Consider the following 121,896-nt stretch of genomic DNA (forward strand, 5'->3'; position numbering starts at 1 on the left):
GGTCTCAGAGAAGGATCTCAGCAAACAGGCCTCCCTGCTCCCTGTTTGTCACCATTGGACACAACCCCATTGTGCTATCCTGTGTTCCCACTCCTGTTCAATCTTCATCAAACCTAGCAGAAAAATCTACAAGTTTGGGTTCTGGGGATGTGGCTCAGTGGTAGAGCACTTTTCTAGCATGTGCTGGGCCCTGGGTTCAATTCCTAGCACTGAAAAACACAAGCCAAACCCCACTAGTGTAACCATTTCCTAGGGTCTTCATCTTATGAAAGCTCTCTGTGCCATGCAAAACTCATATAATGAAGCACACGTGCTTTTCTCTTGTTCATCTCTCCTCTGTTAGAAGGGCCTCAGCCGAGGAGGAATAGAGAAAAGATATTCATCCTCCCTCCAAGCAGAAATGAAGCTGGCAGAACTTGTTTCTTAGACCATCCTTGCTCTGTGGTGCCCCAGGGTCCTGGGCGGATCTTAACTCTCCGCTAACAGGGCCCCCCACAGGATCTCAAGGACAGTGTCTTCATTCAAGTCTTTTTCCTTTCATTAGAGAAATGTCATCTACATTCACCTGTCCTTTGTCCTAAAACCTTAGGGACTTTCAGGAGTCTTGGTCCACCAACCTTTTACATCAGCCATTCAAAACTATGAAAGGGGAAGGGGTATGTCAAAGGTTGAAGCCACCAAGGACAAAGCTGTATGCATTGTTTCACGATCTATGCTGGTCAAGCTCATCTCTGAGCAGAGTGGAACCTGACCTCATATGGAATTTTTGGCAGTGGTGTGCTGGTAAGTCAGCTCTTAGGGTGGCAGAGAAAGATTCATAGCCCATGCCAAAATCCATGATGTAAATCACAGCCTGACCTCAAGCTGCTGATGATTTAACCATTAGCCCACAATGCTGAATATTCAACAACTATCTCTTGCTAGCCCCCAGAGGCTAGCTCTAGCTCACTATTTGGTGTGGAAGCATAGTGTTCAGGGTTTGGAGGGCTCTCAAGGGTGACATTCTCTGTAGACACAGTGTCTGAGACCTTTACAGATGTGGGGCCCTGAATCCATCCCTGATTGGCTGACATTCAGCCGTGAGAGGCTGACATTGGTTAGCTTGTTACACTGTTACTGAAGTTAATTGTTGATAATCCTTTGAGCAGGTTTGAAACCAGTTGTGATGGCTAGTTGTGATCATTACAATATGACACTTTCCAAGTTGGTAAGGACATTTAGATTCTCAGGTGTTACTAACAGTAAGTAAAAATTTCAACACAGGCCTTTCTTAGAAAATTGGACAATTTGGGACAGTGAATTTTAATTAGAATCAAAGCTTTTGGATGGCCTGTGAAGCTCAGTGCAAAAACATCCCCCATGGCATTAAAATGAATGTGTCTTGATGAGGTATGTTTCCCATATCTTTCTTCTTTTATTCATTTCTGTGAACTTCCATGAATCTGGGCCTAACTAGAGAATTTGTGTGTTAGATTTTCAGTTAATTTTACAGGGATGATCTAAGGTTTTCTCTTGGGCATAAACAACAGCAACTTCTCCTTCTTAGACCTCTGCTCCAGACAAACCAGGAACTGACAGTCTCAATAGGAACCACACTTGACCTGTCAAGTGATATAGCTTATCAGCTTGGCCACACCAGACTCTCCTTCTGTCCTCTCCACATCCCTTTCACGAGCTGATTCCTGGTCTCTAAGCATGGAACAGGAGTACTTTGTGAATCAGGACTGGAGGAGTTTGGGTTGGTTCCCGTATCTTCCTTACCAGACACCAGAACAACATAGAATATTTATTTTACTGTTTTATATCTTTTGGTTAATATTCAAATGGTTTGAATTTGCTGTCCATAGTCATCAAAACAATCTCATCATTTCTTCAGTAATGGAATCATTTTTCTTCACCAACTCTCCCCCTGCCCAATGCCTTCTCAACCTGGTGTTAGACCATGTCACTCATCCTGTGGCTAAGAGCAGGAACTTGGGTGGCAGAGAGCCTAGATTTAAATGCTCATTCTCATTGGTCACCCACGCGACCTTCTCATGCATCATTTATGTGAACAGCAAACATTTTCACCAAGAGATCTGTGAGTGCTACATTCAGGCCGGATGTGCACTAACTGATGATGAGACTGTTATCTTCTCTATCAGAAGACTGTTAGCACTAAGACTGCGATCTCCATTCCTCTGTAAAAAAGATAGGAGAAGGATAGGGATGGAAGGGAATGGAGAATGGAGAGGCAGAGGATTTTGCAAAAATGAGCACTAGGTGGAAACCAGAGGAAGGCCATACATCTTTGCTGTATCTCCCACCTTCAGGCCCAACCCCAGGCCTTATTCCTTCCCAGCCTCACCGATCCCTGGTCCATCCTCCACCCTTCAAATCCAGTGGCCTTCCCTCCAGGCTTACCACCTCTGATCTCTCAGAGAATTTTAACCCTGCTGGCTACCTGCTGCCTCCTGTGTTCTAGATAATTCCATGGGAGAGGCTGCTCGGCAAACACTTGGATGCCTGGATCCCGGAGCCTGACTGCCTGGATCCTGCCTCTACCACTGTCTTGGGAAGGTGACTTACCTATCTGAGCGTTAGTTTCCTTTCCTGTAATATGGGGATAATTGTAATGCCTACCTCATGAAGATTCCTTACTCTAGGTAAAGCATGTCACTGACAGGCTACAGAAAATGCTTCACGAGGCTTGTCCTGGAGCCTTGTTGCCTACTCATCTTCTTTTCCATAGAACATTTCCCTACCATATTCCTCTTATCTGAAGGTTCTGTCCCCAGCCTTCTCTCTCAATGTGCTCATTTCTTGGGTTCATTAGTTCTGCAACTTCCAAATATCACCCAGGGCTGGCGCCTCTCCTGTGAGGGTCTGTGACCGGGATCCCCCATCTGAGGTCACAGTGAGCTCAGACTGAACACTCCCTAACGAAAGTCACTGTCTTTCTCTCTAAACTGGATCCCCTTCCCCTTGCTCCTTTATGATTGCATCATTCTGACTCTTCCAGCCTCCAAATCATCATCTCCATCTTCTCCCAGTATCCCGGTTTATTACCAAAGCCTGTTGTTCTTCCTTTAACTTCACTTCCACTTACCTCTCCTTGTGTTTCTACCACCACCACCACCCAACCCCTCCTTGCCAAGATAAATCATTCCACAGCTTCAGAACAGAGGTCTCCTATGGGAAGCGCTCCCCACCTGGACACCAACGGTGATCAACTTACGATGCTTCATCTTAACAACATTTTTACTTCATGATGATGCCAAAGCATATATATTATTTCTCACTTCCATGCAGTATTCTATACACTACATGAGATCTTCAACATTTAATATAAAATGGGCTCTGTGTTGATGATTTGCACCATGATAGGCTGAAGAAAGTGTTCTGGGCATGTTTAAGGTAGGCTAGCTACTCTAAGATTTTTGGTGATTTAGGTTATTAAATGCATTTTGCACTTACGATATTTTCAACTTACCATGAATTTATCAGGATGTAATGCCATCGTATGTAGAGGACCTGTGCAGTTGGCATTCTGGGTGGGGTGTCCTTCAACATTGGAGCATAAGAGGTGGTCTCCCTAAGAGGCTTCCTGGGCTTGGCTCCTGGGTGGCACGTTCAGCATTGCTACTGGCTCCCAGCACTGAGGGCCAGCAGGACACCCCACTCACTCAACACACACACACACACACACACACACACACTCACAATTTCCATTTCCATTTCCAGGCAGCCTCTGTTTGGAGGTGGGAGTCTCACCCAGAATCACACAGCCTCTTCCTGATGGAATCCATCCTATGCACCCATCTCAGACAAAGCAGCTCTAAAATACCACTGGGGACTCCTGCCATCTTTCTTGCCTGCCTCCTTCATTGTCTCTCTTTCTAGGGCCAGCCATGACCTGCCCCTCCCCTGGTCAGCAGGCCTTCCCAGCTGCTAGGAATCTGCCCAGGGCCTTCTGTTCCTGGGCTCAGGTACCCTTGGCTGCTCTTCCCTGATACACCCCCTCCCCTTGCTGATCATCCTCCAGGCCAGCTTTATTCTGTCCCAATCTCCCATCATGCCCCAAGCCTGCCTTAAACACCTTATAACACTTCCACCCAGTTTCAATCACCTTGTTACCTAAATTGGACCCTCAGTTTGTTGAGAACAGAGGTTACTTTTGACTCTAACCCACAGGGTCAGGCACAATAAAAAAAAAAAATAGAAATCCCAGAGAGATGCCACTTTATCAATTTTAAAGTTTTGATCAAAACCCCATGCTCAGAGCCAAACTGTGATGAGAACCTTCAGAAAGACTGTGACAGCCAGAACAGGATCAAGACCAGGGAAAACTTCCAACCCTCAGAAGCTTTTGACTGAGTAGGAATGAAGAAGGTGGGTCACTGCAGGTGACAAGCTGATTGCCTGAGAGATGGCTTGTCTCTGTGACATGCTGATTTGTTTGCACATTAGAGGTCAATGGAGAACCTGGCTTTCACATCTTCCTGGCCATAAGCCCTGCCACCAACTCTCACAAAGCTGACCATGTACACAAAGGCTAAGCCAGGGGCTGCTGCGGTCTTTACCTTCTTGCACCTGGTGGAGATCAGTGCTGTCTTTTAAGTCTTCATCCACCCAGGGCCAGGCTTCAGGCTCCCTCTCCTTCTTCTGGAGGCTTCTGTCAGCAGGTTTAAAGATCCACACAATCAAAACGCAGACAACCGCTACCAAGACTGCAGTCAGAGAAAGCATGTTTGGTCGCCAGAGCCTGAGGGTGAGCATAGGTCCCACAGTGCTCCTTAAACAGCCAGGAGCAGAGGTGGGGAATGCTGGGAGTGGGGGGAAGGAGAGGGAGGAGCTGGGGGAAGGAACAAAGTGCAGAACTCTCAAACTCTACGGGACTTTGCAAAAGAGCAAAGATCACAGTCACACATATGGGGTGGGTCTGGGTTTGGTCCTATACCAGCACATTCACTTTTTAATAATCAATATATTCTTAGACATAATTTCCAGGAACTGCGTAAACAGTAATGCTCTATATCTGGCAGTGGTGGTAAAGACATTTAATCTTTCTGCTGTGTAAGTTTTCTCCACGAGTGTCCTTAGTTTGCCCAAAGCTAGGAAACTCCTAGCAAACTTGTTTTTAAAAGAGTACATTTCCAGGTGGCTACTCAGAACTGCTGAAAGAAAATTCCCAGTAAAGAAGCCTAGTTTAAAAAAAAAAAGAAAGAAAGAAAGAAAAGGAAAGGAAAAAAAAAGTAGCCTAGTCTCTGCATTTTAAGGGGCATAGTCAAGGCACTGACCTGAGGTAACTTGTTAGATGATGCTCATGCCAACATATGGAGTCAAGAAGAAGAAAGTATCATTTTTGCATTATAGAAAAACTTTGATTTGGGGGACTGGGGTTGTGGCTCAGCAGTAGAGTGCTTGCCTAGCATGTGCAAGGTGCTGGGTTCCATCCCTAGCACCACATAAAAATAAATAAAATAAAGGTTTTGTGTCCAACTACAACTGAAAAAATAAATAAAAAGAAAAAAATAAAAACTTTGATTTGGTAAAAGCAACACAAAAAATTTAAATGGTTTATTACATAATAACTTTAAGTAGGGGTGTGTGTGTGTGTGTGTGTGTGTGTGTGTGTTTTGTTTCAGCAAAGTCTTAATTGGGACTGCTATAATAAAAATACCATAGACTTACTGGTACCAAAACAGGCGGGTGGACCAATGGTACAGAATAGAGGACACAGAAACCAATCCACAAAATTACAACTATCTTATATTTGAAAAAGGGGCTAAAAGCATGCAATGGAGGAAGGATAGCATCTTCAACAAATGGTGCTGGCATTGAAAGAAAAACATACTTAGGATCCCATTAATATAAAATTCTAGAAAATGTAAATATTCTAAAGTGATAGAAAAAAATCAGGGATTGTCTGGAGACAGGGTGAAATAATGGGAGGGATTACAAGCAGCAAGATCTGACTTAGGGTGATGGGTGTGTTCATTATCTTGATTGTGGTGAAAGTTTTATGGGGATATACATATGCCAAACTTTTATTTTTAATATATTCTGTATATTATATGCCAGTTAAACTCAATAAAGTTGTTTTTAAGAGGGAAAAAAAAACAAATGGTGCTGGGAAAACTGGAAATCCATATGCAACAAAATGAAACTGAATCCCTTTCTCTCACCATGCACAGAAGTTAACTCAAAGTGGATCAAGGAGCTTGATATCAAATCAGAGACTCTGCGTCTGATAGAAGAAAAAGTTGGCTACGATCTACATACTGTGGGGTCGGGCTCCAAATTTCTCAATAGGACACCCATAGCACAAGAGTTAATAACTAGAATCAACAAATTGGACTTACTCAAACTAAAATGTTTTTTCTCAGCAAAAGAAACAATAAGAGAGGTAAATAGGGAGCCTACATCCTGGGAACAAATCTTTATTCCTCACATTTCAGACAGAGCCCTAATATCCAGAATATACAAAGAACTCAAAAAATTAGACAATAAGACAACAAATAACCCAATCAACAAATGGGCCAAGGACCTGAACAGACATTTCTCCGAGGAGGACATACAATCAATCAACAAGTACATGAAAAAATGCTCACCATCTCTAGCAGTCAGAGAAATGCAAATCAAAACCACCCTAAGATACCATCTCACTCCAGTCAGATTGGCAGCCATTAAGAAGTCAAACAACAACAAGTGCTGGCGAGGATGTGGGGAAAAGGATTCACTTGTACATTGCTGGTGGGACTGCAAATTGGTACGGCCAATTTGGAAAGCAGTATGGAGATTTCTTGGAAAGCTGGGAATGGAACCACCATTTGACCCAGCTATTCCCCTTCTCAGTCTATTCCCTAAAGACCTAAAAAGAGCATACTACAGGGACACTGCTACATCCATGTTCATAGCAGCACAATTCACAATAGCAAGACTGTGGAACCAATCTAGATGCCCTTCAATAGACGAATGGATAAAAAAAAAATGTGGCATTTATACACAATGGAGTATTACTCTGCATTAAAAAATGACAAAATCATAGAATTTGCAGGGAAATGGATGGCATTAGAGCAGATTAAGCTAAGTGAAGCTAGCCAATCCCTTAAAAACAAATGCCAAATGTCTTCTTTGATATAAGGAGAGTAACTAAGAACAGAGTAGGGAGGAAGAGCATGAGGAAAAGATTTACATTAAACAGGGATGAGAGGTGGGAGGGAAAGGGAGAGAGAAGGGAAATTGCATGGAAATGGAAGGAGACCCTCAGGGGTATACAAAATTACATACAAAGTGAGGGGAAAGGGAAAAAAATATAAGGGGGAGAAATGAATTACAGTAGAGGGGGTAGAGAGAGAAGAGGGAAGGGGAGGGGGGAGGGGGGATAGTAGAGGATAGGAAAGGCAGCAGAATACAACAGACACTAGTATGGCAATACGTAAATCAATGGATGTGTAACTGATGTGATTCTGCAATCTGTATACGGGGTAAAAATGGGAGTTCATATCCCACTTGAATCAAAGTGTGAAATATGATATATCAAGAACTATGTAATGTTTTGAACAACCAACAATAAAAATTAATAAAAAAAATACCATAGACTGGGTACCTTAAATATGCTTCTCACATTTTCTGGAGGTTGGGAAATCTAAAATCAAGGTGTCAGCAATTCAGTTCTCCTGGCTTATCAGTGACAGCCTTCTCCCTACGTCCTCACATGGCAGACCAGCTGACTTGAGAAACAGCTTTTGACCTGGGGTTGAAAGATGCCATATTGCTAATTTGGAAGGCCCAAACGTGCCTGTATTCTGAGTAGATCTAAAGCATCTGGGCTACTTGTTTTCCCAGCTAGTTTTCCTGGGAAAGGGAAGGAGCACTGAGGAAGGGAAGATGGCATGAGACATTGGACACCCGGTGTTATGGTTAGTTGTCATTACTCTCTTGAGACTTACTGTCCATTTTAATCATTAGGGGACCAGCCATCAGCCTGCAGACCACATTGCAAACTGCACTGTCCCAAAAGACACATTTCTCCAAACACACATACATAATTTTTAACTTTCAGCGCTGATGTAAAATCTAATGATCTCTGTGATTGTTTCCTTCCAGCTTCCCAATATCCCGAATGTATGTTTGCAGGAGAAGTAAAACGAACTTGATAGAGGACTTTCTAGGATAGACACTGGGGCCCTGAGCGAGTGAATGCAGCTCTAAGGTTCACAGGAACAAGCTGTTATCATGCATTTCTATCAAGTGCTAAATGCTGTCGAGTGTTCGAGTTGAAGATGCAAAATAGGCCTGTGTTTCACCCCATGGATTTTACCTTGGTTCAAGTGTGAAGTTGGAAAAACCCAAGGAATTCTCAGGTGTTTCTAAATCTCATCAGCTTCACCTGTACACAGCCAACACATACCCACATCCAATACATCAATCCCACCAAAGGGTATTTATTATCTGCCTGACTGCCTGGCCTGCTGCATGATGCTGACACTTGTCACAGTCGCTGTGTGCTGGCACTGGGCTAGCTCTTTCTCTGCATTATCCTATTGAGTCCACAGGATGAAGCACTGTAGAGGAAATTCCACTGTCCTGAAGAGAAGGGGGAATGAAGTGCTACACACCAACGCTTAGAGAAGAGGGGGACTCAAAGTGTGGTCCTGGACAGTGACGTCAGCATTGTCCTCAGCTTGCTAAATAAACCAATTCTGAAGTCCCTTCTCCCGATAGAGTCAGACACCCTGGGGAGCAGTGTGCTCCAATGGTCTTCCAGGTGATTCTAGTGCCAGTTAAAGATGGAGAACCACCAGGCTAGAGGAAAGACTCTTTCCTCACATCCCTACTTTACCCCAAATTTTGATTTTTCAAATCTAAACCCCTGCCCTATCCAGAGGAATAAAGTATTCCAAACACCAAATGCATATTGAAACATTTTCGTAAGTGATCTCAATTATACAAAGTATTTTATAGATAATAAACACCCAGTAAATATAAATTGAAATTTTTAAAAATGGCAATGATATTTTAAAAATTATATTAAGATTAATCTTAATATAATTACTATTGACTCATAAATTTGGGGGACAACAAGCTTGTGATTAGGAAAGGGATCCAAGGATGCTTGCAGCAGTGCAGGTGAGAGCTAACAGGGGTCTTCTTGGGAAGAAAGTTGTGCAGAGGGTAGACGGATTGTTTGCATACACTTTAGTAGCAGTGGAAGTGTCCAGACACAGCTATATCTCTCCTTCTCCGAGCAAACCACATATTCCAATATGTACTTGGTCTCACTCCTTACTATCCCTGGGGAAAGAGTTTGGGATTTCACAGGCTTGCTGTATTACATAAGCCAGTGAACCTCTAAGTGGAGTCATTTATGGGTTCTGCAAGGGGCAGGCTCTCTACTAAAGAGCTCTCATGAAAAACCTTGGCAGAACATGTGGGGCTGAGAAAGTTGAGGATTGTGCAAGAGGGCGATTCATCAAGCAAGACTGTCTCTGCTCCTAAGGAAACATTAAATCTGAGATTGGAGGATTTCCTGAATTCTTTCCCACCCAAGCAGTATCCAAACAGTGCTGCTCCATGCATGGGCTGTGGGCCACAGGGAAAATTATGATGATTCTCCAAACTTTTATTATATTATCTTTTGAAATCAACGCCCTTTTTATGGAAGAGCTCAGCTACGAATGAATTGACACGCATTGTAGACTGGAGGACAGAAATTCTGGTGGTATTAGTCACACATTTTCCAAAATAGAAAAAATGGCATCTTCCAAAATAATAATATTTCCTTTTCTTTGGGTGGGGGATGCTGGGAACTGAACCTAGGGCGTTGTGAATGCAAGGCAAACACTCTACCAACTGAGCTATATTCCCAGCCCCAAAGCAATAATATTTAACATTAATCAATACTGTATTTGCTCTCTTTAGAGATTTATTATTGCTTCTTTGCAAATAAAAAATACTAATTACTGTCAGAACTGGCGATTATGTCTCAATATAATTTCTCCTTTAATAATAAATTATGAAATACTTAAAATTTTTTTATATATTCTGATTTGTTATATATGACAGCAGAATGCAATCCAATTCATATTACACTTATAGAGCACAATTTTTCATGTCTCTGATTGTACACAAAGTAGAGTCACACCATTGTGTCTTCATACATGTACTTAGGGTAATGATGTCCATCTCATTCCATCATCTTTTTTACACCTTTTGCCCACTCCCTTCCCTTTCTCCTATCTAGACTTCATGTATTCCTCCCATGCTCCCTCCCCATCCCCATTATGAATCAGCATCCTTATATCAGAGAAAACATTCAGCATTTGGGTTTTTTTTTTTGGGGGGGGGTGGCTTACTTTACTTAGCATTATATTCTCCAACTCCATCCATTTACCTGCAAATGCCATGATTTTATTCTCTTTTAATGCTGAGTAATGTTCCATGATGTATATATACCAAAGTTTCCCTATCCATTCATCTACTGAATGGTTGGTTCCACAATTTAACTATTGTGAATTCTGCTGCTATAAAAATTGATGTGGCTGTGACCCTGTAGTATTCTGTTTTTAAATCCTTTGGGTATAACTGAGGAGTGGGATAGTTGGGTCACATGGTGGTTCCATTCCAAGTTTTCCAAGGATTCTCCATACTGCTTTCCATATTGACTGCACCAATTTTGCAGTCCCACCAGCAATGTATGAGTGTGCCTTTTCCCCTCGCCCTTATCAACACTTATTGTTGTTTGTATTCTTAATAACTGCCATTCTGACTGGAGTGAGATGAAATCTTAGAGTAGTTTTGATTTGCATTTCTCTGATTGCTTGAAACGTTGAAAATTTTTTTTCATATATTTGTTAATTGATTGTATATCACCTTCTTCGAAGTGTCTGTTGAGTTCCTTGGCCCATTTATTGACTGGGTTATTTGTTTTTTTGGTGTTAAGATTTTTGAATTCTTTATATATCCTAGAGATTGGTGCTCTATCTGATTGTGAGGGGTAAAAATTTGCTCCCAAAATGTAGGCTCTCTATTTGCCTCACAGATTATTTCTTTTGCTGAGAAGAAGTTTTTAGTTTGAATCCATTCCATTTATTGATTCTTGATTTTAATTCTTGTGCTATAGGAGTCTTATTGAGGAAGTTGGGGACTAATCCCACATGATGGAGATTGGGGCCTACATTTTTTTCTATTAGGCTCAGAGTCTCTGATTTAATTCCTAGGTCCTTGATCCACTTTAAGTTGAGTTTTGTGTATGGTGAGAGATAAGGGCTTAATTTCATTTTGTTGCATATGGATTTCCAGTTTTTCCAGCATCATTTGTCAATGAGGCTATTCTTTCTTCAATATATGTTTCTGGTGTCTTTGTCTAATAAGAGATAACTGTATTTATGTGGGTTTGTCTCTGTGTCCTCCATTCTGTACCATTAGTCTACAAGTCTATTTTGATGCCAATAGAATGCCATTTTTGTTACTATTGCTCTGTAGTATAGTTTAAGGTCTGGTACAGTGATGCCACCTGCTTCACTCTTCTTGCTAAGGATTGCTTTAGCTATTGTGGGTCTCTTATTTTTCCAGATGAATTTCATGACTGCTTTTTCTATTTCTATAAGGAATGTCATTGGGATTTTGATCAGAATTGCATTAAACCTGTAGAGTGCTTTTGATAGTATGGTCATTTTAATAATATTAATTCAGCCTATTCCAAGAACAAGGGAGATCTTTCCATCTTCTAAGGTCTTCTTTAATTTCTTTCTTTAGCATTCTGTAGTTTTCATTGTAGAGGTCTTTCACCTCTTTCGTTAAATTGATTCCCAAGTATTTTATATTTTTCATGCTATTGTAAATGGGGTAGTTTTCCTCATTTCTCTTTCAGAGGATTTGTCACTGATATACAGAAATGTCTTTGATTTATGGATGTTGATTTTATATCCTTATACTTTACTGAATTCATTTATTAGTTCTAGAAGTTTTCTGGTGGAATTTTTGGGTCTTCTAGGTATAGAATCATAAAGTCAGCCAACAGAGCTAATTTGAGTTCTTCTTTTCTTATACATATCACTTTAATTTCTTTCATCTGTCTAATTGTTCTGGCTAGTGTTTCAAGAACTATGTTAAATAGAAGTGGTGAAAAAGGGCATCCCTGTCTTGTTCCAGTTTTAGAAAGAAGTCTTTCCATTTTTCTCCATTTAGAATGTTGTTGGCCTGGGGCTTAACATAGATAGGTTTTATAATGTTGAGATATCTTCCTGTTACCCCCTAGTTATTTCTAGTGTTTTGAACATGAAGGGGTGCTGTATTTTGTTGAATGCTTTTTTATGCATCTATTGAAATAATCATGTGATTCTTATCTTAAGTCTATTGACGTGATGAATTACATTTATTGATTACCATATGTTAAACCAACCTTGCATCCCTGGGATGAACCCCACTTGATCATGGTGCACTATCTTTTTGATATGTTTTTATATTCAGTTTGCCAGAATTTTACTGAGAATTTTTGCATCTACGTTCATTAGAGATATTGGTCTGAAGTTTTCTTTCTTTGATGTGTCTTTGTCTGGTTTTAGAATCAGGGTGATATTGGCCTATGAGGCATATTTTTAATGAAACAAGATGCTCTTTATAAAAGCATTGGTGCCTTGGCATCTAAGTAGATGCCTGCTGTATTCATTTTCTAGGATTGCTGTAGTAAAATATCACAAACTGGATGGCTTAAAACAATATACATCTATTCTCTCAATTCTGGAGGCCAGAAGTTCACAGTCAAGGTCCTTCTAAGGCTCCGAGGGAAAAGCCCTTCTATGCCTTTCTCTTAGCCCCTGGGGTTTGCTGGCAATCCTTGCCATTCCTTGACCTCTGGAGGTACTGCCATAGTCTCTGCCTCTGTCGTCACATGGTGTTCTCCCTGTGTGCCTTCACATCATCGTCCCTCTGTGGCTCTTCTCTTCTTGTAAGGATGTGGTAGGGACTTTCTCAGAACAAAAGAAAGATAACATAGTGCCATCAGAACCTTCCACCCCTCAGGTGTAACATTGTTGCTACTCTAGAAATAGAAAGCTAAATCAGAATGTGTATTACCTTACATGGGAGACAAAAGGCTGGCAAGTAAGAAAAGGAAACTAACAAGGGTATTTAAGGCAATGCTCAGCCTTTGGATACAAATCTGCTGGGCTAGCACTAGCACTGATAAATGTGCTTCCTGCTGAATGCTCAGTGCCCTGTATCTCTGTGTGAGAATCCCACAATAAGGTCACCAATCATACTGAATCAGGGCCCCACCTAATGACCTTGTCTTAACTTGATTATATCTGCTAAGACCCTATTTCTAAAAAAAAGTTCCTCTAACAGGTACATGGGGTTAGGACTTGAACACATCTCTTCAAGAACTCAATTCAACCCATAGCACCTGGCAAGTTAGAGGTGAAACACTTCATCCCCTTTTTTGCCGAGGATATGTTAATGTTAAAACATTAATCCAATCCTATAGTCTCTAGGTTTTACTAATTTTAAAGTAGGGGGAGCAGGAGAAATTTCATTCATTTCTCTGTCCATGAAGGTATTCATTCAACCAATTTGTCTGTCATCTGTTCTCTTTTGAAGGCAAAGCATCTCAGTGACCAGCCTGTTCAGCTGGGACTGTGAGATTGCTTGATACAGATATTGAAAGAGGAAAGCCCCTCCCCACTTTCAATGTCTAGATATATCCTTGGGCTCTATGAAGGCCTGGAGTCCAAAAGTTTCACATTTAAAATTCTTTAATACATTTTTAGATCCTACTAGTTAAATAATGCTAAATACTATAATAATTCCAAACATGGGTCCAAAATGAAATGTACAAAATGAAAGAAAGACGCCCAAAATGAAAGAAATATGGAAATCGGATAGGCTATGTCTGAGTGTTAAATCATCTCAGAGAGGATTTGAACAGAGATTGGCAAAGTTGGCTAAAGAGGACAGTGGCTGGCTTTGCTTAGCCAGCTGTGACAATAGTGACAAAATGGTAGCTGATGCTCCCCTGAGCCTTTCCCCTGCGCCGTGGTCTTCTCTGTATAGCATTTGATCCTCACTTCAAGTCTACAAGTTGGGTGTCACAAAGCATTTCCCTCCTCTTCCTGTGTTCACACATGGGAAGAAGGGCACTTCCCCTTGGTGCCCAGGCCTCCCCTTCCTCACTGATTAGCAAAGGAGCCCTCCTTTTTGCTCCTGTGGCTCACAAGCCTCTGGAACCTCTGTTTCTTGCCACGTTCATTGCCCATGGTTTGATCCTCCAGGTGGTAAGCCAACTGGAGCAGAACTGCTGCTGGGGCTGTGGTAACGGAAGAGGGTGGAATGGGATTTTAGTTGTTGGAGGAAGAATAAGTAGGAATTTAATTCAACCCCATTCTCCAGCTGAGCTTCACCAGTAATAAAACCAATATTTTGGTTTGACCTGTCTAACTCCTGGGTCTATGTCTGAACTTGGAGGAACAGAGAGATGTGGTTAATAGACATATGCAAGCCTCACAATGGGTACACTTATAATACTTATTTATAAAAGAAATTGAGTTTCAAGAGATAAGCAGCATACATGCACATCCATGGGTACGTCTCCATGTCAGGCCACTGAACTCACACCGGTACCTGTGATATGAACAGACACCTCGCCCAGTTCACAGTGTACAACTTCCTATCCCACAGTGTGACAGCCGTGGCCCCAGTAACCCTGGGAAGAGTGAAGGAGGGTTGCTGGGCTACAGGTAAACAGATGCTCAGCTTTATAAAATAATGCCAAACAGGATTCCAAAGTGTAGATCCCTCTGCAATCCTGTTAGTTGATGACATGTTAAAGAAAAAAGAATTGTTCTGATACTTGTTAAAGATGGCAAGGAAGACTGAATTCAAAGCACTACTCCAATGGGGGTTTTGATAGAGAGGAGAGAGATTGGCCTCAACTCCAAAAGACAAGTGGGGATTAATAGCCAAAGAGGAAATAGAGTGAGTAGATGGAAATGGGGATGGTTGGGGTGGGAGTGGGGGGATTCTTGCTTGACCTTCCTAATGGAGATTCATGCAGCAGGTGGGCCAGGGTGGTAACAAAGCAAGAGTGAGGTAAAGGAATTTAATCAGGTTTTGAGCGTGAGAATTTTCACTGAACTGACTCAGCAGGATTCCTGCTAAAACTGGACTAAGCTGGCCAAAGGGCAGTCCAAAATACAGACCTTCAGTCAAGGAGACCTAAGTCAAGGAGGCATGACTTAAATTTGGTTGAGGAGTTTTTCCCAGTAGGAGTTTCTGTTAATGGATGCCCCTCTTGGTCAGCTTGTGACGCTGTGCTCCCGGGGGACAGGCATAGAGCAGCCTTGCCTGGATGAGTGAGCGTCCTGTGGGTCAAGTGGAAGCCTCAAATAGTGGCTGAGCAGGAACATCTTGTCAACATCCTGCCCCAAAGGCACCACCCCTGCCATAAGGGCCCTCAAGAGTGTCCTTGAGAGCAGGATGTGAAGAAGCTGGGAGAGGCTGGGATGCAGGCTTCCTCGTCACTCTGAGGCACACAGGCACCCACAGCACCTGGCAAGGCGCACTTTTTACACAGGAGTACTGGAATAAGAAGGGGAACAGGGGTTGAAGAGAAATTCAAATTGTACATATCAAAAATAGTATAAATGGAATTTGGAGACAAATTAGAGCACAGTTATAGTAAATATGACAGAGAAAATATATTTTATTTTTATGTATTAAAAGTTTATATAAATTAATCTAAGAAAACCATCAAGATCCAATAGCCAAACAGATAAAAGAATGGTGATAGAAAATATTAGTCTATGAACATAAAATTAGTCTATAAAATATTAGTCCATAAAATATTAGTCTATAAACATAAAACGTGTAATCCCCATATTGAGTAAAGAAATGTAAATTAACACAGAATACCATATTTAATATCCCCGCCAGATCCCCTCCCTGAGAGTGAATCATATTAAAATTGTAAGACTCAAGTTTGGCAAGAGCAAAATGACCTTTCTCATTTTATACACAAATGAGGCATGTAAACTGATACAGCTTTCATGAAAAGAACGTTTCCAATATTCATAAGCATTTTTGAAGAGTAAATTTAAACCAAATTTTCTCTCTTAGGCATAAACCTTTCAGAAATAATCTGAAATACAAAAGAAGTGGGTTTTTTTTTTTTGTGTGTGCATATGTGCACAAGTGGTCATTTCAGCCCTACTTATGATAGCAGAAAATTGAAATCAAGAATGATAGAAAATTGATTGAATAAGTTGTAATGGACTACTAAAAGGCAAATTAAAATTGTTCTGAGGAATATTAATCATATATAAAAAGAATGGAAAATTACATAAATAAACATTCCATTGAAAATATCAGGTGCAAAAACTCACATTGAAACATTTGACTTTCAACCTCTGGCACAGTACCAAAATTTAGAGCAAACTATATGGAAGCATTAGAAACATGCATAGAAAAAACCTAGGACATGTGTGAGAGTATTAATAATGGTGAGCTTCAAGTAGTACTTGATGTTTAATGTCTCTATTTATGTTTTTAATAGCTTTCATATTTTCAGCAATCAATATATAATATTTCTATAAAATTTAAAGACTAACATGTATGTTTCTTTCTTTTTCTTTTTTGGTGCTAGGGAGCTAGGGGCTAGGGATTGAACCCAGGGCTTTGTGCATGTGAAGCAAGCACTCTACCACTGAGCCACATCCCCAGCCCCCAAACTGTATTTCCATTAAAAATTCCTTCAGTAATGTGGTAGGGTCTAGAACTGATGAAGAGAGACAGTATCATGTAACACACACTAGGGACACACACACTGCCTGGGTTTCTGTCCTGTATTTATCACTTAGCAGGGATATGACCTTGAGAGAGTTGACCTCTCCATGCCTCAGTTTCCTTCTCTATAAAATAGGGTAATAGTGATACCCAGCTCATAGGCTTATTGCAAAGAGTAAGTGGGTTGCTGTACAGAAAGTATGCAGAGCACATCCTCTGAAAGTGATAGTTCTTGTTCTACAGGACAGAAAGATAAAGTTCTCCCTAGTGAGATTTCACACTCCTCAAAATCAAGGCCCGTTACTCTTCATTCTTTTGCATTTTAATTACCTCCACCCCACTGATCCCTGCACCCCACAAAGACCCCCTCTTCACCATACTTGAGAGAGACGCTACATGCTTGTAAAGCAAGAGACTAGTGAGTGGCATCTTCTTTTATTCGGTGTCAGAAGTGACTTGCCCAGCGTAGACAGTCTGTGGAAAACGTGCATTGGTAGAATCAACATTATCATGATGGCATTATTATTAAAAAGTAGTACGATTATTAAATAACATGAGCAATAAAATGTTAATGAGTCCCAAACAAAGCCACTAGGCTCCTAATTGAAATGCTGTTCTTTTGCCCTTGAAGCAACAGCGACACCTTCTGGAAACATCAGGGAACTACATAGCCAAGAGCTATAGGTTGTTGGAAGGGAGAGGTAAGGGCAGGCCCAGGAATCCTAGCACGGGCCTGAGGAAGGTGTTGGAAGTATCTGTTCCTGACCTTAAAAGCTAGTGCCTAGAAGGGGAGAAGGGTCACATTCAAGCGACGATGCTGGCATCTTGGAGAGAGCAAGGGCATATTGAGGCTGGTAATGGGAAGTAGGGAACTGAAGTGGCGGAGGGAACATGTCAAAATTAGTTTGGAACCCCAGGTCAAGGTGTAACATGTTCCCCTCCAGGTACTGGAAGTGCTACTGCCACTCAGCCCAGCTGCCACCCCTACTGGGTCTTGCCTAACTGAAGACCTGGGGGATTTGTCCACATCATGTCCCCTTCCTGGGGCAGCCTGAAGCCAGCTATAGATCACCAAAGAGATGAAAAGGCCCAGACCTGAGCCCAGATCTGGACAGCTCCGCAGGGTCACCCAACTTCAGATCTCCCTGTAAGGGGGCTGGAGCATCTTCTGCCCAGTTCTGCTTTCCCTTCCCTTCACTTGCTGACCCCAGCAGCTCAACCTGGTCAAGGTCTGTGCCCTAGGACAGTCCTCCTCCCGTGGAGCTGACACCTTAGTGAAGAGCCAGAGGGAAACAAGGCAGTCAGCATGGTCATCCCTCGATTTCCATGGGTTCCGCATCCCGGGGCCAGCCAACAATGGACTGAAAACATTCAGGGAATAAACCTACCCGTACTGAATTGGTACAGACCTTATTATTTTCATTATCCACTAAACAATATTGCAGAACCATTAAGGCTTAGCCTTTGTATTGTATTAGGTATTGTAAATAATCTAGAGATGATTGAAGTATATGGGAGGATGCGCCCAGGCTCTGTGTAAATTCCACACCATTCTACACGGGGGGCTTGAGGGTCCTCAAATCCAAGCATCTGGGAGGGGGATCCTGGAACCAATCCTTCAGGGATGCTGAGGGACAACTTATACTAGGAGGAACATAAACTAAGGTAAATTATTGAGCTCTAACAAGAATTGGATCAAGTGGTCAGGAAGGCCTCTCTGAGAAGACCTTGGGACTAATCACTGAGTGACAGGAAGCTGCCCGCTGCAGGAGAGAAAGCCAAGTTGAGTGTGGCATAAGGTGAAGTTAGACGGGGGCCTGTTAGGGTCTGGATGTGAGGTGTCCCCCAAAAGCTCATGTTAGGCAGTGCAGGGATATTCAGAGGGTGAAATGATTAGATTTTGAGAGCTGTAACTTAATCAGTGGATTAATTCATCTTCTCTCTCTCTCTCTCTCTCTCTCTCTCTCTCTCTCTCTCTCTCTCTCTCCCCTTCTATGAGCTGAGCAGATACACCCTTCCACTAGGTTATTCTTACCTCAGGCCCCAGAGTGAAGTTGGCCAGCCATGAACTGAGACCTCAGACACTGTGAGCCAAAATAAACTTCTCCTCTAAATTGTTATTTTATATTTTGGTCACAGGAACAAAAACGGGACTAACAGTATCTTTCCATGAATGAGCTTGCAGGCCATGGTCAAGAGTTTGAACTTTACTCTAAGTGGGCTGGAAGGCTTTAAGTGCTGAAGAGACCTGATCTAATTTAGGTTGTGAAGATCGCCCTTGCCATTGAGCAGAAAGTGACTGGAGAGAAGTTAAGAGGAGATGTAAGATCTCTGCCTTAATCCCCAACACTGCTTCTCTGAGTGTAAGCTGCAGCCTCTTATAGGCAGTAAATCAAATTTTATTTTTTATCATTTGTAAGTTGTAAGTCCGGCTGCAGCAAAATAACCGGGGGGTGATGAGCAACTTGTGTACATTGATACAGCAGGAGTGGGAGCCGTTTATTGTAGGACAGGAGGGGTATATATACATTCCACACAGCTTATCTTAATTAACATAAACTAGATACAGCAGTCAACCAATAAGGAATCTCCACACTTAATGGCTCCCTGGCATTACTTCACAAACCACTCCCTCTGGCAAAATGCCAGGCGCCATCTTGACTTATTTACAGACCCTAACATTTCCCCCTTTTGTTTAATTTAAATAAGGACCATAATGGTTTTTACACAAATACCACAAACAATCTGCTACAAGCAGAAGGGGAGGATATAAAATGCCACAATACCAAGCCAATTGATGGCTCCATGCAAGAAGCCCTTGGAAAAATTATACCAGCAATGACACCGTTAGCAAAGATACCAAGTTACAATTTGTTGTAGATTACAGTTTGTTGTCTCAGTCCAGGTAAGTTCTGCAGGCAGCTAGCTTAAATCACAGTCCAGGTAAGTTCTGTAGGCAGCCAGCTTGATCCGAAGTCTCGTCCGGTTCTCAGCAACACTGGAAATTCTTCCACCCTCATCCTCACGGGCACTGGGACAAAGACAGGAACTCTGGCAATGCTGGCTAAAGAAAATCCTGTAGCATTCCACTAAGAAAACAACCTTCTGAACAATTTAGTACATTATCTCAAGGTTTTTTTACATTTGAAATAAGCCTTAATGGTGCTCATTATTCATCAGCCTCCAGGTGTGGGAGAACCATTGTAGCTTAGTTATTGGCATTGAAAATGACCAAACATCAGGGACACCGGTAGCGTCTTCTGCCAGCTGTAGTAAGTGAAATAGCCAGATGAGAATAGAATAAAATAGAAAAAAAAATTTTGTACCTGGCACTCTGTAAGAATAAATACTGTTTCATGTCACTTAATGTAGCTTAAACTATTTTTGTATATATTCCAGATTAAAAGCAGACTTCTTCCTATAATTTTTTCTCACCAAAGTTTGAAAGCCACTGGTCTTGTGGTGATTGGTTAGGTGTCCAGGACCAGAAAAAGGTGTCTCAAGAAGGAGCTAAGAGCAGCACAGAACAGAGGGAGTGTAATGCCCCAGAGTGTTCAGTGGGTCAGAGACACCCCTAGTTGCAGGACAGAACAGGCTAGACTTTGAGAGACCAGCATGGAGGTTGGAGCATGCTCAGAAGGACAGAGAGCAACTAGAGTCAAGAGCTATCTCAGATAGTTTGGGCTTTGATGCAACATCAACCTCAGCAGAGGTAACATGCTCTGTTTTGCTTTAAAACAACAAACAAAAAGAAAAATCCAGACCCTACCACAAGATGGCAGACTCTCATCTAGAGAGGATCCCAGGAGTTGGCAAGCTCAGCAGGAGCATTTCCATGCTTGGCAAGTGCCATGGTTCCCCAGGAAGTTGAAATGCACCATAATAATGTCAGAGCCTTGGAGACCTGGAGGCAGCGTTGGTGCTAACATTCCGGGGAAATCTGAGCCTGCATGGCAGCGGCCATGCAGTCCACAGGGCAGGAGTGCCACCGCATTCTTTTAAAAAATCTTTTCTTAGTTGTAGATGGACACAACACCTTCGTTTTAGTTGTTTGTTTGTTTGTTTGTTTGTTTAATGTGATGCCGTGGATGGAACCCAGTGCCTCATGCATGCTAGGCAAGCCCTCTACCACTGAGCCACAACCCTGAGCCCTGCATTTTCTTTGAACTGAAAGTTCTCTGGACACCAGGTGGGGTGACACAGGCCTCTAATCCCAGATTGGGAGGCTGAGGCACAGGAATTACAAATTCAAAGCCAGACTCAGCATCTTAGCAAAGCTCTAAGCAACTCAGTGAGGCCCCGTCTCCAAATAAAATATAAAAAAGGGCTGGGGATATGGCTCAGTGGTTAAGCACCCCTGAATTAAAAAAAAAAAAAAAGAAAAAAAAAAAAAAGAAAAGAAAGAAAGAAAAAGAAAGTTCTCTGGACATACTGGACATATAAGTCCAGGAAACTTTGGATTCTGTAATCTCTTTTATTATGATTTAAACTCTGTTCCTTAAAAAGGTATGCTGAAGTCCGAGCCCCCAATACCTCAGAATATGCCTTTATGTTGAAACAGGGCCATTGAAGATGTAATTAGATTAAGATTACGCTGTAATCTTAACCAGCAGTGGTGGTTCCCACCCATCGGGCTCTCCCACCTGTCCCAATATGCCAATCAAAGTGAGGAGCCGTGGGAAAGTGCAGGAGAGGAGATGGAGTCAGCCTGGCCACGTTGGAAACAATGGACAAATGGGTCCAGTGACCTGCCTGAAAGGGGCTGAGAGAAACTTTGAAGTTTTATGAAAAGAGGGACATGCCCGGACAAGACCTGGGGGCTTGCATACCTGGGGATTTGCATGGTTGGAAGAGCAAGTCATTGTTATCTCAGGTGGCTCTGGACAAGTCCTTGTCAAGTGAGGGACAATCTGGTTCCCAGGAGACCACTGCTCCTGCTTAGGGGGGCAGCTCAGTTCCTGCCGTGGGGTCGGTGCTTCCCTTTAGTGGAGTGAGCGCATCATGGGGTAATCTGTCTGCTCCTGAAATCCAAAATGAAGACAGATGCCAAGCTCTAGCCTGCTTTCAGTTACCCACTGGGCATGTGCACGCCTCAGTGATGAGTCAGCGCCTTAGCAAAAGCAGTTTCTAGTTCTCTGTCCTAGGGTCATGTGAGGGCAGAGGCAGAGATTACGGTGGTACAGATAGAAGCCAAGGACCACCCAAGGATTGCCAGTTGTCACCAAAACTGGACAAGGCAAGGTTCTCCTTTACAAGTTTTAGAGGGAACATGGCCCTGTCGATGTCTCGATTTTAGACTTCCAGCTTCCAGAAATGTGAGACAATAATTTTTTTTCATTTTAAGCCACCCAACTTGTGCTACTTTGTTATAGTAGCCCCAAGAAATAAATATACATCTCAAGAGTCACTCTGAAAGTCAGAGGTCAGAGTCAAATGTTTCCTCTTCTATGCAGAAGCTAGAGAGAAATTAGGAATTTAAAAAAAAAAAGATATGTGTAATATGAATTGTAGTGCATTCTGCTGTCACATATAACAAATTAAAATTTTTAAAAAAAGAAAAAAAATGGGCCTGGAGGAATCTCATGACCACAGAAGGGAGATCAAATGGAGTAGAGGAAGAAGCAGGTGGCGGAGGGAGAGAGATGACAAAGGGAAGAGGAGCAGAGTAAGATTCACCAAGCTGTATCATGTGCATGTCTGAACATATCACAAGGGATTCCACTTTTATGTATAAATATAATACACCAATTAAAAATCATATCATAAAAAATTAATATCCTGTTTGCAAAATGTTATCAATTGTGGGAAGTGGGTAAAGGGTAGATGGGATTTCTCTCTATTATTTCAAATAACTGTATATGAATCTATAATTATCTCAAAATTAATACAACTTTTTTTTAAAGGCTAAAATCAAGATTTCAAAGGCTAAAAGAAAAAAAAAAAACAACAAAAGAATAACAATTTCCCTAAAGTGTCCCAAAGGCCTAAGAAATCAATGGTTGGAGACTCACTGACCTAGAATATTACTTAGAAGAAGTGATCCTAACAAAAATATGTGCTGGTCCCTTTTCTACCCTATTCTTTTGTGTCTACTTATTCCAGTCTACATTCAGGTATCCCTGCAGAAAGGAAGAAGTTGAACACTCAGATCATATTTCAGAGAAAAACCTCTGTAGGGCTCAGACGAAATTAAAATTCCCAAATTGTTTGTTTGTTTGTTTGTTCGTTTGCTTCTCTTTTCCTAATTGCCTGTTTTTCTAGATCCCGATTCCTCCTGCTGAGAATAGAAACTAAGAAACTGCATGGGCAGGCACCAGCCGGGGTAGAAAACCAGAATTCGTGCGTGATTCTCTATCCCAGCCTGGCTGGATCTCCATAGGCATGTTTCCTGCCTTTTGTCCCTCTGTGCCCTCTTTCCTCTCACAAAAGTTGTTCACACCCCAAAGAGCCCCTGAAGTAGAGATTTGGGGCATAAGTCTCCTGTCTTCCTCGGCTGGCTTGAGTACACCTGTTTTCTTCCACCAACTTCCCTCTCCTGAGTGTTGGTTGGAGGGTGAGCAGTGGAACCTTTGATTCTGGCTGGGTACCATCTAAGGTTTAGTTGTCTGTGACGACTTCTTCCTCTCTCTCTCGTCACCTGCCAGTCAGTCAGGCTGACCACCCATTTGTCTGGCAACAGAGAACTCCTCAGACCCTCACCTCACCACCTAATCTGCGTGGAACAAAGGGCCCGAGGGCAGTCTTCTCTCTTTTCTGGAGAGTGTACCCTTGTGAATGGCAGCAGAGAATCCAGAGCTGTCATCCCTTGGATTCCAGCAGAATGAAATTAAGTGGGAGGGCAGCAGTGGGTTCCAACACACCTGACAGAACTGAACTGTCTTTCAACTAAAATGCCTCTGGCTCATCCTTCTGTCAGCTGAATAGGGCATTAACACCAATTGCCACCAGTAAAACTAGGAAGAACAGCGGATGCTAAAAGCATGGCAGTCCCAGGAGAAGAGGAGGGTGTTGCTGAGGACAGGTGGCACTCAGGACTCCAGGGAGTGGAGGATGTTGGCTGCCTCACCCAAACAAATCCATTTCTTCACCCAGTTTTGATAAACAGCTTAGATGCTGAGGGTGTATTTCTTTCTTTCTTTGTCCCTTCTTGGTGGATGGGTGGGTTACCATGAAAATTCAGTAATTCAGGAAGCTGAATCTCATTACTGATGGGGAACAGGTCCATTTGTAGGATCAGAAATTTTGCCAGGAAGGTTACCAAAAGAAATGTGGAGGTGGCTTCAGGTGGTGACGTGAAGTCCAAAGTATCTACAACACCCAGTGTTCAGCCTTTGGAACACCAGCTCTTTGCCCACACTCTGAAATGAATCGCAGGTAAAGCTCGCAGTTCCGTAAGACATAAGGAGATCCCCATCGTCTTGTAATTAGGAACCTTGCCAACAGCCCAGAACAAAGCCAGAGCTTAATTTTGGATTTAAGCAGCACAAATTGCTTAAGGAGGTTTGGGAATACTGAGGGACTTTGATAATTCCCTTATATTGTACTTATGTCTGTAGTTACAGGAAAGAAATGAAAGCTCACTGGAAATTACTAACCTGTAGTCCTAATTCCCATACCTTGAGACATTGGGAGGTGGTGATGGACAGACACACATCCCACCAGCAGAGAGCAGCACAGAACTTCAGGGACCTCTCAGGGAAGCCAACTTCCTACTTCCAGTTGACAAGTGGACTTCACCAGCTGCCCAGGCAGATCTAAAACACTGACCGTGTCTCTGGACCCCAAGTCAGTGTTCTTCAACTAAATTTCTCTCAGCCACCTTCAGGCTGCATGACCTTGGGCAAATCACGGAACCTCTCCAATCTTTGTTTTCTTATTCAAAAATGAAGATGAGGACAGAAGCTCAGCGTGAGATCCCTCTCCGTAGACAGGACTTCCTTTCTGTGAGTGGGACCCCCTCTGCAGAGAATAAAGACATGATGTAGGCCCCAGCATTCCTGAGTTCCTGATAGAAAGACAGTAGCCAAAATACACAAACTTTGGGTCTTTTTTTTAAAAGACCTTACCTTGCTGAGTGTGACATGGTCAGGAATGTCAGGCTGCTGGGCAGCAGATACACATCAGAATTGATTCCATCAGTTTTGCTATCAAACTTCCTGAGAAGAAACTTGGCACCACTTCCCTTTCCCCACCTCCAGGAAGCTCCACCCTCCACTAGCACCTGCCTAAAGGCAAAAGAGAAAGCATGGGGGACACAAGGCACCCCCCCCCACCACTGTTCCCATTGCTCATCTTCTAGCCAGACTTGCACCTTAACCTAAAATGTAGGAGCAAGGAGACTTACTTGCTCCTCCTCAGTTCGTTTCCCTCTGTAAAATAATCCCAATAGTAGCTTCCATTTAAAACACTTAACAATAAAGAAGCATCATTGCTGGGTCATCTTTTATTTCAAAGCCAGACTGAGAGTGGATTCCCCTTAAACAGAGGAGCTGGGAGTCCCCTGGCGTAGTGCCTGCCACAATAGGCATCAGCAAGTGTTTATCGACAGAATAAATGAATGAATAGGGAGCATTCATGATTAAAATTATTTAGCAATGTAACCATTTATTTTAAAAAATCTTACTTGAAGCCCAAATGAATTACATAGCCAATCTGGTATCTCTCATTTTACTAGAGACTCTTGAGGTCTCTCTTTGGAGCCTAAGAACAGATAGAAAAACCACAGATATAGAACTATATAGAAGTATGAATTAAATCCAGGGGCACTTTACCGCTAAGTTACATTCCCAATCATTTTTTTTTCTTTTCTTTCTTTCTTTTCTTTTCTTTTCTTTTTTTTTTTTTTTTGAGACAGGGTCTCACCAAATTGCCAAAGATGACCTCCAACTTGCAATCCTCCTGCCTCAGCCTCCAGAGTGCTGTGAGTACAGGAATGTGCCACTGTACTGGCAGTATTTTTATTCTTATATTTTGCCTTCTATTCTATATGAAAACATCTATTTTTTTGGCAGGGAGAAAAGGTCAATTGAGTTTGCTCAAAGAATATTATCTTGTTTATACCTCATACATTTACATCAAATTCGAATGTCATTTCCAGAAATTACCATGCAATCACACACATTTGTATATTTTATCATTCCTTGAAGCTATTCCACCTACTTGCTTGTTAGTGGAAGTAGTTGCAAAAACAAGCCTGAAGGCAAAAGGATCCTATAATGTGCCTGACTATACCAAGATGGTATAATACTGTATCGATCTAAACCGGGAACAACCTTATGGATCCCATAGATTCCAGGTGCAGCCAGGACTCTCAAGTAGTTTCTTAGTTGGATAAAAATAATTATGTATTTTTGTGTGTATGAGTAGGAAGGTAAAAATATATTCTTGTGCTACTTGCTGCATTAGGGAAGGGGTTTCTTCAACCAATGAATCTTAGTGTTGGAAGGTGTATTAGTCTGCCAGAGCTGCTATAACAAAATACCACTGCCTGGATATTGCAGAAATTTATTTCACAGTCCTAGAAGCTAGAAATCCAAGACTGAGGTACCAGCAGGGTTTGTTCTGAGGTTTCTCTCCTTGGCTCTTAGAAGGTCATCTTCTCATCATATCCTCACAGGGTCCTCCCTCTGGGTATGCACATGTCTGCCCAAAATTCCCCTTCCTACAAGGACGGGGGTGTATTGGTCACCCTAATGGCCCTGCTTCAACTTAGTGACATCTTTAAAGGCCCTATCTCTAAATAGTCACATTTTGGAGTGCTGAGGGTTAGAGCTTGACTATATGAATTTGGAGGGACGCAATTCAGAAATTAAAGATACTTAGTACTAAGAGAAGGGAACTTAGAGACCCTCAACTGTGTCTCATTCAATGGCACAACAGGAGATCCCTGATGTTTATGTATTTCTAAGTAACAAATTCAGTTTACAGACTATGATTTCCTTCGTAAAATGTGGTAAATTTTTATTTTATTTATTTATTTGTTTGTTTATTATTTATTTATTTATTTATTTTGCAGTGCTGGGGATCAAACCCAGGGCCCCATGCATGTGAGGCAAGTTGTCTACCACTGAGCTATACCTCCAGCCCTAGAATGGTAAGTTTAATAAAAAAAAAAAAAGTGATCTTGTTGGATCCTTATGAATGGTTCTTCCAAGTGAGACAACGGAGGAGATCTGGGCTGGGGATATAGCTCAGTTCGGATAGTGAAGTCCAGTTGCTCCTGCACACCAGTGTCAAAGCAGACTCAGTGTGGCCACAGCCCAGTCTATATGTTGATCTGTAGCCTAATTTTTGATGTCACTTGCAAATAACTTAAATCTCTGGAGGTTATATCTGAGATGAAGGTCCATATATTTTAAATCACTTAGAATCCCACCCAAGGGGAGTCAGTCCAACCATCTCTTTATAAGACACCATCCATCAGTTAGTGAGTAACTCACTGTTGCTACCCCCAGAGCAAGTGACATGTTCCTCCCAGAATGATGTTCCAAGGTTCCATGCCTCTTTAAAGGGCAGTGGAGCAAAACTCTGTTCCTGATGCCATGAATGTTTCTCAGCATTTTCCATTACCACGGTGCCTGTCAGTATTCTATTTTAACTGGAGAATTTGAATATGGTATAATTAAATAATTATCAAAAATAAAAAATATACCATATACCATCATTACAGTAGAACTGAGAAATGAGAAAGAGCGAGAATCCCCTACTTCTTTAGAAAGATATGGAGCAGACTTTGATTCGGATGAGAATACATTTATATTCCTGGTGATGATAGAGAATGTTTTAGAAAGTTTAAATAAGATTTTATTTATTTAGTTTTTTTCCAGTCTCTACAAAAGAATTTAAAATAGCTTACCAACAATTTAGGTACAAAGAAATAGTAAAGTCTTAAATACAGGAGGTTGAGGATTTTACCTAAAGTAATATGCCCTGTGGTCCCCCAAATAAGGCAGCTTGGTGGCCCTTGGTGAAAACACCAGGTTCTAAGTTATTTTCTGCCAAAACAAATAAAATACCTTACCCAAAGTGTATGAATCCATCTCTACTAGTGCTAGACTTTTTTACAGTTTGCACATTTTTGAAAACAAGTTAGAGATACATGTGACTAAAATTCAAAGGACCAAGAGCCAAGAAATGTATCTACCTTGTCACATGTCCCCTCCCCAAAGGCAAGAATAGCCAACCTCCTGCCTACCCTCTGGAGCTACTCCATGGTCTATGCTCGAATAGCACAGAGGAGGAAGCTGCCTCTCCACCTCCTTTCCTCCATATTATTTTGGTTGCATTTGTAGGAACCAAATTCCAGTTATTTGGAGATTTCAAGCATACACACCCTGTCTCCCCTGGGCCTGAGCCTAGAGTCCACAAACACAGAGACTGTCTGGCTTGGCCATCACTCTTGCCTTGCAGAGGACTTGGCATTCACATAAATGCTGAACAGAATGACTGAACGGATGAATGTGCTACGCTCTCTTTTCTCCTCAGTTCTCTGCTCTGCTCTGTCTGTGAGCCCATCTGATTTAGCTTTCACATCTGTCATCTATCAATGAGATAATATTTTCTGCTGCATAATAAAATAACCTTCTCCTTTACCCGTCTTTAAGTTTCCCATCTTAGTTCTTGTAGGTGGCTGCACTCGGGGGCTATTTGCTACATTTTGATAGACCCTCAATTCGTTGGTGGGTGCTACAGTCAACCCACCCCTTTCAGATGATTTCCTTCCTTCTTTCTACTAAGGCTTTGTTTTACGTATGAATTATGCATTCCCACCTAGAATCTTGGCTGCTTTTTGACCTCACTTTGGGCTGAAGTCTTAGGGTCATGGGAATTGGAAATCTGAACTGCATGGAATTTCCACCTGAAGGAAACCAACCTTAGTGTGGAGTCTTGCAGACCACGTGGCTCGACTCCATGAATGGGCTGCTTTGTTTAGTGACTGGCAGGTCTGTGAGGCCCACTAGTGTAATTAACCAGCTCACTCACCCCGTTGATGAGCACCTTGTCAAAGTGGCCGCCACCTGCCAGAGGGTTCTTCAGTCCTCCTACTAGATACCATCAGCCCTCTTCAGGGACCAAACTCACATCACAGAGCTAGCACTGGGGAGACCTTGGGCTAGCTTCTGGAAGAGGTGTAAGGCCAAGCCTAAGTGTCCATAGCCTCAGAATGTCTATTGAAGAGAATTGGATGCAGCTATTTGGTTGGAAGACAGGACCTGAGGCTGAATTTGGGGAGAAAATATCAAATGTCGACATCCTAGAATGGAGACAGGCTGACGAACACTCTGCAGGGGAAGCGAGGTCTCCCCGTGCCCCAGCTCCTGGCCTCCACTGCTGACGCCTCCACGTAACCACCTCAAACAAACCACTGAGTTTTTCGGTTTCACCCCCTCCTGGAATAGTGGTAACTCTTAATGATGACATTGTTATTTTAAGCTTTCAGAATCAACACAATCTTCATAATTCACTTTATTTTAAATAAAGTACTTAATAAATATATTTTTATCAGGTGAATATATAGTATTCTAAAGTAGTTAAAAAGTGGGATCTCTATATACATTCCTTCCCTATATATTGGGATGATATATTTTACTTTTTGTGCTATTTCAGATTTAGCACTTTCAGAAATATTTCTGAGGGTTTTTTTGGTGTTGTATTTTACTGCTTGTGTTTTATTAGGTTTAATTCCCCCCATCTCTCCCCTTTCCTCCTCTACCCTCTCTGGTTAGTTTGGTCCACCAAAACATGGTTGGAAAACATGAAGGAAACCCTGCTCCTTAGACATCAGTTCACTGAAATCTAAGTCCAAATGTATTCATTTTCACAATTTCAACCAAGATCAGCAGAATGCCAGGGATAGGTTGTCTGTGTTCCAAAGTGAGGAAGATGTCCCATTCAACAGTGAGTAGATAGTCCTCTAGGGCATTTGCTAACCTATCAAAATACATTAAGATTTGCAGACTCTTTTAGGAGGGCCTCTGCTGGAGAACTGATTCTGCAGTTCAAACAAATGGCCACCAGGTGGGGCAAGTGGTACAATCAGGACCAAATCAGGCTGTAACAAAGTTTCTGTGCAACCCTGAAATGTACATTTTATTTTTCCACTGTAGGATTCCCTGTTAGACAATTGACCCTAAATGGTCTTATTACAGGCTCTCTAAGTCACCTCATTTACCAAAGCTTTGAATAAGGGAAAATAAACGTGAACTTGGAAGTGTGATTATTTGTGCACCTATCTTCCCCATCACATAGGACACACTTGGAACATCCTTGTGTTCTGAATGGATTGGTGGCACTTAGGAGAGTGCTCACCCTGAAAGGAGCTCAACAAGTACTTGTTGGATTGAGATTTTTGAAACCAAGAATAACCATCTTGCGGCAATCAGATCCTGACTTGATGACACCCTCCCTGATTGAACTCTTTTCTGGGTCCTTCCTTTTGGGGTGTGTCTTCCTGGTCTGGCAGGAGCTGGCATGCCTCCAGGCCTTGTGCTCTGAGAACCTGCCAGCCCAGAGGAGTGGAAAGAATGTGGAGCTGGCAGGGAGAAGTCCTGCTCTGTGGGCCTAGAGCTAGCCATGTGGGCACTAGTCAAAGACAGAGGTTACACTGTGCCCCTTTGGCTTTCAGCATGAAGCCCACCTGTCCAACCAGTGCACAGAAAAAAAAAAAGAAAAGAAATCAATAATAAATAGCAGGCCCAACTGACTGACGTTGGAGGGGTTTGGATGAATTACAAGCAAGTTGAACTCCCAGCTGGGTGAAGGGGCCACAGTTTCAGTGAGGGCCTTGATTAAGAAGGAAGAGGACATTTCCAGTTGGGATGGGAATGTATGGGAAGACCCTGATGACGCTGGGGATCTCAAGCCCCTAAATTCTGATGAGTCTTTGCTGGTGGAATTATTTGCCCCACTTCCAGCAGAAGCAGCTTCCCCAACCCCTGGGACAGGACCTTCCCACCCCAAGTGGGTCAACCTTGCCAGTTCCTCTGAGAGAGCATGGTAATGACCTCTTCAGGTGCCCACCTGAAAGACCCTAGGGATTCTCCTCAGGACCACTGCCATCTCTCTTGGCTTCTAGGCTTGTAACTAGTTCTGGTTCCTCAAGTCCCCAGAGAAAGGTACCAAGCGTGATCCATGATGAGGTGTGCTATTCTGCAAAAGAATGACTTCCTTTTTTTTCAGAGATGGAAACCAGGGAATGAATGTGGGAATGGGCATACTTAGGGGAGGAACGTGAACTTGGATTGGCCAAGTTTACTCCTATGGGCCCCCAAGAAGGGATTCTGGATTTAGCATCACGGCTTAGAGAGTGGGCAGAGTGCTGACGGTGTGCTTGGTTGGTTGGCTAGAACACGAATCAAAAAGGCCCACTGTGAATTGAAAACACTCATCTCCTTGGGTTTCCTGTAGATGAAGGGATTTCAATGCTTTGGAAGATGGGAAGGTGTGATACCACGGAATGTATATTTAGTCTTTCTCTTGTTTCCTGGCCTGAAACTCTGAACATCCTTAGACTCTCCAAAGTGATAGACTCTTTCCAAGTTAACGAGTCAATGCATGGCGGGAAGTCCCTTGGCAACTTCAGGATCATGAAGGCCAAGGATTCAATCAATCGCGCATACGAAATGAGTTCTCCATAGACGCGCAGAGAGCTTTGGATACCTGAAGTCCCTGGAGAGTGGTGAGCCAGAGTGGGTGTGGAAGCTCGGCCCCTCTTCTCCACACCTTGCCCTGTGCGGCTCTCCATCTACATCCTTTATAATAAACTGGTAACCGTGCTTTGCTGCATTCTGTGAGTCATTCGGGCAAATTAACTGAAACTGAGGTGAGGTTGTGGGAACTTGATTGGCAGCTGTGGGTCAGAAACACATCAAAAGCAACCTGGAGCCTGGCAGCAGCAAATGAAGTGTGTATTGTGGGTGGGTGTGGGGGGGACACAGCCCTCAGCCTGTGGGATCTGATTCTATCACCAGGTAGAAGGTGTCAGAACGGGTGTCCACTGCTGCAGAACGGCTGGCTGGCTGGCGGGTGGGAGAAGGCGCCACACCAGTCAAGGTCACAGAAGTCTCCTGTGGTGATTGAGCTGGGAGAGCTGAGGAAACACGGCATGGGAGTGGATTTGTCATGTGAGACCTACTCGCCCACACTGGGAGGGTCCAGAAGGTGTACCTTTGAGAAATGAGTTGTGAGGGGAGCCCCGGCATGCTGGGAGAGCTCTGTAATAACTCTTTTCTGGAGACCAGACCTTCCAGGGGGAGCCACAACCACTCAACTGACAGTTCTAAATGTAATGGAAGTAGTAGATCCGGGTGGCAGGGACAGCACTCAGTAGCCAACAGTGAGGTGGACCTCGATGGACAGCACTCTGGAGAGTCTGATGCACCCACACTCGTGGCACTCGCTAGATGGTGGTGGCGCTCCCAGAGGCGAGGTAGATCGGAAGCCTACTAAATCCTTCCTTGATCTCTACAAGCAGAAAGGTTTCAGGTCAAGGGAACCAAAACACAAATGGCACATGTGCAGTTACGACCCATTTAAATGTGTATTTATGTTTAGCAGACATCTGTGTTTTCCTTCCTTTCTTACTTCCTCATCATACAACATAGGATAAAATGACTTTATATCAAAATTTCAGTACTGTTACTTTCACATAAATGACTTGGAAACTCTCAGCGTGGCTGCTAGAGAAGTAAATCAAAGGGCTTCCTAAGCCTGAATCCAACTTAGGTCTTTAGAAGCAACAATTGAACCTCTTTCTCTTGCTCTACCAGGATAGGAAGGATACAGCACTATTTCCAACCAGTTCCCTAATTAAAATACCTTCAGAGTTGTCATTGTTTTTTAAAGTAGTTACTAAGCTGACTAAATAAGATTACATAGACTCAGCATCTCTAGGAAACCATAACAGGTAGAATATGGAGTTAGAAATGTTATTTTTAGCCCATATATTACAGCAAGAGATTAGCACTTGTGAAATTAGATTGTTGAAAAACTGCCTCATGAGGTTACTGAATTTCTTTATAGACCCGAAGATACATGAATCTCTGCACATACACAGATGAAAGTCCACACATTTTTTGTTAGGACAGTCATTTTGCATAAGATTCATTGGTATCTAAAACTCAAATTCAAATTCATTATGTGTTTGTGCCACTGGTGATTTGAATGACTTTGTGATCAATCTCAATTGCATAGGTTTAAAAAAAGATTGTTTATATGATTTTTGTTTGTTTGTTTAGGTATGGGATTAAACCCAGGGATGCTTAACCACTGAGCCACATTCCCAGTTGTATTTATTTTATTTTGTTACAGAGTGTCTGTAAATTGCTGAGGCTGGCTTGGAACCCCTGGAATTAAAGGAATCTGTCACCACACCCTGCTAAGTTTACAAGATTTTTTTTTTTTTAATCCATGTCCTCATAAGACTAAGCCTTGATAAACAGGTAAAAAGTCCGATAGATAGGCACAAACTATTTTTAAAATAGTTTTCCTAAAGATCAGATTATTTTGAAGTTATAGAAATCATATTATTCTTTTTGTTTCTTTTAGTAACATCATTGTTTGGTGCATTACAATTGTTCAAAAAAATGGCCTTTGTTATTACACATTGGTACATTCACATAACCTAATTTGGGTTATTAGGTTTCCCAGTACCTTCTCTTACTCCTCCCTCTCCTCATGTCTGGAAATCACTTATTATCATCCCTGAGAAGGACATGAAAAAAGGAAATAAATTGCTGGATGACAGTTCCTCAGTGCCAAGGATCATTCAAAGTATCACCTACAGTGCATTGCTCCAAAATTGGGGGCAGAGAAGAGGAAGCTACTCTGGTTAACTGTTGCAGGGTTTGATCAGTTCAATGGATTTTGGTCTTTGTTATATTTTGCCTGTCCCAGATAAAAGTTTTTCAAATGGACAAGCTAACCAGAAAAGCTGCTCCAGTCCCTTCTGTCCAGTCTAGTCTTTCTTACTCTAAGCAAATCATCCTAATGTTCCTCCCCAGCAACTGAGGAAACAAAGACTTATGATAGACATGAAAGAAAACTCCATTTTTTTATATCATTTGATACTCACTCCATGTCCATAAACTACTAAAGTGTTAGGGTCTGTAAACAAGTCAGGATGGCGCCTGGCATTTTGCCAGAGGGAGTAGTTTGTGAAGGAACGCCAGGGAGCCTTTAAGTGTGGAGATTCCTTATTGGTTGACTGCTGTATCTAGTTTATGTTGATTAAGATAAGCTGTGTGGAATGTATATATACCCCTCCTGTCCTACAATAAACAGCTCCCACTCCTGCTGTATCAATGTACACAAGTTGCTCCTCACACCCCGGTTATTTTGCTGCAGCCGGACTGTGGCACTAAAGGTTTGCAATAAATCATCTCAAATACTATTTCATCTGTGCTCATAAAAAGTAGACACATTTTAATTGTTGGAACCTTTTACCTCTCTTGGGACCGAGGCCATTATTGGTTGGTGGCTGAGGTGGCCTCATGGGTTCTTCCAGAGCATTTCCGTATACATGACCTGGCTGGATTGGTGTTCGCAGGCTTTTAGCCTCTGCATGGGTTTTTGACCTTAGTGCTACCTAATGGTTGAATCTGAAATCTTCCTAGGCCCCTTAGTGATAGTGAGTACCTGCCCCTTCTTCGTTCTTCCTACTGTCTCTTCCTACTCCCTCCTTCTATCACTATAGAAACTTGTCCCTGACAAAATAAAGTTGAGACTGTTGCACCTTCTTGGTTGACTCCTCTCCCGACTCAGTGTGATTGTGGGCCAGGTTGGGTGGCAGGCCAGGTTGAGATACTTACCCTCTAGCTCAGCCCAGGAGAAGCTAGTGTGCTTCACTACCTCTGTCAGAGGGTGGTTCCCACAGCTGGTGCCTTGGAGAGGACAGGCTGATCCTGCCTGCCTCCCGTGTACCCTTTGTCACAGGGAGCGATATTAATGTGAGACCAAATCAAATCCAGGGATAGACATTAATAGAATATCTCAAATAAGTATTTAATAAAAAGGCTAGCAAATTCAGGGTCTTTAATGAAACTTTAATAAAATTTATGAGACAAGGAAACTGAAAGCACAATATTTTCTTAGGAACTTTTCTGTTTGGTGTTATCTTCTTTACAACATAGAAGCTTTTCCTAAGAATGCAGGGAGTATGAAATTTCTAAGGCTCTCTTGCTGTTTTCTCCATTAAACCCCTGTCTTAAGAATCTTGAATCTATATTAATCTTTGTAATTTTCTGGCTACCTATATAACATGTTTTTCTCAAGCATGCAGTGAGGTCGCTGTTTCCAAGAGCTCTTCGATTCTGAAATATAAGAAGTGTGTTTCCAGGCATTGAAACCCAAAGGCTCACCTAGACACAATGGAGTGAGCAGAATACATAAAAATCTCTCCTGACAAATCTGAACTCTGCTTTTCCCAACCATGTGAAGTCTATTGGAAGAAGATTCCAAGTAATTTGGCACGTCGAAGCAAAATATATACTTTGATATTCTTCTCAGGAGTTAGCCATGTTATGTTGCAGGAAGGCAGATTTTAGTGCTGAATTTCTGATTGTATCCCCCCAAAAGTTGTTCCAGGCATATCATGCAAGAATGTAACCTCCAAAAAATAAATTATAAAGGGAGAAAATTAGACTTCAGAAGGCTGGATAATATTTGCATGTTCATGCATTTTACCACACATCAGACCTTCTTCCTTCTTCCTTGCTCTGATGTGAAGCATGTGCTTTCATTTTTCATTTTGGCTTAACATGTTATCATTTAATAATAATTCAGTAAATATACTTAGAACAAGAAAGTCACCTAATGACTCATGTCTTAGGGATGGTTTCAAAAAAAATTAATTGTGCATTTTGTACCATAGAGTATTCCCAGTGTTTCCTAGAATTGTTGCAACTGATGCTGGAAGCTTCGAAATAGAGCAGAAGGCATAAGGTCTGTGGCTTGTGACCCTTCCCAAAGTATGTAAGATCGGTAGACATTGAATGCAAACAAAAAACTATGCATCATTGAAGTTTTTCCTGTCACTAAAATGCTAGCAGAGCTCAAGGAATTGTGAGTCCCTTTTTCTATAGTACAGGAAAAATAAGAAATTTCAAGACTTGAGTTACCTACAATTTCTGAGAACGTACCTTGGTACTTAGAAGGTTCTCAACTTAAAAAGAAATGTCATCATTTTCCATAGCATTTGGAAACTTTCCATAGGTTGGAAACTTTACTCTCAGAGGTCATCAGTTCTCAGATATTTATATGTTTTGAATACTTAGCCAATCTGACTTTGGGATGCATCTTCCAGTTGTTGTCTCAGTGATTTTGTTCATGCCTAACAACTGATGGCATCTTAATTTTGGTAAAATAATGTAAATGTTAAGGTGAAATTTAGAAATAAGAAAGGAAAAGCTGATATGGGTAGCTACTGGGTGTTTTGTCTTCCTTTTTTTTATTTTTGTAAAGTGAAACAAAAGATAAACCAAAAGTTTCTATCTTAAGTTAGGTAAAATCAAAGAGGAGAAAAAAGAAGATAATATAGCTAATACTTCACTGCCACCTGTAATTTCTAAAACAACTAAGAGCATTTTTATTAAAATTAACTTTGTTGACATGTATATTAAATTATAGAGTAAATATTAAATAATTCAATCTATATTATATTATTTAAATTTACTTTGTTAAATTGTATTAATTTAAATGAAATTTAATGAATTTTTAAATATAAATCATACTATAATTCAAGTTAATCAACAATATCAGTTAATAAAATAAATGTAAATCAAACAATAGTATTAATAAAAGAAATTTAAACAATACTAATTAATAAAGTAAATTTAAATTCGATTAACTTATATTAAATGATAATATAATTTATATTTAAAAATATATTAAATTTCATTTAAATTAATTTTAATAAAAATGTTCTGAGTGGTTTTAGAGACGACAGGTGTCAGAGAAGTATGTGCTATGCAATCTGCTTTTTCTCTTCTCTGATTTCACCTACTTAAGATAGAAACTTTTGATTCATCTTTTACCTTAATTTATCAAAAGTTTGTAACTACTACTATTTTAAGCTTTTCATCTTTCAAAAACTGTTGTTAGCTTATTTCTCTCCCCAACTTGTTTTGATCTACTGTTGTATAAAATGTGTTTATAAGAATTATTGTAGAGCCCCCAATAGTATGTAGATAAACAGTCCAGATATTTAATGATGCATTCTTACTAATTAACTTTTGCATTGGCAATGGATCATGTGATCCCACTTTGGGGTTGACTCATAAAAATACTCTTCCTTCTGGACATATTTAACATCTGGAAAACTGGATTAATGTGAAGTGACTTTTCTGTAGAAGTGGAAATAAGCAAAATGGATAGGGGTCATAGAATTGGGATTCAAAGCATCTTAGAATTTATCCACTAAGCTTCATGTTTAGGTCCTCCCCGTTGGAATTTTCCCTTGGTAGTTGTACAATGTTATCTTGGATAAAATAAATATTCTCAACTTTTTGCAACATTATATTTGGTTTTCATGTACTCTAAATCTGAGACCTCCTTCTTATGGGTTGGATTGTTCTTGTTTCCTGTAATTACATGTATCATTTTTATCTTAATGCCATTAAATTTAAGAAATATTATTCTTTTTTTAAAAAAAGAGGTTGGAACTAATGGTTCAAGAATGCTGCTCTGTACAGTTGCTCACAAAATTACATCAGAATTGATGACTGGTGATGATTAACTGCTACATTGGAACAAAATTCTATAAACAAAAAGTGCTACAAAAAACAAAACAAATTTTTTAAAAAGTACTATGGCAAAAAATCACAACAACAAGAACTCAAAAAATAAAATAAAATGCCTAGTACCTATACACTTACATACACCCGCTTTTTTGCTTTCTCTTACTGACACCACCATGATCTTTATGCAACAACTGCTCCATTTTGTCCTTTGGAATGTCCAGAATGCTCCCCATCAACTGCAATACTTCAAGACGTTTGCCTTTTGGTGCCTTGAAATGACCGATCAAAAGGTTTCTCATGAGGACCTTGTCTAGTTTTCCTTCTGTGCTGTTGACCAAAGTGGACAATTTCTGTTGTGCATGGTCCAACATTTCTTTTCGGAGCTCGTTTTGTTTTTTCAGTTCTTCCATCTCTTCTTCCTTGAGATCTAAGTCTTCTCTCAGTTTGCAAGCAGAATCCAACATAGCATTTGCTTCATGCAAACGTTCCTGCAATGATGATACTTCTCCTTCTAGCTTTTCGGCCTTGTTCTTCCATTCAGCTACCAACTGTTTTTCTTTGGCTAGTTCAGCAGAATGCATAGCTTTCTCTTCTTCTTGGGAGTGCTCTAGGTTACTTGATGACAGGGCACACTGCCTTACTCGTTCCTGGCAGAGCGAAAGCTGCAGTGCATTCTCATCCCTCTGTTGAGAGACCAGACTCAACTGTTCCTGCAGGGACTCTATCTGCACACTGGCTTGATGACTTGCCTTAGAAGATGTAGCTAGCTTCTCCTCCAAGAGTGTGACTTTCTGTCTCAGTTGAATCTCTTTGTCTTCCGCAGCCAATATTTCCTGGGCGTAAGACTCTTCTGATTCCAAGAGCTGGCTGCGTAGCCTTTCTAGCTCCCGGTTTAGGCGTAATTCTTGGTCCTGTAAGTGTTGAACCTCTTTTGTTCTTAGGATTTTTACTTTGGTCTCTTGAAAAATATCAGAATTCAATGTTTGAGCATCTCCTCTTTCTCCAGGCAACTGGGCTTTTATTTTTTCAATAGTTGTCTGCAAGTTCTTAATCTCCTCCTCTTTGTCTAAAAGTAACTGGCTATGCGCAGCATTCATCTGCTCATATTGGTACTTCAATTCATCCATTTCCTCCTTCTGCTCCTGTAAAGACTGAAGTAGTTGCATTTTACGCTGGTTTTGATTTTCAATTATATTCAGATGGTCTTGAATTTCATCTTCCAGATGATTTTTGACTATATTCAGTTGAGATACCTCCAATTCTAGTTCTGTGATAGCATCAAGAGCTTTAGGCTCAGCCACTGGTACAGCTTGATTTTGCTGTTCCCTAAGTGTTTCCAGTTCGAATTGCAGATAGTTGTTTTCTGCTTTCATGTAGGTAAGATTTCTGTCCTTTCTTTCAATGACTTGCCTTAAAGTTTCATTTTCTCTTAAGGCCTGAGAACACTTATCTAAATCCTTTTGTAGTTCTGAATTTTTTTCTTCGAGTTTTTCAATAAAAACTTCTTTCTCATTTAGGACTTGTTTCAATTGCTCCTCGTCTTCTATATAAGATGCCAAAATTTCCTCCATTTCTTTTTCATCAGCAGTCATTTGCTCAATATTCTTTTTGAGTCCTGCTATTTCAAAGTCCTTCTCTTGATTGAGTTGCACTACACACTCGTGTTTCAGCTGTAAGGCAGAGGTATTCAAATGATGTGCATTGGAGAGTTCCTGAATAGTCTGCCTGTGATTATTTGCTTCTTCCAACAGTCTTTTTTCTGCCTGGTGAAGTTTGGCTTCTATCTCTTCTTTGTCTCTTTTTAGAGTCTCCATGATAGTGTCTTTTTCTTGAGAGATTTGATTGTTAGCAGCAATAGATTCTTCCAACTTACGCCTTACATCTTCACGTGCTAAAATCAACATTTCATTTTCTGTTTTGAGATCAATAGCAACTTTCTTTAAATTTTCATTGAGCTGTTCTACTTCAGAAAGATTTTGCCTTAAGTTGCCAATTTCTGCTTCCCGTTCTTTAAGCATGTCATCCTTACAATGACTGTTAGAGTCTTCATTCAGAGAACTTCGGTACTTACTCTTAAATCCAGACAGCTCATCTTCAATTTGTCTAATGGGATCCTTAAGCCCAAGGTTTTCCTGCTGGATGTTTAAACTATTTTTTGGTGACTGATTTAGCTGATCTACTAAATCTTCTACTTTACCTTCAAGCTTCTGCTTGGTTAAATGCAAATCACTGAGGCTCTGTGCATTCCCAGTCAACTTCTCCTTCTGCACATGCAACTCTTGGGATATGTTCATTTGATCATCCTCAAGTTGATGAACTCTCTTTTTTTCATCATCTAGTTCTTGTTCCAACTTCTTGATGACAAGGTCTCCTTCATTTTGTTGTTTGGATAGCTCATCTTTTATCAAAATCATGTGCTTTGTAGCTTCCTGATTCGGATGATCCAGTTCTTCTAACTCAGCTATCAGCATTTTCTCTTCATTGATAGTCTCATTCAGTTCTTCCTCCTTTGCCTTCAAGTGAACTTGTAAGTCTAGTAATCGTACATTCAAATTCATGTCTGTTGAAGCTCTGTTTTTCATGACTTGATGGTCACAGCTCAATTTTGACAGTGACATCTGAAGTTCCTCTTTTTCTTGACTCAATGATGACTTTTCTTTTTCTAAAGCTTCAACATGCATTTTAAGTTTCAGATTGTCTTCAGCAAGACGGTTATCCTGGTTTAAGCCATTTAGTCTCATGATTTCCTTCTCAGCATCAGCCAGGGCTTGTTTTAGCCTGAACACTTCTTCCACTGCTGAACTCTGAGGAAGGATTTTTCCCTTTTCTGCCACAGTAGAACTCTGCTCCAAAACTGACATTTCATGCTGATGATCATCTATGTCTGGACTTTGGTTTGGTTGAAGAGTCTTGATAGCATTTTGTACTTTGCAGATTTCACTTGTGTCAGAATGATATTTTCCCTGAGCCTCAGCAATCTGCCTCGAGTGACCAACTTCAGGTTCATATCTTGCAACTTTAATTGACAATCTGCTTGTTTCTTGTCGTGATAAAATTATGTCACTAAAATCCATGTCATCATCACGGAAGGCGGAAAAATGACTACTGATCCCGGAACCGAATGGAGCCAGAGCAGTTGTTGTTGGTACGCCACCAGCTCCTGAAGGTACCCATTGAGCAGCTGCCTGTAGTTGAAACACTTGATTTTGCAGTACAATCTGTCTTGCTTTAAGATGGCGGCTGATCTCTACCTCTTTCTGTTGCAGTTGATATTGGTAACTTACAGACTGATGGTTTATTTGCAGCTCTGATGCTTCATGCTTTTCTTCCAGATCAGTACAATCCTTTTTCAGTCTTTCATTCTCACATCTTAGTGTGGAATCAGTAGTTTCCATTTCCTCTTCCCAGCAATGATGTAATGCTGCTTCTGGGTCTCCTAAGTCATCCAGAAGTATTTCCCTGGTGAAGCTGGAGATATGGCCAGTGAGGGAAGCCAAGCTGCTCCCCACCTGACCCAAGAAGTGGCCCAAGCCTGAGACCAGGCCTCCAAACCAGGACGACATCGCCGCCACTTCAGTGATCCATCGGACCAGCTCCAAACACCGCGTCCATCACCGTCCACTTCTCTGCCCCGAACGTCCTCCAGCGTTGCTAGGGTCAATTATGACCCAAGCGCTCAGAATTCCTCACAGCGCGAGGTTCCTGGGGCTCCACCAATACCAACCATCCCTCCCTGCCTCTAAACTCAGAAGCCGGTCCTGGGCTTTGACCGGGGGCTGGCAGCCAGTAGCACACTCACCCCCTGCAGGGCCTCTGCTTCTTCCCTGCACTTGCCTGTCAGCTATTGGCTCACAGGATTGGGCAGGGTTGGCTGGGAGGAGCTAGAGATACAGGAAAGTGTCCTAGTTTGAGTCCAAAGGCACTCCCACGAAGAATCAATGTTGTAGTTGAAATCCAAAGGTAGTTCACTGGACAGTTCCCTCTTGTCTGGGAGAGGTGGATTTTTTGTTGCTTTCAGTTGCATTCAGTTGACAAGGTGAGGTCTCGCTCCATTACAGAACGCAATCTATTTAATTAAAAGTCCCCGATTCAAAAGTAAATCTCACCCCAAAACACCAGAGTAATTACCAGAGTAATATTTGGCCAAATATGTGAGCATCATAGCTCAGATGGTTAATTTTATTTAACATATAAAATTAACCATCACAAAGTCTTAATCATTCTCAGAATTCAGATTATAATATGGATTAAATGTCACTAAAGAACCATCTTTACCCTTTCCAAAAATAATTTTTTGCTCTTAATCTATAAATGTTTGAGTTCATTTTAACATTATATGGTCCTTGTAAGTTCTGATTGAAGTTCATTTAAGTGCTCAAAAATTCCACTTCAATTGCACTTAAGAAACTTTGTTTTTGAGCCAAAAGGTTGATGTTCACTTAACCTATTGTTGTTTATCAATGCCAAATATAATCCAGGTTTGAACAGTGCAGAGTGAAATAAAAAGTTGAGAAATTTTCTACTATGCAGGAACAATCCTAAATTTAAATCCCATACCTAAAGTTAAGGATCAGAAGGAGTTAAGATAAGGCCCTGCTTTCCAAGGTGTTTAAATTCCAACAAGTTAATGAAGAGGCAGTTTTGTAGAGTTGGGGACAAAGCAAAGAGATGAAGCACATGGGATGTAACAGGCATACCAATTGGGACCAAAGCAATTTTGGAGCTAAACTGACAGAATGCATTTATAAAACCTCTCTCACTTGCAAGAGTTGAAGAGTAAATGAGAACATAGTGTGTAGTTCTCACCTGATGGCTGGTGCAGAGAAAGTGGCCAACAAATAGAGCCTGCTGCCATTTTGTTCATATTTGCTTTTTGTTTTGTTTAGGATCATTTTCCTTATTACCCTTTAGAAGGGGTTTGGGTTTGCTCCCATTACTCACTTCCCAGAGCCCATATTCAGGAGACTCTTTTCCTTGAGCTCTTCTTTCTATATGTGTATTCAGGGAGCAAATACTCAAGGTGGCAGAAATAAAATTTTAAGAAGGAAGAATTTTAGGAAAATTAATGGTTAAATAGATTCTAAGGATTATATTAATCACCTCATAATGTCTCTTGCCTTCAAGATAGAGCAAGTAGACATAATTCCTCAGATTGCTATCAGAAACTAGTGACTGCATTTGTGTCTTGTGCTAGAAAAGGAAATCTTCTTTGTCTTTCTTATTCATCTCCAAATCTGAGAGAGAAATCAGGCCTGTATTAGTCAATCTTTCTTCATAAAAGACTAATATAAAAATTTAAGCCCCTTTCAGCATCTGCTGAAGTTGAGAATCCATGCTATATCCAAGCTGTGTCTACTGTTGAAGAAGCCATCAACAATACCAAGTATCCTTTTCTCCCTTTTGACCATTCCTCCTGTGTGTGTGTGTGTGTGTGTGGTGGGGGGGGTTGTGTTTGGGTGTCGGTGTGTGTGTGTGCGTTTTAGAAGGCACTACATAAAAAAAAAAATAAAGATGTTGTGTCCAATAAAGGCTAAATAATAAATATTTTTTTAAAAAAGAATTTAAAATGTCCATAAATGTTATACAAACTGTGAAATTAGATGCTTTCACATCTAGTGACTTTTATAACTAGGACAAAGAATTAAATGTAGTTCTGCTGTGTATAAAATGATCAAAATAAATCACCAATATCATAAAGAAAGTTAAGTCTTGCCTATGTGGAAGCGATTGTTAAAGTCATGAGGATGGAGGATTTCACTGAGAAAAGAAGGCACATGGAGGAAAAGGAAGCTTCAGTTTTTCAATTGCTTATTATGTTTCAGCATTGGTTTGTTCTTTCCTAGACAGTATTTTATTTATTTAGTATAAAAATTTGGGTTGGAATATCTAGTAGAAGAACTGGAAGAAAAAAAAAAAAGAGGAGAAGGATTTGAAGAAGAAAGAACATGAGAGGAGAAATGGATAAAGAAAAATCATGATATTGTTTGTGATTAAGGCAAAAGGAAAGATGGTGGGGGCAAAGGTTGGTGTACATGGTCAGATGCTGCATGAGGGGCACATTGAGGATGAAACCTGAGGAAGTTGGTTATTGATGATCTTTGTGGTTCATGGGGAGTGAAAGTGGGATTTCAAGGTAGTCAGGATGAGCTGCTCAAAGGTTCAAGTCAGCATTCAACAAAGATAGTGCCTTTTCCTTCATATCCCCTTCACGCTACAGAACAAGTCCTACTTCCCCTCATACTTTATCTCTTGTAACTTTCTCCTGTGGTCTTCTGTCTCATTTCCTTCCATGTTTCTCTCTCTGAAAAAGAGGACCCTTGGACCCTGATCCTCATTAAGCACATATTTATAAAATCCATTCATATACTGAATGCTGAAAAGGGAACAATGAAGTATTTTCCTTTCTAGTAGTTCTGAATATTTTCTTTATGTCAGAGACTCTTCCCTTTTATATATGTATAAATTGGTGATTTTGAAAAAAAAATGTCATTTAAATTTAATCTGTGAAAAATCACTAGTTCAAGACAAGTGTTAATTCTTACCTTGAGAGTTTTTGTTGATGTACATTAAGGTAGTCAGTAATTGATATATGGTTGGGTTATCTCCTGTTTTGCATTGATTTCATGGGTTTATCATGGAACTTTTTCTTAGGCAGATATACTTTATACTGATGCATTACATTTTCTTTGATTTTTCTTTCCTAATATTTATAATCTAGTGGGTGCTAGGTTTTTATATCATTTCTTTCTTGCTTCTATTGCCAAACTGCTTAATACAGGCTAAATGAAAATAATGTTATAATAAGAGTGGAATGAGTCTATTGTTTTTCTGAAAATCTTTCTAAGTTATTCTCTTGGTTTCTGTTTCAATTTACAGTCACAGAAACTAAACAAACAACACCCCTCTAGGGAAGACAGGAATGTAACACACACAATGCTTATGGCCCTGTGAGACACATTTAGATTATTAGGCAGGTGAAGAAAGGTCTTAAAGGGAAAGGTTGATTTTTTTCCCATTTCTGTCTTGCACAGTAAGACAATGACAGCTCTTTGTGTGATTTTATAGTGTACAAATGTTCCAGTAGAGTAGTCACCGATTTAATCAATCATCCAGATGTTTAATCAAACATTTAGATATTTTTGTCAACTCTATGTGAAATAATTTAATGCCCCAAAGTGACTTGTTATTATAATGTATAGAAGAATTGAACTATGGAAAGTATTGAATAGAACCCTTCCATACAACCTTAACAAAGAAATAGAAACTAACACACACCCATCAATTCTTATGGTCATGCTTATTTACAGTGATAATTTGAACTCAACAAAATTTGTTTTGTTCACAGAATCTAAGGCTTTAGTATAAGGTGATATTTTGAATATTTCTTCAGTTGTATAAATTGGAAAAATAATGTGAATTAGTAATTATATTTTATGTCTGTCTTACTGTAAATCAAGTTCAAAGCATGAAATGTCACTTTAATTTTTATAAAACAAATTACTTGTAAAACTTGTAAAAATATTAATAGTATTTCTTAGGTCAACAGATGTTGCATACAATACAGGATAGTAGTGCAAAGAATATGGAGGTCTTAGAAACAAACCATCTAGTTTTGAATCTCAACTAAGTTATTATTCATAACTTGATCTTGGGTAGATTTCTTGACTTTCCTAATCTGAAGTTAATTCATCTGTAGAGCTCAGTGTCATTGTAAAAATTAACTATAGTGAATATAAAATGCCTGGCACTTTATAGCTTATAGCTCTTATGCTTTTTCTAAGTTCTCACAATAGGTACAGTGCTTTAAAATCATGAGTTCTATTTATCTGGAAAATAAGCCTCATAGTGTTCCTTTGCTCTCCTAAAGTATACATAGAATGTGCAACTCTGTAGGGCCAATATTATTACCTTACTCCAAAAGTATACTTTTAACACCGACAAGGTTCTTGGTACTATCTCAGCAAAGGAATTCGTGAGGAACAAACAGACATAAGTTCTGTCCAATTAGAAAACTAATTTAGAAGAAAGAATAAATAAGTGAATAACTAGATGAATAAGTACATATTATAAAATACACTCTACTCAAAATGTACAATTACTGCAAGGAAGCAGAACTGAAATGCCTGCTTTGCAATAGATAGTCCAAGAAGAGTCTGAGTCAATGAAATATCATCTGTTTCTTGAAGCATAAGTATGCTTAACACGTACATTAGAAATTATATTATAATTAGAAATTATATTTTATGTCTGTCTTACTGTAAATCAAGTTCAAAGCAAGAAATGTCACTTTAATATCCGTAAAACAAATTACTTGTAAAACTTGTAAAAATGTTAATAGTATTTCTTAGATCAACAGATGTTGCATACAATACAGGATAGTAGTGCAAAGAAAAGGGAGGTCTTAGAAATAAAACGTCTAGTTTTGAATCTTGACTAAGTTATTATTCATAACTTGATCTTGGGTAGATTTCTTGACTTCCCTAATCTGGAGTTAATTCATCTGTAGAGCTCAGTGTCATTGTAAAAATTAACTATAGTGAATATAAAATGCCTGGCACTTTATAGCTTGTAGCTCTTATGCTTTTTCTAAGTTCTCACAATAGGTACAGTGCTTTAAAATCATGTGTTCTATTTATCTGGAAAATAAGCCTCATAGTGTTCCTTTGCTCTCCTAAAGTATACATAGAATGTGCAACTCTATAGGGCCAATATTATTACCTCACTCCAAAAGTATACTTTTAACACTGACAAGGTTCTTGGTACTATCTCAGCAAAGGAATTCATGAGGAACAAACAGACATAAGTTCTGTCCAATTAGAAAACTAATTTAGAAGAAAGAATAAATAAGTGAATAACTAGATGAATAAGTACATATTTTAAAATATACTCTACTCAAAATGTACAATTATTACAAGAAAGCAGAACTGAAATGCTTGCTTTGCAATAGATTATCCAAAAAGAATCTGAGTAAATGAAATATCATCTGTTTCTTGCAGCATTAAGTATGCTTAGCAGGTAAATTATGAAGAAATTTACAGTTCTAGGCAAAGAAAACTGATGTGTGAACTGTATCAGGAAAGAGTTTTTTTCTGTATTGACAAACTGATACAAGACGGGTGGATTGGAACGTCAGAATAAGGGGAGGCAGATCTGAGATCCCAGTGGAGGCTGTTGGAGTGGAAAAGACAAGGCATCAAAGGCATTTAGAGTAGCTTAGGTTTAATGTTTTTTTTTTTTTTTTTTTTTCTGGTATATAGGATTGAACCTAGGGCCATTAAACACTGAGTCACATTCGCAACCCTTTTTTAACTTTTTCTTTTGAGACAGGGTCTTTCTAACTTGTATAAAGACTCACAAAATCGCTGGGGCTTTCTTTGAACTCCTGATGATCCTGTCTCTAAATAAAATACCAAACAGTGAGATCCTGTCTCTAAATAAAATACCAAACAGGGCTGGGGATGTGGGTCCAGAGTCCCTGATTCAATCCCTAATAGCCACTCCCCCCCCCAAAAAAAAGACATCTGCTCTCTTATCTATTATGTAAATGCTTAGTATAGTGACATAAATGTTATCTGTTGTTGTTTAAACAGTATAAAGGATACATAAATTTTGGCTTCTATCTCAGAGCTGAGAGTGTTAATCTGTAATCCAAATAGAAAGGTGGACAAAAGACAGGTGAAGGGTAACTTGCAGTTGGTGGCCCAGGAGGCTCCACAGAAAGGTGAATTGGATCATGAGGTCAAATGTCATCAGTGGATCAATCCACTGATGGGTTTATAATTTGACAGGATTATTGGGAGTTGGTAAAAACTGTAGGCAGTAGGGCATACATTTGTTACCAACTCCCAATGGGAGGGTAGGTCATTGGAGTTGATTCCCTAGAAGGGGACATCTCATTCCTCAGATCTTTCTTTCCCTCACTGGTTTTTTGTTGTTGTTGTTGTTGTTGTTTTTATCTCTATGAGATATGCAGCTCTGTTTTGAAGCCAGGCTCACTGCCTTGTTGATGTTCATTTTCTCCTGGTGTCTTTAAATATACTTTCCCTTATACACATCTATATTCAAATTTCACCTTATAAGATTTCCAATCCTAGCAAATTAGAAGTCATCCTAATAATCTCGTGTTAATTTAATCCTCTCTTTAAAATGTTCTCTCCAAATACAGATACCTTCAGAGGCACTGGGGATTAGAACCCCAACATATTAATTTGGGGCAGGGACACTCTTCAGCTTATTCCAGAAGAATTTTTCTGATTATCAAATCTCAAATGGGAAAGAAAAAAAAAAAAGTACTCTAAAGGTAACTGATAAAACCATTATGTGCAATGTGTGGGGCTGGTTAGTTATTAAGTAACAAAGACATGCAAATACATACATAGAGTACACAATAGATACAACCATTTTCATTAGCCAAAAGCACATCGCCTTATTTAGAGAAAATGATAGAGCAAATGAACAAAATGTCCTGAGTAACTTTTATGTATAGACCATTGCTTTCAACTACTATCTCTCCGTCTTTCTCTTGCTTTCTCTTTTCTAGTCATGAATTTGAATTATCAAGAAAATATTTAAAATAGTTCAGAGAGTTAACCCTTCAGAACCACAGAGATCATTTCTTTTTTTTTTTTAAATTTTTAAGGAAACATTAAGCATTTTACAATTTTGTCTCTGTCTACTCTATTTTAAGTCTCTTTAGAGCATCAAATATATTTTATGTGTCATGGACTCCAAGAGTCTTACACAGTGCTAGCTTAGTAAAGACACATGAGTGCTAGTAAATATTGGTTGGATAAAATGATGAATAATTTCAGATAAGTTAAGTGAGTCATTAAGGAGAATTATCAGGAGATTTCAAAACACAATTTTGATTGCTTTCAGGTGAGCATTTGATTCCCCTACACTGTTTACTTACATTGAATTTTTGAGTCATTAGTTTTCTTTGTGTTATGAACTAAAAGTGAAAAGGAGAATAAAGAGAAGTCACTTGAACAATTAATCCTATATAAAGACATGTGCTTAGTCATCTTTTCTTACTTTCCAACTATAATTATTATGATATTATTATTATTATTATTATTATTATTATTATTATTATTATTACTGGTGCTGGGCATTGAACCCAGGGCCTTGTGCATGATAGGCAAGCACTGTACCAGCTGAGCTATATCCCCAGCCACTTTCTGATTATTATAACCATATTCATTACATGATATTATTCTATACAGATTTACCCAGAAAAAAAATTATAATCCTTTCCATTGTATTCTACTACAACTATAATCTTACCTAATATTTTAAAATTTGAAAAATATTATGTAATTGTCTGTTTCACTTTGTTTGAGAAATTTATATTATTTGTATCTTTGGCAATTTGAAAGTGATTCTTAAATTTTACTCATAATCATTAACTATAGAATGGTATATATGCATTGTAATTTTATTCTATACACTTCCTAGGGTATCTTGCTAAAGGGTCCTCTGTAGGAAAACTAACATTTAATTTAAAAATGCTCTTACTACTTGAAGAAATCACTTGGTGCTTGGCAATAGCCTCGGTACCTATGAATATAGTTAAAATAAGAAGACATATAGTTTTTTTGAAGACGATATAAAGATGACTATAACGATCTGAAAAGATGTTGGAAATCATTAGCATTAGGGAGATGCAATCTGAGACCATCTTGAGGCATCATCACACTTCACAGGTTAAACAAAGAAAACCAAAGTGGTAATACCAGATACAGATGATACAGGACGCAGAGAAACTGGATCTCTCATACCTTGCTGGTGAATACTGAGAATGGTACAGCCACTCTGAAAACAGGTCACTAGATTCTTAAACAAGTAAACCTACCCTTATCACAGGGCCCAGCTCTGACTCTGGTGGATGTTTATTCCAATAAAAAGGAATGAAATGTTCACCCATGCAGCAACTCAGGTGAATCCCAAGGATATCATGCTGCATGGAAAAAGGCCAATCTCAAAAAGTCATATAGTGCATGATTCCATTCATAAAACATTCTTGAGATGACAAAATTATGGAGAGGGAGAAAAAGTTAGTGGATAGTGATGGGGGTGGTGTTGGCAGTGATGTTGTAAAAGGGTAGCAAGAGGGAGGAGAACTGGAGGACATTATATTAAGCAAAACAAGTCAGGCACAGAAAGACAAATACTGCCTGTTCACACTTACATGTGGAAACTAAAGGTGATCTCAAAGAAGTACAAGAAAGAATAGTGGTAACAGAGCCTGGGAGAGGTGTGTGTGGGTGTGTAGGCAGAGAATAATTAATAGGTGCAGGGGTGCAGATGGATGGAATGACTCCTTATTTTGTGTAACATGTAGGATAACTACGGCTCACAATAAGTAATATTTCAGAACAGCTAATAATGAGAATTTTGAATGTTCCCCACACAAAGAATTGGCATGTCCTCTGTGAGAGATATGCCCATGACATGATTATTATACATTGTATTTATATATTGAAATGCCACTGTATACATATATTACATGCTATGATTACCATATGTAAACTCTACACATACACACAGACATACACACAACAGAAAATAGAAAGTGGAAAGAGAAATTTTAGTGGTAATGGAATAGTTCTCTATCTGGTTTGTATTGGTCACTACACAGATGATACAGTGTCGTAGAACTACAACACATTGTTCTAACATTGGTTGGTCTTCCTAGTTTTGATATTGCACTACAGTTGTATAAGAAGAAACCATTGGGGAAACCGAGTGGAAGGTACATACTACTGTTCTATACTTCCTTGAACACTTTCTGTGACTCTATAATTTTTCAAAACAACAAAATTCCTTCACTTATTTCTTTCCATCTTGAATTGAGTTCTAAAAGAGGCAATACACTATTTTCTCTGTCTTTCCTCAATGCAATTTTCCATTATTTTATGTTACCATTGTTACGTTCTGGTGGGTTTCAAAACTCACTAGATTGAGCTTTCTCAGCAATGTTTTCTGCTTTTGTAACAGTAAATACGATTTTATGAAGAAAAAGTTTTGCAATCTCTGTACTCAAGCATAAAGCTAATTAATACACAGAACATAGTATGTTCATTCAGGAAACAGATATGCTTACATAGAAGGAAAATTTATTTTTAAGATAAACATTCAAAATATTGTATCAAATAGCTGAAGTAGTGATAGCTATCTATTTTTAGAAATATATAAATCTTCGCTTTTGACAAGTTGGTTATACTCAAGACATTACAAAATTGTAACTTGCTTTCATATTCTATATCACATATTTAATGTGAACAGAAAAGTAAACAGGAATAAATTTTCAATTTATTCCCCAATCAAATGAAACACTATACAATGAAATGCTTTGCATTTTCATTTGTTGCACAGATGTGTCTGGAAGAAACTTGACTTGAAATCTGAGATATCTAGCCATCAATTATTCTCAGTGTGATACAGAGGATATACTTTTTAACTACTATTTTTAGTGCTAAAGTATCCTAGAAAGCACTATTCAGGGATGATTGGGAAAATTTTTGAAATAAACAGTGAGATATTTATCCACTAGAGATACTTGGCTTAGGTCACAAGTTTAGAGAATAAACTGTCAACTGTATACCAAGAAATCTAATTAATTTATGATTTTTCCTTATAAAGCCTAAGGGATCACCTTATTTGTCAAAATTCTTTCAGTCTCTCACAAAAACTAAAAAATCAACATCCCAAGGAGAATTCTGATAGAACACTTAAATTGTTAAACATTTCTGCATATGAACATTTGCTCTAAAAAGATTTTTGTACTTCTCTCTCTGTATATATTTGTTAAATGTCTTTATGAGATAAAATATAAAAAGTGTTCCTGTAAGAAACTTTTTAAAACTTATTAAGGCCCCTTTGTATATAATAAAGCAACGTTTATATTATTACTTTTATCATCTTCAATTCTTGGCTATTCTTATGTGCAGAAGTATATATTTTAGCAAAACTATTTCAACAAATACTTTTCCTTTTAGCTTCAAGTGTATTATGTACTTTACATGGAGCTTAAAGTGCTGTATTGTTCTTGGAGCTGTTTTTCAGTCTTTCTTTTCATGATATGATATGCCCCTTAATAAATTCCATGAGAACAAAGCTCCAGAGTCCATAATCCTGAGGATGAAGTGGCCTGTATGGGGGATATTCAAGATGAAGTTGCTATTAATTCTGTACCCAAACCATCAAATTCCTTTAGAAGCATTAATCCTGAATATGAAAGGAGAAGAAATGTGTTGCCATGTGACAATACTATTCTTGTAACCAAGGTGAGCTAAGGTCCTAGGCCAAAGACTACTGTGGTTTAGCCTTCCTTAGTGTGGCTCAGCCTTGCTCACTGTAAGTGCCACCTCCAGCTTCATATGCTCCCTGTGCTCAGCACTGGCCTACTCTTGTATAAAAAAATAAAAGCTGCATTTAGCCCTAAGCCTTACATAAAATAGAAAATGTATTTCTTAACTTAGTGACCCAGATTTCCTTTCAATGGGAAGGAGAATATCATCCCTTTCTTACTGGTTAATGGAAATTGCCAGGTAAAGTATGTATAATCACTCAAAAATCCTGAAGTAATTAAACTACTGAATGGACATTCCACATCTCTCCACCACCACTACTCTTAGTCCTCATGCACACACACACATTACCGCCAAAGACCATTAGCTCATGTCTTTATGTAACCAGCCCTAGCTAAGAGCTGAGATTGGCACTGTGAAATAGATAGAAATATTGGTTTGAAGTCCTGTTGCTTTGGCATTTTCCAGAACATCTTAAAATGTCAGTGGTGAATATATGTTCAAATATTGTTGTCTGGCAAGTTGCCCAGAGCTCCAAAAATAAGATAGAATAAGTCCACATTTCATTAGTTACTGTGAAAGTTCCATCAAGCTTATCAGTTGGTTCTTAAGTCCCATTAGTTAAAGTCACCTGACTAGTTTTTCAGTTGTCAACTCTATCATTGTCCTTGCCTGAAGACCACAAGGTGTGTGTCAACACAGATGGACCCAAGGATTCAATGAAGCACTCCCTCTGCTTGTCAATGAGAGGAACTCTCTGTGGCTCCCACACACATCCTCAGGTGGATGGGCACTCCAGGATTCCATACCCTCATTTGCTTATTCATCTTGATCTGATTTTGTTCTGTATACACATAAATGACTTGGAAACTCTCAGCGTGGCTGCTAGAGAAGTAAATCAAAGGGCTTCCTAAGCCTGAATCCAACTTAGGTCTTTAGAAGCAACAATTGAACCTCTTTCTCTTGCTCTACCAGGATAGGAAGGATACAGCACTATTTCCAACCAGTTCCCTAATTAAAATACCTTCAGAGTTGTCATTGTTTTTTAAAGTAGTTACTAAGCTGACTAAATAAGATTACATAGACTCAGCATCTCTAGGAAACCATAACAGGTAGAATATGGAGTTAGAAATGTTATTTTTAGCCCATATATTACAGCAAGAGATTAGCACTTGTGAAATTAGATTGTTGAAAAACTGCCTCATGAGGTTACTGAATTTCTTTATAGACCCGAAGATACATGAATCTCTGCACATACACAGATGAAAGTCCACACATTTTTTGTTAGGACAGTCATTTTGCATAAGATTCATTGGTATCTAAAACTCAAATTCAAATTCATTATGTGTTTGTGCCACTGGTGATTTGAATGACTTTGTGATCAATCTCAATTGCATAGGTTTAAAAAAAGATTGTTTATATAATTTTTGTTTGTTTGTTTAGGTATGGGATTAAACCCAGGGATGCTTAACCACTGAGCCACATTCCCAGTTGTATTTATTTTATTTTGTTACAGAGTGTCTGTAAATTGCTGAGGCTGGCTTGGAACCCCTGGAATTAAAGGAATCTGTCACCACACCCTGCTAAGTTTACAAGATTTTTTTTTTTTTTAATCCATGTCCTCATAAGACTAAGCCTTGATAAACAGGTAAAAAGTCCGATAGATAAGCACAAACTATTTTTAAAATAGTTTTCCTAAAGATCAGATTATTTTGAAGTTATAGAAATCATATTATTCTTTTTGTTTCTTTTAGTAACATCATTGTTTGGTGCATTACAATTGTTCAAAATAACGGCCTTTGTTATTACACATTGGTACCTTCACATAACCTAATTTGGGTTATTAGATTTCCCAGTACCTTCTCTTACTCCTCCCTCTCCTCATGTCTGGAAATCACTTATTATCATCCCTGAGAAGGACATGAAAAAAGGAAATAAATTGCTGGATGACAGTTCTTCAGTGCCAAGGATCATTCAAAGTATCACCTACAGTGCATTGCTCCAAAATAGGGGCCAGAGACGAGGAAGCTACTCTGGTTAACTGTTGCAGGGTTTGATCAGTTCAATGGATTTTGGTCTTTGTTATATTTTGCCTGTCCCAGATAAAAGTTTTTCAAATGGACAAGCTAACCAGAAAAGCTGCTCCAGTCCCTTCTGTCCAGTCTAGTCTTTCTTACTCTAAGCAAATCATCCTAATGTTCCTCCCCAGCAACTGAGGAAACAAAGACTTATGATAGACATGAAAGAAAACTCCATTTTTTTATATCATTTGATACTCACTCCATGTCCATAAACTACTAAAGTGTTAGGGTCTGAAAACAAGTCAGGATGGCGCCTGGCATTTTGCCAGAGGGAGTGGTTTGTGAAGGAACGCCAGGGAGCCTTTAAGTGTGGAGATTCCTTATTGGTTGACTGCTGTATCTAGTTTATGTTGATTAAGATAAGCTGTGTGGAATGTATATATACCCCTCCTGTCCTACAATAAACAGCTCCCACTCCTGCTGTATCAATGTACACAAGTTGCTCCTCACACCCCGGTTATTTTGCTGCAGCCGGACTGTGGCACTAAAGGTTTGCAATAAATCATCTCAAATACTATTTCATCTGTGCTCATAAAAAGTAGACACATTTTAATTGTTGGAACCTTTTACCTCTCTTGGGACCGAGGCCATTATTGGTTGGTGGCTGAGGTGGCCTCATGGGTTCTTCCAGAGCATTTCCGTATACATGACCTGGCTGGATTGGTGTTCGCAGGCTTTTAGCCTCTGCATGGGCTTTTGACCTTCGTGCTGCCTAATGGTTGAATCTGAAATCTTCCTAGGCCCCTTAGTGATAGTGACGTACCTGCCCCTTCTTCGTTCTTCCTACTGTCTCTTCCTACTCCCTCCTTCTATCACTATATAAACTTGTCCCTGACAAAATAAAGTTGAGACTGTTGCACCTTCTTGGTTGTCTCCTCTCCCGACTCAGTGTGATTGTGGGCCAGGTTGGGTGGCAGGCCAGGTTGAGATACTTACCCTCTAGCTCAGCCCAGGAGAAGCTAGTGTGCTTCACTACCTCTGTCAGAGGGTGGTTCCCACAGCTGGTGCCTTGGAGAGGACAGGCTGATCCTGCCTGCCTCCCGTGTACCCTTTGTCACAGGGAGCGACATTAATGTGAGACCAAATCAAATCCAGGGATAGACATTAATAGAATATCTCAAATAAGTATTTAATAAAAAGGCTAGCAAATTCAGGGTCTTTAATGAAACTTTAATAAAATTTATGAGACAAGGAAACTGAAAGCACAATATTTTCTTAGGAACTTTTCTGTTTGGTGTTATCTTCTTTACAACATAGAAGCTTTTCCTAAGAATGCAGGGAGTATGAAATTTCTAAGGCTCTCTTGCTGTTTTCTCCATTAAACCCCTGTCTTAAGAATCTTGAATCTATATTAATCTTTGTAATTTTCTGGCTACCTATATAACATGTTTTTCTCAAGCATGCAGTGAGGTCGCTGTTTCCAAGAGCTCTTCGATTCTGAAATATAAGAAGTGTGTTTCCAGGCATTGAAACCCAAAGGCTCACCTAGACACAATGGAGTGAGCAGAATACATAAAAATCTCTCCTGACAAATCTGAACTCTGCTTTTCCCAACCATGTGAAGTCTATTGGAAGAAGATTCCAAGTAATTTGGCACGTCGAAGCAAAATATATACTTTGATATTCTTCTCAGGAGTTAGCCATGTTATGTTGCATGAAGGCAGATTTTAGTGCTGAATTTCTGATTGTATCCCCCCAAAAGTTGTTCCAGGCATATCATTCAAGAATGTAACCTCCAAAAAATAAATTATAAAGGGAGAAAATTAGACTTCAGAAGGCTGGATAATATTTGCATGTTCATGCATTTTACCACACATCAGACCTTCTTCCTTCTTCCTTGCTCTGATGTGAAGCATGTGCTTTCATTTTTCATTTTGGCTTAACATGTTATCATTTAATAATAATTCAGTAAATATACTTAGAACAAGAAAGTCACCTAATGACTCATGTCTTAGGGATGGTTTCAAAAAAAATTAATTGTGCATTTTGTACCATAGAGTATTCCCAGTGTTTCCTAGAATTGTTGCAACTGATGCTGGAAGCTTCGAAATAGAGCAGAAGGCATAAGGTCTGTGGCTTGTGACCCTTCCCAAAGTATGTAAGATCGGTAGACATTGAATGCAAACAAAAAACTATGCATCATTGAAGTTTTTCCTGTCACTAAAATGCTAGCAGAGCTCAAGGAATTGTGAGTCCCTTTTTCTATAGTACAGGAAAAATAAGAAATTTCAAGACTTGAGTTACCTACAATTTCTGAGAACGTACCTTGGTACTTAGAAGGTTCTCAACTTAAAAAGAAATGTCATCATTTTCCATAGCATTTGGAAACTTTCCATAGGTTGGAAACTTTACTCTCAGAGGTCATCAGTTCTCAGATATTTATATGTTTTGAATACTTAGCCAATCTGACTTTGGGATGCATCTTCCAGTTGTTGTCTCAGTGATTTTGTTCATGCCTAACAACTGATGGCATCTTAATTTTGGTAAAATAATGTAAATGTTAAGGTGAAATTTAGAAATAAGAAAGGAAAAGCTGATATGGGTAGCTACTGGGTGTTTTGTCTTCCTTTTTTTTATTTTTGTAAAGTGAAACAAAAGATAAACCAAAAGTTTCTATCTTAAGTTAGGTAAAATCAAAGAGGAGAAAAAAGAAGATAATATAGCTAATACTTCACTGCCACCTGTAATTTCTAAAACAACTAAGAGCATTTTTATTAAAATTAACTTTGTTGACATGTATATTAAATTATAGAGTAAATATTAAATAATTCAATCTATATTATATTATTTAAATTTACTTTGTTAAATTGTATTAATTTAAATGAAATTTAATGAATTTTTAAATATAAATCATACTATAATTCAAGTTAATCAACAATATCAGTTAATAAAATAAATGTAAATCAAACAATAGTATTAATAAAAGAAATTTAAACAATACTAATTAATAAAGTAAATTTAAATTCGATTAACTTATATTAAATGATAATATAATTTATATTTAAAAATATATTAAATTTCATTTAAATTAATTTTAATAAAAATGTTCTGAGTGGTTTTAGAGACGACAGGTGTCAGAGAAGTATGTGCTATGCAATCTGCTTTTTCTCTTCTCTGATTTCACCTACTTAAGATAGAAACTTTTGATTCATCTTTTACCTTAATTTATCAAAAGTTTGTAACTACTACTATTTTAAGCTTTTCATCTTTCAAAAACTGTTGTTAGCTTATTTCTCTCCCCAACTTGTTTTGATCTACTGTTGTATAAAATGTGTTTATAAGAATTATTGTAGAGCCCCCAATAGTATGTAGATAAACAGTCCAGATATTTAATGATGCATTCTTACTAATTAACTTTTGCATTGGCAATGGATCATGTGATCCCACTTTGGGGTTGACTCATAAAAATACTCTTCCTTCTGGACATATTTAACATCTGGAAAACTGGATTAATGTGAAGTGACTTTTCTGTAGAAGTGGAAATAAGCAAAATGGATAGGGGTCATAGAATTGGGATTCAAAGCATCTTAGAATTTATCCACTAAGCTTCATGTTTAGGTCCTCCCCGTTGGAATTTTCCCTTGGTAGTTGTACAATGTTATCTTGGATAAAATAAATATTCTCAACTTTTTGCAACATTATATTTGGTTTTCATGTACTCTAAATCTGAGACCTCCTTCTTATGGGTTGGATTGTTCTTGTTTCCTGTAATTACATGTATCATTTTTATCTTAATGCCATTAAATTTAAGAAATATTATTCTTTTTTTAAAAAAAGAGGTTGGAACTAATGGTTCAAGAATGCTGCTCTGTACAGTTGCTCACAAAATTACATCAGAATTGATGACTGGTGATGATTAACTGCTACATTGGAACAAAATTCTATAAACAAAAAGTGCTACAAAAAACAAAACAAATTTTTAAAAAAGTACTATGGCAAAAAATCACAACAACAAGAACTCAAAAAATAAAATAAAATGCCTAGTACCTATACACTTACATACACCCGCTTTTTTGCTTTCTCTTACTGACACCACCATGATCTTTATGCAACAACTGCTCCATTTTGTCCTTTGGAATGTCCAGAATGCTCCCCATCAACTGCAATACTTCAAGACGTTTGCCTTTTGGTGCCTTGAAATGACCGATCAAAAGGTTTCTCATGAGGACCTTGTCTAGTTTTCCTTCTGTGCTGTTGACCAAAGTGGACAATTTCTGTTGTGCATGGTCCAACATTTCTTTTCGGAGCTCGTTTTGTTTTTTCAGTTCTTCCATCTCTTCTTCCTTGAGATCTAAGTCTTCTCTCAGTTTGGAAGCAGAATCCAACATAGCATTTGCTTCATGCAAACGTTCCTGCAATGATGATACTTCTCCTTCTAGCTTTTCGGCCTTGTTCTTCCATTCAGCTACCAACTGTTTTTCTTTGGCTAGTTCAGCAGAATGCATAGCTTTCTCTTCTTCTTGGGAGTGCTCTAGGTTACTTGATGACAGGGCACACTGCCTTACTCGTTCCTGGCAGAGCGAAAGCTGCAGTGCATTCTCATCCCTCTGTTGAGAGACCAGACTCAACTGTTCCTGCAGGGACTCTATCTGCACACTGGCTTGATGACTTGCCTTAGAAGATGTAGCTAGCTTCTCCTCCAAGAGTGTGACTTTCTGTCTCAGTTGAATCTCTTTGTCTTCCGCAGCCAATATTTCCTGGGCGTAAGACTCTTCTGATTCCAAGAGCTGGCTGCGTAGCCTTTCTAGCTCCCGGTTTAGGCGTAATTCTTGGTCCTGTAAGTGTTGAACCTCTTTTGTTCTTAGGATTTTTACTTTGGTCTCTTGAAAAATATCAGAATTCAATGTTTGAGCATCTCCTCTTTCTCCAGGCAACTGGGCTTTTATTTTTTCAATAGTTGTCTGCAAGTTCTTAATCTCCTCCTCTTTGTCTAAAAGTAACTGGCTATGCGCAGCATTCATCTGCTCATATTGGTACTTCAATTCATCCATTTCCTCCTTCTGCTCCTGTAAAGACTGAAGTAGTTGCATTTTACGCTGGTTTTGATTTTCAATTATATTCAGATGGTCTTGAATTTCATCTTCCAGATGATTTTTGACTATATTCAGTTGAGATACCTCCAATTCTAGTTCTGTGATAGCATCAAGAGCTTTAGGCTCAGCCACTGGTACAGCTTGATTTTGCTGTTCCCTAAGTGTTTCCAGTTCGAATTGCAGATAGTTGTTTTCTGCTTTCATGTAGGTAAGATTTCTGTCCTTTCTTTCAATGACTTGCCTTAAAGTTTCATTTTCTCTTAAGGCCTGAGAACACTTATCTAAATCCTTTTGTAGTTCTGAATTTTTTTCTTCGAGTTTTTCAATAAAAACTTCTTTCTCATTTAGGACTTGTTTCAATTGCTCCTCGTCTTCTATATAAGATGCCAAAATTTCCTCCATTTCTTTTTCATCAGCAGTCATTTGCTCAATATTCTTTTTGAGTCCTGCTATTTCAAAGTCCTTCTCTTGATTGAGTTGCACTACACACTCGTGTTTCAGCTGTAAGGCAGAGGTATTCAAATGATGTGCATTGGAGAGTTCCTGAATAGTCTGCCTGTGATTATTTGCTTCTTCCAACAGTCTTTTTTCTGCCTGGTGAAGTTTGGCTTCTATCTCTTCTTTGTCTCTTTTTAGAGTCTCCATGATAGTGTCTTTTTCTTGAGAGATTTGATTGTTAGCAGCAATAGATTCTTCCAACTTACGCCTTACATCTTCACGTGCTAAAATCAACATTTCATTTTCTGTTTTGAGATCAATAGCAACTTTCTTTAAATTTTCATTGAGCTGTTCTACTTCAGAAAGATTTTGCCTTAAGTTGCCAATTTCTGCTTCCCGTTCTTTAAGCATGTCATCCTTACAATGACTGTTAGAGTCTTCATTCAGAGAACTTCGGTACTTACTCTTAAATCCAGACAGCTCATCTTCAATTTGTCTAATGGGATCCTTAAGCCCAAGGTTTTCCTGCTGGATGTTTAAACTATTTTTTGGTGACTGATTTAGCTGATCTACTAAATCTTCTACTTTACCTTCAAGCTTCTGCTTGGTTAAATGCAAATCACTGAGGCTCTGTGCATTCCCAGTCAACTTCTCCTTCTGCACATGCAACTCTTGGGATATGTTCATTTGATCATCCTCAAGTTGATGAACTCTCTTTTTTTCATCATCTAGTTCTTGTTCCAACTTCTTGATGACAAGGTCTCCTTCATTTTGTTGTTTGGATAGCTCATCTTTTATCAAAATCATGTGCTTTGTAGCTTCCTGATTCGGATGATCCAGTTCTTCTAACTCAGCTATCAGCATTTTCTCTTCATTGATAGTCTCATTCAGTTCTTCCTCCTTTGCCTTCAAGTGAACTTGTAAGTCTAGTAATCGTACATTCAAATTCATGTCTGTTGAAGCTCTGTTTTTCATGACTTGATGGTCACAGCTCAATTTTGACAGTGACATCTGAAGTTCCTCTTTTTCTTGACTCAATGATGACTTTTCTTTTTCTAAAGCTTCAACATGCATTTTAAGTTTCAGATTGTCTTCAGCAAGACGGTTATCCTGGTTTAAGCCATTTAGTCTCATGATTTCCTTCTCAGCATCAGCCAGGGCTTGTTTTAGCCTGAACACTTCTTCCACTGCTGAACTCTGAGGAAGGATTTTTCCCTTTTCTGCCACAGTAGAACTCTGCTCCAAAACTGACATTTCATGCTGATGATCATCTATGTCTGGACTTTGGTTTGGTTGAAAAGTCTTGATAGCATTTTGTACTTTGCAGATTTCACTTGTGTCAGAATGATATTTTCCCTGAGCCTCAGCAATCTGCCTCGAGTGACCAACTTCAGGTTCATATCTTGCAACTTTAATTGACAATCTGCTTGTTTCTTGTCGTGATAAAATTATGTCACTAAAATCCATGTCATCATCACGGAAGGCGGAAAAATGACTACTGATCCCGGAACCGAATGGAGCCAGAGCAGTTGTTGTTGGTACGCCACCAGCTCCTGAAGGTACCCATTGAGCAGCTGCCTGTAGTTGAAACACTTGATTTTGCAGTACAATCTGTCTTGCTTTAAGATGGCGGCTGATCTCTACCTCTTTCTGTTGCAGTTGATATTGGTAACTTACAGACTGATGGTTTATTTGCAGCTCTGATGCTTCATGCTTTTCTTCCAGATCAGTACAATCCTTTTTCAGTCTTTCATTCTCACATCTTAGTGTGGAATCAGTAGTTTCCATTTCCTCTTCCCAGCAATGATGTAATGCTGCTTCTGGGTCTCCTAAGTCATCCAGAAGTATTTCCCTGGTGAAGCTGGAGATATGGCCAGTGAGGGAAGCCAAGCTGCTCCCCACCTGACCCAAGAAGTGGCCCAAGCCTGAGACCAGGCCTCCAAACCAGGACGACATCGCCGCCACTTCAGTGATCCATCGGACCAGCTCCAAACACCGCGTCCATCACCGTCCACTTCTCTGCCCCGAACGTCCTCCAGCGTTGCTAGGGTCAATTATGACCCAAGCGCTCAGAATTCCTCACAGCGCGAGGTTCCTGGGGCTCCACCAATACCAACCATCCCTCCCTGCCTCTAAACTCAGAAGCCGGTCCTGGGCTTTGACCGGGGGCTGGCAGCCAGTAGCACACTCACCCCCTGCAGGGCCTCTGCTTCTTCCCTGCACTTGCCTGTCAGCTATTGGCTCACAGGATTGGGCAGGGTTGGCTGGGAGGAGCTAGAGATACAGGAAAGTGTCCTAGTTTGAGTCCAAAGGCACTCCCACGAAGAATCAATGTTGTAGTTGAAATCCAAAGGTAGTTCACTGGACAGTTCCCTCTTGTCTGGGAGAGGTGGATTTTTTGTTGCTTTCAGTTGCATTCAGTTGACAAGGTGAGGTCTCGCTCCATTACAGAACGCAATCTATTTAATTAAAAGTCCCCGATTCAAAAGTAAATCTCACCCCAAAACACCAGAGTAATTACCAGAGTAATATTTGGCCAAATATGTGAGCATCATAGCTCAGATGGTTAATTTTATTTAACATATAAAATTAACCATCACAAAGTCTTAATCATTCTCAGAATTCAGATTATAATATGGATTAAATGTCACTAAAGAACCATCTTTACCCTTTCCAAAAATAATTTTTTGCTCTTAATCTATAAATGTTTGAGTTCATTTTAACATTATATGGTCCTTGTAAGTTCTGATTGAAGTTCATTTAAGTGCTCAAAAATTCCACTTCAATTGCACTTAAGAAACTTTGTTTTTGAGCCAAAAGGTTGATGTTCACTTAACCTATTGTTGTTTATCAATGCCAAATATAATCCAGGTTTGAACAGTGCAGAGTGAAATAAAAAGTTGAGAAATTTTCTACTATGCAGGAACAATCCTAAATTTAAATCCCATACCTAAAGTTAAGGATCAGAAGGAGTTAAGATAAGGCCCTGCTTTCCAAGGTGTTTAAATTCCAACAAGTTAATGAAGAGGCAGTTTTGTAGAGTTGGGGACAAAGCAAAGAGATGAAGCACATGGGATGTAACAGGCATACCAATTGGGACCAAAGCAATTTTGGAGCTAAACTGACAGAATGCATTTATAAAACCTCTCTCACTTGCAAGAGTTGAAGAGTAAATGAGAACATAGTGTGTAGTTCTCACCTGATGGCTGGTGCAGAGAAAGTGGCCAACAAATAGAGCCTGCTGCCATTTTGTTCATATTTGCTTTTTGTTTTGTTTAGGATCATTTTCCTTATTACCCTTTAGAAGGGGTTTGGGTTTGCTCCCATTACTCACTTCCCAGAGCCCATATTCAGGAGACTCTTTTCCTTGAGCTCTTCTTTCTATATGTGTATTCAGGGAGCAAATACTCAAGGTGGCAGAAATAAAATTTTAAGAAGGAAGAATTTTAGGAAAATTAATGGTTAAATAGATTCTAAGGATTATATTAATCACCTCATAATGTCTCTTGCCTTCAAGATAGAGCAAGTAGACATAATTCCTCAGATTGCTATCAGAAACTAGTGACTGCATTTGTGTCTTGTGCTAGAAAAGGAAATCTTCTTTGTCTTTCTTATTCATCTCCAAATCTGAGAGAGAAATCAGGCCTGTATTAGTCAATCTTTCTTCATAAAAGACTAATATAAAAATTTAAGCCCCTTTCAGCATCTGCTGAAGTTGAGAATCCATGCTATATCCAAGCTGTGTCTACTGTTGAAGAAGCCATCAACAATACCAAGTATCCTTTTCTCCCTTTTGACCATTCCTCCTGTGTGTGTGTGTGTGTGTGTGGTGGGGGGGGTTGTGTTTGGGTGTCGGTGTGTGTGTGTGCGTTTTAGAAGGCACTACATAAAAAAAAAAATAAAGATGTTGTGTCCAATAAAGGCTAAATAATAAATATTTTTTTAAAAAAGAATTTAAAATGTCCATAAATGTTATACAAACTGTGAAATTAGATGCTTTCACATCTAGTGACTTTTATAACTAGGACAAAGAATTAAATGTAGTTCTGCTGTGTATAAAATGATCAAAATAAATCACCAATATCATAAAGAAAGTTAAGTCTTGCCTATGTGGAAGCGATTGTTAAAGTCATGAGGATGGAGGATTTCACTGAGAAAAGAAGGCACATGGAGGAAAAGGAAGCTTCAGTTTTTCAATTGCTTATTATGTTTCAGCATTGGTTTGTTCTTTCCTAGACAGTATTTTATTTATTTAGTATAAAAATTTGGGTTGGAATATCTAGTAGAAGAACTGGAAGAAAAAAAAAAAAGAGGAGAAGGATTTGAAGAAGAAAGAACATGAGAGGAGAAATGGATAAAGAAAAATCATGATATTGTTTGTGATTAAGGCAAAAGGAAAGATGGTGGGGGCAAAGGTTGGTGTACATGGTCAGATGCTGCATGAGGGGCACATTGAGGATGAAACCTGAGGAAGTTGGTTATTGATGATCTTTGTGGTTCATGGGGAGTGAAAGTGGGATTTCAAGGTAGTCAGGATGAGCTGCTCAAAGGTTCAAGTCAGCATTCAACAAAGATAGTGCCTTTTCCTTCATATCCCCTTCACGCTACAGAACAAGTCCTACTTCCCCTCATACTTTATCTCTTGTAACTTTCTCCTGTGGTCTTCTGTCTCATTTCCTTCCATGTTTCTCTCTCTGAAAAAGAGGACCCTTGGACCCTGATCCTCATTAAGCACATATTTATAAAATCCATTCATATACTGAATGCTGAAAAGGGAACAATGAAGTATTTTCCTTTCTAGTAGTTCTGAATATTTTCTTTATGTCAGAGACTCTTCCCTTTTATATATGTATAAATTGGTGATTTTGAAAAAAAAATGTCATTTAAATTTAATCTGTGAAAAATCACTAGTTCAAGACAAGTGTTAATTCTTACCTTGAGAGTTTTTGTTGATGTACATTAAGGTAGTCAGTAATTGATATATGGTTGGGTTATCTCCTGTTTTGCATTGATTTCATGGGTTTATCATGGAACTTTTTCTTAGGCAGATATACTTTATACTGATGCATTACATTTTCTTTGATTTTTCTTTCCTAATATTTATAATCTAGTGGGTGCTAGGTTTTTATATCATTTCTTTCTTGCTTCTATTGCCAAACTGCTTAATACAGGCTAAATGAAAATAATGTTATAATAAGAGTGGAATGAGTCTATTGTTTTTCTGAAAATCTTTCTAAGTTATTCTCTTGGTTTCTGTTTCAATTTACAGTCACAGAAACTAAACAAACAACACCCCTCTAGGGAAGACAGGAATGTAACACACACAATGCTTATGGCCCTGTGAGACACATTTAGATTATTAGGCAGGTGAAGAAAGGTCTTAAAGGGAAAGGTTGATTTTTTTCCCATTTCTGTCTTGCACAGTAAGACAATGACAGCTCTTTGTGTGATTTTATAGTGTACAAATGTTCCAGTAGAGTAGTCACCAATTTAATCAATCATCCAGATGTTTAATCAAACATTTAGATATTTTTGTCAACTCTATGTGAAATAATTTAATGCCCCAAAGTGACTTGTTATTATAATGTATAGAAGAATTGAACTATGGAAAGTATTGAATAGAACCCTTCCATACAACCTTAACAAAGAAATAGAAACTAACACACACCCATCAATTCTTATGGTCATGCTTATTTACAGTGATAATTTGAACTCAACAAAATTTGTTTTGTTCACAGAATCTAAGGCTTTAGTATAAGGTGATATTTTGAATATTTCTTCAGTTGTATAAATTGGAAAAATAATGTGAATTAGTAATTATATTTTATGTCTGTCTTACTGTAAATCAAGTTCAAAGCATGAAATGTCACTTTAATTTTTATAAAACAAATTACTTGTAAAACTTGTAAAAATATTAATAGTATTTCTTAGGTCAACAGATGTTGCATACAATACAGGATAGTAGTGCAAAGAATATGGAGGTCTTAGAAACAAACCATCTAGTTTTGAATCTCAACTAAGTTATTATTCATAACTTGATCTTGGGTAGATTTCTTGACTTTCCTAATCTGAAGTTAATTCATCTGTAGAGCTCAGTGTCATTGTAAAAATTAACTATAGTGAATATAAAATGCCTGGCACTTTATAGCTTATAGCTCTTATGCTTTTTCTAAGTTCTCACAATAGGTACAGTGCTTTAAAATCATGAGTTCTATTTATCTGGAAAATAAGCCTCATAGTGTTCCTTTGCTCTCCTAAAGTATACATAGAATGTGCAACTCTGTAGGGCCAATATTATTACCTTACTCCAAAAGTATACTTTTAACACCGACAAGGTTCTTGGTACTATCTCAGCAAAGGAATTCGTGAGGAACAAACAGACATAAGTTCTGTCCAATTAGAAAACTAATTTAGAAGAAAGAATAAATAAGTGAATAACTAGATGAATAAGTACATATTATAAAATACACTCTACTCAAAATGTACAATTACTGCAAGGAAGCAGAACTGAAATGCCTGCTTTGCAATAGATAGTCCAAGAAGAGTCTGAGTCAATGAAATATCATCTGTTTCTTGAAGCATAAGTATGCTTAACACGTACATTAGAAATTATATTATAATTAGAAATTATATTTTATGTCTGTCTTACTGTAAATCAAGTTCAAAGCAAGAAATGTCACTTTAATATCCGTAAAACAAATTACTTGTAAAACTTGTAAAAATGTTAATAGTATTTCTTAGATCAACAGATGTTGCATACAATACAGGATAGTAGTGCAAAGAAAAGGGAGGTCTTAGAAATAAAACGTCTAGTTTTGAATCTTGACTAAGTTATTATTCATAACTTGATCTTGGGTAGATTTCTTGACTTCCCTAATCTGGAGTTAATTCATCTGTAGAGCTCAGTGTCATTGTAAAAATTAACTATAGTGAATATAAAATGCCTGGCACTTTATAGCTTGTAGCTCTTATGCTTTTTCTAAGTTCTCACAATAGGTACAGTGCTTTAAAATCATGTGTTCTATTTATCTGGAAAATAAGCCTCATAGTGTTCCTTTGCTCTCCTAAAGTATACATAGAATGTGCAACTCTATAGGGCCAATATTATTACCTCACTCCAAAAGTATACTTTTAACACTGACAAGGTTCTTGGTACTATCTCAGCAAAGGAATTCATGAGGAACAAACAGACATAAGTTCTGTCCAATTAGAAAACTAATTTAGAAGAAAGAATAAATAAGTGAATAACTAGATGAATAAGTACATATTTTAAAATATACTCTACTCAAAATGTACAATTATTACAAGAAAGCAGAACTGAAATGCTTGCTTTGCAATAGATTATCCAAAAAGAATCTGAGTAAATGAAATATCATCTGTTTCTTGCAGCATTAAGTATGCTTAGCAGGTAAATTATGAAGAAATTTACAGTTCTAGGCAAAGAAAACTGATGTGTGAACTGTATCAGGAAAGAGTTTTTTTCTGTATTGACAAACTGATACAAGACGGGTGGATTGGAACGTCAGAATAAGGGGAGGCAGATCTGAGATCCCAGTGGAGGCTGTTGGAGTGGAAAAGACAAGGCATCAAAGGCATTTAGAGTAGCTTAGGTTTAATGTTTTTTTTTTTTTTTTTTTTTCTGGTATATAGGATTGAACCTAGGGCCATTAAACACTGAGTCACATTCGCAACCCTTTTTTAACTTTTTCTTTTGAGACAGGGTCTTTCTAACTTGTATAAAGACTCACAAAATCGCTGGGGCTTTCTTTGAACTCCTGATGATCCTGTCTCTAAATAAAATACCAAACAGTGAGATCCTGTCTCTAAATAAAATACCAAACAGGGCTGGGGATGTGGGTCCAGAGTCCCTGATTCAATCCCTAATAGCCACTCCCCCCCAAAAAAAAGACATCTGCTCTCTTATCTATTATGTAAATGCTTAGTATATTATAGTGACATAAATATTATCTGTTGTTGTTTAAACAGTATAACGGATACATAAATTTTGGCTTCTATCTCAGAGGTGAGAGTGTTAATCTGTAATCCAAATAGAAAGGTGGACAAAAGACAGGTGAAGTGTAACTTGCAGTTGGTGGCCCAGGTGGCTCCACAGAAAGATGAATTGGATCATGAGGTCTAACCTCATCAGTGGATCAATCCACTGATGGGTTTATAATTTGACAGGATTATTGGGAGTTGGTTAAAAACTGTAGGCAGTAGGGCATACATTTGTTACCAACTCCCAATGGGAGGGTAGGTCATTGGAGTTGATTCCCTAGAAGGGGACATCTCATTCCTCAGATCTTTCTTTCCCTCACTGGTTTTTTGTTGTTGTTGTTGTTGTTGTTTTTATCTCTATGAGATATGCAGCTCTGTTTTGAATCCAGGCTCACTGCCTTGTTGATGTTCATTTTCTCCTGGTGTCTTTAAATATACTTTCCCTTATACACATCTATATTCAAATTTCACCTTATAAGATTTCCAATCCTAGCAAATTAGAAGTCATCCTAATAATCTCGTGTTAATTTAATCCTCTCTTTAAAATGTTCTCTCCAAATACAGATACCTTCAGAGGCACTGGGGATTAGAACCCCAACATATTAATTTGGGGCAGGGACACTCTTCAGCTTATCCCAGAAGAATTTTTCTGATTATCATATCTCAAATGGGAAATGAAAAAAAGAAAAGTACTATAAAGGTAACTGATAAAACCATTATGTGCAATGTGTGGGGCTGGTTAGTTATTAAGTAACAAAGACATGCAAATACATACATACAGTACACAATAGATACAACCATTTTCATTAGCCAAAAGCACATCACCTTATTTAGAGAAAATGATAGAGCAAATGAACAAAATGTCCTGAGTAACTTTTATGTATAGACCATTGCTTTCAACTACTATCTCTCCGTCTTTCTCTTGCTTTCTCTTTTCTAGTCATGAATTTGAATTATCAAGAAAATATTTAAAATAGTTCAGAGAGTTAACCCTTCTGAACCACAGAGATCATTTCTTTTTTTTTTAAATTTTTAAGGAAACATTAAGCATTTTACAATTTTGTCTCTGTCTACTCTATTTTAAGTCTCTTAAGAGCATCAAATATATTTTATGTGTCATGGACTCCAAGAGTCTTACACAGTGCTAGCTTAGTAAAGACACATGAGTGCTAGTAAATATTGGTTGGATAAAATGATGAATAATTTCAGATAAGTTAAGTGAGTCATTCAGGAGAATTATCAGGAGATTTCAAAACACAATTTTGATTGCTTTCAGGTGAGCATTTGATTCCCCTACACTGTTTACTTACATTGAATTTTTGAGTCATTAGTTTTCTTTGTGTTATGAACTAAAAGTGAAAAGGAGAATAAAGAGAAGTCACTTGAACAATTAATCCTATATAAAGACATGTGCTTAGTCATCTTTTGTTACTTTCCGACTCTAATTATTATGATATTATTATTATTATTATTATTATTATTATTATTATTATTACTGGTGCTGGGCATTGAACCCAGGGCCTTGTGCATGATAGGCAAGCACTGTACCAGCTGAGCTATATCCCCAGCCACTTTCTGATTATTATAATTATAATTACCTCCACCCCACTGATCCCCGCACCCCCACAAAGACCCCCGCTTCACCATACTTGAGAGAGACGCTACATGCTTGTAAAGCAAGAGACTAGTGAGTGGCATCTTAACTTCTTTTATAGCATTCGGTGTCAGAAGTGACTTGCCCAGCGTAGACCGTCTGTGGAATACGTGCATTGGTAGAATCAACATTATCATGATGGCATTATTATTAAAAAGTAGTACGATTATTAAATAACATGAGCAATAAAATGTTAATGAGTCCCAGACAAAGCCACTAGGCTCTTAATTGTAATGCTCTTCTTTTGCCCTTGAAGCAACAGCGACACCTTCTGGAAACATCAGGGAACTACTACATAGCCAAGAGCTATAGGTTGTAGGAAGGGAGAGGTAAGGGCAGGCCCAGGAATCCTAGCATGGGCCTGAGGAAGTGTTGGAAGTATCTGTTCCTGACCTTAAAAGCTAGTGCCTAGAAGGGGAGAAGGGTCACATTCAAGCGACGATGCTGGCATCTTGGAGAGAGCAAGGGCATATTGAGGCTGGTAATGGGAAATAGGGAACTGAAGTGGCGGAGGGAACATGTCAAAATTAGTTTGGAACCCCAGGTCAAGGTGTAACATGTTCCCCTCCAGGTACTGGAAGTGCTACTGCCACTCAGCCCAGCTGCCACCCCTACTGGGTCTTGCCTAACTGAAGACCTGGGGGATTTGTCCACATCATGTCCCCTTCCTGGGGCAGCCTGAAGCCAGCTATAGGTCACCAAAGAGATGAAAAGGCCCAGACCTGAGCCCAGATCTGGACAGCTCCGCAGGGTCACCCAACTTCAGATCTCCCTGTAAGGGGGCTGGAGCATCTTCTGCCCAGTTCTGCTTTCCCTTCCCTTCACTTGCTGACCCCAGCAGCTCAACCTGGTCAAGGTCTGTGCCCTAGGACAGTCCTCCTCCCGTGGAGCTGACACCTTAGTGAAGAGCCAGAGGGAAACAAGGCAGTCAGCATGGTCATCCCTCGATTTCCATGGGTTCCGCATCCCGGGGCCAGCCAACAATGGACTGAAAACATTCAGGGAATAAACCTACCCGTACTGAATTGGTACAGACCTTATTATTTTCATTATCCACTAAACAATATTGCAGAACCATTAAGGCTTAGCCTTTGTATTGTATTAGGTATTGTAAATAATCTAGAGATGATTGAAGTATATGGGAGGATGCGCCCAGGCTCTGTGTAAATTCCACACCATTCTACACGGGGGGCTCGAGGGCCCTCAAATCCAAGCATCTGGGAGGGGGATCCTGGAACCAATCCTTCAGGGATGCTGAGGGACAACTTATACTAGGAGGAACATAAACTAAGGTAAATTATTGAGCTCTAACAAGAATTGGATCAAGTGGTCAGGAAGGCCTCTCTGAGAAGACCTTGGGACTAATCACTGAGTGACAGGAGGCTGCCCACTGCAGGAGAGAAAGCCAAGCTGAGTGTGGCATAAGGTGAAGTTAGACGGGGGCCTGTTAGGTTCTGGATGTGAGGTGTCCCCCAAAAGCTCATGTTAGGCAGTGCAGGGATGTTCAGAGGGTGAAATGATTAGATTTTGAGAGCTGTAACTTAATCAGTAGATTAATTCATCCTCTCTCTCTCTCTCTCTCTCTCTCTCTCTCTCTCTCTCTCTCTCCTTCTATGAGCTGAGCAGATACACCCTTCCACTAGGTTATTCTTACCTCGGGCCCCAGAGTGAAGTTGGCCAACCATGAACTGAGACCTCAGACACTGTGAGCCAAAATAAACTTCTCCTCTAAATTGTTATTTTCAAATATTTTGGTCACAGGAACAAAAACGGGACTAACAGTATCTTTCCATGAATGAGCTTTCAGGCCATGGTCAAGAGTTTGAGCTTTACTCTAAGTGGGCTGGAAGGCTTTAAGTGCTGAGAGACCTGATCTAATTTAGGTTGTGAAGATCGCCCTTGCCATTGAGCAGAAAGTGACTGGAGAGAAGTTAAGAGGAGATGTAAGATCTCTGCCTTAATCCCCAACACTGCTTCTCTGAGTGTAAGCTGCAGCCTCTTATAGGCAGTAAATCAAATTTTATTTTTTATCATTTGTAAGTTGTAAGTCCGGCTGCAGCAAAATAACCCGGGGGTGACGAGCAACTTGTGTACTTTGATACAGCAGGAGTGGGAGCCGTTTATTGTAGGACAGGAGGGGTATATATACTTTCCACACAGCTTATCTTAATTAACATAAACTAGATACAGCAGTCAACCAGTAAGCAATCTCCACACTTAATGGCTCACTGGCGTTACTTCACAAACCACTCCCTCTGGCAAAATGCCAGGCACCATCTTGACTTATTTACAGACCCTAACATTTCCCCCTTTTGTTTAATTTAAATAACGACCATAATGGTTTTTACACAAACAATCTGCTACAAGCAGAAGGGGAGGATATAAAATGCCACAATACCAAGCCAATTGATGGCTCCATGCAAGAAGCCCTTGGAAAAGTTATACCAGCAATGACACCGTTAGCAAAGATACCGAGTTACAATTTGTTGTGGATTACAGTTTGTTGTCTCAGTCCAGGTAAATCACAGTCCAGGTAAGTTCTGCAGGCAGCTAGCTTAAATCACAGTCCAGGTAAGTTCTGTAGGCAGCTAGCTTGATCCGAAGTCTCGTCCGGTTCTCAGCAACACTGGAAATTCTTCCACCCTCATCCTCATGGGCACTGGGACAAAGACAGGAACTCCGGCAATGCTGGCTAAAGAAAATCCTGTAGCATTCCACTAAGAAAACAACCTTCTGAACAATTTAGTACATTATCTCAAGGTTTTTTTACATTTGAAATAAGCCTTAATGGTGCTCATTATTCATCAGCCTCCAGGTGTGGGAGAACCATTGTAGCTTAGTTATTGGCATTGAAAATGACCAAACATCAGGGACACCGGTAGCGTCTTCTGCCAGCTGTAGTAAGTGAAATAGCCAGATGAGAATAGAATAAAATAGAAAAAAAAAAAATTGGACCTGGCACTCTGTAAGAATAAATACTGTTTCATGCCACTTAATGTAGCTTAAACTATTTTTGTATATATTCCAGATTAAAAGCAGACTTCTTCCTATAATTTTTTCTCACCAAAGTTTGAAAGCCACTGGTCTTGTGGTGATTGGTTAGGTGTCAGGACCAGAAAAAGGTGTCTCAAGAAGGAACTAAGAGCAGCACAGAACAGAGGGAGTGTAATGCCCCAGAGTGTTCAGTGGGTCAGAGACACCCCTAGTTGCAGGACAGAACAGGCTAGACTTTGAGAGACCAGTATGGAGGTTGGAGCATGCTCAGAAGGACAGAGAGCAACTAGAGTCAAGAGCTACCTCAGATAGTTTGGGCTTTGATGCAACATCAACCTCAGCAGAGGTAACATGCTCTGTTTTGCTTTAAAACAACAAACAAAAAGAAAAATCCAGACCCTACCACAAGATGGCAGACTCACATCTAGAGAGGATCCCAGGAGTTGGCAAGCTCAGCAGGAGCATTTCCATGCTTGGCAAGTGCCATGGTTCCCCAGGAAGTTGAAATGCACCATAATAATGTCAGAGCCTTGGAGACCTGGAGGCAGCGTTGGTGCTAACATTCTGGGGAAATCTGAGCCTGCATGGCAGCGGCCATGCAGTCCACGGGGCAGGAGTGCCGCCGCATTCTTTTAAAAAATCTTTTCTTAGTTGTAGATGGACACAACACCTTCATTTTAGTTGTTTATTTGTTTGTTTGTTTGTTTAATGTGATGCCATGGATGGAACCCAGTGCCTCTTGCATGCTAGGCAAGCCCTCTACCACTGAGCCACAACCCTGAGCCCTGCATTTTCTTTGAACTGAAAGTTCTCTGGACACCAGGTGGGGTGACACAGGCCTCTAATCCCAGATTGGGAGGCTGAGGCACAGGAATTACAAATTCAAAGCCAGACTCAGCATCTTAGCAAAGCTCTAAGCAACTCAGTGAGGCCCTGTCTCCAAATAAAATATAAAAAAGGGCTGGGGATATGGCTCAGTGGTTAAGCACCCCTGAATTCAAAAAAAAAAAAAAGAAAGAAAGAAAGAAAGAAGGAAAGAAAAAGAAAGTTCTCTGGACATACTGGACATATAAGTCCAGGAAACTTTGGATTCTGTAATCTCTTTTATTATGATTTAAACTCTGTTCCTTAAAAAGGTATGCTGAAGTCAGAGCCCCCAATACCTCAGAATATGCCTTTATGTTGAAACAGGGCCATTGAAGATGTAATTAGATTAAGATTACGCTGTAATCTTAACCAGCAGTGGTGGTTCCAACCCATCGGGCTCTCCCACCTGTCCCAATATGCCAATCAAAGTGAGGAGCCGTGGGAAAGTGCAGGAGAGGAGATGGAGTCAGCCTGGCCACGTTGGAAACAATGGACAAATGGGTCCAGTGACCTGCCTGAAAGGGGCTGAGAGAAACTTTGAAGTTTTATGAAAAGAGGGACATGCCCGGACAAGACCTGGGGGCTTGCATACCTGGGGATTTGCATGGTTGGAAGAGCAAGTCATTGTTATCTCAGGTGGCTCTGGACAAGTCCTTGTCATGTGAGGGACAATCTGGTTCCCAGGAGACCACTGCTCCTGCTTAGGGGGGCAGCTCAGTTCCTGCCGTGGGGTCGGTGCTTCCCTTTAGTGGAGTGAGCGCATCATGGGGTAATCTGTCTGCTCCTGAAATCCAAAATGAAGACAGATGCCAAGCTCTAGCCTGCTTTCAGTTACCCACTGGGCATGTGCACGCCTCAATGATGAGTCAGCGCCTTAGCAAAAGCAGTTTCTAGTTCTCTGTCCTAGGGTCATGTGAGGGCAGAGGCAGAGATTACAGTGGTACAGATAGAAGCCAAGGACCACCCAAAGATTGCCAGTTGTCACCAAAACTGGACAAGGCAAGGTTCTCCTTTACAAGTTTTAGAGGGAACATGGCCCTGTCGATGTCTCGATTTTAGACTTCCAGCTTCCAGAAATGTGAGACAATAATTTTTTTTTTTCATTTTAAGCCACCCAACTTGTGGTACTTTGTTATAGTAGCCCCAAGAAATAAATATACATCTCAAGAGTCACTCTGAAAGTCAGAGGTCAGAGTCAAATGTTTCCTCTTCTATGCAGAAGCTAGAGAGAAATGAGGAATTTAAAAAAAAAAAAGATATGTGTAATATGAATTGTAGTGCATTCTGCTGTCACATATAACAAATTAAAATTTTTAAAAAAAGAAAAAAAATGGGCCTGGAGGAATCTCATGACCACAGAAGGGAGATCAAATGGAGTAGAGGAAGAAGCAGGTGGCGGAGGGAGAGAGATGACAAAGGGAAGAGGAGCAGAGTAAGATTCACCAAGCTGTATCATGTGCATGTCTGAACATATCACAAGGGATTCCACTTTTATGTATAAATATAATACACCAATTAAAAATCATATCATAAAAAATTAATATCCTGTTTGCAAAATGTTATCAATTGTGGGAAGTGGGTAAAGGGTAGATGGGATTTCTCTCTATTATTTCAAATAACTGTATATGAATCTATAATTATCTCAAAATTAATACAACTTTTTTTTTAAAGGCTAAAATTAAGATTTCAAAGGCTAAAAGAAAAAAAAAATAAAAGAATAACAATTTCCCTAAAGTGTCCCAAAGGCCTAAGAAATCAATGGTTGGAGACTCACTGACCTAGAATATTACTTAGAAGAAGTGATCCTAACAAAAATATGTGCTGGTCCCTTTTCTACCCTATTCTTTTGTGTCTACTTATTCCAGTCTACATTCAGGTATCCCTGAAGAAAGGAAGAAGTTGAACACTCAGATCATATTTCAGAGAAAAACCTCTGTAGGGCTCAGACGAAATTAAAATTCCCAAATTGTTTGTTTGTTTGTTTGTTCGTTTGCTTCTCTTTTCCTAATTGCCTGTTTTTCTAGATCCCGATTCCTCCTGCTGAGAATAGAAACTAAGAAACTGCATGGGCAGGCACCAGCCGGGGTAGAAAACCAGAATTCGTGCGTGATTCTCTATCCCAGCCTGGCTGGATCTCCATAGGCATGTTTCCTGCCTTTTGTCCCTCTGTGCCCTCTTTCCTCTCACAAAAGTTGTTCACACCCCAAAGAGCCCCTGAAGTAGAGATTTGGGGCATAAGTCTCCTGTCTTCCTCGGCTGGCTTGAGTACACCTGTTTTCTTCCACCAACTTCCCTCTCCTGAGTGTTGGTTGGAGGGTGAGCAGTGGAACCTTTGATTCTGGCTGGGTACCATCTAAGGTTTAGTTGTCTGTGACGACTTCTTCCTCTCTCTCTCGTCACCTGCCAGTCAGTCAGGCTGACCACCCATTTGTCTGGCAACAGAGAACTCCTCAGACCCTCACCTCACCACCTAATCTGCGTGGAACAAAGGGCCCGAGGGCAGTCTTCTCTCTTTTCTGGAGAGTGTACCCTTGTGAATGGCAGCAGAGAATCCAGAGCTGTCATCCCTTGGATTCCAGCAGAATGAAATTAAGTGGGAGGGCAGCAGCGGGTTCCAACACACCTGACAGAACTGAACTGTCTTTCAACTAAAATGCCTCTGGCTCATCCTTCTGTCAGCTGAATAGGGCATTAACACCAATTGCCACCAGTAAAACTAGGAAGAACAGCGGATGCTAAAAGCATGGTAGTCCCAGGAGAAGAGGAGGGTGTTGCTGAGGACAGGTGGCACTCAGGACTCCAGGGAATGGAGGATGGTGGCTGCCTCACCCAAACAAATCCATTTCTTCACCCAGGTTTGATAAACAGCTTAGATGCTGAGAGTGTATTTCTTTCTTTCTTTGTCCCTTCTTGGTGGATGGGTGGGTTACCATGAAAATTCAGTAATTCAGGAAGCTGAATCTCATTACTGATGGGGAACAGGTCCATTTGTAGGATCAGAAATTTTGCCAGGAAGGTTACCAAAAGAAATGTGGAGGTGGCTTCAGGTGGTGACGTGAAGTCCAAAGTATCTACAACACCCAGTGTTCAGCCTTTGGAACACCAGCTCTTTGCCCACACTCTGAAATGAATCGCAGGTAAAGCTCGCAGTTCCGTAAGACATAAGGAGATCCCCATCGTCTTGTAATTAGGAACCTTGCCAACAGCCCAGAACAAAGCCAGAGCTTAATTTTGGATTTAAGCAGCACAAATTGCTTAAGGAGGTTTGGGAATACTGAGGGACTTTGATAATTCCCTTATATTGTACTTATGTCTGTAGTTACAGGAAAGAAATGAAAGCTCACTGGAAATTACTAACCTGTAGTCCTAATTCCCATACCTTGAGACATTGGGAGGTGGTGATGGACAGACACACATCCCACCATCAGAGAGCAGCACAGAACTTCAGGGACCTCTCAGGGAAGCCAACTTCCTACTTCCAGTTGACAAGTGGACTTCACCAGCTGCCCAGGCAGATCTAAAACACTGACCATGTCTCTGGACCCCAAGTCAGTGTTCTTCAACTAAATTTCTGTTAGCCACCTTCAGGCTGCATGACCTTGGGCAAATCAGGGAACCTCTCCAATCTTTGTTTTCTTATTCAAAAATGAAGATGAGGACAGAAGCTCAGCGTGAGATCCTTTCTGTGAGTGGGACCCCCTCTGCAGAGAATAAAGACATGATGTAGGCCCCAGCATTCCTGAGTTCCTGATAGAAAGACAGTAGCCAAAATACACAAACTTTGGGTCTTTTTTTAAAAGACCTTACCTTGCCGAGTGTGACATGGTTAGGAATGCCAGGCTGCTGGGCAGCAGATACATCAGAATTGATTCCATCAGTTTTGCTATCAAACTTCCTGAGAAGAAACTTGGCACCACTTCCCTTTCCCCACCTCCAGGAAGCTCCACCCGCCACTAGCACCTGCCTAAAGGCAAAAGAGAAAGCATGGCGGACACAAGGCACCCCCCCCACCACTGTTCCCATTGCTCATCTTCTAGCCAGACTTGCACCTTAACCTAAAATGTAGGAGCAAGGAGAGTTACTTGCTCCTCCTCAGTTCATTTCCCTCTGTAAAATAATCCCAATAGTAGCTTCCATTTAAAACACTTAACAATAAAGAAGCATTATTGCTGGGTCATCTTTTATCCCAAAGCCAGACTGAGAGTGGATTCCCCTTAAACAGAGGAGCTGGGAGTCCCCTGGCGTAGTGCCTGCCACAATAGGCATCAGCAAGTGTTTATCGACAGAATAAATGAATGAATAGGGAGCATTCATGATTCAAATTATTTAGCAATGTAATCATTTATTTAAAAAAATCTTACTTGAAGCCCAAATGAATTACATAGCCAATCTGGTATCTCTCATTTTACTAGAGATTCTTGAGGTCCCTCTTTGGAGCCTAAGAACAGATAGAAAAACCACAGATATAGAACTATATAGAAGTATGAATTAAATCCAGGGGCACTTTACCGCTGAGTTACATCCCCAATCATTTTCTTTTCTTTTCTCTCTTTTTTTTTTTTTTTTTGAGACAGGGTCTTACCAAATTGCCAAAGATGACCTCCAACTTGCAATCCTCCTGCCTCAGCCTCCAGAGTGCTGTGAGTACATGAATGTGCCACTGTACTGGCAATATTTTTATTCTTATATTTTGCCTTCTATTCTATATGAAAACATCTATTTTTTTTTAGGCAGGGAAAAAAGGTCAATTGAGTTTGCTCAAAGAATATTATCTTGTTTATACCTCATACATTTACATCAAATTGGAATGTCATTTCCAGAAATTACCATGCAATCACACACATTTGTATATTTTATCATTCCTTGAAGCTATTCCACCTACTTGCTTGTTAGTGGAAGTAGTTGCAAAAACAAGCCTGAAGGCAAAAGGATCCTATAATGGATCCTGACTGTACCAAGATGGTATAATACTGTATCGATCTAAACCGGGAACAACCTTATGGATCCCATAGATTCCAGGTGCAGCCAGGACTCTCAAGTAGTTTCTTAGTTGGATAAAAATAATTATGTATTTTTGTGTGTATGAGTAGGAAGGTAAAAATATATTCTTGTGCTACTTACTGCATTAGGAAAGGGGTTTCTACAACCAATGAATTTTAGTGTTGGAAGGTGTATGAGTCTGTCAGAGCTGCTATAACAAAATACCACTGCCTGGATATTGCAGAAATTTATTTCACAGTCCTAGAAGCTAGAAATCCAAGACTGAGGTACCAGCAGGGTTTGTTCTGAGTTTTCTCTCCTTGGCTCTTAGAAGGTCATCTTCTCATCATCTCCTCACAGGGTCCTCCCTCTGGGTATGCACATGTCTGCCCAAAATTCCCCTTCCTACAAGGACACGGGGTGTATTGGTCACCCTAATGGCCCTGCTTCAACTTAGTGACATCTTTAAAGGCCCTATCTCTAAATAGTCACATTTTGGAGTGCTGAGGGTTAGAGCTTGACTATATGAATTTGGAGGGACACAATTCAGAAATTAAAGATACTTAGTACTAAGAGAAGGGAACTTAGAGACCCTCAACTGTGTCTCATTCAATGGCACAACAGGAGATCCCTGATGTTTATGTATTTCTAAGTAACAAATTCAGTTTACAGACTATGATTTCCTTTGTAAAATGTGGTAAATTTTTATTGTATTTATTTATTTATTTTGCAGTGCTGGGGATCAAACCCAGGGCCCCATGCATGTGAGGCAAGTTGTCTACCACTGAGCTATACCCCCAGCCCTAGAATGGTAAATTTAATAAAAAAAAGTGATCTTGTTGGATCCTTATGAATGGTTCTTTCAAGTGAGACAACGGAGGAGATCTGGGCTGGGGATATAGCTCAGTTGGGATAGTGAAGTCCAGTTGCTCCTGCACACCAGTGTCAAAGCAGACTCAGTGTGGCCACAGCCCAGTCTATATGTTGATCTGTAGCCTAATTTTTGATGTCACTTGCAAATAACTTAAATCTCTGGAGGTTATATCTGAGATGAAGGTCCATATATTTTAAATCACTTAGAATCCCACCCAAGGAGAGTCAGTCCAACCATCTCTTTATAAGACACCTTCCATCAGTCAGTGAGTAACTGAGCCACTGCAACCTCACTGTTGCTACCCCCAGAGGAAGTGACATGTTCCTCCCAGAATGATGTTCCAAGGTTCCATGCCTCTTTAAAGGGCAGTGGAGCAAAACTCTGTTCCTGATGCCATGAATGTTTCTCAGCATTTTCCATTACCACGGTGCCTGTCAGTATTCTATTTTAACTGGAGAATTTGAATATGGTATAATTAAATAATTATCAAAAATAAAACATATACCATATACCATCATTACAGTAGAACTGAGAAATGAGAAAGAGCGAGAATCCCCTACTTCTTTAGAAAGATATGGAGCAGACTTTGATTCGGATGAGAATACATTTATATTTCTGGTGATGATAGAGAATGTTTTAGAAAGTTTAAATAAGATTTTATTTATTTAGTTTTTTTTCCAGTCTCTACAAAAGAATTTAAAATAGCTTACCAACAATTTAGGTACAAAGAAATAGTAAAGTCTTAAATACAGGAGGTTGCCCTGTGGTCCCCCAAATAAGGCAGCTTGGTGGCCCTTGGTGAAAACACCAGGTTCTAAGTTATTTTCTGCCAAAACAAATAAAATACCTTACCCAAAGTGTATGAATCCATCTCTACTAGTGCTAGACTTTTTTACAGTTTGCACATTTTTGAAAACAAGTAAGAGATACATGTGACTAAAATTCAAAGGACCAAGAGCCAAGAAATGTATCTACCTTGTCACATGTCCCCTCCCCAAAGGCAAGAATAGCCAACCTCCTGCCTACCCTCTGGAGCTACTCCATGGTCTATGCTCAAATAGCACAGAGGAGGAAGCTGCCTCTCCACCTCCTTTCCTGCATATTATTTTGGTTGCATTTGTAGGAACCAAATTCCAGTTAGTTTGGAGATTTCAAGCATACACACCCTGTCTCCCCTGGGCCTGAGCCTAGAGTCCACAAACACAGAGACTGTCTGGCTTGGCCATCACTCTTGCCTTGCAGAGGACTTGGCATTCACATAAATGCTGAACAGAATGACTGAACGGATGAATGTGCTACGCTCTCTTTTCTCCTCAGTTCTCTGCTCTGCTCTGTCTGTGAGCCCATCTGATTTAGCTTTCACATCTGTCATCTATCAATGAGATAATATTTTCTGCTGCATAATAAAATAACCTTCTCCTTTACCCGTCTTTAAGTTTCCCATCTTAGTTCTTGTAGGTGGCTGCACTCGGGGGTGCTATTTGCTACATTTTGATAGACCCTACAGTCAACCCACCCCTTTCAGATGATTTCCTTCCTTCTTTCTACTAAGGCTTTGTTTTACGTATGAATTATGCATTCCCACCTAGAATCTTGGCTGCTTTTTGACCTCACTTTGGGCTGAAGTCTTAGGGTCATGGGAATTGGAAATCTGAACTGCATGGAATTTCCAGCTGAAGGAAACCAACCTTAGTGTGGAGTCTTGCAGACCACGTGGCTCGACTCCATGAATGGGCTGCTTTGTTTAGTGACTGGCAGGTCTGTGAGGCCCACTAGTGTAATTAACCAGCTCACTCACCCCGTTGATGAGCACCTTGTCAAAGTGGCCGCCACCTGCCAGAGGGTTCTTCAGTCCTCCTACTAGATACCATCAGCCCTCTTCAGGGACCAAACTCACATCACAGAGCTAGCACTGGGGAGACCTTGGGCTAGCTTCTGGAAGAGGTGTAAGGCCAAGCCTAAGTGTCCATAGCCTCAGAATGTCTATTGAAGAGAATTGGATGCAGCTATTTGGTTGGAAGACAGGACCTGAGGCTGAATTTGGGGAGAAAATATCAAATGTCGACATCCTAGAATGGAGACAGGCTGACACTCTGCAGGGCAAGCGAGGTCTCCCCGTGCCCCAGCTCCTGGCCTCCACTGCTGACGCCTCCACGTAACCACCTCAAACAAACCACTGAGTTTTTTGGTTTCACCCCCTCCTGGAATAGTGGTAACTCTTAATGATGACATTGTTATTTTAAGCTTTCAGAATCAACACAATCTTCATAATTCACTTTATTTTAAATAAAGTACATAATAAACATATTTTTATCAGGTGAATATATAGTATTCTAAAGTAGTTAAAAAGTGGGATCTCTATATACATTCCTTCCCTATATATTGGGATGATATATTTTACTTTTTGTGCTGTTTCAGATTTAGCACTTTCAGAAATATTTCTGAGGGTTTTTTTGGTGTTGTTTTTTACTGCTTGTGTTTTATTAGGTTTAATTCCCCCCATCTCTCCCCTTTCCTCCTCGACCCTCTCTGGTTAGTTTGGTCCACCAAAACATGGTTGGAAAACATGAAGGAAACCCTGCTCCTTAGACATCAGTTCACTGAAATCTAAGTCCGAATGTATTCATTTTCACAATTTCAACCAAGATCGGCAGAATGCCAGGGATAGGTTGTCTGTGTTCCAAAGTGAGGAAGATGTCCCATTCAACAGTGAGTAGATAGTCCTCTAGGGCATTTGCTAACCTATCAAAATACATTAAGATTTGCAGACTCTTTTAGGAGGGCCTCTGCTGGAGAACTGATTCTGCAGTTCAAACAAATGGCCACCAGGTGGGGCAAGTGGTACAATCAGGACCAAATCAGGCTGTAACAAAGTTTCTGTGCAACCCTGAAATGTACATTTTATTTTTCCACTGTAGGATTCCCTGTTAGACAATTGACCCTAAATGGTCTTAGTACAGGCTCTCTAAGTAACCTCATTTACCAAAGCTTTGAATAAGGGAAAATAAACGTGAACTTGGAAGTGTGATTATTTGTGCACCTATCTTCCCCATCACATAGGACACCCCTGGAACATCCTTGTGTTCTGAATGGATTGGTGGCACTTAGGAGAGTGCTCACCCTGAAAGGAGCTCAACAAGTACTTGTTGGATTGAGATTTTTGAAACCAAGAATAACCATCTTGCGGCAATCAGATCCTGACTTGATGACACCCTCCCTGATTGAACTCTTTTCTGGGTCCTTCCTTTTGGGGTGTGTCTTCCTGGTCTGGCAGGAGCTGGCATGCCTCCAGGCCTTGTGCTCTGAGAACCTGCCAGCCCAGAGGAGTGGAAAGAATGTGGAGCTGGCAGGGAGAAGTCCTGCTCTGTGGGCCTAGAGCTAGCCATGTGGGCACTAGTCAAAGACAGAGGTTACACTGTGCCCCTTTGGCTTTCAGCATGAAGCCCACCTGTCCAACCAGTGCACAGAAAAAAAAAAAGAAAAGAAATCAATAATAAATAGCAGGCCCAACTGACTGACGTTGGAGGGGTTTGGATGAATTACAAGCAAGTTGAACTCCCAGCTGGGTGAAGGGGCCACAGTTTCAGTGAGGGCCTTGATTAAGAAGGAAGAGGACATTTCCAGTTGGGATGGGAATGTATGGGAAGACCCTGATGACGCTGGGGATCTCAAGCCCCTAAATTCTGATGAGTCTTTGCTGGTGGAATTATTTGCCCCACTTCCAGCAGAAGCAGCTTCCCCAACCCCTGGGACAGGACCTTCCCACCCCAAGTGGGTCAACCTTGCCAGTTCCTCTGAGAGAGCATGGTAATGACCTCTTCAGGTGCCCACCTGTAAGACCCTAGGGATTCTCCTCAGGACCACTGCCATCTCTCTTGGCTTCTAGGCTTGTAACTAGTTCTGGTTCCTCAAGTCCCCAGAGAAAGGTACCAAGCGTGATCCATGATGAGGTGTGCTATTCTGCAAAAGAATGACTTCCTTTTTTTTCAGAGATGGAAACCAGGGAATGAATGTGGGAATGGGCATACTTAGGGGAGGAACGTGAACTTGGATTGGCCAAGTTTACTCCTGTGGGCCCCCAAGAAGGGATTCTGGATTTAGCATCACGGCTTAGAGAGTGGGCAGAGTGCTGACAGTGTGCTTGGTTGGTTGGCTGGAACACGAATCAAAAAGGCCCACTGTGAACTGAAAACACTCATCTCCTTGGGTTTCCTGTAGATGAAGGGATTTCAATGCTTTGGAAGATGGGAAGGTGTGATACCACGGAATGTATATTTAGTCTTTCTCTTGTTTCCTGGCCTGAAACTCTGAACATACTTAGACTCTCCAAAGTGATAGACTCTTTCCAAGTTAAGGAGTCAATGAATGGCGGGAAGTCCCTTGGCAACTTCAGGATCATGAATGGCCAAGGATTCAATCAATCGCGCATACGAAATGAGTTCTCCATAGACGCGCAGAGAGCTTTGGATACCTGAAGTCCCTGGAGAGTGGTGAGCCAGAGTGGGTGTGGAAGCTCGGCCCCTCTTCTCCACACCTTGCCCTGTGCGGCTCTCCATCTACATCCTTTATAATAAACTGGTAAACGTGCTTTGCTGCGTTCTGTGAGTCATTCGGGCAAATTAACTGAAATTGAGGTGAGGTTGTGGGAACTTGATTGGCAGCTGTGGGTCAGAAACACATCAAAAGCAACCTGGAGCCTGGGAGCAGCAAATGAAGTGTGTATTGTGGGTGGGTGTGGGGGGGACACAGCCCTCAGCCTGTGGGATCTGATTCTATCACCAGGTAGAAGGTGTCAGAACGGGTGTCCACTGATGCAGAACGGCTGGCTGGCTGGCGGGTGGGAGAAGGCGCCACACCAGTCAAGGTCACAGAAGTCTCCTGTGGTGATTGAGCTGGGAGAGCTGAGGAAACACGGCATGGGAGTGGATTTGTCATGTGAGACCTACTCGCCCACACTGGGAGGGTCCAGAAGGTGTACCTTTGAGAAATGAGTTGTGAGGGGAGCCCCGGCATGCTGGGAGAGCTCTGTAATAACTCTTTTCTGGAGACCAGACCTTCCAGGGGTAGCCACAACCACTCAACTGACAGTTCTAAATGTAATGGAAGTAGTAGATCCGGGTGGCAGGGACAGCACTCAGTAGCCAACAGTGAGGTGGACCTCGATGGACAGCACTCTGGAGAGTCTGACGCACCCACACTCGTGGCACTCGCTAGATGGTGGTGGTGCTGCCAGAGACGAGGTAGATCGGAAGCCTACTAAATCCTTCCTTGATCTCTACAAGCAGAAAGGTTTCAGGTCAAGGGAACCAAAACACAAATGGCACATGTGCAGTTACGACCCATTTAAATGTGTATTTATGTTTAGCAGACATCTGTGTTTTCCTTCCTTTCTTACTTCCTCATCATACAACATAGGATAAAATGACTTTATATCAAAATTTCAGTACTGTTACTTTCACATAAATGACTTGGAAACTCTCAGCGTGGCTGCTAGAGAAGTAAATCAAAGGGCTGCCTAAGCCTGAATCCAACTTAGGTCTTTAGAAGCAACAATTGAACCTCTTTCTCTTGCTCTACCAGGATAGGAAGGATACAGCACTATTTCCAACCAGTTCCCTAATTAAAATACCTTCAGAGTTGTCATTGTTTTTTAAAGTAGTTACTCAGCTGACTAAATAAGATTACATAGACTCAGCATCTCTAGGAAACCATAACAGGTAGAATATGGAGTTAGAAATGTTATTTTTAGCCCATATATTACAGCAAGAGATTAGCACTTGTGAAATTAGATTGTTGAAAAACTGCCTCATGAGGTTACTGAATTTCTTTATAGACCCGAAGATACATGAATCTCTGCACATACACAGATGAAAGTCCACACATTTTTTGTTAGGACAGTCATTTTGCATAAGATTCATTGGTATCTAAAACTCAAATTCAAATTCATTATGTGTTTGTGCCACTGGTGATTTGAATGACTTTGTGATCAATCTCAATTGCATAGGTTTAAAAAAAGATTGTTTATATAATTTTTGTTTGTTTGTTTAGGTATGGGATTAAACCCAGGGATGCTTAACCACTGAGCCACATTCCCAGTTGTATTTATTTTATTTTGTTACAGAGTGTCTGTAAATTGCTGAGGCTGGCTTGGAACCCCTGGAATTAAAGGAATCTGTCACCACACCCTGCTAAGTTTACAAGATTTTTTTTTTTTTTAATCCATGTCCTCATAAGACTAAGCCTTGATAAACAGGTAAAAAGTCCGATAGATAAGCACAAACTATTTTTAAAATAGTTTTCCTAAAGATCAGATTATTTTGAAGTTATAGAAATCATATTATTCTTTTTGTTTCTTTTAGTAACATCATTGTTTGGTGCATTACAATTGTTCAAAATAACGGCCTTTGTTATTACACATTGGTACCTTCACATAACCTAATTTGGGTTATTAGATTTCCCAGTACCTTCTCTTACTCCTCCCTCTCCTCATGTCTGGAAATCACTTATTATCATCCCTGAGAAGGACATGAAAAAAGGAAATAAATTGCTGGATGACAGTTCTTCAGTGCCAAGGATCATTCAAAGTATCACCTACAGTGCATTGCTCCAAAATAGGGGCCAGAGACGAGGAAGCTACTCTGGTTAACTGTTGCAGGGTTTGATCAGTTCAATGGATTTTGGTCTTTGTTATATTTTGCCTGTCCCAGATAAAAGTTTTTCAAATGGACAAGCTAACCAGAAAAGCTGCTCCAGTCCCTTCTGTCCAGTCTAGTCTTTCTTACTCTAAGCAAATCATCCTAATGTTCCTCCCCAGCAACTGAGGAAACAAAGACTTATGATAGACATGAAAGAAAACTCCATTTTTTTATATCATTTGATACTCACTCCATGTCCATAAACTACTAAAGTGTTAGGGTCTGAAAACAAGTCAGGATGGCGCCTGGCATTTTGCCAGAGGGAGTGGTTTGTGAAGGAACGCCAGGGAGCCTTTAAGTGTGGAGATTCCTTATTGGTTGACTGCTGTATCTAGTTTATGTTGATTAAGATAAGCTGTGTGGAATGTATATATACCCCTCCTGTCCTACAATAAACAGCTCCCACTCCTGCTGTATCAATGTACACAAGTTGCTCCTCACACCCCGGTTATTTTGCTGCAGCCGGACTGTGGCACTAAAGGTTTGCAATAAATCATCTCAAATACTATTTCATCTGTGCTCATAAAAAGTAGACACATTTTAATTGTTGGAACCTTTTACCTCTCTTGGGACCGAGGCCATTATTGGTTGGTGGCTGAGGTGGCCTCATGGGTTCTTCCAGAGCATTTCCGTATACATGACCTGGCTGGATTGGTGTTCGCAGGCTTTTAGCCTCTGCATGGGCTTTTGACCTTCGTGCTGCCTAATGGTTGAATCTGAAATCTTCCTAGGCCCCTTAGTGATAGTGACGTACCTGCCCCTTCTTCGTTCTTCCTACTGTCTCTTCCTACTCCCTCCTTCTATCACTATATAAACTTGTCCCTGACAAAATAAAGTTGAGACTGTTGCACCTTCTTGGTTGTCTCCTCTCCCGACTCAGTGTGATTGTGGGCCAGGTTGGGTGGCAGGCCAGGTTGAGATACTTACCCTCTAGCTCAGCCCAGGAGAAGCTAGTGTGCTTCACTACCTCTGTCAGAGGGTGGTTCCCACAGCTGGTGCCTTGGAGAGGACAGGCTGATCCTGCCTGCCTCCCGTGTACCCTTTGTCACAGGGAGCGACATTAATGTGAGACCAAATCAAATCCAGGGATAGACATTAATAGAATATCTCAAATAAGTATTTAATAAAAAGGCTAGCAAATTCAGGGTCTTTAATGAAACTTTAATAAAATTTATGAGACAAGGAAACTGAAAGCACAATATTTTCTTAGGAACTTTTCTGTTTGGTGTTATCTTCTTTACAACATAGAAGCTTTTCCTAAGAATGCAGGGAGTATGAAATTTCTAAGGCTCTCTTGCTGTTTTCGCCATTAAACCCCTGTCTTAAAAATCTTGAATCTATATTAATCTTTGTAATTTTCTGGCTACCTATATAACATGTTTTTCTCAAGCATGCAGTGAGGTCGCTGTTTCCAAGAGCTCTTCGATTCTGAAATATAAGAAGTGTGTTTCCAGGCATTGAAACCCAAAGGCTCACCTAGACACAATGGAGTGAGCAGAATACATAAAAATCTCTCCTGACAAATCTGAACTCTGCTTTTCCCAACCATGTGAAGTCTATTGGAAGAAGATTCCAAGTAATTTGGCACGTCGAAGCAAAATATATACTTTGATATTCTTCTCAGGAGTTAGCCATGTTATGTTGCAGGAAGGCAGATTTTAGTGCTGAATTTCTGATTGTATCCCCCCAAAAGTTGTTCCAGGCATATCATGCAAGAATGTAACCTCCAAAAAATAAATTATAAAGGGAGAAAATTAGACTTCAGAAGGCTGGATAATATTTGCATGTTCATGCATTTTACCACACATCAGACCTTCTTCCTTCTTCCTTGCTCTGATGTGAAGCATGTGCTTTCATTTTTCATTTTGGCTTAACATGTTATCATTTAATAATAATTCAGTAAATATACTTAGAACAAGAAAGTCACCTAATGACTCATGTCTTAGGGATGGTTTCAAAAAAAATTAATTGTGCATTTTGTACCATAGAGTATTCCCAGTGTTTCCTAGAATTGTTGCAACTGATGCTGGAAGCTTCGAAATAGAGCAGAAGGCATAAGGTCTGTGGCTTGTGACCCTTCCCAAAGTATGTAAGATCGGTAGACATTGAATGCAAACAAAAAACTATGCATCATTGAAGTTTTTCCTGTCACTAAAATGCTAGCAGAGCTCAAGGAATTGTGAGTCCCTTTTTCTATAGTACAGGAAAAATAAGAAATTTCAAGACTTGAGTTACCTACAATTTCTGAGAACGTACCTTGGTACTTAGAAGGTTCTCAACTTAAAAAGAAATGTCATCATTTTCCATAGCATTTGGAAACTTTCCATAGGTTGGAAACTTTACTCTCAGAGGTCATCAGTTCTCAGATATTTATATGTTTTGAATACTTAGCCAATCTGACTTTGGGATGCATCTTCCAGTTGTTGTCTCAGTGATTTTGTTCATGCCTAACAACTGATGGCATCTTAATTTTGGTAAAATAATGTAAATGTTAAGGTGAAATTTAGAAATAAGAAAGGAAAAGCTGATATGGGTAGCTACTGGGTGTTTTGTCTTCCTTTTTTTTATTTTTGTAAAGTGAAACAAAAGATAAACCAAAAGTTTCTATCTTAAGTTAGGTAAAATCAAAGAGGAGAAAAAAGAAGATAATATAGCTAATACTTCACTGCCACCTGTAATTTCTAAAACAACTAAGAGCATTTTTATTAAAATTAACTTTGTTGACATGTATATTAAATTATAGAGTAAATATTAAATAATTCAATCTATATTATATTATTTAAATTTACTTTGTTAAATTGTATTAATTTAAATGAAATTTAATGAATTTTTAAATATAAATCATACTATAATTCAAGTTAATAAACAATATCAGTTAATAAAATAAATGTAAATCAAACAATAGTATTAATAAAAGAAATTTAAACAATACTAATTAATAAAGTAAATTTAAATTCGATTAACTTATATTAAATGATAATATAATTTATATTTAAAAATATATTAAATTTCATTTAAATTAATTTTAATAAAAATGTTCTGAGTGGTTTTAGAGACGACAGGTGTCAGAGAAGTATGTGCTATGCAATCTGCTTTTTCTCTTCTCTGATTTCACCTACTTAAGATAGAAACTTTTGATTCATCTTTTACCTTAATTTATCAAAAGTTTGTAACTACTACTATTTTAAGCTTTTCATCTTTCAAAAACTGTTGTTAGCTTATTTCTCTCCCCAACTTGTTTTGATCTACTGTTGTATAAAATGTGTTTATAAGAATTATTGTAGAGCCCCCAATAGTATGTAGATAAACAGTCCAGATATTTAATGATGCATTCTTACTAATTAACTTTTGCATTGGCAATGGATCATGTGATCCCACTTTGGGGTTGACTCATAAAAATACTCTTCCTTCTGGACATATTTAACATCTGGAAAACTGGATTAATGTGAAGTGACTTTTCTGTAGAAGTGGAAATAAGCAAAATGGATAGGGGTCATAGAATTGGGATTCAAAGCATCTTAGAATTTATCCACTAAGCTTCATGTTTAGGTCCTCCCCGTTGGAATTTTCCCTTGGTAGTTGTACAATGTTATCTTGGATAAAATAAATATTCTCAACTTTTTGCAACATTATATTTGGTTTTCATGTACTCTAAATCTGAGACCTCCTTCTTATGGGTTGGATTGTTCTTGTTTCCTGTAATTACATGTATCATTTTTATCTTAATGCCATTAAATTTAAGAAATATTATTCTTTTTTTAAAAAAAGAGGTTGGAACTAATGGTTCAAGAATGCTGCTCTGTACAGTTGCTCACAAAATTACATCAGAATTGATGACTGGTGATGATTAACTGCTACATTGGAACAAAATTCTATAAACAAAAAGTGCTACAAAAAACAAAACAAATTTTTTAAAAAGTACTATGGCAAAAAATCACAACAACAAGAACTCAAAAAATAAAATAAAATGCCTAGTACCTATACACTTACATACACCCGCTTTTTTGCTTTCTCTTACTGACACCACCATGATCTTTATGCAACAACTGCTCCATTTTGTCCTTTGGAATGTCCAGAATGCTCCCCATCAACTGCAATACTTCAAGACGTTTGCCTTTTGGTGCCTTGAAATGACCGATCAAAAGGTTTCTCATGAGGACCTTGTCTAGTTTTCCTTCTGTGCTGTTGACCAAAGTGGACAATTTCTGTTGTGCATGGTCCAACATTTCTTTTCGGAGCTCGTTTTGTTTTTTCAGTTCTTCCATCTCTTCTTCCTTGAGATCTAAGTCTTCTCTCAGTTTGCAAGCAGAATCCAACATAGCATTTGCTTCATGCAAACGTTCCTGCAATGATGATACTTCTCCTTCTAGCTTTTCGGCCTTGTTCTTCCATTCAGCTACCAACTGTTTTTCTTTGGCTAGTTCAGCAGAATGCATAGCTTTCTCTTCTTCTTGGGAGTGCTCTAGGTTACTTGATGACAGGGCACACTGCCTTACTCGTTCCTGGCAGAGCGAAAGCTGCAGTGCATTCTCATCCCTCTGTTGAGAGACCAGACTCAACTGTTCCTGCAGGGACTCTATCTGCACACTGGCTTGATGACTTGCCTTAGAAGATGTAGCTAGCTTCTCCTCCAAGAGTGTGACTTTCTGTCTCAGTTGAATCTCTTTGTCTTCCGCAGCCAATATTTCCTGGGCGTAAGACTCTTCTGATTCCAAGAGCTGGCTGCGTAGCCTTTCTAGCTCCCGGTTTAGGCGTAATTCTTGGTCCTGTAAGTGTTGAACCTCTTTTGTTCTTAGGATTTTTACTTTGGTCTCTTGAAAAATATCAGAATTCAATGTTTGAGCATCTCCTCTTTCTCCAGGCAACTGGGCTTTTATTTTTTCAATAGTTGTCTGCAAGTTCTTAATCTCCTCCTCTTTGTCTAAAAGTAACTGGCTATGCGCAGCATTCATCTGCTCATATTGGTACTTCAATTCATCCATTTCCTCCTTCTGCTCCTGTAAAGACTGAAGTAGTTGCATTTTACGCTGGTTTTGATTTTCAATTATATTCAGATGGTCTTCAATTTCATCTTCCAGATGATTTTTGACTATATTCAGTTGAGATACCTCCAATTCTAGTTCTGTGATAGCATCAAGAGCTTTAGGCTCAGCCACTGGTACAGCTTGATTTTGCTGTTCCCTAAGTGTTTCCAGTTCGAATTGCAGATAGTTGTTTTCTGCTTTCATGTAGGTAAGATTTCTGTCCTTTCTTTCAATGACTTGCCTTAAAGTTTCATTTTCTCTTAAGGCCTGAGAACACTTATCTAAATCCTTTTGTAGTTCTGAATTTTTTTCTTCGAGTTTTTCAATAAAAACTTCTTTCTCATTTAGGACTTGTTTCAATTGCTCCTCGTCTTCTATATAAGATGCCAAAATTTCCTCCATTTCTTTTTCATCAGCAGTCATTTGCTCAATATTCTTTTTGAGTCCTGCTATTTCAAAGTCCTTCTCTTGATTGAGTTGCACTACACACTCGTGTTTCAGCTGTAAGGCAGAGGTATTCAAATGATGTGCATTGGAGAGTTCCTGAATAGTCTGCCTGTGATTATTTGCTTCTTCCAACAGTCTTTTTTCTGCCTGGTGAAGTTTGGCTTCTATCTCTTCTTTGTCTCTTTTTAGAGTCTCCATGATAGTGTCTTTTTCTTGAGAGATTTGATTGTTAGCAGCAATAGATTCTTCCAACTTACGCCTTACATCTTCACGTGCTAAAATCAACATTTCATTTTCTGTTTTGAGATCAATAGCAACTTTCTTTAAATTTTCATTGAGCTGTTCTACTTCAGAAAGATTTTGCCTTAAGTTGCCAATTTCTGCTTCCCGTTCTTTAAGCATGTCATCCTTACAATGACTGTTAGAGTCTTCATTCAGAGAACTTCGGTACTTACTCTTAAATCCAGACAGCTCATCTTCAATTTGTCTAATGGGATCCTTAAGCCCAAGGTTTTCCTGCTGGATGTTTAAACTATTTTTTGGTGACTGATTTAGCTGATCTACTAAATCTTCTACTTTACCTTCAAGCTTCTGCTTGGTTAAATGCAAATCACTGAGGCTCTGTGCATTCCCAGTCAACTTCTCCTTCTGCACATGCAACTCTTGGGATATGTTCATTTGATCATCCTCAAGTTGATGAACTCTCTTTTTTTCATCATCTAGTTCTTGTTCCAACTTCTTGATGACAAGGTCTCCTTCATTTTGTTGTTTGGATAGCTCATCTTTTATCAAAATCATGTGCTTTGTAGCTTCCTGATTCGGATGATCCAGTTCTTCTAACTCAGCTATCAGCATTTTCTCTTCATTGATAGTCTCATTCAGTTCTTCCTCCTTTGCCTTCAAGTGAACTTGTAAGTCTAGTAATCGTACATTCAAATTCATGTCTGTTGAAGCTCTGTTTTTCATGACTTGATGGTCACAGCTCAATTTTGACAGTGACATCTGAAGTTCCTCTTTTTCTTGACTCAATGATGACTTTTCTTTTTCTAAAGCTTCAACATGCATTTTAAGTTTCAGATTGTCTTCAGCAAGACGGTTATCCTGGTTTAAGCCATTTAGTCTCATGATTTCCTTCTCAGCATCAGCCAGGGCTTGTTTTAGCCTGAACACTTCTTCCACTGCTGAACTCTGAGGAAGGATTTTTCCCTTTTCTGCCACAGTAGAACTCTGCTCCAAAACTGACATTTCATGCTGATGATCATCTATGTCTGGACTTTGGTTTGGTTGAAGAGTCTTGATAGCATTTTGTACTTTGCAGATTTCACTTGTGTCAGAATGATATTTTCCCTGAGCCTCAGCAATCTGCCTCGAGTGACCAACTTCAGGTTCATATCTTGCAACTTTAATTGACAATCTGCTTGTTTCTTGTCGTGATAAAATTATGTCACTAAAATCCATGTCATCATCACGGAAGGCGGAAAAATGACTACTGATCCCGGAACCGAATGGAGCCAGAGCAGTTGTTGTTGGTACGCCACCAGCTCCTGAAGGTACCCATTGAGCAGCTGCCTGTAGTTGAAACACTTGATTTTGCAGTACAATCTGTCTTGCTTTAAGATGGCGGCTGATCTCTACCTCTTTCTGTTGCAGTTGATATTGGTAACTTACAGACTGATGGTTTATTTGCAGCTCTGATGCTTCATGCTTTTCTTCCAGATCAGTACAATCCTTTTTCAGTCTTTCATTCTCACATCTTAGTGTGGAATCAGTAGTTTCCATTTCCTCTTCCCAGCAATGATGTAATGCTGCTTCTGGGTCTCCTAAGTCATCCAGAAGTATTTCCCTGGTGAAGCTGGAGATATGGCCAGTGAGGGAAGCCAAGCTGCTCCCCACCTGACCCAAGAAGTGGCCCAAGCCTGAGACCAGGCCTCCAAACCAGGACGACATCGCCGCCACTTCAGTGATCCATCGGACCAGCTCCAAACACCGCGTCCATCACCGTCCACTTCTCTGCCCCGAACGTCCTCCAGCGTTGCTAGGGTCAATTATGACCCAAGCGCTCAGAATTCCTCACAGCGCGAGGTTCCTGGGGCTCCACCAATACCAACCATCCCTCCCTGCCTCTAAACTCAGAAGCCGGTCCTGGGCTTTGACCGGGGGCTGGCAGCCAGTAGCACACTCACCCCCTGCAGGGCCTCTGCTTCTTCCCTGCACTTGCCTGTCAGCTATTGGCTCACAGGATTGGGCAGGGTTGGCTGGGAGGAGCTAGAGATACAGGAAAGTGTCCTAGTTTGAGTCCAAAGGCACTCCCACGAAGAATCAATGTTGTAGTTGAAATCCAAAGGTAGTTCACTGGACAGTTCCCTCTTGTCTGGGAGAGGTGGATTTTTTGTTGCTTTCAGTTGCATTCAGTTGACAAGGTGAGGTCTCGCTCCATTACAGAACGCAATCTATTTAATTAAAAGTCCCCGATTCAAAAGTAAATCTCACCCCAAAACACCAGAGTAATTACCAGAGTAATATTTGGCCAATATGTGAGCATCATAGCTAACATATACAATTAATTTTAAAATCGGAGATGGCAGAGGCATCCCACACGTTCTATAGTCTCATGTCCAACTCAGGAACAAGAGATTCCTTTCTTCCACATCATTTTCCAGGCCTGAATCGAAATGACTCTCATCGTGGGGACTGACTCCAGCCACTCCAGAACATTCTCTCTTAGAGCCCTGAGCAGCTTTTCCCAGGCCTGGTGCAGACCACGCAGAACTCCTGAATCGGGGGCTGGGGGTGGCACTGAAAAACCAGCCTCTATCTCAGAGCCAAGCCTGTCCAAGGAAGGAACATGGCCTTTGTCCTTGGAAAAACCCACAGAGCACTCCTAAGCACATCCCCACCCTGCTAAGTTGTTTATCTACAAATAACAGGAGATATCTGCTGCCCCAGGTGTCCCTGACTCAGTCAGGCTAGGAGGGACCCATAGCAACCCCCTAGCAGCCACCAATCAGCGTGAGACAGGGAAATACCTGGGATGCCAGATGACCCTCCCAGTAGTTTATGGTGGTTGATAACATGTTGGGAATCCATGTAGTTCAGCACGTACACCCCTCATGGCTTAAACCAATCAGTTCAAATGAATACCCCTTTTGTACTGACCAATCACCCGACCCAACTTGTTCCCGCCAGTGAATGTGCTAATCATGTTTTAGAGTTGTTATTTGATTTTCCCGCGGTGTGTGATGATTTGCTATGATGTATGTGAAGTCCCTGTCCTCTCCAAAGAATGTATAAAACTACTGCAAACCTGGGCTCGGGGCCTCTCAGCGTCACCAGTTGCTGTGTGTGCGCGCAGAGGACCGAGCTAGCTCGCAATAAACACCTCTTTGCTGCTTACATCGATCTTGGGTCTCTGGTGGTCTTTGGGGGTCCCGAATTTGAGCATAACAGCACCTCTCCTGTTGGACTTCCTTCCCCTGGTTTAGACCCTGAGAGGGGCAGGGAATCCAGAAAGCTGCATGTCTGCTGGAAGGTGAGCCTGAAAGGAGGCCAGTCCTGAGGCCCGGGAGGACTCCACCCTGTCAGGTCCTGAGAGCCCAGACTCATTATGGTGCCCCCTGGTGGGCAGGGAGTGAACCACGGTTAACAGAAGTCTCTCAGAGAACCAGGACCTGCTGGCCCCACCCGGTGGGTTAGTTTAGTCTTGTGTGGGGGTGTTTGAGAACTGGGATAGAACCCCGGTGCACTGAACCACTGAGCTCCGTCCCAGCCCTTTTTACTTATTTATAGTTTAAATCATGAGACGGGGTCTCACCAAGTTGCCTTGGGCCTTGCTAAGTTGCCTATGCAGTCGCACAATGGCCTAGGACCAGAATGAGGGCTGAAATGCACTGTTTGCTCTGAGGTCCTGAGGTCACGTTGGCAGAGTTGGTGACCCACCTCTGAGTCCCATCCCATTTTTTATACTTTGACTAGAGCTTTAGAGAATCCCAAGGGCCTGCTTGGATCTGTTCTTCCCAAAGCATCCACCCAGTTGCCCACTGGCTGAGCCCTTGAAGTCTCCCTGCTCTCATGTGTGTGCCCTCCCCAGCAGCTGGATGGTGACATCTGAGGGACCCTGAGCAGTCTTCCACGTGCCAGCAGAGGTGGCTTGGCTGACGTCAGGTGCTCAGAGGGCCTGCCTCCCAGCGGTAGGCCAGGGCGGTAGGGAGCACATCTGAGACACCCTGGGCCTCTCCTCCAAGCCCACTGCCCCACGGAGTCACTGCAAAGCCCAGAGCCACCTGATCTGGGAACCTCTGTCTGTCCTCCAACATCCCTTTGTCACTGCTGTCCTCTCTGGGGTCGGGGGACCAGGTGGCACAGACAGTGCCTCATCTTCCCAGTGTTCCTGAAGCTCCTGCCCAGGCCAACCTACTTCAAAAGCCCTCTAATCTGACGCTTTTCAGACGGACCCTCCTCTCCACCTCCAGGCAGAGGGAGCGCGTCCTACCCCAGCCTTCCAGCCCCTCTGATCTGACATGGGTAGGGCGTCACGGAGTCCTTAGAGCGTCATCACAGCGAGCAGAAGCTGCTCGAGACTGGAGCCCCTTGGCGACGGGCCAGACGCAGGTCTTCCATGGCCACATGGATGTGGGAAAGTGCATGCAGTTGTGAGGGACTTCACGTGTGGTGGCAGGGCTGTGTGTGACTTCACGTGTGGTGGCAGGGCTGAGGGACTTTATGTGTGGGTCAGGGCTGAGGGACTTCACGTGTGGGGGCAGGGCTGAGGGACTTCACGTGTGGGGTGGCAGGGCTGAGGGACTTCACGTATGTGGCAGGGCTGAGGGACTTCACGTGTGGTGGCAGGGCTGTGTGTGACTTCACGTGTGGTGGCAGGGCTGAGGGACTTCACGTGTGGGGGCAGGGCTGAGGGACTTCACGTGTGGTGGCAGGGCTGCTTGTGACTTTACATGTGGTGGCAGGGCTGAGGGACTTCACGTGTGGGGGCAGGGCTGTGTGTGACTTTACATGTGGTGGCAGGGCTGAGGGACTTCACGTGTGGGGGCAGGGCTGAGGGACTTCACGTGTGGTGGCAGGGCTGTGTGTGACTTCACGTGTGGTGGCAGGGCTGAGGGACTTCATGTGTGGGGGCAGGGCTGTGTGTGACTTCACTGTGGTGGCAGGGCTGCGTGTGACTTCACGTGTGGTGGCAGGGCTGAGGGACTTCACATATGTGGCAGGGCTGAAGGACTTCACGTGTGGTGGCAGGGCTGTGTGTGACTTTACATGTGGTGGCAGGGCTGAGGGACTTCACATGTGGGGGCAGGGCTGAGGGACTTCACGTGTGGGGCAGGGCTGTGTGTGACTCTTGCACAGGGACATTTGCCATTTGGACCCTTTCCCCATGACAGCACTGGACACTGTACTTCATGACTGTGTAGAGGACAGTGAGTCCAGGCTGGACCACGTTCCTGTTTTCTCTTTGATCTTAGAAGTTATTAAAGCATTGTCCTGGGTCCCTGTGGCATATGGACCCCGAGTGCTGGGCTTCTTGTGCCTAATGGGAAAGTCTGTCCTGGGGTTCAACCCGGATCTTCAGGGAGTAGCTCTGGGGGTTTTTACAGTGATGGTCCCGTGTAGCCAAGACTGACGGAGTATGAGGGACGTGTCAGCATGCACACAGGGTCCCCCGATCCCCATCAGTCCTCCCCGCGCTCCTCAGTGTTGCCTGTCGGAGACTTTCTAAGTGTGTGCGGGTTCGTCTGGCTCCTGTGGCTCAGCACGACACCGAGAGACTTGCCCATAGCACACGTAGCACAAGCTCTTGTTGAAAACCCTTCTGGGCCACGTTCCATTGTGTGGACACAGAGAACTTTGTGCATCCCTCCTGCTGTCAGCAGACATTTGAGTTGAGTCGGAGGGTTCTGTCAAAAAGTCTGGTGAGTGCATCCTTGTACGTGTATCTTAGTGGGCAGACATGCTCATTGCTCTTGGGCTTATACATAGAAAACACATGAAGTAGGTATTTTCGATATGTATTTTCAGAATTGGAGTTAAGATTGTTTCCAAAGCGAGGTTGAAGATATTTACTCTCCCTTTTCCTGAGATTTGATTTTTTAGGATTGTTGTGACAGGGGTAGTAATGGTCACTGAACCAGGCTCTGCAGTCTCAGAGTGTGGTCCTAGGACCAGTGGTGCCATGGAAATTCGAGAAATCATGGCACTGGAAAGAGACAAGCAGATTGGGAGGCGTGGAAATGCGAGATCTATCCAGCCAGGGCAGGCTCAGGGGCGTCTTTTCCAAAGACAGAGCACTGCTCTCTGTCCTCGGGACTCTCACAGTGCGAACTCCTGGGTTTCCAGACTTTCTCGGGGGAGTCTCCTTGCCGTCCCCCCTTTTCCAGCAGCTCTGCTTCCCGCCGTAGCGGCTGAGCTGCCTGATGACAGACCACAGCCCAGGAGCTCTCAGCTATCAACACAGGTAGAGCGGGCACCTTGGGAAGGAGTTGTGCTTCCTTTCCCACCTCTTGATGCTCAGGGAACACCTGCAGCCTGCAGCGGCACCGTCCTTACCACGTTGGTCTCCTCTCCTGAGTAACACGTGAGAGGCTGTCTTTTTGTTAACCACTGTTTTTAGGAAACTCCTTAGGAAGAGCAAGGAATAAGCAAGCACCTAGCAAACAGCCGCAGTCACGCCAAGTATCATCTTAATTCCTCTTACCCAGGAGAACCACCCTCCAAAAAGGGTTTCTGGATCCCATTTTTCCAAGTCTGCACAGGCACATGGGCAATGCTTACCACATGACCTCTGTGACCTTTTCTATAATCTTCCTGTATCCTCGGTTTGTAAACAATAGTTACTCAAGTTCCATGTCGTTTTCTGGTTTGATCCAGTTACTGGATACATGGGTCACACAGAGGGAGGTTTGGTCTCCTTCACCATGTGCCATCTGCCAGGAGGGGCCAGGTCTTGTTGGCCACCTGTGGCTTCCCTTGGAAGTGTTAGGGGCATCTTTCATTTTATTTACCAACTGATAAAAATGCAGATAATACTCAAATACTACCCCACAATCTCATCTATGTTTAATCCAATTTACTCGATTTTAATTGTTAATTTTAGGTTATCCATAAACCAAGACATTGGACAATTGTAGTTAACAGTTCAAGCCTCTGTTCTTCCAGAGAAAGACCTAGAAGCAGTGGATAGTACACGTCAAACATTTTATAGAAATCAACACTCTACTGACTGACCACTTAGAAAAATGTGTGGGTTAGTAATTCTAAAGACATTTTTATTCTTATCTGTTTAACCAATTTAAACTGAACCTTTTAAAAAAATGTTTAAGACATATGGACTAAAAACTATTTGGATTCATTTATCAAATTTAAGAGTGCTCATTTATCTATAAGCCAACTTTGATACTACACGTGATATATATATATAAACACAACATACACACAGATGTACACAGATATTTAAAAATGATCAGGAAACAGATTTTATAGCTTTTCTTGAATGATTGACCTCTGCACAAAGACAATAGGAAAAACAGGATTAAAAACTTCAGTTGGGCAAAACAAGACTAATTGGAACAAAATGTACTAATTTAGGCTCACAGGACCAAATGTGAGTTTACCGTAGAAACCTTGAGACTCAACAAGACAGAGGTTTTGAATAAAAAATGACATGGACATAATTATTCCCAAGTTGTTATTGCTGTCCTTCAAATCATTCCTTATTTCTCCCCCAAAATCAAATCTGAATACTCTTTGGCATTGCCCCAGTTCCTTCCGTCAGTGGCAGTGAAGGATCTGGGCGGGCGCAGGAGCGGGAGCCTTGGCACCGGCTCTGATTCCTCTCTCACCCTCCTTGTTGGCATCAGCTGGAGTCGGAAGTCCAGGAGTGTTGGCCTTCAGGCCGCCTGAAGTTTGAGTCAGAATACTTGGACCCAAATAAACAACGGTATTTTGTCATCTTTTGAGTTTTTATTTTTTTAATGCTTGTTTTAGAACAATACATGAAAGTAGAATTTTGACCCTTAATCATTTTGCTTTTAGTGAAGACCCAGAAACAAAGCAATCTTAATCTGTCTTTCCATTGACCAACAATTTAAAAAACACATTTATAAAGTATATCCCATTTATGTTAAATCTGATTTACCCATTTTTAACTTAAGTTTCCCATGAAAACCAAATTTAGTTAACATTGTAAGCCATTCTTTTCTGTTCAAGAAAAATCCTAGAAGCAATGGACATTGTACTTAAACATTTTTATAGAAAACAATACCCTTCTCTGGCTAATCCCCTGGGAAAAAATGTGTGGGTTAGTCACTTCAAAGACTTTTTATAAAATTTTTGTCTCTTTAACCACTTTAAGTCACATGAGCTAAAATGTATTTGGATCCATATTTTTAATTTTATGAGCACTCTTTAATGCCAATTTTTGGTACCAGGTGCATGATATGTAGACACAAGCACACATGTAGACACAACTTAGAATACACAAGTGTGCACACATGTACCTGAAATTAGCAGAAAACAAAGATTTTATAGTTTTGTGGGGTTTTTTGGCTAGGTATGACTTCCACAGGTAGGATACAAAAAAGCTATATGGGTTTATTATACAGACTGTCAGATTCAGTGCTTTCGAGATTAAAATAGAGCTGTGAAGTTGAACCCTGGGAATAAAGTCTTGACAGTCATGGTGGATGCCAAGGTTCAGCTGGCTTCCTGAGGCAGATTCACTGGCCCATTACCACTCTTTATTTTCCTGCTTGGGACCCTTCCTCTAGTGAAAGTTAGCCCTTGAACAACTGGCTTCTGAGTAGACACAGCGTAAAGAAAAACAGAGGGCAATAAACTTCAGTTACACAAAACAAGGCTAATTGGTTCAGGAGAAAAGGTGAATTTACCATAAAAAATAAACTTGGGCTCAGAAAAATATGACGACTACAGAAAGGGCACACACACAGAACAGCTGTATGAGACCAGAGGGCACCTTCAGGTCAGATCAGGGTCAGCCCAGGTATTTAAAGAACGTGGGAGTCTGTGAAGTCCCAAGAAAAAGAAAACTTGCCCATTTGGGCATCTCTCCATTTTCCTTCCCTGGGCGGTATGGAGAGAGAGGAGGAGATCATTTAGGGAGGAACTTGCTGAGAGACAGAACCCTAGAGGACAAGAAAGGAGAAAACAGGCTTGAATGTCCCCTAGCAGCTTGGACTTCAGGTGACACCTTGTTTTTCTTCTTCTGTTCCCCCCACTTCATTGTCCCAAGGCACACAGAAGAGGAGGTCACACAAAACGCCCCCTGGCCGTGTCCCTGAGGGAAGCTTAGGAACTAAGAGGCCGAAGGCGCACCCATGTAAACCTCGGCCCAGTTAGAGGTGCCATCCCAGGGGTGAATTGCCATTTCGCTATACAAAGTCACCGGGAACTGCAGGTGAGGGCTCATTTGGACTCTAGCACACGCCGTGAAGCCGCAATAGTTTCACACTCACACACACACTCAGGACTTCTAAACACTGTCTTCCACTGGGTTCCCCATACTGATAGCTCCCTCGTGGGAGCCCCTGATACTGATGGCTCCCCAGCAGGTGGCACGGAGGTGACCAAGCTCCCCTTCCGTCCTACGGACAGGCCTGACTGAGGCCTCAGGTCCCAGGACTTATCTGTATCCTGACCACTGTGGGTGCTGGTCCAACTCTCCAGGGAGTCCCCCAGGCGAAGGAGACCCCAAAGCTATCGGGTGCCGTCATCTCATTTGATTTGAGGGGCACCGCACACTCCGGCATAAGCAGCCAGTGACACCAGTGGCGCAAGGGGCCAGGGTGATTGTCACTTCCGGTCAGGGAACCAAAACATTGCAGGAAACAGACGGCAGAGAAACACCAGCAGCGCTGGGAGAGGAGAATCCAGACTCTGTTTCCCTCCAGCAGGCCCGGAGGAGAGCAGACTCCAGCTCTGAGCCCTGACCAGGCTCTCACAACATTTATAGGTCATTTGGCATCATCTTGGACCCGTCCTGTCACTGGGGCTTTTGTCTTTTTAAAAAGTTCCCAGTCTGTGTGGCTGAAGGCCTTGTGGGGCCCCCAACATAGAGCACTCCCAGAGACAGCAGAAGGGCCCTTCCACAGGCTCCTTAGACCTGGAGGCCTGGCCCAGGGCTGTTTGCATATCAAGAGGGAGAAGGCAGACTCCAGGGGCAGTCATTTAGGCCCCTGGAGGAAGGCTGGGCGGAGGAGAGCTGACCCTTGCCGGCCCTGGTTTCTTAGGGTGTCTGCAGTTTCCTCTCACAGCCAGGTCTGGTTTCGCCGTCACTTCACCTGTGACCTGTCTCAGAGCTGGGGTGGCACAGGGGGCACAGATTGTGTGAAAGGGGAGAGACCTTCGCCCGGGAGGGTGCCTGAGCTCTCCTGGGATCAGTGAGGTGCAGGGACACTGGGTGCTGCACACAGACGTGTCTCTGCTCAGACTTCAGAGCCTGTAATGCAGCGGGAAGACTCCAGGCAGCTCTGGACCCCGACCTTCCAGGGGGTGAAGTAAAGATCTCCACTGAGCTGGGTGTGGTGCCGCAGGTCTGTCATCCCAGTGACTCTGAAGGCTGAGGCAGGAGGGTCACAAATTCGAGGCCATCCCCAGAACTTAGCAAGACTCAGTCCCATGGAAACGGGAAAGGGTCTGGGAGTCCGCCCGACAGCAGTCTCCGGTGCATGGCTCTTGGCTTAGAGGTGGTTGATCCCAGAGATGGTGACAGACCTCCGGGGTGGGAAGCAGGCCAGATGGGGGTCTGTGAAACTGGGCTTGGCAGGCAAGCAGAGGCATTTTCCACTTAAATTCCTTTGCTACCTTGTGTTTGTCAACAGATTTTCAAGATAAGTATTTCTCTTTTAAAACCTTTGCATTCATACAAATGTGCTCAAAATAGAAACATGACTCAAAAACCAAGAATATTCCAAAATATTCTAACACAATTATTCACAGACAACACGAGCCACCCCCCAAGCCCCTCAAATGTGCTCAGTACCAGTGGGAACGGATGTCCTGTGGATCCTTCCAGATCTGTGTTCCTTTGCACATATGCCAGTGTGCCACAGCCGTGTGTGTGTGTGTGTGTGTGTGTGTGTGTCTCATGACTCCACAGCTGCTTGTCACTGGGCAGCACGACGACACCCATACCATGAGCAAGCACAAGTTATCAACTCTGCCGCTAGACGTGTGGTGGTGGCTGGTACCTTGTCCCCTACCCCTGTCACCAGCACTTTGCATTCCACACTTCCTATGCTGTGCTGCTGGTTCTTGGGCTACAGTCTCAGAAACGGAAGCCCAGGTCAGAGTTCTGCCCGTCTTTGCATCATTCATGCATATTTCTGGACCACCCTCCCCAGACGTGACAACCTGTACCCCACCTTCTCAGCAGCACTGAGCAAGGTGATCCTAAACCCTGGGGCAAGATAGGAGGCCAGGCCGAGGGCAGACTCCTGTTTTGGCTTGTTCCCCTCTAAGGGGGAGACTCAGACACTTCCACTGTTACTCATCTTTCTTCTTTGGAAATCTGCTCCTCCACTGTCTCATTTTCTCTTGTAGTGTTGACAATCTCAGGCCTGGCAGCCCCAGCTAGGCCCCTGACTCCTGGGCATACACATGTCCATGCACAGCGGTGCTTGCTGGACCTGAGAATCATGGTGGGGGTCCTCAGGCTGCCCCCTCCCAGAGTCCCCTTGGCTGTCATGAGAGAACGCACCCCGATGTGAGCAACACTCATGCTTGAAGAGGACCTTTCTATGGCTCTGCCGAGGGTCCCAGCCCGTGAGCACGCCCTCTGTAGAAGTCAGATGCTTAACAAAAATTCAGTGTCTTTCCATCCTGCTTCCTCCCAGCAGGCCTGGGTGTGGTGTGGTGTGAGCCGTGGTGTGAGGTCTGGTCATGTGAGGTACAGGGGCCAAATCCTGGGAGCAAGGGATATTGCATGGTGAACCCCAGTAAAGCTCAGCAACCCCCAGGGGCACAGGGAGACCTGAATGTTCCTGGTGAAGGTTTGTAGTGTGAATTAGGAACAGTCTCCAGGGACATCTCTGACGTCTCAGGAAATGTTCTGGGTTACAAAATGGATCCTTCAACCCACCCCTTCAACTCCTGCAATGGAAACTGCCCAGTGGAGAATGCTCCTGCCCACTCTTCCTCTACGGGGGGGGGGGGTCGAGGGCACAAGGGTCGAGGTCAGTAAGTGGACTTGGTGGCCATCGTTCCTTGCCACATCTGTCCTGGGAGGGCTGAGGCTTCTTGCTCACTTGTCATCACAGGGTGGCCACAGGACATGCCTGAGATAGGGCCACAGCAGCACCTGGCGTCACAGTGCCTGCCCCAGAGTTGGGGCTCATCTTCACCCTAGACCAGTGGCCACTTCAATCCACAGGAGATGGAGGGAACCAGGAGGGTCCCTTGGGTCTGCCCCTCCACTGGCCTGGCAGCCCAGGACCAGATGGATCCTCAGCTGTGCCTACTAGAACTTTGAAGAAGAACTAACGCCAGTCCTCAAATTATTCCACGAAACAGAAAGGGAGGGAACACTCCCGATTTCATCCTATTGTGGGAACTATAAAGTGCAGGGTCCACCTTCAGAATACAGTATTTAGGTGTAAACACAAAGGGATGCAAGAAAAGGAGGAGAAGTAGAGTGGAAAGTCACAAGCAGTCACCCTGGAGGGCAGGAGAGCCCAGCCCTGGAGGGCAGGAGGGGAGGGGGAAGGACGGCCGCCAACAAAGATAGACCCAGCAGTCAGGAAGACGCACGTCCCATGGCACTGACCCATGGGGAACCAGGGAGGGACCGGGCACTCAGGGAATGAAATCGATTGTTCCTGCTGTGGGTGTGCCTGCTCCCCAGATGCCCAGTCTCGCAAGATTGGCAGTAAAAAGCCTTGATTTGTGACCCTTGTGTCTCTCAGTCCATCCTTTGGGTTTGGGCAAGTGAGTGTGTCTAACATTATGAGGCCGATATCCTTCTGATACCCAAACCAGGCGAGGCACCTCAAGGAAAGATATCCCCAGGAAGGCATTTCAGACCATGTTCAGAAACACACTAAGAAGATCATACTCTTTGATCAAGTTGGTTTCATCCCAGGGATGCAAGGTTGTTTCAACATGCATCAGTAAAGATCATTCACCACATAAATAGAATTGAGGAAAATCAAATGATCATTTCCATCGGTTCAGAAGAAGCCTTCAACAACATCCAGCACCCACTCATGTTAAAAATGCTGAGAAACTGGGGATAGAAGAAACTTAGGTCAACATTATAATGGTCTGTACGTCAAAGCCAAAGCCAACATATACTGAACAGAGAAAACTGAAAGCATTTCCTCTGGGATCAGGAGCAAGGCAAGGATGCCCACTCTCACCACTTCCATTCAACAAAGTTCTGTAAACTCTAACCACAGCAATCAGGCAAGAGAGGGCGATAAAAGTGAAATAATAGAAAAAGAAGTCAAATCATCTCTGATGACATGATCCTGTATCTAGAAGACCCAAAAATATCTCACTGGAAGTCTTTCAGAGCTGATAGATGAGTCCAGCAGTGTAGCAAGATACAAGGTCAACACCCCTGAATCAATACATTTTCTATACTCCCACAGTAATTCTGCTGAGAACGAAATCAGGAAAATTATCCCATTCATTATAACCCCCCAAAGCAACCACAATAGCAAAGTAATAAATCTAACCAAGGAGGTGAAGTAGTCTATCCTTAAAATAAGAGAACCCTGAAAAAGAAATTGAAAAAGTTGGAAAGACCTCCCCTCCCGTGCAGGATGAGTGTCAGTGTGCCATACTACCAAAACCAACACGCAGTTCCCATCAAAGCGCCCACGACCGTCTGCACAGAACTTGATAAACAGTCCTAAAGTTGACAAGGAAGACTGAAAAGACCCAGAACAGCGGAGCCATCCTGAGGTGGGTGGCGAGGCAGGAGGCGTCTCAACACCCGATCTCAGACTGTGACCGAGAGCACAGTGACAGAACCAGCATGGCCCGACACCAAAACAGACGTGAGTCAGTGGAATGGAGTGGAAGACAGAGCACACTCACACCGGTCCAGCCCTTGACATTCAACAAAGGGCCAAAAACATACGCTGAAGAAAAGACACCCTTTTAACAAACAGTGCTGGGAAAGCTGGGCATCCACATGCAGGAAAATGAGAGGATCCCAACTTCTCACCTGCAAAAAGCCAACTCAAAGTGGACCAAAGACTTAGGATCAGACCAGAAACACTGCGAGTGCTAAAAGAAAGTGATGGGCCCAGGAACCAACTTATTCATAAGACCCCTGAAGCTCAAGGAAAAAACCCCCAAGAATCAATAAGTAGGACAGCATCAAATAAAAACCTCCTGCACAGCCAAGGGACCAAGAGCACAAGAAAGCCCAGAATAGAGAAGCTCTTTGCCCACTGCCCTTCCAGACTACATGGGTGGCTCAAAAAGCAACACACAAAACCAACAATCCAACCAATAAATGGGCAAGAGGACTAAACAGAGCTTCTCACATACAAGAAGACGTACAAATGGGCAAGAGACATACAAATAAATAAATAAATAAATAAATAAATGGAAAGTTCAGCATCCCTAGCAATTAGGAAAATGCAAATCAAAACTACACTGAGATTTTTATCTCACTCTAGCCAGAATGGCAGTCATAAAGAATACAAATGACAATAAATGATGATGGAGAAATGGGGAAGAAGGTACCCACCTACGTTGTTGGTGGCACCAAGCTATTCCACACCTCAGTACTTACCCAAAAGAACTAAAATCGGCATACTATAGAGATAACAGCCACTATAATGTCTGTATCAGAACAATCCACAATAACAGATTATGGAGCAAGCCCAGGTATCCATAGACAAACGTATAGAAACACAAATGGATAAAGAAATGGGATATATGTACACACAGTGGAGCTTTCCTCAGCCATCAAATAGAAATCACAGCATTTGCTGATAAATGGATGGAACTGGAGAAGAGCATGCTACCTGAAATGAGTCAGGCTGAGAAAGTCAAAGGTCAGACATTTTCTCTCATTGTATGGAAGCTAGAGAGAGAGGGAGAGAGAGAGAGACAGAGACAGAGAGAGAGAGAGAGAGAGAAATTGAAAAGGGGGATCTCATGAAAACAGAAGGGAGACTGATAAGAGTAGATCTCAAGGGGACTGGGGGAGGGAGGGGAGGACCTGGAGTGCCGGGGAACCAACGGTCCCACATTCAGCCTGGGTGACTGTGCCCCAGTGGACCCGTTGTGTGCACCGTTACAACGTACTGTTTTAAACATAATGATACAGAGGGAGATCAGTAGAGAAGGCTCAGGGGAGGGCAGGGGAGGAAAAGGGCGGATTGGGAGGGAGACTGACAGGACTAGGTTGTGTGCCTGCACACTGCTTTGCCTCCTGTGAGCAGCGTTCAAGGGCTGCAGTCTGCCTGGAAGAATCGGAACGGAAAGCTGCTAGCACTTCACGCTCATCCCCCGCGTTCACGTAGATGGAGGGGCAGCCCAGGTGTGCACCTGCAGGTGAAGGATAAGAAACACCTGGGAGCCCGGATGGACGTCATCAGCATCAAGACGCCCTGGATCTGACCCCAGTGCAGCACGGATGCCCGGCAGACGTCACCCAGTGAGGATGAGTGCTCAGGGAGTCTCAGGAGTCCTTCAGGCTGATCCAGGAGCTGAGGCTCCTGGCCTGGCGGGGACACTGCAACCTGCAGCCTGGGCTTCAGAGAGGCAGGGAGAGTGGGCTCTGGAGATCTAGCGGTGGGGCCTGCTCTTGCAGCACTGCAGCCCGTAAAACCATGCAGTGCGGGTACCAGGCACAGGAGGTGCTCTCACGCCAACAAGGAACCGGAGCAGAAGGAGACAAAACCCCAAAGGCTGTGGGGTCCCTGTTTGTGCCACAGGGACTGTCTCCTCAGGGCCCGCCTGGTTTTGTTCTGCTTCGGCTTGTTTTGTCCAGCGTCCAGCAGGGGGCAGCCCCGGCCTGCACATGTGCCCTGGCCTGAGCTGCAGGTCTGAGGAGGCTCCTCCTGGGGGCTGCTGTGGGCACAGGCTCTCTGCCAGGTCCCTGAGGGTCTCGGCCCGCGTCCTGCTCTAGTGAGCACCATTGCCCGGGATGCTACATGGAGCACTTTCTTGCACAGAGGACAACACGGCTCCCGGGCCGCCTCAGTGAGTTACAGGGGAAATCCACAGGAAGTCTGCTGAAGTTATGGTCGCCTCTCCTCTTTGGCCGACGAACGTAGAGTATTCACACGGAGATATTTCTTTTACTGTTATTCTGAAATAACAGTAAAAGTGTAGAAACCTCAAGGCAGGTGGGCTACTCCTTCTCTGGAGCCAGTGAAATGTCCAAGTGCTAATCTAATAAGCCTTCGTCCTACCCAGAAGTTAGGGCAGGGAAGCCACGCTCGCCCTGCCTGCCCGGCCATTGGGCAGGGTCCTGGCCTCCACCCAGGATGTGATGACCAACACAGAGGACTCTCAGAGACACAGAGGCTGCCAGCTGCCGGCCAGAGGTCCCCCCACTGTTGCCTTGGGAGCTGTTGGGTCTGGTCTCTTGGGACGGAGTCCCATCACTCGTAGGTCCGTGGAGCTTTCCAGTAGATCCCTGAAAAGCAGCACACCCTGCTATGAGAAAGGCCCCTCTGCAGCTCACAGCAGGCCCCAGAGGCTTCGCCCAGCACCCCCGCCCCCGCCTTCCCTCAGGGACTGAGCCACCCCCTGCACCTCCCTCCAGAGTGGGTGCTCCCTCTACTTGCCGCGTTCCCACCACGAGTGGTGAATTCTCCTACCTGTGGAAACTGGCTGTGTGGTTAGGGCCTGAGCCGTCTGGGAGAAGCTCCTGTTGATGCAGCAGGTAACGTGACTAGACGGTGAGAGCTGTGACCTGTCCTCCATCCCGGCTTGAGCCGGGTGGTGCTGAAGGCAGGTGGACTGGCTGGAGGTGGTGGCCCCGGGCTGTGCCCTGGAAGGGTGCGTCTCCCTTGTGCCCTTCCCCTGGGCCCCTCTGCTTCATGGCTTCCATGTCCTGAGCTGCTTTCCGCCATGATGTTCCACCTCACCTCCAGCCCAGAGCAGTGGAGTCGCCCATCCGTGGACTGAAACTCTGAAACCATGAGCCAAAATGAACTGTTCCTTTAATACTTGCTCTTGTCAGGTCCTTGGGTCGCAGTGACAAAGAGCTGACTAACACCTCTTGGGACAGTGATCACTGGGCTTTGAGCACGGCTTTCCCAGGACAGTGGCACAGTGAAGGTCCCTGGAGTGGACTCAGGTCAGCTCACGCTCCTAAGTACCCGGGGGATCTGGAGAGCCTGGTGTGAAGGAAGCGTGGCTTAGCTCAGATCGCGGCACTGTGTCCCGTGTAGGAGTGCCACCATCAGGACCCAGGTCCCTGCTGGGTGGAGGAGCCAGTCACTCTTCACGGTCTCTTTCCTCTTAGCCAAGGTAAGTGACAGGACTCTGGGGGACTTTGGTCACCCTACATGCAGCCCATGCCTCCTGAAGTCCCGGCAGTGGCTCTCAGTACCTACTGTTCCACAGCTCAGGGACGTGCATCACTGGAGCCCTGGGCTTGAGTGGCTGGCCAACCACGTGGAGGGGGACAGAGGAGGAGGCCAAAGGACACTCCGTGGAGGGTGTGCAAGCGGGTGGGAGACAGGACAGGGAGCACAGGGATCCTGTTGGGATGGGAAGGTTTGGGTACAGCTCAGGCTGGGGGGAGAACTAGGGGAGCCCACGCACAAGTGGTGACATGAGAACTGGAAATGAGTGGGGGCTTCTCAGGGTGAGAGGGGAGGGGTTGTGCCAGGCAGAGGAGGAGCAAAGCTGATGCACAGAGTGGGCCCAGGAGTCTCCTGCGGCCACTGGAGCTACCGTGGGGAAGGGCAGCTCAGATAAGGCGGTGGGCAGCTGTAGCCACATGGCGACCACTGGTGCTGTGTCCCCTGGACACCCCCCGTCTAGCTATTCCAGGTTGTCTCACAGAGAGCCTTTGAGTTACAAGGACACGCACCCCCCTGTTGGTGTTATGGAAATTCTTGGGGATTAACCGCTGCCCTCAGAGCCAGGGGACGGTGCATCAGCCTTACTGAATGCCAGAGGGAGTTTGCGTGAGATGAAGTCAAGAGTCTCCGTCTAGAGTCCTTAGATGTGAGGTGTCCCCCAAACTCACGTGTGAGACGATGGAAGGTTAGGCTTGGGTTCTGAGAGACTTAACCCAGTCGGTGAAAGGATCCCTGATGGGATTAGCTGAGTGGTGACTGCAGGCTGCAGGAGGTGGGTCACTGGGGGTGACCCTTGGGAATACATATTTGGGAGCTGAACCTAGTCTCTCTCTGCTTCCTGATCATGTCCTGAGCCACTTCCCTCCGCCACACTCTTCTGCCAGGATGTCCTGCCTCACCCTGAGCCCAGGAATGGAGCCAGCTGTCTGAACACCTGAACCATGAGCCCCAGGTCAACTTTTCCTTCTGGTAGCTCTTCTTGTCAGGACTTTGGGTCGTAGCAGTGAGGAGCTGACTAAGACCTCTCCAAATCTGCTACAAGCTTCAGGTAAGAACTTGCTGGAGTCATGACACGGCAACCTGCTTCTTCAGCTGTGCATGGAAATTCTCAGGGGAGAATATGGTGTACTCCTGGCTTAAGTCCCTAAAAACATCCTGCATTGGTGGCAAAAGTTCCAGGTTTCCGTGTGCCTGCTGAGGGGTGAATGGCTGAGACATCTTGCTCTTGGTTCTTACTGCAGATGGGTCTCAACCGTGTCCCACGAGTTAGATTTAGCCTGAATAAGGAGTAGCTTAGAAGGCCTCAGAAGCCATTGCTGCTCCAGGGCTAATGATCTACAAATAAACAGGTGCCTAAGGAGACGCACTTAGGCGCTTTTCAACTCTACCCACTTGGGCTTTGTGGCACGTAGGGAAGGCAGGGCCATGTGTCTCTCTTGTGCCTGATTTAAGTGCTTGCTGGATATGACAGAAGGATGCCCACCTGTTTGTCCTTCTGTGAGACGAGTTGGTGACCTTACGACTGTGTTAGTCAGCTTTAAGTTGCTGTGACAGAAATACCTGACAAGAACAGCCTAGAGGGAAAGTCATTTTGGGCTCATGGTCTCAGCGGTCTCAGTCCATGGACAGCCAGCTCCAGTCCCTGGGGCTCGAGGTGAACATCATGGTGGAAGAGGGTGGTGGAGGCAAGCAGCTTAGGTCATGGCAGAGAGGAAGCAGAGAGAGACTATGGAGCCAGAGCCAAGGTAGGGTCCCCAAGGATACCCCGCCCCTTGCTCGGTGATGGCTTCCCCCGGCCATGCCGCACCTCCTGCAGTCACTGCCCACGAGCCACTTGAATGACTGATCCACCAGATGGATCATCTGCTGCTGCGGTCCAGCCCTCACGGTCTAGTCGTTGCCCCTCGGAGCGGCCCTGATCTTTTCAGGGGGCGCCCCATATCCAGACCCTGACCCTGGCTCGTCCTCTCACTTGGAGTCTGTAAGCCAGCTCTCTTCGGGCGCACCAGTCTGACTGACTGAAACCCCAGACATCTCTGTCACTCACAGCTCTGCGGGGTCCTCAGAACCAGAGCCTCTGGCGCCTGCAGCCTTTGCCCCAGACCTGGGGGCTCGTGGGCCTGCCCTCACTCTGCGGCCCTCAGGCTCCCGAGCAGGGCTGCTTCCAGGGGCGGCCCTCTGCCCCGCTACCCTCCACAGGCTGACTCTCTACTTCCCTCGGTGCGGGGCCACCCCGCCCCAGGGCCTGCCGACAGCTTTGCACCCTGTGCTGATCTCGCAGGAAAGCCATGCGGCTCCAACACAGTCGCCTCCTCCACAGCAGGTGACAGGCGCTAGGAAGCGTAGGCCCCAGGGCCTGCCTGTCACTCAGGTCTTCAGGAGCCAGAGTGACCCTGGAGGTGTGGTGCGATGTCTGAAGCAACAGAAGGCCCCACCCGGGCCCTCCTCAACTTGGTGAAAATGTCACAAAGCCGTCACTGTGACATTCCTCTCTCGGTCGGCTGGGCCCTCTGACTCCCGTGTAAGTAAAGAAATCTGCAAACGCATGCAGCGCTATTGTCCCCGAGTTACTCTGTTGGCTCTGGAAGCAGCTGCACCTAAGTTAGCCATCGGCCTCAGGCAGGGAGGGACACGGGTTGGTCCCCAAGCGCAGAATCCCACAGAGCCCAGACGGAGCCTTAGGAATGGATCAGACAGGCCTCCAGCTTCTCAGTGCTGAGGTGAGGGGCAGAACCATCCAAAGTCCCAGGGCTTCCGGAACGACACTTTTGCCCTCTGGAATTTACACATGGGCACTGACAGTTGGGCAGCCCAGCAAGCTGCCCCGGGGTTGTCGTCAAATGGTCTCCGTTTCTGATTGTCCAGCTTTCTACCCAAGGCCGCCTCCCATCATGGCTGGACCATCCGCCTGGTAAGGAGACTGGGTGGGAAATGCCAGAACTTGTTTGCTCTGCAGAGTGTCCTGTGAGGTGGGACAGAGTCTGCAAAGTGCTCGAGGCGTCAGTCCTGCTCCTTAGGCAGGAGTCCTCACCCTCACAGCAGAGTCCAGCGCTGTCTCTCAGACAGGTGACACAACGCCCTGACTCAGCCTGAGCCATGGAAGAATCCTGGTAATGGTCTCCTTGTGAGCAACACTGACTTTAAAAGTTGAAGTCTTAGTATATGAAAATGTCTTTCAAATGTTCACATCAAAAGATGATTTCATCTTTATAATCAATAATTTAAGAAATTGCCAGTGAAATCTCTCTCTCTCTCTCTCTCTCTCTCTCTCTCTCTCCCCCCCCCCCTCTCTCTCTCTCACACACACACACACACACACACACACAGACACACACACACATTGTCTTTTAGCTCATTGCCCTGGGGGCTGTTTGAAGACCCCATCTGAGGATCAGTGATGGGCCGTGCTGAGTCTGGCCTTGCAGGACAGAGGACTTCAGTTAAACTCAACCTGGCCACTGACCAGCTCTGAACACTCAGGTGGGCTGCTAAACCTCTCTGAGCCCCAGGCTGCTTTTCAGCAGAGAGGGGTCCCTCCTCCTTTGGGTGGTGGTGAGGGTCACAGGAAGCATGGGTGGGTGCGGGGCCCATGACAGACACCCACTGAGAGCACTGCTGGCTGAGCGCTGGTGGAGCAGGATTCGGAGCCTCAGTTCTGAGATGAGCTCCGTGATCTCTAGGACTGACTGTGGCTTGGGCAATAGCTGCTTCTGGGCTGTCAGCGTGGAGTCCTTGGGCTTAGGGAGAGCCCCCAGAGGCCGTGCCGCTCTCTCTGACCTGCAGGGGTGCCCCTCAAGCTCACCCAGGCTCTGCCATGCCCAAGGTCCTCCACCGAGGCTGGTCTGGCGATGCCTGTAACCCAGATGAGGCTCTGGTGGCATCCCCAGGTGCGTTTGTGCCCAAGCAGGCAGGAGCATCGACCGCCTTTCACTGCTGGTGAAAAGCTGAGTGTAGAAGAGGCAGGGCCATGTGGTCTTGCCCGTGAGTCGCCGATGGTGCCCAGAGCTTCCGGAGGCCGCTTTCCCTTCCTCCCAGCCTGCTCCTCCCCCGGCCCAGCCCAGGTCCACAGACATCTGGCAGCAGAGCTTCCCTGTGGTGTGGGTCAGAGGCAGCAGCTGACATCCAGCTCCCAGTGGCCCCTTTGCCCCATCCCTGCCCGCCCTGACCACTGAAGTCGCATCGTGCCTGGAGGAGCACGGGGGAGGATTTGCTCCTGCTGGACGGCCCTGGCCTCTGCACACTCCCTGTGAAAGCCGCTGAAGACAAGGGCCAGCAGCGGGAAGAGTTAGGGTGAGCTGCTCAAACTCGCAGGACATTCCAGAGAGCTCCCTGAGTCCTGCCCGGCAGCGTGGCTTCTGGTTCCACTGCTCTGGTGAGAACAGGAACGAGGTGCTGTCTTTTCTCCGGCAGTGGAACCTCAATACCAGCGTCCTGCCACACATACACCTGCCTTCTTAATTGTCACTCCTGGTGTCCCTGCTTCTGAGGACACACCCTGCCTGTGGTGAGGGCAGCCAGCTCTCCAGGGGCAGTGGTGAGCCCACCGTGGCTTTGAGCATAATTTTACCCTCCAGAGAATTCTTTTTAAAGCCTTAAGTCCATCAAACAATGCACAAACTGGAAAAAGCTGTGGAAAATATGTTAATTGCTCTGTGGAGAAGCCCCTTCGGGTGAGAATCAAGGACAGGGACTGGTTCCGGCATGCCAGGTAACCTCCCGCTCTCGCTGCCTGAATGGCCACCACTGGAGGATAAGAAGTGCCGTTCCGAGTAGGGCCTGCTGGCTTCCACTCCCACGTGTCCTGCAGAGGGAATCCTAAGGATCTCAGGCTCTGGCTCATGCGGCTGGGCTGACTACCTACACTTGCACAAGTCGGGGTGGCTGAAGCCCTGCGGTTGGTGAGCCAGGATACTCCAGGTGCCACCAGGGAGTGGTGCCCTCCCGTGTGGCTGGGCTCAGGACACACACCAGCTTGGGGACCACGGCTCTGACTTCTTTGCATTAGTCCTCCTCTAAGGAGGACGCACTTGATGACGCCAGCGGGACTCCCGGGGACGGCCACCAAGTGCTGGCACCCACTGAGTCTCCTTGTCCCCTCACCCTGAGTGTCCTGGACAGCATCATGACAGGGCCTGTCTTCAGCCTGTCGGGAGCCTCCAGCACCCCACACTCTGAGGGGGTGTGCTGCGCCTGAGCTCCCCTGAGCAAAGCAGGTGGACCGTGAACCGATGTGCCCAAGGCTCAGGCACCCTGAGGGCTGGGATCCGCTGGGCGTGGTACAGCACCAAGGAGGGCGAGAGCAGGTTGCCATTGAAAACACCCCAGTCAGTCACCCAAAGAGGCCTCAGAAGAGGGGACAGAATCTTCTTTTCAGCAATTTGTGTGGTTAATTTTAGCATCCTAAAATACCAGGGCCTGGTTTCTGTACCTGACTTGGGCTCCTACTTGTGCCTGAGCTTTTGGGGTTGGATTCCTAGTTGCATGAGCTGTAGACAGGGGCTATCTGGCTCACCTGGGCCAGGGACTCAGGTGAAGAGGGGGCTCTTCCAGGGTGGTCTCCAGCGGTGGCATGTCAGTGGCTCAGTCGGTAAGTGGACGCCAGATCGGGCAGGCCTGTTTTTTCCTGGCAGAGGGAGGGGTGGGTGGCCCTGTGCTGCTCCCTCTCCCCAGGCTCTGCTCTTGGCGGGAGTTTCAGTGACAGAGGCTCTTGCTGTGCCAGCTGGAAGCATGCTGCTCCGCTGGTTGTCTGCCATGCCTGCTGCAAGGCCACCGGCTTGGCAAACCTTGGTCAGAGGCGGATTGTGGATGCGAGGGGCCATGACTGGTGGTCCCTGTGAGGACTGAAGTGCGTTTGGAAAGCCCAGTTCATTAAGGTACCAGGACACTTTCCATCATTTCCCTTGTGTTCATGTGGGATGCGTCACCTCCAAGGTTATCTGATGGATTGCTTCCTGCCGCCCCTTCGAGGAGGGCTGGCCTTGATGGCATCTCAGTCCATGCGCTGACCTCACCCTTGGTCTGCCACCTCCCTGGGTGGGGAGCACATTTCTCCACCACCACACCATTTTTAGAAGGAAAAACTTAAAGAATGGTTCTCATTATTTAAAGGTCTCAAATTGCACAATTGAAGAAGCTAAGAGTCACACTCTCAGGGCCTGGCCTGGTTGGAAGAGAGTCTGCATTTTATGTCCCTTGGTCATTGGAATGTTCTGGATGTGCCGTGGTCTGTTCCAGAAAGCAAAAACCTAAGTACTGGGGAATGTTTGGGGAAATTATTGGAGCTTAGCTCAGTATTATTTAGTGAGCTGGGGGTGTGATGGTGTGGTCAGATGTTTCCTTGAAACTCAGCTGAGGGCAGTCTGTACCTCCAGAGGGTTTAGGAAGGACTGGCATTTCCTGCCTCTGGTGTGTTGCTAGGCCCTTGGCTCTGGCCTTCCTGGCCCAGAGCGGGCAGGCCGTGGGGAGGGTCATGCTGCCCAGGCTCCCCTGGTAGGACACCTCGGGGTTCCACGTCCCTCCATTACCAGGCCAGTGCCTCCTGAGCCCAGAGCACTCCTCTGTGTCTCTCTCGAGACATTTACTTTCATCTGTCAAAAAGTTGCCAAGAGTGATGGTCAGGTTAGGGTGGGTGACTTTCAAACTGCCACAAGGAAGTGGCGACGCTGAGGAGCAACCTCTGACCTCTGACCTCTCACCTTAACTCTGACCCTGGGTTTGCCCCGTGGTCTGCGGCAGGCCCAGGCAGTCAGGTCTCAGCACCACTCTGTTTCACACCTGGGCTTGCAGAGGCCAACAGGACCACACAGAAGCACAGGCCTTGCCAGAGAGGGATGTCCCTGGCACAACCCCCTAGGAACACCTTCGTCATGTGCCTGTGTCAACAGGACGGTGTGAGGGGCCCAGAGGGACCAGCATGGACGTGGAAAGACCTGGTTGTTTTCCTACAGCCTTCATTAACGTTTAAAGTCATGGAAACCTCACACAGGCAAACCACCAGGTCTTTTCAGCAGGATTTTTCTGCAAGGAGGAGCCCTAGGGCAGGAGGGTTTGGTGAGCCCTGCCTGTGCTGTCAAGGGCGGGAGAGGACCCCACAAACCTCACAAGTGGGGACCGCCAGGCCATGCGGTCGTTCTCAAAGGAGGGTGTGAAGGGCGTGGCTGCCAGTGCTGTGATCAGCCCCCCAGGAGCAACTCGGACATGCTGCAGTGTCCGGAGCGTCCAGCGCCTGGCGCCCCCCCTGCCAGACACCTGGCTCCTGGCTGTCTTTCAGCACCCACTATAATTCTGCCTTATTATGCAACCGTTGCTTCTTCATCTGGGACTTGAGTTGGAAGTGCAGCAATGTCAGCTTTCTGTTTTCTTTTCTCTGGTGGAGCCAGAGGCTGTCGGCAGAGGCTGGGCTGGGCGTGGCACGACTGAGGTCAGTCTCTTTCAGAAAGTCCCAGTGCGAATGCCTATCTGGGTCCCCAGAGCAGGAGCATTTGGTCTCACGAGGCATATTTGGGGCAAGAGGACTCATTCTGCCCAGACAGCCCCAGGCCTTGGGGTGCTGGGGTTCCTAATGGTGTGAGGGCCAGTGTCAAAGGGTGAGTGACCCCAGTGTCCTTCCAGGTGTGCAAGGACAGTTGTGCCTGCATACGGGAGCCGGGTGAGCAGTTAGGAGGAGACGCAGCCTGGTTCAGTTTAACGTTGAAAGTCCATTCAGTCCCCACTCAGAGCTGCCCGCGTGTTTATTTCTGTCTCTCTGTGTTTACACAGGAATGTTGCGAACCCTCGGGAGGCACAGTGACCTGCTTGTGCACAGCTGGCCTGTGGGTGGGCACAAAATGCACCTGAGCAAGAGCAGACGAGCCCCACATGCCTGCTGCTTGAAGTTTGGAGGACCCCAGGATGAGAGGGACACTTTCTCAAGAGTCAGAGTGACCAGAGTGCCCCTGGCGCTGGCAGGGAGTGGGGTGGGAAGAGTCCTCATGTGGAGTCTGAAGACGTGTGTAAGAAGTGGCAGGGCCTGGGGGCTGTCCCCTGCCGGCCTCTGCCTCTGCAGCACAGGGGTGAAGTACCGCGGCCTCTCCACGGAGCACCTCGGGGCCCAGCACTCAGTCATGGAGAAAAGCCGCCTCCAGGGTTTTCTTGGTTCCAATGTTCTTTCCTTCTTTCCTTCTTTCCTTATTGGACTGGAAGGAGGTCAGCATGGTATCCCCGGAGAGGCCTGGACCCAGTGATCTTGGGCTGTTTGAATGGGTCCTGGGTCTCCCTGGGAAGGTCACAATGGTGCAGAGGAGGTTTTCACTGAGGGGACAGTCACAGAGACAGTACTGACACTAGAACTTCCTGAGCCAAGGGAGTGCCCCAGGACCTGCACCATCCCTGGTCTTCTTGGAAGAGAAGGCCTGGGCTCACTGAGCCTGGGGAGGTCCTTCAAGGGGTCATCCTTCTCAGAGGCCTGATGAGTGGTGAGGGGGTATGGCCATCCTCAACCAGGCCCACCTGGGACTCCTGGACACATGGGGTGTCTATCAGAAGGGGAGGATGTCGGTAGCCCGTCCTCCCTGCTGGCACCACATGGCTGCAGGCCCACATCAGTCCTGCAGGTCCACACGGGCAGCTCAGGTGCTGGGCAGAGGAGGGAACCTGGGTGGGATGGCTGCTCACGTTTTCATGAAGATTGAACCAGACTTTGAAACCTGCATGGGTCACCTAAAGGTGACAGGAAGCACAAAGAATCTGCCAGGTGGTGTCCGGAGACAGGAGGGACAGTGCTTTGGGACAGCTGGGTGGAAGCAGGGCCGAGCCAGCCCTGCCAGGCCAAGGTGGAGCTGCAAGGCCCACAGTAAGTGCGTGTTTGTTCCCTGCTTGCCGCGGGGTGGGAAGGGAAGGGACCCAGGGCCAGCACCGGGGCACAGTGAGGTCAGTGGTGGAGATGGTAGGTTCAGGGTCTGCCACTGGTGGGTTCTGTGGCTGGGGACAGCCCTCAGCACTCCCAGCCCTCTTCTGGAAATGGCACCGACCCTCCTTGTGGGGACCCGAGGGTCAGCCCAGTCCATTGAGAAGATGCAGCGTGCTTCAGAGCCTGCGAGAGGGCCCACGAGCCGTTTAAAAAGCCAGACTATTAAGTGCGTGTTTGTTCCCTGCTTGCCGCGGGGTGGGAAGGGAAGGGACCCAGGGCCAGCACCGGGGCACAGTGAGGTCAGTGGTGGAGATGGTAGGTTCAGGGTCTGCCACTGGTGGGTTCTGTGGCTGGGGACAGCCCTCAGCACTCCCAGCCCTCTTCTGGAAATGGCACCGACCCTCCTTGTGGGGACCCGAGGGTCAGCCCAGTCCATTGAGAAGATGCAGCGTGCTTCAGAGCCTGCGAGAGGGCCCACGAGCCGTTTAAAAAGCCAGACTATTGAGGTCCAACCACGTCCCCTCCAATCCATCCCCCTGCCCTTGGCAGCTCCGAGCCTCCTGCCCGTCTGCAGGTCTGCCTGTCGGGATCTCATGGAAACGAGTCATATAAAGTGTGGTCTTGGTAACTGCTGGTTTGGGAGCTCTTTCGGAGCCAGTTGAGTCTTGGAACGTCCGACAGCCCACGTGCTCTCTCAGGTGTGGAGCTGAAACATGGGTCTGAGCAGAGATTGGGAAGGCAGCTGGGTTCCATCAGCGCAGGCTGTGGGCTTGTATGGCAGTTTCATGTTGAATCATAAAAACAAAAACAAACAAACAAAAACCCACAACACTTTAAAAAGAAATGTGAATCAATAAAATTTTTTGTTTTGAGTAAAAAATATATATGAAATCTTTTGAACTTATTTATACTCTATTTCACCTATGAATACGACCTATATTAGATAAAGCTACATCTGTGCGATTATCACTGTAGGCTAAGGAGAACTGAAGGGGATACCCAGCCACTCAGGCGCGGGGCTTTCCTGCCTTTGCAGGGATTTCTGTGCTGATCAGAATGGCTGCTGAGAAGACGGAATGCGTACACACTGGGCTGCCCCCTGCACCCCGGGAAGAGCAGGGATGGTGGGCCTGGGTCCCCATCAAAGACCGGTGCCTGAGTCAGTGTGGAAGTGCATTGCTTCTGTGCAGCAGGCCAGCTCTTGCTAAGGTCAGTCAGGCAGTCAGGGAGGAGGCTCTGGTGGACAAAATCAGGACTCACCCAGCAAGGGGTGCCCGTCCTGTCCTGGCTCCAGCAGGCTCAGCAGAAAGGGCCTCCCTGGCAAGTCTGAGCCACAAGCTCCAAGTCTGGAGAGCAGAGGCTGGCTCTTCAGGCACGTGGCCTGCGGGCATGCTCCTCATGGTGGCACCAGGTGGTGCTCACACCCTGATGACAGTGGGTTTGCCCGACACTTCACCCCTTTAAATTCTAGCTAAGAGGTCCAGATGCTATTATCAGACTGATTTCATAGGCAAGGGGCTGAGGTTCCTGGAGGTTGATGAGCTTGCCTTTGACACACAGATGGTGAGCACTGAGCCAGGGACATCCAGGCCTCACAGCCAGGTTTCCCTTGTCCCTTCACATCCTGAGGCTAGGGTCCCGCTGGGCCGTCAGCAGGTTTGTCAGTGAGATGCCCTCCCTCTTTGCCTCCTCCTTCATCACCAGGCCCCTGGCCCCAGGGCAGCTGCAGTCTCTGCCCTCTGAGCCTCTGGGCCTGTGCTAATGACCTGGCTGAGCTCATTCTCTGCTCACCTGTCTCCACCTTCCTCCTTGAACAGTGGACCAAGGGCACAGGCCGCTCCCTGCTGGCTTCACTGTGTGGCGTTTTCCTGTGGATTCCCTGACTGTGCCCCAGGCTTCCTCTCCTAATCATCCCCACAGCCCGAGAGCTGGCTGGCAGCTGTGAGCCAGGGGCCTCTGTGACAGCTTTGCTCGTGCAGAGGAGGGGTGAGCCCACCAAGAGCTGCCCCTCGCTTTGGGGCTGACTCCTTCAGGCAGGAGCACGTTTTTGTCACCAAAGAACACACAAGATGGCTTCGATGGTCTCGTCCACCTGCTCTGGGCAGAACAAGGGCCTGCCGCAGGGCTGGTGGGCCTCCTAGAAGGTGGGCCTCCAGTTTTCCTGGTAATGAATTATCAGTTAGTGATCTTTCCCAGCAGGACTGTTTCCTTTAAGATGTCTCAGTACTGGCCCAGATGTCCCAAGACATGGCCAGTGGGAGGACAGACGCCTCCCCTGCCCCAGCTTCTCTGGGTGTCCAGGTTCTCTCCTGGCCAGGGCGTGGACGGGGGCTGTGGAGGCTGGATCTGAACTCAAGTCTCCTATTGCCACTAGCACGCAGTTGTCCCTCTCAGGAGCAGGAGGCCTTGGTGACTTGCCCGCTCCACCTGCAGCTCATCTGCAGAGCTTCTTGGAGCTGCCGCCCACCTGCCTCCCACTCACGTTCATGAGGACAGGGGAAGCTGTCCCACCACGCAGCCAGGTGGCCTGCGTTAGCTCCAGCTCCTCAGGGCCCCAGTCTGTGGAGGAGAAAGTGTCACCACCCTTGGTGCCTGAAAACGTCCCTGTGGGGGCTGACAGAACCCACAAGCTGGCCGCCACCCAGTGCCCCAAGTCCAGTCTAGATCTCGTGCATTTTCCCCTCTTCTGTGAGAAAAGCCACATTGTCATGGGATCCAAGGGTCAGGATAGGACAGAGGAGCCCCTGATGCCACCGAGAAGAGCACCTGTGTCTTGAAGGGTGTCGTCATGGTCCTAGCGAGACCCCCTTCACTAGCTGCTCCCTGCCGAGAGCCAGCTGCCTCGGGCAGACCCCTGGATGAACTCCAAGGACCACGTGGTGCCGGCCTGGGACCAGCTGCTGCGTGGAGAGTTCCTCCAGATCAGCAGACCAGGCCTGAGCGTCCTCCCTGACGAGCACTCACGCCCGTGGGAGCTCACGCCCTGTGGTTCTCTGTCACCTCTGTCAAGATCTGTGACTCCATCCTGTTGAGGCAGCACAGGGTGGCTCTTGGGGTCATCTCCTAGCCTGCCTAGGACAGTGGGGGCATCGGGACAGTGTCTGTGGATCCACACAGGCTCCCAGGGGCCCATGCTCGTCCTCTGCCTTTGCTGTGGAGAATTCTGGTCTGCAGCGAGGCCAGGTGGAGTCTAGTCTGCTGCCTGAGCCGCTCCTGAGGATGAGGTGGGAAGGAGTGAGGCTCCCCCTGGCAGGGGGCACTCCCTGTGGGATGGGTGCAGGCCCTCCTTTAGTGGCTCCCTGAGGAGTCAGAGGCTGAAGGCCTCGTGCCGAGGAGCAGCTACATCTCACCAGAGTGGACTCAGCTCTGCCGTGCTGACCATCTCCTCCCTCCCGTCCCAGTCTCTCTTGCCGTCCCTGTGATGGAAGGGAAGGTCAGGAGCTCGATCCTGTGGGCCTGCATGTAGCCCTGGGGCCTGGAGAGCGGGCCAGGGCCGTCGGCTGGTTGTCTTTGAGGGATTCCACCTGGCACCTGCCCTAGGCCCTCTCTAGGTGCACGCTGTGCCCAGCGGGTTCTTAGGACCCCCTTGGAGGCAGTTGAGGTGACAGCTGCATGCTCCGGCACGCTGCATTTGCTTGGCTCTCCAGTAGCGACAGAGAATCCACCTCAACCACCCGATCTCTTCTCCCTGGGCTAAAAGTGCCCAAATATTCAAAGCCCAAATATCCATACCAATGCTGAGCACGGCTTGGAGGCACAAGGGGATCGGGTGACCTGAGTGAGACTCTGTGCTGAGAGCTGGGCCGTCCTGAGCAGGCAGGGAAATGCTCCCTGGGGCTCGGTGCAGGCCTGGGTGGCACCTGGCAGTGGTGGGAGCAGCCTGCCAGGCTCAGTCACCAGCAGGCTTCCTTGCAGGCCCTGTGTGCCACGTGCCTGTGGCCCATGGACACCCATAGCAAGTCCTGGGCATCCGTGGGGACCCTGGAGCCCTGCTCTGGTCATCCTTCATTCTCAGATCTCCCCACCCACAGTAGCTCATGTAAAACACCTAAACCTTCAACCCCCATGCAAACTTCCCTCCCTCCACAGAGGGATTTCAAATCCCTTGTTGATTATTCCCAAAGGGAAGGGGTGCTGACAGACGGGAGGTCACCTTCTTGCCAACATTCTGCACGGCTCCCTGCACCTACACTGAGGGTGTTGGCCTTGGACCTGTGACAACAGAAGAGGCAGGTCCCACCCTGTTTCAGGTGGTTCCTAGGCCCCAATTATATCCCTGGCTGCCTCTCCAGAACCTGCCCGTTTGCCCACCCTCCGTAGCTTCCTGACTACTGGAGTTCTAAAAAGGGAATTAAAAATAGAGATGAATGAGAAGAAGTAGTGGCGAATGGCAACCTACCAGGGGAGAGCTGGTGGCGACGGGCACACCCACCCAGGGGAGAGCTGGTGACGACGGGCACACCCACCCAGGGGAGAGCTGGCATCGTAGCGCATCCCCAAGGCTGAGTGGCAGCAATAGCGTCCCATGCAGGAAGAGACAGAGGAACAAGCATCCCCTTTTGCCTCAAATGAGGGAGCATTTGCCTGTGTT

General features: G+C 43.2%; 1 protein-coding gene and 1 long non-coding RNA gene across 2 annotated transcripts in view; one reads left to right on the forward strand and one right to left on the reverse strand.

The window, feature by feature from the left end:
- Nucleotides 1–4,728, reverse strand: part of Iyd (iodotyrosine deiodinase) — a 17,547-nt gene extending 12,819 nt beyond the window's left edge. The window contains exon 1 of the mRNA XM_076859644.2: nt 4,563–4,728. Coding sequence (XP_076715759.2) covers nt 4,563–4,728 — 166 coding nt within the window. The remainder of the gene's footprint in view (nt 1–4,562) is intronic.
- Nucleotides 4,729–74,164: 69,436 nt separating this feature from the next.
- On the forward strand, nt 74,165–111,076 carry LOC143401100 (uncharacterized). The gene is made up of 6 exons (XR_013155509.1): nt 74,165–75,018; nt 77,451–77,516; nt 78,590–78,667; nt 108,070–108,186; nt 108,281–108,359; nt 109,303–111,076. It is a non-coding gene; the product is annotated as an uncharacterized LOC143401100 (long non-coding RNA).
- The last annotated feature ends 10,820 nt before the right edge of the window (nt 111,077–121,896 follow it).

This window comes from Callospermophilus lateralis, chromosome 6, assembly GCF_048772815.1.
Source record: "Callospermophilus lateralis isolate mCalLat2 chromosome 6, mCalLat2.hap1, whole genome shotgun sequence".
Taxonomy (NCBI): domain Eukaryota; kingdom Metazoa; phylum Chordata; class Mammalia; order Rodentia; family Sciuridae; genus Callospermophilus; species Callospermophilus lateralis.